Source organism: Manacus candei, unplaced genomic scaffold, assembly GCF_025592945.1.
Source record: "Manacus candei isolate 608988 ecotype Guabito, Panama unplaced genomic scaffold, ASM2559294v1 h1tg000070l, whole genome shotgun sequence".
Lineage (NCBI taxonomy): Eukaryota > Metazoa > Chordata > Aves > Passeriformes > Pipridae > Manacus > Manacus candei.
The window spans coordinates 1317937-1455653 of NW_026138118.1; the positions used below are offsets into that span (position 1 = coordinate 1317937).

General features: G+C 50.2%; 7 protein-coding genes and 1 long non-coding RNA gene across 12 annotated transcripts in view; 4 read left to right on the plus strand and 4 right to left on the minus strand.

The window, feature by feature from the left end:
- Window positions 1–589: 589 nt before the first annotated feature.
- On the plus strand, window positions 590–10262 carry LOC127479860 (uncharacterized). 4 transcript variants are annotated; one of them, XR_007907683.1, is made up of 5 exons: window positions 590–2825; window positions 4905–4978; window positions 7344–7431; window positions 7537–7643; window positions 8147–10262. It is a non-coding gene; the product is annotated as an uncharacterized LOC127479860 (long non-coding RNA). The 4 variants fall into 4 exon arrangements; XR_007907685.1 differs by having other exon boundaries at window positions 590–2479; window positions 2587–2825; window positions 7344–7643; XR_007907682.1 differs by having other exon boundaries at window positions 7344–7643.
- Window positions 10263–11237: 975 nt separating this feature from the next.
- On the plus strand, window positions 11238–75396 carry MAN1C1 (mannosidase alpha class 1C member 1). Its single transcript, XM_051807286.1, has 13 exons — window positions 11238–11557; window positions 12410–13344; window positions 32408–32504; window positions 54017–54132; window positions 56206–56286; window positions 58497–58591; window positions 62805–62928; window positions 65424–65517; window positions 69020–69135; window positions 69328–69547; window positions 71060–71232; window positions 72183–72298; window positions 73015–75396. The coding sequence occupies exons 2-13, from the start codon at window positions 12778–12780 to the stop codon at window positions 73133–73135; spliced, it is 1920 nt and encodes a 639-aa protein (XP_051663246.1). The 5' UTR covers window positions 11238–11557; window positions 12410–12777; the 3' UTR covers window positions 73136–75396.
- A 4755-nt stretch (window positions 75397–80151) lies between these two features.
- Window positions 80152–96747, plus strand: SELENON (selenoprotein N). Its single transcript, XM_051807292.1, has 12 exons — window positions 80152–80325; window positions 84073–84190; window positions 85264–85394; window positions 85881–86093; window positions 86884–87008; window positions 87746–87883; window positions 89612–89693; window positions 90622–90810; window positions 91717–91822; window positions 92637–92749; window positions 93426–93527; window positions 94433–96747. The coding sequence occupies exons 1-12, from the start codon at window positions 80212–80214 to the stop codon at window positions 94601–94603; spliced, it is 1602 nt and encodes a 533-aa protein (XP_051663252.1). The 5' UTR covers window positions 80152–80211; the 3' UTR covers window positions 94604–96747.
- Window positions 96748–97057: 310 nt separating this feature from the next.
- Window positions 97058–107300, plus strand: MTFR1L (mitochondrial fission regulator 1 like). The gene is made up of 7 exons (XM_051807310.1): window positions 97058–97149; window positions 97258–97349; window positions 98738–98842; window positions 99524–99633; window positions 100499–100710; window positions 102895–103207; window positions 106329–107300. Exons 2-7 carry the CDS (start codon window positions 97335–97337, stop codon window positions 106432–106434), a joined length of 861 nt encoding a protein of 286 aa, XP_051663270.1. The 5' UTR covers window positions 97058–97149; window positions 97258–97334; the 3' UTR covers window positions 106435–107300.
- Window positions 107301–107783: 483 nt separating this feature from the next.
- On the minus strand, window positions 107784–111610 carry AUNIP (aurora kinase A and ninein interacting protein). Its single transcript, XM_051807301.1, has 3 exons — window positions 110854–111610; window positions 110044–110179; window positions 107784–108813 (listed from the first exon to the last, which is right to left on the minus strand). The coding sequence occupies exons 1-3, from the start codon at window positions 110941–110943 to the stop codon at window positions 107966–107968; spliced, it is 1074 nt and encodes a 357-aa protein (XP_051663261.1). The 5' UTR covers window positions 110944–111610; the 3' UTR covers window positions 107784–107965.
- Window positions 111611–111731: 121 nt separating this feature from the next.
- On the minus strand, window positions 111732–114397 carry PAQR7 (progestin and adipoQ receptor family member 7). Its single transcript, XM_051807306.1, has 2 exons — window positions 113821–114397; window positions 111732–113197 (listed from the first exon to the last, which is right to left on the minus strand). The coding sequence occupies exon 2, from the start codon at window positions 113011–113013 to the stop codon at window positions 111973–111975; it is 1041 nt and encodes a 346-aa protein (XP_051663266.1). The 5' UTR covers window positions 113014–113197; window positions 113821–114397; the 3' UTR covers window positions 111732–111972.
- A 2959-nt stretch (window positions 114398–117356) lies between these two features.
- On the minus strand, window positions 117357–123636 carry STMN1 (stathmin 1). Of its 2 annotated transcripts, none has more exons than XM_051807327.1 (5): window positions 123575–123636; window positions 120150–120221; window positions 119232–119404; window positions 118257–118448; window positions 117357–117894 (listed from the first exon to the last, which is right to left on the minus strand). In XM_051807327.1, exons 2-5 carry the CDS (start codon window positions 120160–120162, stop codon window positions 117826–117828), a joined length of 447 nt encoding a protein of 148 aa, XP_051663287.1. In that variant the 5' UTR covers window positions 120163–120221; window positions 123575–123636; the 3' UTR covers window positions 117357–117825. The 2 variants fall into 2 exon arrangements, with proteins under 2 accessions (XP_051663287.1, XP_051663288.1); XM_051807328.1 differs by lacking the exon at window positions 123575–123636 and adding an exon at window positions 121774–121858.
- A 10850-nt stretch (window positions 123637–134486) lies between these two features.
- PAFAH2 (platelet activating factor acetylhydrolase 2) overlaps window positions 134487–137717 on the minus strand; it is a 5135-nt gene continuing 1904 nt past the window's right edge. Inside the window, exons 5-11 of the mRNA XM_051807346.1 lie at window positions 137598–137666; window positions 137367–137481; window positions 135953–136066; window positions 135510–135601; window positions 135241–135411; window positions 134999–135147; window positions 134487–134793 (exon numbers count right to left, since the gene is read on the minus strand). Of these exons, the coding sequence (XP_051663306.1) occupies window positions 134699–134793; window positions 134999–135147; window positions 135241–135411; window positions 135510–135601; window positions 135953–136066; window positions 137367–137481; window positions 137598–137666 (805 nt within the window). The 3' untranslated portion in view covers window positions 134487–134698. The remainder of the gene's footprint in view (window positions 134794–134998; window positions 135148–135240; window positions 135412–135509; window positions 135602–135952; window positions 136067–137366; window positions 137482–137597; window positions 137667–137717) is intronic.

Sequence of the window (137717 nt, forward strand, 5' to 3'; positions counted from 1 at the left end):
GATGAGAGGTTTGGGTTTCGGCTGGCTGACCCAGAGCCCCCGGGGAGCTCGGGGTGCTGGTGCCTGTGACTGCCACAGCCGTGTGATTCCAGCTCCAGGATGGCCCAGGGCACCCACCCGCCAGCTTTGCAACAAGCTGTGATTTATGGGATGCCTGTGGAGTGGCTGGTCCCCGTGTGATAATGAAGGGGAGTCTGTGATGTCCCTGCTCTGAGAGCAGGGAGCAGACTCATCCACCCCGGGGGTCCCCTATGTGTCCCCACACCACCTCTGCACCCCAGCTGACAATGTGATCCCACTTTCCAGCCCTTCCCTGGGCCGTGATCAGCAGCTGGGGTCCGATGGCTGCAAGCTGATCTCACTTTAACCTGGAGGCATGCAGGTATGGTCCTGCTCTTGGATTGTCACTGCTTCTCTCCTCATGCTGCCCCTGCCAGCTTCAGTTAAATATCATTGAATCCGTCTCTTCCACGAGATTAACTCACTCTCAGACCCTCAGGATGAACCACACACTGGGCTGGGAGTGATGGAGGCCAGAATCTGGGAAACATTCAATCTGGAGCAAGGTGAGCTGAGTCCTAACCTGCTTCGTGCCTCACGCTGTGGCTGCAGAGCTTGAAGCAGGGAGTGATAAAGCCTCCTTTAAATGGTGATTTAAAGGCTGGCTGCCCTGATGAGCTTGGGCTTTATCTGATTTGGGACCTACTACGGCCATCTCAGGGAGGTGCTGGAGTGATAACATAATGCAATATCTGGAAAGGTGGTTTCTGGCTGTGCAGTGAGAATAAATGCAGTAGATTGTAACCAGGGAGAAAACCATTATCAATATCTTCTCTGGTTTTATACACGTGGCTCAGAGATGTCACTTAATAACTTCTGTGCTGGACTCCAAACTGCCACCTGAGTTACCAGATCTCTTTAAAACCACACACAGGCTTCCAAGTTGTTTGAAAAAAAAAAAAAATTGTTAGATCTGAAAGGCCTTTCCAGCCCTGGTACCATAACTGTATTCCCTCTCCTCCAAAGTTTGATCCACCAGGTGCAAAAATCCTTTCAAAGAGCAAGAAGGTGGACAGGTACCTCAAGAGAAGAGACCCTTCCATGTAACAGGTGTTTTGCCATCAACCATTTGAGCACCTGTCCCTGAATTTTTCCTCCTCTCCAGGACAACTCTCAGCAATAGGTGTTTGGGGGCTGAAGTTTCCCCTCCTCTATCTCTCTAAGCTTCTGATGACAACCCTGGGATTTTCCAGGATGAAATGGAAAGAGCCCTGAGCGAGTTTGGGGGGAAATCTCTGGAAGCAGGCCATTAGCAAAGCATTAAAGGCTGGGCTGGGTTTGCCTTTGGCCAAGTACACACAGGCTTCCCTGGCTCCTGCAGGCTTCCCAGCCTGGATTTGAGATGCTCCTGGATGTTGCTGCTCCATCCATCCTGCAGGTGGGTCCCATGTCTTCCCTCCTCCACCCCACACAGCCCAGGGGCCATCATGGGCTCGGTGACTTGTGCCGGGGTGACGGCTGGAAAAAACCCCCTGACCAACTGAGACAGACACAAAGCAACAGCCTTCCAGAATCCACCAGGTGACACTGCTTTTTCCCTACCAACCACTGAGAAAATGAGCAATTCCAGCCTCCCTACAGTGCTAACTACTCCTACAGAGGTGCTTGGACAGGCCACGCTGATTAACTCCATGTCTCCTACAGCATTCCTGGGCCTGTGCTCCCAGGAAGCTCAGCTTGTCCCAAGTGTCTCTGGCTTCCAAGAGCCCCAAATCCTGGGAGAATATCAGCAACATGAAGTGATGGCATTGCAGCAACCCATCAGCAAGGCTGATGTCCCCACAGGTCATGTCTTCCACATCTTGACCAAGAAACCTCTGGGGTTTTTTTTCCTTTTTGAAGCTGAGACAGGAGGATGCCACCCTGAGACAATAATTTCCTTACCTCTCCCTTCCCCTGTAACTGCTTGATTTCTCCCTCCCTCGCATTTCTGATACCTGGCAGGTAGTTTTATAATCCCATAACTGTTATTTTTCTCCAGCTCTCATTTTCTGTTTTGCAGCCTGGCCACCTGGTCAGAGCCTTTTCCATCTGTATGCAGCGTGCACGGCTGGAGCAGCCCACAGGAGACCAGGATTAAAAACTGTGAGCTAACACAGCAGCTCAAGGCTCAGCAACACAAATACCTCCTTTCCCATTTTTTTTTTGGGCACTTCAGCCAGGCAGAGTGTCACCCTGACACGGAGGAGGGGGAGAAGGCATCGATCTATACAGGGTTTGTTGGGGTCCTTGAAGAGGAACTGCTTATCCTGGATGAGGATCCAAGGAAGATTTTTCTTCTTTCACGTGGATTAGGCATTGCCCTGTGTGCAAGATTAAGGTAGGAAAAGGGAAGCTGAAATATAGTTGGATCTGTGGGTCCAGCTATGAGATTTGTCATTCCATGGGACCTCTTCCACAACAGATGGGGAATGACCAGGTGGTGAGTCTGGGCTGGGACCACCCGGAGACACCAGCAAGGAAAAGCATTTTCCTGTTTCACAGGGCTTCAGCACCAAGAAATTGTTTTATTTTATACTGATCCAGGAAAAATTGAGAGGCCTCTGAGGACATTTCTGAAGTCAGCAGCAACCTGGAGGATGAAACCTTTGTCTCTCCCAGCACAACAGGGGGGCTGTGCTGGCCATCTGGCACCAGCAAAGCCCCACAGTCAGGATACTGGATGATACTGGGAAAGGGAGCTCCTCTGTCAGGAGAGTGCAGTGTCCTCTCGAGGGCCAGGATGACGAGGCACCTACAGGCCATGCCCTTGCAGATGCCACGAGGTAGGTGGGACATCTCTGCTCACTGGGCTCAGACTGGCAAAATGTCCACAGTTTGGTGCAGACCTCCCCAGGCTCGGGATAAATATAGTGCAGACAGTGATTCATCCCAGCGAGGTTTGGAGTGACCTGTTTCTCAGGTCGGGATGGATGAACTTCACCCTGAAGGTGACTTAGAAGTTATTTTGGGCTGCACTGAGCCCTTTCTGTATTTCAGGGTTTGACAGGGAGCTCAGTGCGGTGTCCAGGACAACCAGCTGAAGGGATTTGGCCTTGCAGGGGGACATGGACGCTCAAGAAAAGTTTATTTTTAAAACAGAGCAACAATCCTGCTTTTCTGAGGGGAAAAAAATAACCTGCAAAATAGGACTGTGACACCAGCACCTCTGCAAAGTGCGGACTCTTCTTTCATGGTTTTAGCTGATGACTTCCTGCGATGGTTTAAAATCTTAGCTTTTATTTCTGGCCTGGATCCTGATGATCTGGCACAGAAACTCCCACCCTGGAAATGCTGAACTCCACAGGGGCTCTGCTTTCCTGTTTTGGTTAATGGCTGGGCAGGGAAAAGGGTAATTCTGTAATTTGGCAAAGCGCTTCAACAACTTCTACTCCTCTCTACAGGGAATAGAAATACATTTAGTTGCTGGAACATCTGCCCCATTAACCTGATATTTTTCTTTTTTCCCTACGTACTATTGACCTCCTTGGAAGAGGTTTAAATTCTGCTTACCTTGAAAGTCCCTGGGGAGGGACCTCACCTGACAGGCACCAGGATCTGTGCAATTTATCCCAATCAATAACCTGGCAGCTCTGCATCACTCCAGAAGGAGGCTGGTGACATCTGAGTGGTGCCAATAAAATGCCCTTAAATCTTAAAATAACTGCCCAAAGGGATCTCCTGATCTGCTTCACCCTCCAGCCTGAGCTACAGTTGACAGATGATTTTAGCCAAGCCTTAGTGGTCACCCGAGGATGGCCAATATAGAGAGCTATAAGCTGGAATTTTCATTGCAGCACCACAGTTTAAATGACTTTTAGCTCTTTGGAAATGCTTCCTTTTCCCTACAGTGGAAGTATTTATGTTATCCCATTCAAATGCTCTGAGGTGTCCTTATTTCTCTTGGCCTGGCTCATAATGGCCTGGCTCAAAGGCATTAAAGTTTAAGGGAAATGAGCCTGGCACCAGGGCAAGGGGGGAAATACTTTTGGCTCTAAGATGGATCTGGTTGCTCAGGCTTCTCACTGACCACGTGCAGGGGAGTGACTCTGCAGCCCACTCAGGGTCTCTCTGCATCAATTCAGGAAAACAATCAAGGGGGGTCGAAAATTTGATCCAGTGAGTTTATCAAGGATTTCCTAAAAAGTGTCAGAGAGAATCCAATTAAAATCAGCAGCGTTGGACAGTAACTTACCCTGTCTGTGGACAAATGGCCTGAGGACCTCCGTGGCTCCCTTGCCATCAAGTCTAATAACTCCAATTAATAACTCTGATTAATAATCTGACCCCAAAGTTTCTCATACTGTTATCTCTTGCTGAAAGATTCCAAAACTGCTTGTCCTGTAGCAGCTGCTTTGATAAATTTCTTTGCAATGTGTGTAAACTGGTAGGTTTTAGTCTTTGACTTGTCTCCTAAAGACAAACGTCCTCTGTGTATCTTCCCATATGGTTTATATGAAATTGGTTTTTTTCTCCAGTATTTTTTAATAGATTGCTACTGAGCAGTGTATTAACCCCAAGGGTCTGCTAACCACAAGCTGGAAATCTGTCCTAAATTATTGTAGCACTTATCTATTAGTCCAGAAGAATTCACACACTAATCCTCATCTAAAACTCTCCCCGTTGGGCAGGATCCTCTTCAGACTCAGCACCAGAGCTGAAAACTGTCACAGCTCTGCTGAAACCACTGACCCTGTGGCACAATTATTAACCCAGGGGGCAGCTGGGGCAGTGGGGCTGATATAAACCACGAGAGCTCTGAGGCAGGTAATGAAAATGTATGGCTGTGTTTCATCTTTGGCCAAAACATAGAGCAGAACCAAAAGAATATATGGGTTTGTTGGGGGTTTTTTTTTGTCTTCTAGTCTGTGGACAATGAATATGATCCGCTTTTCTTCCCGTGTTCCCACATAGTGATTAATCTTCCCAGTGTTTGAAGGTATTGGTTGTTATTTTCTGGCTTGCCTTGAAATTCACTTTTAAAAAGCAGCAACAGTGGGATATATTTATATGATGAAAGAAGATTTTTCTGTGTGTGTGAAATATGCTCTCCTGACAACGTTCTCAGAGCAAACCCAGCCCACCCCTTCGAGGAGAGCAGAGATTATCACACTGGGGGAGAGCAGGGATAGCTGCTGGCACGTGAGGAGGCCTCTGGACTGCACAGATGGTTGTCAAATGAGTGGAAATTCACCCTTTGGAGGTTATTTTCCTTAAAAACTAAACCAGTCTTTAATGACTGCTAGGAAGCCTGGCAGTTTCCAAAAGCATTGGTCTGCTTGGCTCCTTCTGCAGCTGGAAAATTCCTGTATTTTCTCAAGTAGGGTCTCCTGGCACGCTTTTAGCTGTTCTCAGTCCCCACTGATGTCAGATGGGTCTGTCACCTCCTGGGTTCTTCCCAAACAATTCAGGTGTCTGCTAGGAAATGTTAGACAGCCAAATTTTACCTCAAAAAGAGGGGAGATCTCTCTGTTCCAAACAACTCCAGATGAAAACCTCCTATAGACAGCAGGTAATTCAGTCCCAGGAGGCCATTGGGACCACCACATCTTACACAAACTGCTTCTTGGGTTGACTCCAGGTGCTTTTTTGACACCTCAAACAAATATTTAAGTTTGGTTTAAGGTTATTGGGCTTTCTCAATGCTTCTGTTTGTGGAAAACTGGGTTTGTTTCACTTTCACCAAGTTCATCATGGATTCACCTGGAGTTCTGCTTTGCCTGAACTGCATTTTCTGACAAGTCAAGTCTCGGGCTGAAAATTATTCTTAGACTTTTTTCCACTTGGGATCTTATTTCTGAAGCCATCTAAAATAGGCTGTTGCTCCACATTCACAAGAGCAGATTCATTGCATTCCTGTGGCCCTTACCTTACTTAAGTAGGGGAAAATGGAACACAGACATTCTGATGATGCTGATTTTAATGGGGAAACAATGTGCAGGCTGCTACATTAGTCACCTGGTATTACAGGAAAGGAATAAACTAGAACTGTTTCTGCTCTTTTCTCCATGCACCTTCTGCTATGTTTCTGCTTTTGTACTATTTTTTAGCTTGTTTTATATTTTGCCTGGCACAGAGGAGGTAAGATTGCTGAGACCTTCACCATAATTAAGCAAGATTCTTCCTCTGATGAAAGCTCATTCCTACACAATTCTGGTTTAAGAAACACAGAACAGGTTGTTATCTCAGATGTGAATGGCTTTTTTCCCTTTTTCTAAGATAAAATATAAGCCTGGCTGAGGTGGTGGGGGTTATATTGTGTAAATGTTTCCTGCTAGCAGAGAACCATTGGAATTCTCAGCGAGGCTTCCGTGCATCCCTAAATGTGAGTGTTAATTCAGATAATTAATATCTCATATGCCTGAATGTGGAGTTGAAGGAAAAGCACCCAAACCTGCAGATATGTGTGATGTTGCCTCTGAATTCTGAGGGTTCGGGGGGCTAAATATCCATTTTTCTACACATTAAGCTCATTAAAATTATCACATGAAATTTGTCCTCCTGCACAGCACAAACTGAATTAAATCAGGGCAAAATCCACTACTGGTTTATCTGTTCTTGTGCCTTCCAGCCTGCAAACCTCCTCCTGGGCAGGAGCAGCAGCACAGGATGGTCACCAGATGCTGATGGGATCATTTGGAGGAGGAGGAGGAAAAAGGCTGCTCCAAGGAGCCAAGCCTTAAGCATATCTTTCTATACCTTTATCCTTTCCTTTCCTTCTCCTGCCTTTATCACCCACTTTATACATTAGTCTTCTCACACCATGTGCAGGTTGGTAGAGGAAACTCTCTCTGTTGTCAATACATCCACCCTGCACAGGTGGTATTTCCATCACCTGTTGGATTATTAGTACAGTTTAGCCTTTCAGTGTTTTATTAGAATAATTCCTACAGAAACAATCCTAGTAATCCCTCAGCACATGGTTTAATCTAAGCAGTCATGCTCCCCACTCCCTGTTCCTTAAGTAAGGAGCACACTCTCCCAGGTTAAACACCCCAGCAGCCCATGTTCATGGAGCAGATAACGAGGCTCTTAATTATCCAGGCTTCTCCACAGCCTCATGCCCTCTGCTTGTGTTTCTAAAACCTTAAAATAATCAATACCAGACAGATTTTTTCTGCCCTGAGTCATTACAGGCCATCAGGGACTGTTTTGCTCATTCTCCCTGCTTGGAGAAGTTTGGGGGCTGTTGTTTGTATAATGGATCAGCTGGTTTAAATGTATGGATTTCCCCTTATCTGATCACAACTGCAGAGAGACTGACACATCTATGCTTGGATAATATCAGACCTTGCTGCTTGCAGGTGGGGAACAGCTGCCTTGGGGCTGCACGGAGGAGGAAGATGCCTCAGAAGCTTCGTCCTCCCCGAAACATTCCCCTCTGGGCCACGGGTGAGTAAGAGCCCGGGGTGGGAAGTGGGAACAGCCACATCCATCCCACGGAGCAGGAGCCCTCTGTTCCCAGCACGGGGGGGACTCATCAGCTCCTCAGATCAGGCTGCAGAAAGCTGGGCCACAAATTGGGCTCTACGCCACGGTGAGGTGTCAGGAATCCTCCAGAGGTGGCCCCTTGTTCTGTCACCGCCGCGCTTGTTCCTCGGGAGGTAAAGGAGCCCTTCCTTTCTAAAGCTGGCAGTTCCAGCAGGTTTTGTTGTCACTATCTGTACTTTGTAGTAGCTGTCAACAGAGTTTGGGTGTCTGGTTTACATGCTGAGGCTGTGCTGTTTTGAGGATGCTTTTAGATGTTCTATCCCTTTCCATTACAATGAAACAAGGCTGGGTTGTTGGGTTGATTTCCTTTTCCTACTTTTCTCTCCCTTCCCTTCCCTTCCCTTCCCTTCCCTTCCCTTCCCTTCCCTTCCCTTCCCTTCCCTTCCCTTCCCTTCCCTTCCCTTCCCTTCCCTTCCCTTCCCTTCCCTTCCCTTCCCTTCCCTTCCCTTCCCTTCCCTTCCCTTCCCTTCCCTTCCCTTCCCTTCCCTTCCCTTCCCTTCCCTTCCCTTCCCTTTTTGCCTTCTTCCCTGCCTTCCTTCCTCTGCCTTCTCCTTTCCTTCCTTCCCCTTCTTTTTTTTCCCCTTTCTTTCTCTCCCTTTCCGTTTTTCTTTCGCAGAACCACATTAACTCTGACCCTGCTGCCCTCACCACAGAGCCTCTCTTCCCATCTCCCTGCTCTATCCTTTCATCGCTGTGATGCCTAAAAATCACCAGCTGGAGTGGTTCTGAGAGCCAGAGAGGGCTTTCTGGGGAATAACTGGAGTGCTATTCCAGCATCACGAGACATCCCAGCCTCTCCTGCAGCCACAACGGGAGCATTTTCTGCAGTGAGAGCAAAATAAACATCAAGACTCTTTAAAAGATAGTCTGGAGGGTTGAGTGCAATTATTGGGCCAAACTCCGTTGCCTTGAGTGTTATCTATCATTCTGTAGTTTTCTTCCTCATAGAAAAGTGGATATTAGATTCTGTTTTTCTTATGGCCATAAAAAAAAAGTAATTTTCTCTAAATTATTTCTTCCAGACCTGCTAAAAACAAGAATCATAATGCAGCAGGACCCCCATCTTCCCAGTAATTACACTCTGCCTCCTAACTCCTTCAACACCAATTTCTCAATTTATTTGGCCTCCGTCTGGAACCACAGTCACAGGCAGAGCTGGGCTCTTTCTTATTATTACATGGACAAAATTGTATTTAAAATGTAATTAAACATTTACCTTGAAGACAACACTTTGTCTTCTTTAAGAAGCATAATATCTTAATTTAACCTAATCTAGAAAACCTTCCATTTCTGAGCTTTTACCTCCAAGACAATGTTATGCTAAACACAAAGCAAAACAAAAAGATTTCCTAATTTAACCTAATTAAAAGATAAGCCTCCAACTTCTCCATTGCTGCTACCTGAAATGAGGAGGGAGGCGTAGCCCTTCCATTTGCTCAGAACTGTCTGTTTTATTATCCCTCTGGTTTGTTCTCTGCTGTCGATTTTTATTATCCTCCTTGATGCCCCCAAATCCTCTTAGGAAGCAGAGCCATCTAACCTTTCCCATCCTGGGGCCATGTCTAAGAGGATCAAGGGACCACCACCAGAATAGTTGGAGGGGTTTGGTTTTGGTGGTGTTTTGTTTGGTTGGTTTGGGTTTGGTGTTTTTTTCTTTTAATAAGGCTGAGACAAAATGCAGCCTGCTGTGTGAGGTCTCCCAAGGGAAAGAGGAGATTTAAGGGAGGTGAAGGATTATTTCCATTCAATGAGGCCGGGGCAGGTGCCAGGTGTGGGGAGAAGGGCTGATGGAAGCCCATGGAGTGATTCTGCCTTGCTGGTGCTGTTCCCTGGGGGGTTGCACGAGGCAGGTCAGCAGTAAAAGCCCTGCCAAACTGCATCCATGCTCGAAATACTGGAACTGGCAGCTGGCTCTCAGGGTTCTCCCCTTCTCCTTGTGAAGCCGGGCAAAGAAGCAAAACCAAATCGCCCTTTACGAGCTGCTCCCCTGGGCTCCGAGGAGCCTGTGGAGCATCTGCCGCGCTCCGCGAGCTCCTGCGCGACCTGCCAAGATGAAGCAGCTGAGTCTCCTCTTCTCCCTCACGGTGCAGCTACCGGGCAGGGAAGGGAGAGCAGCTGTGCCGAGCGTTCCTCCAGCAGCTGCTCCGGAGGAAACCAAACGCGGCGGGTGAGCGGTGGTGCCCACATCTCCCTCGTGCTCAGCCGGGTCCTGCCTCCAAACCGCAGGTTTGATGGTTGAAAGGGCGATTTCAAACCCAAACGATCGGGATGCAAATTTGCCTCCGAGGGGTGGCCACCGCGTTCAAGGTCCAGTGGGCAGCCACCAGAGCTAAAAGCACGAGGCTTTTCAGGTTTATTTTGACAAGAGGAAAACCTGCAGAGGCTGTGGAGGCGTGGAGGAAGGTGAAGGTAAAGATGATGCTTGGGCATGGCTGCGTCAGGAGCAGCTCCAGAATCCTGCTCCTAGAGTGGTTCTGCTACCTGCTTAAAGTGCTTTCCATAGGAAAATGACAATACAGTTACAGAGTTATGTTTCTGATACTCAGCCGAGCAGTTCAAAGTCTGGGGCCCTGCAATCAGCTCAGGTATTTCTCCCCTGCGGTGTTGGTTGTTTGTGCAGAAGGCACACACTGCGCGCAGGCAGACGCAAACAGCAGATGATTTCTTTCCTCTCAGCTCCAGCTCCTTTCCAGCCTACAAAATGTTCTCTTTTAGCTCTTCCAAGTTTAGTCACAGTGATGCTCCGGTGGTTGCGTTTACCCTTTCCTGGGAGCCTCGTCCTACCCACAGCACCCAAATCCCACCTCTGGAGCCCCATTCCCCCCATCCAGCTGTTCCCGATCAATTCCAGGTGCTGCCAGGTTTGGGTGTTGCCCTTTCTTCTCTTTCATTGCTAATTCTGCAGGCTTTGGTTGGGGTTGTTTTTATAACATTTATGAGCAGCAGCTTTGTTTCAGCATCTTCCCCTCTGGTACAGTATTACCTCACGGGGTCACTCTCAAATTTACTTGGTGTGGTACCTTGAAGGTTAAGGGTAAGGATTTAAGGATTTGGGGTTCATTGCATTTGGCTGTGGGCTCATAAAAACCAGAAAGGTTGTTTCCAACCTGCCCCCTCTGAGGGCCCTTCTCCTATCAGGCACTGAGGCAATGCCCTCAGGGCCATGGTACCCTCCGGGTACGAATCCCATCTTGTGAATTCTGCCCTTCTGGCACACATCAGACCTCGGGCGGGCTGTGCCGGGTAAATTCGCCCCTCGGAGCCCTCACAAGGTGTAAGGAGAGCCCCTCAAAGCCCTCATAAAGTGTGAAGTGACGGAAAAGCAGCGCTACCTCCACCCCCACCAGCCGAGCTCTCACAGCGTCTGGAGCCGCCCAGTACCCTCAGCCCCTTTTTAAAGTAGCTGCGCCCCCCCTCCACCAATCACAGCGGGCACGGCGCGTTCCTCGCAGCCAATAGGAGGCCGCCGCTGGAGGAAAGGGGCGGGGCCCGCCGCCCCGCGAGCCGGAGCCGGGCAACTGTGGTAAACAAGGAGGCGGGCCCCGCGGCTTGTCTGACATGCCGGACAGCCAATGGAAAAGGCGAGGCAGGCTAGGCAGCTAATAGCGAGCGAGGGCGGGCGGGGCACTGCGCGCTGATTGGCTGGCGGTGGCGGCGGGGTGACCGTTGGCGGGCGGGGGGCGTGGCGGGGGGCGTGGCGGGGGGCGGTGCCCCGGCGCTGTCGCAGTGAGCGGCGGGCGGTGCTGCCGTGAGGGGGCACCGGGGGGCGACAGCGGCCCCGCGGGTCCCCTCCGAGGTGAAAAGCAGAGGCATCCAAGTAGCTCAGTGCAGTTAGGCATTTCCCTCCCGCGTGCCTGGGTGGGCAGGGAGAGCGCAGCTGTCTCCCAGAGAGCCCAGCTTCTCCCCTCTCCTAACTGAGCGCTGGCAGCAGCGAGAGTGGGGCTCTCGCTGTTTGGGATGAGCGGGCAGGACTGAGAAGATTTTTTGCTCACTGTAGGAGCCGGAGAGGCTTGGATTTGTCAGAGGGGTGAGTAAAACAGGGCTGGGGGTAGGAAAGCGTCCGCCGAGCGGGGCTGGCGGCGTGTTTTGGGGGGGCAGCGCTGTCCCTGCCCGTAGGAGAAGGTGTGTTTTGGGGGCTTGTAGGGTAGGGTTTTAAGCCGTGTCCTGCTTGCTTTCAGGGTCTGAAAGTTGAGCGCTGTCTCTCCCATAAGGAGGGGATTGGTGTGGGGATGTGGATAACTCTTAACAGCCAAGCAGAGATTTGGGGGAAAGAGGGAATTTGCCGGCATCTATTTTAGCAAGAGCAAAACCCGTAGATTTTTAATTTTTTAAATTTTTTTTTTAATTTTTTTTGCCTTAAGAAGCTCAGCCCGAGCCGAGCTTTCCGCATGACTGGTTTGCAGCCCCATCGTCCCCCAGCCCTGCGCGGGTGAAGGCAGCCCCTGGCAGCCTGGAGAGGAGCGGAGCAGCTTCGTCCCTGTCTGTCTGTGCTGTGTCCCAGGGCACCCTGCCCCTTCCAGGGCATCCTGCCTCTCCCGGGCTGTCTCAGGGCATCCTGCGCCTTCCAGGGCATCCTACCTCTGCCGGGCTTCTCGCTCCCCGTCAGGGAGGAGCAGGAGGACCTTCTCGCTGCCCCTCTTGCCCCCCGGGCTTCCCTACCAGCCAAGCCCAGCAGCCCGGAGCTGGAAAGGGAGATGGTGCAGAGCAGGAGCTGCTCGCGGACTGGAGAGTTGATGGCAAGTCCGGAGAGAGGGAAAGCGAACTAGTGCAGCTGGAGGGCGGGAGACGGGCAGGGGACAAAAGCCTTGTATCGCCGGCTGCCTCCTTCGTTGGTGTTGAATGACCGCGCTCTTGTGTCTCTCTCCCCCCCGCCCCGCAGAAATGCTGCAGCATGAACCCACCGCCTAGAGAGACCGGCTCGCACCTCCCCGGCGCCGCTGCCTGAGCCAGCCCCACACCGCAGCCGTCCGTCCGTCCGTCCGGCGGGGAGCCTGCACGGGGAGCGCCGCCGGGAGCAGCCCAGCCCAGCCCGGCTCCGGCGGGATGCGCTCGCCGCCGCCTTCATGCCGGCAGGGGGGACGCTGAGCCGCCGCTCCGCCCGGCCCGGAGCCACCCACGTGCGGTCCCCGGTGAAGGCGGCCGGTGGTGCGGGCGGGCACCGCTGAGCCTTTGGCCGCAGGAGCCCGCGGCGCTCCCCGGGGCGGCGGCGGCGGCGGGTCCCGCCCGGCGGCCGCGATCCGGTGCCCCATGGTGGTGCTGCGGAAGCTGCCGGGCATGCCGGGCTGGCCGGCGGCGCTGGGGCTGCGGCTGCCGCAGAAGTTCCTGTTCCTGCTCTTCCTCTCGGGCCTGCTCACGCTCTGCTTCGGGGCCCTCTTCCTCCTGCCCGATTCCTCCCGCTTCAAGCGCCTCTTCCTACCCCGCCGGGCCACCGCCTCCGCCTCCTCTTCATCCTCCGCCTCCTCGTCCTCCGCCTCCTCCTCCTCCACCCGCGACACCGACCTGCCCCGCAGCCCCCCCGCCGCCGCCGAGCCCCGCCACGCCAGCCCCGCCGCCCCCCGCCGCCTGCGGGAGAAGCTCCGCACCGCCGCCCGCATGGCCGGCCCGCCCGCCCGCACCGCGCCCGGCGCCCGGCAGCAGGTGCAGGGCGGCGAGGGGCGACCCGAGCCCGCCACCGGCGCGACCCCCGCCCGGGAGACGCGGGCTCCGTTCCGCTTCGACTACGAGCGGTTCCGCCGGAGCCTCCGGCACCCGGTGCGGGGCGGGCGGCCCGGAGAGGACCCCGAGACCCGCGCCCGAAGGATGAAGATCAAAGAGGTGAGGAGCGCCCGCGCTACTCTCAGTCAGCCCTCACTGCCGTGTCCCCCTCAGTCAGCCCTCACTGCCGTGTCCCCCTCAGTCAGCCCTCACTGCCGTGTCCCCCTCAGTCAGCCCTCACTGCCGTGTCCCCCTCAGTCAGCCCTCACTGCTAGGTACCCCCTCTATCAGCACTCACTGCTGGGTACCCCTGAGTAAACCCTCATCCTCCCCTCACATCATGTCCCCCCTCAGTCAGCCCTCACCTCCCCTCAACAGCTGCGTCCCCCCTCACTCAGCCCTTGTGGCCGTATTCCCCCTCAGTCAGTTCTTGCCTCCTCTCACAGCCATGTCCCCCCTTAGTCATCCCTCGCCTCCCTTCATGGCCACTTTCCTCCTCAGTCAGCCCTCACAGCTGTGTCCCCCAGAGTCAGCCTTCATCCTCCTCTCACATCGTGCCCCCCTCTCAGTCAGCCCTTGCCCCCCTCACAGCCATGTACCCTCTCAGTCAGCCCTCCTGTCTGTGTCCTCCCTCAGTCAACCCTCACCTCCCCTCATTGCCTCCACTCTCCTCACCCTCCCTCACCTCCCCAGCCTCACCCTCATTTCCCACACAACCCTCCCGTTCCCCTTTCTCCTTCCTTTTCCCAAGGAAAGTGGCAGGAGTTGGGGTTGTCCCTTTCCCAGGGGGTGTTCCTGTCAGCGGGCGCACACCTCTCCGCTCACAGGAGAGGAAATGTCAAGGCAGCCTGATGGGGTGTGACTGGAAATCAAAGAGCTGAAATTAAGCAAAGGGAAATTTAAATTTCAGCTTGGTTATTATTAGGGGGAAAAAAAAAAACTCGCTTGGCGGGAGGTGTCTGGTTGTGCAAGAGGCTCCATCCCCAGGGGGGTCGGTGTGAATGTCTGCAGAAATGGGGACAAAACTTGTGCTGGTCCACGGGGATGGGATGGGGTGGGGTGGGGTGGGATGTGCCCTCACAGGAGCTGGGGAGGAGCAGGAGGGTCTGTCCCTGTGAATCCTTGTGGAACTGGCACAGGAATCGTTACCCACTACAGGGAGCCGAGGGCTGCCCTCGCTGTGACCCTGCTGAGCCAGGATAACCTCGTGGAGGGGGTTGCAGGGGTGTGAGGGTGAGGGGAGAATTTGTCCTCGTGCCCACAGCTCGTGCATAAAAGCCTGGCAGCCTCACAAACATCGCAGACGGGCTGTGACCCAGTTAACCAGGAGCAATAGGCTCTGTGTAGTATTCGATTGTGTTTGTCGTATCCTTTTGCTATGATGAATAACCAACTTGGAGGGAATTTTGCTCCAGAAAGAGGTGCCAATAAGTAAAAAGCACAGATTTAATTAAGCAGAGTGTAAATTTCCCGAGTTTGTGGCTCTCGCAGAGGTGCAGCCATTCAGCAAAGATGCTGCCCCAGGTTGAAGAGGGGAGAAAGTCAAAGAGTAACACACCGAGGGCTTTCATCCGCTCCAACCTGTATTTTAAAAACAGTTTTTTAAAGCTCTCATCAGTCACTAAAACAAAGGCTGCACGGCTGGTAAAATTCCAACTTCTGTGCCGGGCAACCAGACACAACACACCCAGGGGTGCTGGGTTTCTTTATGATCCCAGTCGGGATTGAGCCATCCTTTCCTGCTGCATCTCAGCTCCGGGGCATTTGGAATATTCCAGTACCCGACTGTTGTGTGTACTGGGAGTTGGGGAGCGTGTGCCTGAATACACTGCAGAATCCCACTTCCAGGGTATTCCAGGGAGCACCACTTACCTGGGAATAATCCAGCTTCTGCTCCGGGCAAACGAGTCGAACTGAAAATCGAATTTAGGAAAGCGAGTGGTGTTCATTCAGTCCTTTATTCGTAGTTAATTATTTTTTAAATATAGGATTATTTCAAGTTGTATGGATTCAGCCCCATCTGTTTCTAACAGCCATAATCAGTGCTGGGTAGCAGAGTTAGAGTTTTCAAGGATGAGAATCCATAAATATTAGTTTTATGCTGACAGCTAATTACTCTTCAAACAGAGCCCTTATTCCTTAAAAGTGCCTACACTCTGTTTATTCAGAGAGAGAGAGAGAAATAAATATGGTGCTGAGATATGAGACTGACTGTGCAAAACAAGGGAGGGTGGTGCAGCCTGGGAAGGAGATAAGGTGTATCTTTTTTTTTTGTGAATCAAAAAGACATGAAGAAAACAAATCAGGAAGGTTAGAAGACAAATGCTGTATAAAAAGAAACAGATGGGGAAAAAAGAATTGCAAGGCAGAAGTAAGTGATGATACAGCCTTTGGATTAGCAAATATTCCTCATGTGATCTGAGATGCTGGCAGGGCAGGTATTGGGTTTGCTGGCTGGTTTAAAGTGTGTGCAGTAGCTGCAAGTAGCTTTTCTCTCCTTCCTCCAGAGCTTTAAGTCCTGCAATTTGCTAAAATGTGTTCCAAACTATCCTTGTACTAAAAGCTTGGTTGTTTTCTTTGCTTCCCCTTAGGCCATTCTTACAGGTCAGCACCTCTATAACAGAGAGGATGGATGTGGATGGAATTTGTTGATACTTTTTTTTCCCCATCTGCCAGAGTTTAGATGAAAGCCAGGAGGAAAAAACAGTGCATTATCAAAGATGCCCAGAGCTGATGCCCAGCCTAGAGACTTGGAACTTTCTGTTTTCCACAGGACCCCTTCAGTCTGAGCAGGAATCCAAGCTTGTATCCGCTCTTTCCCACCAGCCTCTGAGCTGCTGGATGCTTCAACTAGGGAAGAGGGTGTGTCATGACTTTCTTGGCTGCTATGTGTGGAAAGTGCTAATGCAGCCCTGCCAGACTTTTCCTGTTTAAAAGATAGAGTGTGAAACCCACAGCTGTGGTGTCTCCCACTTTACTGCTGTTTGGGAAAGCCCTTTGGAGTGTGAGGGGCACCAGGAGCTGTTTGCAGATTGAGGAGTCAGGCTGGGGGGGTGTATTTGCCTCACTCACTCATGTGCTTTCAGTGCTGTGTTTCCTCAGAGTGCAGAAAGGAAAAGAGGTGGATTAGCAAGTTGAAATGACACCCAGAAAAGCCTGTTAGAAGAAGTAAGTGCTGCAGGGAGCTGAGCTGACATGTGCATGCAGGTATCTGCTTTGCACTGGTGGGTAACAGAGTGGCAGACAGCTTGGGTTCTGCTTACCTTTGAAGACAAGTCCACGGTCAATAAATGGTTGTTTTCTTGAGAAGAAAAGAGAGCACCTCTCTTGCACAGGCTGTTTACTGCAGAAAGGTCGTTGGTCACCTGGAGGATTGTCTGGGATATACTGCTGTGTGTTCCTGTGGGCAGCTGAGTACTGTGGGCACTCTGACCTTTCCAAGAGAGCTGCAGAAAACCAAATAACAACCTCCCCGTGCTGCAGGTTGGGAAGTTTGAAAGGGATTATTCATCTCTTAAACTGACCTCTGGAAGAGGTATTAGTTCTGTAATTGATCAGTCAGGCATGGCTTCAGGGAATAGCTGATTTTTTACATGTGCCAAATACTAATCACTGATGCTCAGGAAAGGAGGGAGGTGGTTGTAGCTGGAGAGCAACTGCAGAAATGCCACGGTGGGATTCCATATTTATTTGCTCTCAACAATTTCCAGATCAGATTGGCTCAGTGAAAAGTCCAAATTATTTCCCCTCCAACTGCTGGTGTTGCAAACTCAGCCTCAGATCTGGGGAAATCAGACCGTGTGGTTTCTGCCTTTTGCATCATAACCAGTAATAAAGATTTTGCTGTTGGAGCTGAACTGACAGTTTTGCTGATGATGGATGAACCAAACAGACTGTTTCTTGCTGTACTCCTGCTGCGTTGGCTTCACGGGCCTCATAGGTAGGGAAGCAGTGGGGAGAGAAAAGAGCATTTCTTTATTTTTTATACCAACCCTACTAATGCCATCCAGTGCTTAAGGACAACCACTGTAACCAGCCAGACCAGAAAGTTCATCGGTGAAATACTTGAGTTCAGTCACGGGACGTGAGAAAAATGTGAAGAGACAAAGAGATTTACTAGTTTTTCTTTTGTTTTTTGGGTACAAAAGGCAAATTTCTGTGCTTGGTGTCTGGGAATACCTCATACCTTAACCTGACAGTGTCCTTTGTCCCTTTCAAATAAGGGAATATGTCAAATTCAGGCAGGTGTTTAGTCCTGTGCTGGGATTGTACCCTTGGGTTTGACACATGCATTAATTTCCTTTGGTTTAATAATACTGAAGCCTATTTATTTTACATTGCAGTTCTCTTCATCTTGGCTTTTCTTCTACTTGCCTCACCTTGCTGTCCTCTGTCCTCTTTTTAAGACAGCTCTAAAGATGTATTTGCTTTCAAAACTCCCACCCTGGGGGGAAGGAGGCCATCAGAGTCCGTGTACACAGTTCCCTGCATCACTCCGCAGATTAACAGGTAGATCAGTCTTTTAAACACAAATATCTTGACAGCTTATCACTAAAAGATAATTAGCAAGAAGCAGGAGTGTTATCAGGAGCTCAGCTTTTGTGGGAAGTTCCTTGGTGTTGGTTGCTGAGTTGCCTTTGTGTGGTTTTGACAGTTTGTTGACTGCAGTGAAAAAGTGCTGGTTTTTGGGGCAGAGCTGGGGAAGCGCCGCTTGTTCTCCCGAATTTGTGCCGCAGCCCTGACCCCTGCTGGGAGAAGTGTCTGCTCTGATGCTCCTTCCCTCTCGCACACCTCTGGGGAGGCGAGGTGTGGGTGTTCTCAGCGGGAGCTCACAGGGGTTGTGGTCACCAGTTCATTGAAGGCAGGACTCAGAACAGTTCCCAGTTTGAGTTGCCCTGTTGGTACAGCGCTGTGAACCACATCACTGGTGGTCTCTGACCATCTCCTTTCTGCAGCCAGCAATAAAAAGGTCTCAGACCTCTCCCTTCCCCTGCTCTGTGCAGCTCCTATTCTTCCACTTGGAGAAAATGCCTTTTCTTTGTGTAATCTGGGGCTGAGCAGCACGACAAGCAAATAACGTGATCCATCAGCGGCTTCGGTGCGTGAGCAGCACCACGCACAGCTCCAGATGGAAATGCTCCTCCCTGAGACACCTGGAGAGTGTCTAATCCTTTGTGCCGGCCAAATGTAAAACCAGTGGCTTCCAACAGACTTGCCTTGGGTGCTGGGGGTAAAGAAGAGAGTTCTCAGTGAAATATTGACTGTGATGGAGTGGGATAATGATCTCAAGCCAGTCAGATATACTGTGATCAGATCGTAATTCTTTCTCTGGGGTAAAAACACCTTTCCAAGAGAGAATTTCTCTGCAGTTTGAAGCACTGGCTGGCTCCAGGCTTGCTGGAATTTTCCTTTGCTCCACACTCCTTCTCTTGCATTTATTTACTGAACCTGTGAAACGGGTACTGTAGTGTAAATCCCACAAATGGTGCATACAGTGGATTTTTTGCTTCAGTAGCCTTTGGTGGATTCATGCAAACACAATTTAGAGCTGACCTAGAGCCTCTTTCAGCTGTAGGGTGTACAGTTAATTGACTAAAAATGTATTTGTTCTGTTGATAGAGTGCATGAGTACAGAAAATGCCTCACATACTGTGATCTGTGCTGCTGTGCTGTTTGCCTCAGATGCCAGTGATACCTCAGTGCTCGCTATTACCGATCTCTGTCGAGCTGAGGGTGTTTTGGAATTTGGAAGTACTGTGCAATTTGAAGTCATTTGTTCTTATCTCCCAAATCTAGCACTGAAAGCACTTGTTCCACAACAACTGAATTTGATGCTAGACTGGTTTATAAACTGCCACTTAAAGGCAGTGCCCTGTTCACAAGGGCAGAATTGTTGGTTTTTGGACCTCTCTGGGCGGATGATGAGTGACTGCAAGTGCTGGGCAGGGTGAAATGAGTTTCCAGGATGCAGAAGGGCCTACAGCTTCCTGAATCACTTCAGTAGAAACACTTATTTCCCTGAAAATGCTCAGGTAGAAAGACAAGGGATTTGGGGCAGGAAGGATGGAGCCTGGCCTGTAACCTCCCTGTTCTACCATCAGTCTGTGGGGCTGTGTATGTTCAGTTCTTCAAATATTTACTAAAAAGCAGTCACCTGGGTTAAGATCCCGTCTTTCCAGCCAAAAATTTTATAGACTCTTGATTAACTTTTTAATCAATGATTAAATCTGCCACTTAATGGGAGAAAGATTTTTGTGCTAAGTGTTCTTTCCTTTGGCTCTGTATGCAGGGCTCTACCAGAGGAGGTTAATCAATCATGTTTGGTTTACCCTCTGATTCTGTTACTGTTTAGGTTGTTTATCATTTTGATGGTTTTGAATATGTTTTCCAGTATTGAGAACAATTCAGGTTTTAGATGGGAGGCTGAGAGGGGGAAAGGGGAATGTATCTTTAGTATTAAATGACAGACTGATCTGAACATAAAGCTGACATGAAGCTGTCAAAAGGAGAAGGCAGAAGGAATATTCACTCCATTGGTAGGAAGAGGAGATCTTATGCTTGGAGCATTCTGATTCTTAAACTTAGGAAAGAGACTACATTTACATTCCCCAGAAAAGTACTTCTCACTGAATGCTGTGAATGGATTTGGCATGAAGAGCACACACTCCCATGATTGCTGTCTTTACTGCGTGTCCCCTTGGCACTTCAGTTCATCATATGACACAACATTTTGGAAGGGCTCCAGAGGAGCTGTCATGGGCAGTGATGTCCCTGATCCGTGCATAATGTGAGTGCATTGTGCATGATGGACCCAGACCACTGCAGGAGAGAGAGCACAGTGGGAACGCTGAAGGACTGGATAATAAACATCCTCTGTTTATGGGACAGGGATGTTACTCATTTGTCCCCTGACTGGAGGAGCAGAGCACCTACTGTTAATGAGATCAGGACACTCGGTTCTGTGTTCTGTTCCTGATGGCAGATTCGTTGTGGCACCGTGTGGTTCCACTGGGCACCTCTGTGAAATGGGCACAGGTTTTTTAATCCCTAATCCAGCAAGTTAATGTGCAGCAAAACTGCTTCCTCTCGGGCCCTTCAGCGTTCCCTGGCAGGACTCTGGAGCGTAAATAATGGCAAGAGGTTGCACTAAACTGAAGTGACTTTAGTGCTTCCCTTCTGCATCTACTTATCTTGACAGCAGGGATGCAGAGTCCCTCGTGTGCCTGTCTGCTGCGTGCTGGAATCAAAGGAGAGATCTCCACGGTGTTGGAAAAGGGGAAGTGTGTTCATAAAATTTCTTCCCTTAGCAGGAAAGGTGATGGATTCTGGCTCTCTAGGAATGGCAGCCCTATGTGCTGAAACCCCCATGCATCCTTAGGTCCATCATGGGGGCTTGGGACTTTCCCCATCCTTGTGTTTGTAATCCTGTGTCACCCATCCCTGCCTGGTGGTGTCCATTGCTCTTCCCAGTGTCCCTCCTTGGCCGTGTGAGCCAGAGGCACCATCCACACCCAGCTGCCTGTTCCTCAGCGGGCTCTGGGCAACCAGAGCAGGAGCCTGTTGTACCCCCTTTTAGTGGGACACTCTGTGGGTCTCCCCACCACTTGGTTGGCATTTTGCACTGAACTTTAGTTTGTCTGTGACCTCTCCCCTCTGCAAACCCATGTGGAGTTTTCCAGCTTGGGAGTTTCTGGGGAGGACGGGCAGACGACAGCGGAGCAGAAAACGGTTCTTGGGTTTATTTGAGCTAATTGTTCTGATGGTTGTGATTGAGTGGCAGCCAGGAGCTCATTAGTTCTAATCTGGCCTCCAACACTTGCCTTGCATGGCCCTAGAGCTGTTGTTAGATTTCTCTCTCTTAGTTTATTAGTGGGTAGAATGATATTCTGCTGCAAAGAATAATAAATGCGAGAGATGTAGAAATTCTGCAGCATCTCGTGCCAGCAGCTCTAGCACAGATGATGATATAGAGTGAAGCTGTATCTTCAGTGCATCCTGGAGAGTGTCTCTTCTCTTCAGAGGAAGTGACAGAACTCCCACTGATTTATGGAGCAGGATGGCTCTGAAGACTGTCTGTACTGAGAATTGGAGCCGTGTTAGTAACGTCCGAGCAACCATGTTTAAAGCAGGGTTCTTGCTCTAATTGTGTTAACATGATTTCCCTGGGCAGTGAAGAAAGTGCATAACCGTGTACTTTGCAAAGTAACAAAGGATAATTATAATGTAATCGTATTTCATCCATCCTGAAACCCTCCTGCTGTCTGGGTTAGCCAGCCCAGCTCACAAGTGAAATACTTCCAGTGGAAATGGGATGTTTCTGCCTCTTCTTCCATCTGAGCCTCGTTTTTCTCTGGAGTTTTCTGGGAAGGACACGTATTTATGTTGGAGTTCAGCGTTGTGCTGAACCCAAACAAATCCTTGGCTGATTTCTGGTGCCGTTTTGGCTTTCCTGAAGTCCTTCCTCCAGCACCAAGACCGTGTTGGGATTCCTCAGTCCTGAACCAGCACAGTTGTGTTCGATTATCTTGTCTATCAGACATTTGTTCTGAGTGTTGGTGAGCCCTCAACAACCAGAACATTGTCACTGCTGGCTGTGGATCTGCCCACTCTCATGGGTGGCTGCACAGTAGCATAACTCAAAAGGCTGATTTCTGAAAGGCAGCCCTGGCTGCAGTAGGATAAAGCAGTCTTCTCACTTGGTTCTTTCATTTCTGGATTTCAAAGACTTAAACAAAATTTGGAGTTGAATATTAGGGCGGAATTTGGTGAGTGGAACAGAGTGGAACCTTGTTCCTTAGGTCTTGAAAGGCAGCACGGCCAGAGCAGTACTGTGGGTGCCTCTTCTATGCTGACAGGAACATGGAGTCTGTGACCTGGGAGGTGCCTTCTGTCTCTAATTCTGATGAATCTTTATGGCTCTCTTCTTTAGTTTATTACCCAGATCCCTTAACTTGCCATTTCTTGCTTTATTCTTTCAGCAGTTCATTAGTCACTGTCGTATGATGCCTGTGTAGTGCAGTGCTGGAGTGATGCCAGGGCCAAGCCTTGATCCCTCTCGGGATGGGAGGTCAAACTAAATGAAAACGAGTCCCCTCCATCCTGCCAGCTGAATTCTGACATTGTTCTAACATCCACTCCTCCAACTTCATTTTTATTAAAGATCTGGTGTTTGCAACCCTGATTTGTATGATTTATTGTGGGCTGTGGGACTCTTGGAAGAGTTTATCAGCCCCTGGTTAATAAATTTGCTACTGTGGTCCAGGAATTTCTTGTAACGCTTTTGTAAGGTGACAACTCTGACATGAGGCTCTAGGAAGGCTGTGAGTGAGTTTCTGGTGTCTGTTATTAGCTATTACCTTTGATGAATTATTGGACTAATCTCAGTGGACTACTTAATGCTTGAGAACTGCTCTGTTCCTCCCGTCAGAAGTTCAAATCACAAGTAACTCTGGGAAGGGGAGAGGACAGCAGTGCTCCAATCTGTCCCTCTGAGCAAGGACTACAAAGACAGATGGGGAGCAGGTGAACCAGCAAGAAATCATTAAACTAAACTCATCCTCCCAGATCTCTCCTGTTAAGCCATCCAAGTGTGAGATAAAGCACGAGGTGTGCTGGCAGTTCTCAAGCTTCCCTCTTTCTCCTGTTCCAGCATTTGGACTGAAACAAGGACGGTTTCCAAACAGATGTTCCTTCTGCTCCCTAAGTCGGTTCTCACAGCGTGGAACAGGAGTGATGCAGGGTAACTCTTGGCCTGTATTTACATTTTTTTTTCTTTCTTTCTCCCCTTCCTTCAGTTATCCCATCTGCTTCTGCCTGCGTTTCGGGCCCTTGAGCCATCCATGTGTCAAAAGCAATTCCCTCTCTGTGGATGCTGGGAGGGAAGAGGCAGCTCAGCTGAAACGGGAAGAGTGAGATGAGTGCACTGAGCTCCGAGTGAGCCCGGGACGCTGCTAAGGTTTCCTTCTGGTGTGGAAGGACTCCTTTTGTATCTTGCAGCGTGGTCCTGCTCAGAGCTGGGATTTCCTTTTCCAGATTTAAGGGCCTGTTCAGGTTGTCATCAACCAGGGCTGCACCTCGAGCCATGGTGTGAATCAGTCCTGTTTATCCACCTGGCTCCTGCTCTGACTTAGCAGCTCCATATCACTCGTGTTCCAAAGCCTCTTGCTGTATCCAAGGCCGAGAAATCTCTTCCCCAAAAGAGGATTTGGCGACTTTGAGGCTGGTCTTCACTTTTTGTATATCTGAAAACACCTTGGAAATGTTTCTTGGGCTGGACTAGAGCTCTCCGGGTGTCCAGCTTGGACTGTGGAGCCTCACACAGAACCCCAGCCTGGTGCATCATGATTTCCATAACCTTGTACCACAGTGACTGTCAGGATGTCTCTGCTCTGGGTGAGGAAGGCTTTATTTACTTACCTCAGGTTGGCTTCGTGGCAGATTTACACACAGAGACTCTGGTCCCTGTTTAGTCTTCCACTTCCATACCCACAGAGGATTCCTGCCATGGTGCCACATCCAAGGCTCAGGAGCACAAAGCCTGGTATCTTCTCTTGTTCTGTTTCTTTTCAGTATTGATCTGTTTGACATCTGTCCCCCCAGACAGGCCTAATAGGTTCTAGAGACTTTTTTCCCCTGTTCTTATTATCCTTGAAAAAGTGAAGCAAAATGTTTCCACGATCTTTTTTATCCTGTTCCTCCATCTCCTTGCAGTCTGCCCATTTTGGGTTACTTATGGCTACAGCTCCTTTTAGAGCATCCCCTTGGGCTGCAGCTCTCCAGAAATGAGAATCTTGTGCAGATGGTATCTGTAGGGAAAGAGAAAATTACTTACCTTGTCATAATGCAGGTCTGTAAAAACAGTCTCGCTTGGTGCTTGTGTTTCCATCCACCTTCCCATTTAGCATGGGGACGTTATGGTGAGGAGCTGATGGATTCTTGGCCTGGGTGTTTAACTGCTGCCCATCACTCACCTGGAACGCCGGTCACTTTTCTGTAGTCTGGGTGTAATTAGGGATTTACAAAGACCGTGTGCTGTACATGCTTGAAGGGACTTAGCTGAAATGTAAGAGCCCTCAAGGCAGCCTATGGGTATGTGACAGTGCCCAAAATCTTGAGAGCTCGGGGAGTTTCCTGCGTGATTTGTGCTGCAGGCGCAAAACTCAGGAGGGGACTCGGAGGTGACATTTGAAGGAGCATAATTACTTGGTAAGTAATTTTTCCCCACTTTCTTTCCTCAGAGCCTGCTGGAGTGAAATAGTAGTTACTAGCAAAAGCGAGACTGTCCAACCTGGAGTTAAAAGGACTTGAAAAATCTAAATGACAGTGTCCACACGGTGTGTACTGGTGGCTTTGTGGGTCTGCCTGCTGTCCTGTGTTCCTGCACCCCCCACAGTAGCTGAGGAGTTGTCATGTGTTTGACAGACACCTCCTAATACACAGCTTTGTTAGCAAAAGTCATCTTGTGAAGTGAACCAATACACTGGATTGTAAATGAGTTGTGATATTTTAGCAGTGTCAGGGAAAATATCTGCTTGCTGTGCCTCCGTGTGTGTTTGGGTATGGGGTACCTTCCCACTACCAAAGTGCAGCATATCCCATAATTCCTGTAACTAGGAGCGTGGAAGAGTATAGCACAGTGTGATGTAGTTGGGTATATTTTAATATTTTTAAGTATCTGCTATTATTATGTCGCATTCTGATATTTTACAAAAAGGGATTGATTCCTGGTCTTCTGTTTTTCACATTCTGGTACCTTCCAACACATTCTGGTACCTTCTGCTTTGAAAGCAGTACTTAAGTGCTACAGATATATCCTCACAGCTGCAATTTCCATTTACAAAATCTGATTTGGGTGGGAAATCTGGCTGCAGGGAAGCCATAAACCAGGGTTAAGTTCAAATTCTGCACAGTATATACATTTAAAAAAAAAACCCACAATGTTTTATAAACACCTTAAATTTCTTCCCTGGTTTCCTCATGTTGCTCAAAGAGCTACTTCTGCCTTCATTCTGTGGTAATAACGAGGGGAGATCATAACTATTGCTGTGGTTTTAAGCTCATCTTTGTTGCAGTGTCACCTCTTCAATTCCTAATCCTTCCTGTATCTCACTGTTCCCTTTCCATGTGTTTGCTGGCACAACATCTTCACTTTGGTCTCCATCACACAGTTAGACTTGCCCTCTGACACCAATTCTTTTTGCACCATCCCAGATTACCTTTGGAGTGTCCATCCCTGGAAAAAAAATCACCTCTCAGATTTAATGGGGTCAGTTTGCAGCCTGGCTGAGGCTGCAAACTGGACACCATGGATTGCCTTTTCCTGCCTGTTCCCCAAACCTCGTGACAGCCAGTGCCTGAGTAGCTGTCAGGGGCAACAAGCTTAGGGCAGAAAGAATCTTTATTGTTTTTTATTGCTGGATTTGTTGTGCAGCATCAGCCTGGCCGTGCTCTGGAATATCCTGTGTGTGATCAGCTGTAGAGGCTTGCAGGGAACATGAAGCTGACAGCACTGGGAACACAAGTCCCTTTTTATTTCTATTAGATTTTTTCCCCAAGCTTTGATTTTTGGGAAGCGAAGGAGCCGAGGCTACAGCTCTTCTCATGTCTCTACTAAATCACTCTGTGCTTTGGTCTAGACTTGCAAATTTGTTCTCAAAACCGTTGTTGTCCTCTTCCAGTCCAGCATCTCATTACTGGGCTAACTGCAAAATCAACTGCTCTTGCTGACATGTTTCCTGATTTAGATGCAGCTGGATCCAGCTGGGTCTTAATGCCTGAGATAGCCCTATCAAAGAGTTTTAGTGGGGTTTTTTTCCCCTCTTGACACAGTTAAATCTAGTTACATTAGGAATTTAATTAGGTGTTAGTTTAATTGTGGCTTGAGCTGTTCTTTCCCCCATTCAGCTTTCCTAGCAGGGACTGTGAGTCAGGGAGACTCTTGAGTTCTATTTCTGTCCTTGTCACTAACACTAATGACCTTGGACTACTCTGTGCTGGGTTTTTTTCCTGTTCCCCCAGTGCAAATCAGGCTTCTAGCCCTGCTTTTTCCCTGATTGTGGCAGGGAGAGTGCTTACCTCTGCAGATCTGAGCTGGATGCAGCCATTACTCAGCTGGACTGTCTGGCTGGGAACAAGCAGAATGTAAAACTTACTTTTTTCTTATTGTAACTTGCTGGAAGGTGCCTTGTGTCTGGATGGAGGGTGATTTCTTCTATCTTCATAAAGAATTCCTCTGTTGTTCCAGTGATGGGGATCAGTTTTCTTAAGGAAGGAGCTGTTGTACAAGAGAGAGGGAGCTGTGATAGCAACTGATGGCATGAAAAACCACCCATGCCAGTTTGAGGACAAGCTGCCAAGACTTTGCCAGAAAAAATCTGAAGCAAAGCCCCACTAACCTGTTGCTTGAATTACTGTTATATTTACTTTTAGATAAAGCTGCATGTAGCAAGTGATTCACAGTCTCTATCTGCCATCTAACACCGAACTATCAGCTGATGTATTTACAGTCAGTAGGCTGACAGGGTTTGAAATTTTGGGTTAGAATCCATTAGGAAGAGCTGGAGCAGAAGGGAGGAGTTCTGTACTCAGGGTGGTGCTTTAGGTGTGGAAACGTGAGCATTTATCTTGTGCTTAAGGAAAGCTCGAGCAGAACATTGTGCAAAATGATTCTGGGTTTGCAAGATCGTTGGGTGAAAGAGTATTGAATCATGGAGCCACAGAATGGTTTGGGGTGGAAGGGACCTGAGAGATCATCCAGTTCTACCCCCTGCCGTGGGCAGGGACACTTCCACTAGCCCAGGTTGCTCCAAGCCTTGTCCAACTTGGCCTTGGACACTTCCAGGGATGGGGCAGCCACAGCTTCCTTGGACAGCCTGGTTCCCCAAGTGAGCTCAGTCCCACAGTGTTTAATGCACTCTGGTTTCTCTCTATTCCCCCCAGTGCTTTGAGAAGAAAGGGGTGAGGTCTGTGTTTTAGAGGGATGAGCTGAGGCACAGGGTGGTGGAAGTTGCCCAAACAATGTGTAAGAGTCAAGAATGGAACCAGAGAGGAAATACCTGTCCCGTTGGAGTCAGGACTGTGTTCACTTGGCTTTGCCTGGGCTTTCATTTGGTAGTGACAGACTCAGGTTTTACCCTCAGTCACCCCTTTGCCATCAATTAAAAGAAGAATGATATTTGATTCAGAGTTAGAGGAGTGAGGTGACATCAGATTAACACTTCCCAAGGTGAGACTCTCATGGTTGTCAGTTGTTTGAAGGCCAATTAAATGAAAATCTCAGCAATTCACTCAGTGTTTTATTCACAGGCAGGAGCTAACATGGCTCCTGGAAAACAGACAGGTTAGCCAGCGTGTCTTTGAATTGCTCAAGTTCCTGTTGGGATCTATTGGATTTACTGTAATCTTTAATTATAAAGTTTAATTACTTTAGAATGGATTATCAATGTTGGTGTCCGTCTCGGTGAGTTGCCTGGTAACGTCTCTGGTGCTGCAGCACTGTCTGTTCTGCAGTTCCAGGCTTTTAAACCCACCAAGTAAAAGCCTCTGGATATTTAGTGCCTGCCTAAATGGAACATCTCAATCAGCTGAGTTAACACACAGCCTTTTTTGTTATCCTTTTGCTGTTATATAAAAACATTACTGAGGACAGAGTCCCAAAGAAGTAACCTGAGAAGTTACTCAGCTTTCTATTAAAGATTTTCCAGTGAATTCCAGCTTTTTTGTATCATTCTGTTTGTATGGATATTTATATCTCCGTGTGATAATATTCAAAACAGCAACACGTAATAAACATGATGCTGTTTCATCACCTTTCCCGCAGTCAATCCTGAATTATACAAGTTTATGCAAGTCTGATTAGGGAAAAATACATCCATTATTCCAAACATAAATGGCTTATCCTGGTGTGTTCAGGCAGACTTTTTCTTCTGCCTGCAACACTGGCAGTCAGTCTCTCTTTTTCTCTGCATCTTGTCATCTGGCAAATTATTTTTTTACACAGTTGGGGAAAATATATGGAATTATGTTGCAGCTTAAAAATCCAAACCAGAACAGGGCTATTTTAGGGAAGCAAGAAAGTTAGAGGTGGGAAAGAACAGATCTTGGGTTTGAAAGGGATGAGACAACTCATCTGCCTCCAACTCCAGAGAAAGGAAGAGAGGTGGGAAAAAACCAGTTAGGAATACAATGGGGAAAGAAATATTTTAAATTACCCTCACCTTCCCTTTTTGTTAACCCAAACTGGAAATTTCTCAGATACTTTATAGTGAAATGTTTGAAGGGGAGTTGAAGAAAGGAGGCTGAAGAGCCACAGAAGTGGTTATCTTGTGAGGATAATGGCTTTGTGTAATGTTCCTTGGAAGTACTTGAAAGGGGCTGATTGGTCAGTATATTTAGATTTCATCTTTTAAGCATTTACTAATTAGCCCAGTCTAGATGGATCCAACTAATCAAATAGCTGTTTGGGAATGCTCTGCATTTGGGAGTCTTTCCTGTTAACAAAAGGAGGGCAAGTGATAGCAGGGAGGAGGTTTTTCCCCTTTTTTTTGTATTTTTTTCTCTCATCTCTCTGCTTTTTGCAAGACCATAAACTCAGAGATTTTGAGTGGTTTAGTTATTAAATGTGCTAAAGATCTGTGCATCTCTTCAAAGTGAAAACACTTCCTTGGTCAAGTTTTTATCCTGAAACCTGTTTCATCATTACCTGGATCACAGAATTCACCAAACGCCTTTTTGTTCTGCTGCTGCCTGTATGAAATATGTGGGCTTGAAAGCCAGATTCTTTTTGGGTTTGGATGGGCCAAAGCACAAGGAAAGATAATGGCCTAAATGATGAAAGTGGTAGTGCAGATTTTCAGAATTCAGTTTCGTTATTTCTAGTTGATTTTAATGCATAATTGTCTGACTGGGCTGCTGAAACTCTCAAAAGTAACAAATGACTTACAGGTTGTAGAAAAGAAAGAGCAATCTGACAAATTAAATTATAAATTTGGAAGTCTCTGCCATAAATCAGCTGAGAGCCAGAGTGATTAGAATATCAGGGCCAAATAGATAATTATCTATTAGATGGCAGATGGCTCACTGGTAAGAGCAAAATCTAAAATTATGGATCTATTTCCATAATTTTTGTGGTTCTGGGGCCATTTTTCAAATGTAAAATGGCATAATGTTAACACTGATGTATTGTGATGTGTCATGACTGGAATGGCATAAAATATTCACTTCTAACCTTCGTGTCTCATCAGAAACCTGCCTGAAACACCTCAGCAGGCACATTCCCCTCCTGCACCTCTCAGCTCCAGCCCCTTCCCTTTCAGCCTGGAATTTGGAACCTGGGTCAGAGAAAGCTTTTGAGAACTCCTAAAAATGTGGAGTCCCCCCTTTTAGAAACTTAATGAATCTCTTCAGTGGTTTGGAAGTTGAGCTGCTAAATTTGGCCTGGAGAGGCAGCTGCAGGGAGCCAGCACGGGCAGAATGGTGCAGATGCTTTTGGCTCTTAAACTTTTCCAGTTGCTGCTTTTGGAGAGAGGAAAGCTCGATCTTGGAAAATGAAAAGGGAGGGGGGGGGGCCCACATTATGCACCTTGCCTCCCAAATCTACAGGGTTTAAAAGCAGCAAGCAAAATTTTCTTCACGTAACGGAAAAAACCTGGCAGTTTGATGAGGCAGCGTATCCAATCTCATCCATCATCTGTCTCCCTGACTATCAACTCAGGACAGAACAGAGAAGGAGAGTTTAAGACACCAGAGCCAGTGCAGCCCAAGAAATCATTTTGTAGGGGAACTTTCTGCAGCACCGTGACAAATGCAGCTTAAGTGGCTGAATAGGCAAATGAAGAATAAACGTGTTTGTTCGAACAGCGCTCGGAGTCCTGGGTGAAGTGGGTCACTCTGGGGAGCCTGTCAGGCCTCAGGCTGTCCCTCCTTGTGTGAGGAGACAGAAGAGAGGAGGAGATTTCCCTTGTAGGACATAAGTGACTGTTGAAGAGAAACCCAGGGTAGTTTTCCATCCCCTCCCTGCGATGGAGGTGCTGGGGAGCTCTGGGTCGCAGGGAGCCGTGTGAGGCAGCTGTGGCAGAGATGCCTGGGTTTGGAAACTTTGGGTCTTCTGGAGTGGAGGGGTTAAAAAAGCAGAGGGACGGAATTAACTTTAAATTCCGTACTCAGCTTAAAATGAGGCTGATTCAGAATTACAACGTTAGGAGTTTCAGGCAACAAAATAGAGTCATTTCCACATCCTCTCCATGTCCAGGCTCTCTGTGTGCCAGAAGGGTGGGTCCTCCTTCCTCAGCTCTGATTTAGAAGAGGAGTGAACCCAGTAGATTGACTTGCTGTTTCCTTTCTGTCAGGAGCCCTGCTGTGGGAATGCTGTCTTTATGGAAACACCATCTTCCCTGCAGGGAACTTCAGGATCAAGCTCTGAGACATAAAAGCATTTGCTCTGTACTGTCCAAGAGAGGCCAGAGTCCCTCAAAGATTTGCCCTCTTCTCTTGATGAAGAGTGAGAACTTCCCATTTTGAATCCGCTACCACTGGAAAAAAAAAAAATCCAGAGATTTAGCAAAAATAAAGTAAACACCCTGAGTCATATGATTGAGACATGTTCAAGTGGATTTTGTGGAGGATTTCTTTTCCCCCCCCCCAGTCATTATTTAGTTTCCTCTCCACTGACTAATTCGTCCCACACTGAGTTTTTAAAACCCAAGTTGACTTTATTTGTTTGTCCAACATTCCATCTCCTGGTGGTGTCAGAGTCCGAATGTTACCAATCAGTCCAGCAAATGTTTATCCTTCCTCCATATGACCAGCTTTATGAAACTTTACTTTGGAAGCTTGATGTTTGAAAAGGGCTGGGGGGGGAATCTGGCGATGTGGCTTTTTGGGGCTGTGTGCTGATTAACGAGGATACTGCCAGAGGCTTGTGATGTTGGGCTTGTGAAACACACAGCTGGAGGGGAAAGCAAGAACTGAAATGACAGCAGAAATTCCAGACCAAAGTAACCTGCACATTCCTGATGCTGAAATAGAGCAGCAAAGGCTGCTGCAGACACGAGGCAGGGGCACTCTGTGGAGGAACGACTTGTTTTAAACTGTCATTTTCTCTCAAAAGTCTGGTTTGAGTGAAGCATTTTAGACAACTCTTACCTTTGTTAGGCTCAGCAGAGAATATTGTTGATTCTCTGAAGCCGCTTTCCTCCCCTTTGTTGTCTTTTTTTCCAGGGATGGGATCAAAGAATGTCCAGGTCACTGCGATGCTGGGGCTGGAACTGCTCAGAGCCAGGCTGGGTGGGTTATAAAAGGCAGCTTTATTTGAGGCACTCCTTAGAAGCTGACAAATCCCAGTCTCTCCCAGATGAAGAAAAGTTGCTTGTAGGTTTAATTTTTCCTACCAGCTGGAGCCAAAGGGGCAGGAGGAGAGAAAAGGCTGTGCTGGGGGGGTGGGTGTGTGTTGGAACCTGCACAGACTTGCCTTGCAGTCCTCAGGGGAAGGTTGATGTGCTGGGCCCGGGCAGGACAGTTCAAATGTCCCAAAAGGAATTGTTTGAGTTGGAAGGGGTTTCTCAGAAATCACCCAGCCCTTGTGCAGAACTCTCTTAAGGATGAGACTTTGGAGTTTTGATAGAAGATATCAAAATGTTGTGGATTTCCCCTTTGCAAATATCTTCTCTTAATTAATAGAAAGAAAACTTCCGTGCAGTCCTTAAGACCAATTTCTTCCTCCTCTTCCTGTACTTAGGGATAGATCAGCTTTGGCTTTACCATTTTGAAATACTGATAAAATTGAAATACTGATGAAACTGAAATTCTGAAATACTGATACTCCCCGAAAAAAAGGTCAGAAAGTCAGAGGTGGAGACATCTTCCTACAACTCCCTGTTGGTTTGGATAGCTGAGGGGAAAATAGGCTCTTGGTGTGTTGGATACTGTGGTACTTCTGAGATGTACCAGTCCCAAGTTATGCACCAGAAATGATGAGCTGGAGACTTCCTCAAACCTTTGGATGCAGCTCCACTCATCGTGTTCAGTGTGAATTCAGATTTTATAATTAATGGGCCATTGCTTGCTGGGTTTAGCAATAAATGAGAAACTCCCATTCCTGCCCAGAGCTGAGGTTCAGAAGACTTTCAGTCCTGTTAAGTGTTTTTATTCAATTTTATTCAATTTCATTCCATTTTTCTCTTCACAGATGATGAAATTTGCTTGGGATAACTACAAGCAATATGCACTTGGAAAGAACGAGCTGCGCCCGCTGACCAAGAACGGCCACATCGGGAACATGTTTGGTGAGTTCAGACTCAATTTTAGTGCAATTTCATTGAATTTTTTAAAGGTCACATGTCAGTTCCTCTCTCTGCAATGCGGTGAGGAGTCTGGAACAGCTTTGATCTCCTTCCTCTCTCCACTTTGAACCCATCACCCCTGTGCCATCGCTGGGAATCTCATTCCTGCAGGCATCTCTCAGTCCCAGCCTGTATCACCTCTCTGTGCAGGTCTAGCACCAAATGTGTCTGCAAACAGTGCTAAACTGAAAGTGTCTTTATTAAAACATGAGGGCAGTCCAAGCCTGACAATGGTGCTATTTGTCTGAGCTTGTAGACATCAGGACCTGACCAAACTGAGCATTTTCTCACCCGTTTCTCCACTGTGGAGCAAGATGTGAATTCCATGAAATATTGAGTGAATCAATATTAAAAGTTCCTTACAGTATGTGCACACTGGCTGGTATAATTTTACTCTTTAGCAGATTACCTCTTTTTATGTGAGCCACTTATATAATTTCAGTGCTGTTCCCCTGCTCGTTCTGCTGGGATACTTGTTGTCTTCTTCGGGTACTTTTTGATGCTTTGGGATATAAATCATCTTTTTCTTTTTTTTGCACTCAAAGCATTTCCCTGCTCTGCTCACCCTGCCCCTGCTTGGCCTTGTGTCACAGGTTATGCCATGGTGAGACCAGCAGAATCTGCCTGAGCAGCACTTTCCCACCCATCCTGAGGGAATTCTTGCTGAGCAGGGGTCTCTCAGCTCCTTTACAACAGGAGTCTGTTTTGCAGAGATTATCTCCTGGGGAGTTTCCTCACCCAGATTAGAGCAGAATAGAGTTCTTTAGTGGGCAAATTATCTGTGAGTTTATTTCCTCAGGGCAAAGGGATAGGACTGATGGTATGAAGAACACTCCCATTTCCTGTTTTGTACTCTGTAGGTGTCCCAGTCTTTCCCTACATAAGGCACATGACGTGGGGATCTTTCAGAGTGGGTGTGGAGATCTTGTGCTTTGTGTGGAGACTGAGTTCAGCCTCCTACAGAGACCTCCTTAGCTCTGGGGGGCTGGGAGATGTGTGTGAAAGGGAAGGTTTGAAGGTAGAAATGAGTAGTCAGGTGTCTTCTGACACCATCAGCCTGGGGAAGAGAAGCTTCAGGGTGACCTGGTCGTGGCTTTCCAGTACTGAAGGGGCTAAAAGAAATGTGGAGGGAGACTATTTATGAGGGCCTGGAGTGCCAGGACAAGAGGGAATGGCTTCACACTGACAGAGAGTAGGTTTAGATGGATATCAGGAAAAAATTCTTTGCTGTGAGGGTGGAGAGGCCCTGGCAAAGGTTACCCAGAGAAGCTGTGGCTGCCCCATCCCTGGAAGCTCTTCAGTTCCTCAGAATATCCCAGAGGGTTAACTCACATCTGATTGTGCAATACTGGGCTGCAAGAAAGCCACGTTAATGGCTGTGGGATATCTGGAGGAAGCAGTGCTGGAAGTGGGCTGGAAGTGTGTATGACAGCCTTGCTTTGTCAGGGGCTTTGATTCGGGTTGGTTTGTCCTTTTTTCTTGTTTCTCTTTCAACCCCCTCCAGCAAGATCCAGGTTTCTTACTTGAGAATTAAGTTCAGCACTAAGTTAAGCATTTTGCAGCCTTTCCATTCTGGCAAGCTTGTCAAAATTCCTCAAGGAGCATGCCAGTAAACAGACAAAAATATTGAAAGCTTTAAAATGCATTTATCATGCTAAAACAATTGACAGTACTTATGCTTGTTTGTAGCGTGCCTGTGAGCACTCTCAAGGAAAATGCTTTGGAGCACAAGGATTTGCAGACAATTGCAGAAAAGAAGCTACATGGTACATTTCAGCCTTTTAATAGGCTTTTCCTCCTTTTAGCTGTGACTGGTAAAGAAGGGAAGCATTAGGCAATCCCTTGCTGCAGCCCTCTATCCCTCTTGCCTTCAGAGACTTTTAGAAATTAGGACAGGGCACTGTTGCCCTTCATTGTTGCCCATTGCCCCTGCTGTCACATCTTGCATCTTTTTATTCCTAAATGCAGATTTAAGGGAGGCCAGTTGGGTGCTCTCCAGGCTGGAGATGTCAATATTAAGCTGAGATTTCTCTGCAGCTGCTTGCACGTGGGAGGGAAGGAACCTCTTTGGGGCTATTTTCGCGTGTGTTTGTGTGCATGAGAAGCAATCAAGTTCCTGAAGGGTGATACATTTTGCTGTTGTGGATGTGATGCTCACTTGTAGCCTTCAGTTTAGCATCTCGCCCTGGGGGAAGCGGGGGAGCTGCTCTGGATCAAATATTCTCTCTCTAATCAAAGTAGAAATAAAAATAAACATTCACCTTCTGCTCCTACGTAGCATCCTGCTTCTCCTGACAGCTGTGAGTAGCATCCCTTCCCAGCGTTTTTCCTGCCCAGGTGGCAGGAAAATCACTGGCAGGAAAACTCTTGTATCCCCAGATCAGTCAATCTCCTTGTTCCTCTGCCTTGGAAGGTGGCAGCTCACCTGGAAATTCAACTTGCCCACTCCCCAAATAATTTCTAGGCTGCTACACCCACTGCAGGCAGCATCCCACTCCCTTGGACTTTGATCTGGTGACTTGGTCCTTACGTTCCTGCTTGTGATTGATGTTCTCCAGATCCTATTTCTAGGGCATCCATTTCATCAGGACTCTCCCACGTTCTGGACGTGGTTTATTTGTACAGAACTCCTCTGATTGCTGTCATTTATAATCACTGCAGCTTGAGAGCCCTTTCCTCAAACCCACAAGCTGTGCTTCTTTCATGAGCATTAATTATTCATCTGTGATGCTGGTGATAAGATGGGCTCTGCAGTGGGGTAAACATGTTTTACACTTTCAGATGTGGGATGATTTGCCGGGAAAATGTGCCGTGGAAATGGGCAAAGCACTCTGCCAGGGGTGGAGGGATGATCCCTTGCTGGAATAAAACCTGCACCACAAGGTTCCAGTGGGGATGGCTGCACAACTGGGGGGTTTTCAGAACTTGCCTGCAAGGTTTCTCTCTGCACTTAAGGTGAAACCTGTGGAATATCAGGCCCAAAACATGCCTTTTAAGGGAGATTTAAGGAAAAATGACACCGCTGAGCTCGTGGCTGAGGGCAAGGCTGGAGATCTGCAGGCACTTATGATGCTCCCAGTGCTGATCTAGTTATTTTAACCCTTCTTAACCATCTCAGCATTCCTGCCTTCGGTGCTGCAAGCATTCAATTTACTGATGTTTGCAGAGCATGTTGGATTCCTGGGAGCAGGGCTGCTGGAGAGGGCAGTGGTGTTGTGTAGCACAGCCCTTGAAGTGCACCTGTCACTGGGATATCCAGCAGCAGAGAGCTGAATTGTTATTCTGCCTGCTCCCCAGGTCTGTCATAGCCACTTATTTCTCTGACAAAATGTTTTTAAAATCCTGTTAGCTTTACAGAGTTTCTCTAGCTATGGGAGAGCGAGCTGGCATCTATTGCTGCTCAGGCATCAGCTGAATTGTCAGTTCCATTTTGATTGCACAGTCTTTTAACAATGATAAGGTAAGAAGCCTGATTTTCAGATATCTCCTGAAGTGTGCAGTGCTGGCAGCAGAAGAGAATCCTTCTTTGACTTATAACCTGAGCCAATTTGCTCTGAAATCAGTGAGAGAAAGTAAATATGGAGCCTTGGTGTGCTGTCAGACATTTTTTACCACCTTAATGCACGTTGGTATATTAATTTTAGTTTAAAAATAGCAATCCTTAACTAGGTTTCCCCTCTTGCTTCCTCTTTCCCCACTTGAAATCACACCTAAAATTATGAATTGCCTCGTTGCAGCCATTGCTTCTCTCAGCATATGCTGAATTTATGCAACACTGTGAGGCTCTGTAGCTTTATCTGATGTGAATCCATGTGACAACTGTCACATCCAGGGCACATCCAGGTCACCACGACTGGATGGCAAAGCTCTGACAGCAGCTGGATCTAAAAGGTGAGAGGTGTGTTTAGACCTCACCCTTGAGCAGGGCTCTTGTGTTGCTCCACGTTTGTTTGCTTGGTGACAGGACACAGGGAGATAGATCTGCACAGGGTGGAGAAATTCTTGGAAAAATCCATGGCTGTGTTTGTGTACTCGGCTCAGACTTTGGCCTGAGCTGTCCCAACAGTTTGTTTGGAAGACAGGAGGTCGTTGCTCTCAGCTGCCTGGAAATGGTGCTATTTTGGCTCTCCAGCTTAAAAAAAAGGGGTTGAAATGGCTGGGGAAGCAAAGCAGTGACCACATGAACAGGCAGAGAGGCCTCTGGAAAATTGTCCTGAGATCCAGAGCCCTTCAGGTTTGTTCTCCCTGGCAAATCCCACCAGGCCTTGTCACTGCACTGTGACACTGTGACCTGCCAGGCTCAGATCTGGGTGGGGATTCAGGGAACATCTTCCCACTGCATTTAACACCACCAAGCTCCTGTCACAGCCAGCTTTTAACAGCAGCTGCTCTGTGACTGTCACCTCAGGTGCTGGGCCCAACTGGACCCAAAAAGCTCCACATCCCAGGATTAGTGCCTTCAACCATCCAGTCTTGCCAGCTGAGCCAAACATTTTCCAAACAGCTGCTTCCTTCACCACTGATTTATCTAGGAAACCATGGAGCAGGCAGGAAGTGTTCCCACCTCAATTAGAAGCAACAGGAGTTGATGTATGAATACACATAACACAGGAAAGGTAATTGGATGAAAATATTAATTCAGCAACATTCCAACTACCAGAAGGAAATGGTAACCTCCAATTGTGCTGCACCTTTTCTGTCTATAAGTCTCTTACCCTGGGATCACAAAATTACAAAACCCTGGAGTGTCCTTTTATGTGATTAAAATAATAATAATAATAATAATAATAATAATTGCTTTCTTAATTTGTATGCTGAATTATTCCTGCTACCTGTTGCACATGACATGGTTGGCTCTGTGGGCTCTTTAAAGAGAAAAATATATTGTAATGAAGATGTTGCTGGAACTCTGTTGCTCCCTGGCATCATCATCTTTCTAGGGGGTTTTTTGTGTGTAATGTTACCCAGTTGAACTTTATTTTCAGGAGGGTGTTTTGAGTTGACTTTGGCTTTTGCTGTCACTGAAATCCGTAGCAACAAACTTATTTCCTGTCAGCAGGAAGCAGCGAATCAGGATATCCTCCAAATACCAACCTCATCAGGGACTGGCTGTGTGATGCATGTTGGAGCTGACATTAATCCCTGTTGGGGGGCTTTTTTTTCCTTGTTTTGACCTGCCAGAGATCACTCCTTGCAGACCCCAAGGTGGCCATTAATACTTCAGGAGACTTGTTCCCACTCTGCCCTCACCTTGGGTCGTGCTGGGAGCGGTGGCTCCCACTAAATGTGCTGTTCCAAGCATTAGCTCAACCATCAGGGCTCCGCTGAACCCTGAACCTCACACAGAGATTTAAGCTTATTACACTGGCTCAGCTGACAGGGAGCAACTTGTCAGCTCGAAATACTCATTTCAAAAGTTTAAACAGGAAAAACTCAGTGTCTCATAGGGCGGCCTGTGGCCTTCTGCAAACACCTTTGCTACCAAAGCCTTGTTCTGGGGCTGAGCAGAGCAGCAGTTATGGAAAAAACTTCATTTGAATCGAGCAGATTCATCTCCCTTCAGCTGAGATTTGCATCTTAGAAAAGAAAGAACACAGGCAGGAGAATGGAGTGGAGAACAGCCTTGGCCTGAGCTGCAGAGCCCAGATGCACGTTCAGGGTCTCTCTGTTTGTGTTCAGCCCTGGAGATGCGAGGGCAGCTGCCAAGGCTGGACAGCGTGGTTTGGTCTGGGCCTGTCCTTAGCAGGAAGCTGGGCAAGCTTCACGTTATCTCCATGCAAACCCATTAATCATCCCAGCTTCCTCATGAGCTCCATGAACTTTCCATTGACCCTGAACGCAGTTTTGAGCTTAATGAGGCCTAAAAAGTGGGAGAGAGTGTCTTGGGATTTGTCAGAACTGCTGTGCGCAGCAAAATGGAGGAGAAGGAAACGAAACAAAAAAAACAGAAAAACAACCACTAAAGTAGCAAATGAAAGCAGAAAAAGAGATGAAATTGTGTTGAATTGTGACTGGAGAGGGTTCTGTGGGGCCTCTTTAAGTTGCTGAGGAGTGGAACGTGCAGTGGCGTGGAGGAAGCCACGTGTGAGCAGCCCCGTTACCAGGCACGCAGGGAACAATCAGGCTGTAGCTGTTTTTTCATCCCTCTTCTTCAGATTCCAAGGGCTGTATTTCAAAATACAGTGAGCTTGGCTTTAAGATTTTTTTTTTCTCCTTTTTAAAAAATTTTTCTCCTTAAGCACCCCGTTATGGATGTTGTCTGTGCCTCATTCCGGACACTAATTATGCGGAAATAATTGCCTAATCTTCGGCGATATTGAGCGTGTGATTAAAAGGCAGCCAGCTGAGAGTGGGTGGTGTTGGACTGCTCACAGATTCATCTCTGGATTACGGAGGCTTTGGTGGCAACTCCACAGCAAAAGCTGAGTTGGAGGTTTGGCACTTCCAACCGGCTTGAACAAACATCCGGCGTCTCCTCCAGGGACCTCACCGGCACCACTCGCTGTCGGGTTGGAGTTGTTGGACAGGGCTTGGAGCAACCTGGGGTAGAACAAGATGAGCTTTAAGGACCCAAACCATTCTGGGATTCTGTAGGGAGTTCAGTTCCAGGCTGGAAGCTCCTGAGTGCAGAGATGCCTCTGCCTTGGTCAGAACGTGTCTTTCGGGAGCGCTGAGGGCCAGTTGTCTTCTGGCCACCGTTGGCAGTCAGATGCTTTACAACATTTCCTGCCAGAACCACAGGACTGTAAAGGTTGGAAAAGAGCTTGAAGATCATTAAGTTCTACTGTTGATGCAGCACCACCACCATGTTCACCATTAACCACATCCTCCAGTGCCACATCCACTCGTTTTTGAACACTTCCAGGGATGGTGGTTCCACCACTGTCCTGGACAGCCTGTTCCAACTCTTTCTATGAAGAAGTTTTCCCTGATATCCAATCTAAAACCTCACCTGGTGTAACTTGAGGCTGTTTCCTCTTCTCCTGTCACTTTTTCTCTGGGAGCAGAGCCTGACCCCCAGCTGGCTCCAACTTAATCTCAGGTGGAGGTTGCAGACACAAACCCACCTGCAGACAGGCACTACCACAAACTACGTAAAAAAGCAGAGCAGGTTAAGAATATTTTAAAAATATACTTTTAGCCGTGCCTTTTAATGTTGGAAATATCTCAAGGCTTCTGGGTTTCTTATCTTTATCCCTCTGCATTTAGCTTTCCCTTGTTTATTCAGAGGAGATGGGGAGCTAGAAACTGTGCAGCAGAAGAACCCACTTACCTTGGTTTTAATTCACTTGTTTTCCACTCTTGAAACTTCTGAGGAGATTAGGCAGGTTCCGAACTGATTTTGCTGTGTTAGATTCCACATTTAGAACTTAACTGCTTTATCACATCATTTTGTGCTGCTGCTAAAGCTTTTTTCCACCCTCATTATGTATCTCATTGGATATTCATCTGGATTAGTGTTAGATTTTGACATTTTTCTATTCAACTACAGGAGATCACATTTCAAATGGCTCCTGCTGCAGCATTTCCTTCCCTATAATTTCTCCAGGTACTTGTTTCTGATATTTTTTTTCATCTCTGGTGCCTTTTGGGGCCAGAGAAGTCCCTTATCTCACTTAATCAGTGGGTTTAACATCATCCCATAGGACGTCAACTCTCAGGTTTGTCACTGGTTTCCAGGCTGGATCTGTGTGCTCTGAATGTTGTGGTAGGCATTTGTCATTCAGAGACCTTTATGCTTTTAAAAAACACTTTCTTTTAGCCTCTCAGGATTGTTCTTGTCTCTAGAGAGGATTTTTTGGAAGTTCAAGAAAATCCCTTAGCCTTTGCTTGAGGCATCAGTGTGAAAAACGTGGATGATTTTTTTTTTTTTTGGACTTACTAAAATTGTTCATCCTTCTTCTGATGTTTTATTCTCCAAAAAACCCACTGCACCCTAAGACACTTTATATGCAGCTCCCAAAAGAAAAAAAAAAAAAAAGGAGAAAAAGCTCAGTGCAGGAAAATGAAGGTGTTTCAAGAGGAAGTTCTAAAGGCAGAGGTCGTTTCCTGCGAATTTCAATATACCCAGAATATATTTCTCTGATAGAAACATGCAATTAAGAACACCTAAGTTGGGCCTGTTTCTCACCATGGTGCTTTTATCTGAATGCATGATTACACTGGGATATCATTTCCTCACAGCTGGAGGCTGGGAAGGCACAGACTGTGTCAGTGGTGAGGTGCAGCGTGGTCCAGGATCACAGCATTCCAGTGATGGTCTCCACAGCCCTGCTCTCTCTGTTTCAACTTAATTTCCAAACTCCAACCTGTGCTGTGTCCTGCAGGCAAGAGCAGATAATTCAGGAACAAAGAAACCAAGGATACGTTTTTTCCCGGGCATGAGTGCAGGGAGAGCTTTCATGGACTTCTCCAAGGCCTTCTTCAGGCATCTGGAAGTGGAAGTCGCCTTCAGGCATTAAAATTAACACCTTTTGACTAGGCTAGAACATTCCTTCTCTCTTGGCAGGCTCCATCCTGGTTGCTGTGGGAACGAGCATTTTTAATTTCCTGACTTGTGTGTACATCCCAAATTGTAACTGTGATGTTCCCTGTCACTAAGGTAGCTTTGGGGGTTTGAAGGGAACGGAGCCATCAGAAAGCATTTTATGTAGCACTTCCTTCTCTCGGAATCGCTTTGTTGCATCTGCAAGGGGCGACTTCATGAGGCTTTTTGGAGACCTGCGCTTCTCATTACTGTGAGTAACAACAGAATACAAAAGTAACAGCGAGAAGTCATTTAGTCCTTCACTTCCTAAGGCACCCTGAGGGCTCCCCCGTGTTGGAAAGTCGTGGCAGGCATTCTGCTTCAGTGCTTTACAGCTTTAAAGCCTGTGCTGGTGCCTGACCCTGCTCTCCTGCGGAGAGTTAAGCCGTGACTTCTTGGCCTTTCCCCGTGGATGTGGAGAATGGTTTTCCCGTCTTATTCTTTGCAGCGTCTCTCTGTGCCTTTGCAAAATGTTGTCAAGTTTCCCTCAGTCTCCTCCCCTCAAAGGGTGAGCAGCCCCAGACCTTGCCAGCTTTAATTGTAGGTCACATTCCGTGCCCTCCTCCTCACAGATGTTGCCTCCCTCTGGAGTCTCCCGATGAGCCAAACTCTGCCTGAAGTGGGACGATGTGGAGAGCGGGGCCAGAGCCCTTTCTTGTGTGTCACACACGTTATTGCTCATCCTGGGGTGGGGTTTGCTCCTTTTTGGAGCATTGCAACGGTGTTGATTGGAGCTGAATTCCTGATCCTCTGCAGCCTCAGTATCGTTTTCGGCCGAGTGCTGCTCGAGCTGTTTATTCCTTATGCTTCATGGTTCGTTGTGCTTCCCTCGGGCTGGAACGCGTCGTGTGTCCTTATTGAATTGCATCCCGCTCGTTTCAGACTATTTTCCCAATTTGCTGAGATTATTTTGATATCTAATCCTGTCAAGTAACATACTGGAGAGCATTTGGAGGCTTTCAGCCGGGGTCTTGTTGGTGTGACTTTAACAATATGGGAGAGAAAAGGAAGAACACGGACAGATGGTCCCAAGTGACAGAGTTACCACAGCTTAATGTGTTCCTGCTCATCGCTGAGACGTGGTAATGGACCATTTGCATTCTCCTGACCCACTGCATTCACAAATAAAATGCATTTAAATTCCTTCATCCTTGATTATTAGGGTTCCAGGCTCAGCTCGTGGAGCGCTCAGCAGTTGTCCAGACCAGCAGCTCCACTCTGTTCCGTGCTGAACAGCACAATTAATCCTATTAATTTATTTTTGAGGCAAAGGATGGTTTTATTCCTTTTATCTCTGAATTCTGCTCTTGCACCTGGGCTTGTGTTAGGGACCGGATCCTTTCTGGGAACACACTCTGGGAGGTGATGTTTGCTCCTCTGGACTGTCGATAAAACCACGTCAGGGATGAGCAGTTTTATAACCCCAAACTGGAACGTGGTGTCTGCTCTGCAAAGCCCATCCAGAGCAGATCTGCTGAGGGGAAAACGCTGTCAGGACTTACAGGCTGCATTTCTGCTGTGCTGTCATAACACATCTGCCACAGCACTTTTTGGGAAGTGTGTTTGGAAGATAGAAGGGCACCTTCTTTCTAATTATTGTAATGAAGTGCCTCTCCTTTGAATTCTAAGGTGAATTAGCAGTCTCTGCTCATTAACTGCTACCTGTGTCTCTCAGAGAACATGGATAATAGTTGCAGGTAGGACGTGTGTCTTTGTTTTAATGGGCCTGTTGGGGCCCCTCACATTAAATGATGCAAGTCCTCGAGGAGGTGTGTGAAGGAGCAATAAATAGTATATAATCAGATTACCTTTAACCACTCTGAAATTAATTTCAAGCATCCAGACCAGGAGGCACCAGGAGCGTTTTGCCCCACCGGTATCGCTGCTGTTGTCTTCTGCTCAACCTTCTTGAACTGGTCCTCCCAGAATTGCTCCTTGCTTGTCAAATTAGCCATCATTGTCAGAAGTGATTTCCTCTGCCTCACCGACATCTGAGCCCCCTTGCCCAGGAACAGAAGGAAACCTCTTTCCCCAAGGAGCATTTGAGTGATGATCACTTCCCATTTTCTGCTGAGCTCTCCGTAGCTGATGTAGCCTGCCTGCAACAGAGTCTGTGTGTCAGGGGAGACAGATTGGATACACGTGGAGAGTGGATTTGCAGTATCTCTGCTGTATCAGGGGTTGTGTTCCTGAGGCTCAGTCAAACCAGCTTCCTCCTCTGTGACACTTTCAAATGGAGACAGTTTGATTTGAGCTCCAGGAGGTTTGGAGTCATGCAGTGACGGGCCAGGGCCTGTTGTTGGAGGATCACTGAATGATGAAAGATGGTTGGAGAAACTGGGGAAAAGAGGATTAAACCGGGGAGCTGCTGCCAAGTATTAAATGCTTAAGAATCAGTTGGCAATAGGTGCTTATCATATGTCTTCTTTCCCCTTCCTGAAGGAAGTAACTATCTGAAGGGCTGTAGCTGTGACAAGCAATTCGTTTTTATGCTGAACACCTTTCTTCTCTTTTTTTTCCCAGTGCATAATAAGAATATTGCTAACCTGCTCCCATCAGCCCACTCTCCTCCAGACTCTGCCTACTTTGCCACACTCCTAAATGAGCACGAGCTCTCTTTTTCTGTCTCTCACCCATGGCTGGTTCAGGGGAGAGCTGCCACCTCTGGTTCAGCCTGAACGACAGGCTTAATTCTTCAGGGGGAATTGATATTTGAAAAAAACATGAGTGGTTTGTAATCCAAAAAGGCGATTTCTCCCCCAGCCGGAACAGGTTCTGTGTTAAATTCAATCAAAGCCAACACTTCAAGATGCTCCTCTGTGGTGCCAGATTTCCCCAGAAGCTGTGCAGGCCATGTGCTGACACCGTCGTGTGGTGCAGGTGGAGCTGGGATTCATTATCACTTCCCGGGAACTCGGAAGATCGCTCCTGTTGACAAGGAAAAACAGACTGGGCTGTCTTGTGAGCCAGATGTTTGGGTGATTCCCCCAGTGCCAGTGTTGAGAATTCCTGTCCTTTAGGTGGGAGGCTCATCCTTGTTTGGCAGGTGGATTTTTTTTCAAGGCTGTGTTACCTTTTAAGTCTCTGCATGGTCTGATGTGCTGTAGGCTCTGCTTCTTCCAAACCACATGCTCCAGGATTAGTTGCTCTCCTGTTCCTAAGCATCTCTCCAGGGAATGATCAGCACTTTGACCTTTCCTTAGGTGGAGCAAGTATGACTTTATCCACCCTACAGTGGCACAGGACTTAGGGTTTGAGTTGATTTAGGTGTGAAGCTTATGGAGTGGTGGTAACCTTGGCATGGTCTTGAGTGATGTCCTGTGTGGAATTCTGATGGGTCCACTAAGTATTTCTTCTAGAAATACAAGAAAATTCACCTCTCCAGGTGCAGGGAATTGGTAGCTGGAGAGATTGGTAGCCCCTTGGTAGCCACCATCCTTCTGAGGAAGTCCCTGAAGTGTAGGTGTGCAGTGGTTTATTTAGAAAGCAAAGAAAAATGAGGTTGCTCCAAAGCTAATGGACTTTTTTTTTTCCCAGTCTGCAAGAGAATGTGCTGATAAAAAAAGAAATAGATCTAATTCTTGGACTGCTTCTCTGTCCCCTTCATCTCTCTCTTCTGCTTTCTTGTTGCTCAGATGTAATTTGTTTAGTTTACCTTAAATAAAGGGAATGAAGTTGCTCTGTGTTACAGCTCTCAGGCTCACAAACAAAAACCTCAATAAATAAGACACAGTGGCAGGGTTGTAGCTCAAGTCTGGTGTTTCTGGCTTTGCAGGCTTCATCTGCAGTGTGTAGGTACCTCTCACAGGCAGCTGAAGGACTGGGCTGTAATGAGATGATTGTGAAGACTTAACTGAGAAATTTTCTCCCTTTCTGAAAAGGCCTGTAACCCATTTCCTAGTTTCATTTGTGTCAGCTGAACAAATAGTCCCAGCTCTGTCCTGGAGATCACTGACAACTGGGTTGATCCTCCTTGTAATGTGAGCAGATTGAGTTTCTACTTGAGAGTATCAGCTGGAAGTGGAGTGTATTTTCCAGTGCTGATTCTTGGTGCAAGGTGTCTGTGCTGGAGGACAATTCTGATAGGACAAGTTAAAAAAACAAGCTGATGGGAGTGTTTCTGCATGGCCAACAGCACCATTCCAGAGGGAGGATGAATGGCTGGTGCTCAGTGCTCGGGATGAACAGAGGCAGAATCTCCAGGTCAGAGGATGGTGGATAAATTCACGGGATCAGAGGAGGTGGTGACACAGCAGCTGGCACAGGGACAGGTCTGTGCACCAGGGGCTGTTTGTTTGGTGTCACAGGGCTCACCTGTGCTTTGCTGTGTGGTGACTCTTGTTCCTTGTCTTCCTGTAGCTGGTGCTGAGAAGAGCAGGCAAAAACTTTGGTCACTGTGCTGCAGCATTTCCCTGAATAGGGATTTTAATACCTTCTTATTTCTCTAACCAGCACGTTATCTTTATTTAAACCCTCTTTGCTTTCAAACTTGGAGGGAGATGCCTCCTGCCTTTTTGCTGGCAGAAGAAATTAAGGCCCAGAGCAGGCAGGGAGCTCTGGCCTAAGCCCAGCTCCTGTCTCAGGAGTTCCAGACTCCCATCGCTCTGTCTGACCCGGAGCGCTCCGCAGAGGGGACTGACTGGCAAATCTCTGCTGCAAGGCAGGTCTTTCAAGAAACTGTGCGGTGATTTTCACAGTTTACTTTGTTGCCAAGATAATTCTGAGCTGTGTAAAACGTCTCTGTGTAGATTTCTCCCAGAATTCGACAGTTTGCCACCACCCAGAAGCTGTGTGGTGACGTGGTCCCAGCCGGCTCCCAGGCTTCTAGCACGAATCCCTGGATAAATGTCAGAAGTTCAGGCTGGTCTCCAAGCACTGCCAGTGAGAAAAAGAACCGAAAAGAACAAGAAAAGCAGCACTCGGGAGATGGTCGCTTTTCAAACTCCTGCTTTAACAAGGCACTGATTTTAATCGAAGCCAGACCAGCTGTTTGAAGCCTTCAGACCGGCAGAACCAGGCAAGGGCATCTCCATGGGTTTGGTTCTTCTTTGGCCCTGGCACCACCTGCACCCTGAGAGGTGAAGATAAATAACCAGTAACAACCGGAGCCTTTTGTGCCTCGACAGTTAACAAGTTCATCATGTTTCATAGAAACTGCATCCTAATTTTTATTCCAAACAAGATTTCAGCACTAATTTCTGTTTTGACAAATATGATTTGACATAAGAACAGTGGGAGTCAAGACCTTTCATTTTTGATCTGGGTTTACATTGCGCTGATCTAAATTCCTCCCCCTTCTGCTCTTGCCTTTCAATTGTAAACTCAGTTATTAAAGTTAGCAAAAAGCCATTTGAAACCCTCTGTTCTGTAGCATTTAAACAGTCCTGCTGTATGCAAGATTAAGTCTGATATCTTCCTAATGACTTGTGCTGCTCATTTGAAGCCTTGCACAATGCATTACTGTACAGATTGTTTAAATGGCTTTGTTGAAAAGGAAGGATTTGGTTTCTGTTCACTGGGTAACTTCATAAAGGATTGTTTGCCAAATGGCAGGGCCAGGCCCCCTGGGTCTGAGTCTCCGTGGCATTAAAGACGATATTCCCCAACCTTTTCTTGCTCCAGTGCTTTGGCACTGCCTGACTGGGTGTGTTGGTGAGGTCAGTTGGGCTTCCATCCATCTCTGGGGCAGACAATTCACAGCAGTCACAGGGATACGTGGCTCTAAACACGGGTGATGTGGCACAAAGAACCTTCTGGGGGAAGGTGTCCCTGCCCATGGCAGGGGGTGGGAACTGGATGAGCTTCAAAGGCCCTTTCCAACCCAAACCAGTCTGTGATTCCATGGTTCTGTGAGAGAAGAATTTTCTTGGAGGTAAACCCTGACATCAGGGAGGTAGTGCTGGAAAGCTGGTGAAGATACTCCCATCTCCTGCTGCTTGGGAATCCTTGCACCATGTCCAGCTTTCCAGAGGTGCATCTGGGAACGCTCTGAATTCGTCCTTGCTCCTTGCACCTCGACAGCAAAGCTGGTGGGAGGTGAGACAGGGAGAGTCCTGCATGTGATGTGTGGGTCATTGCAAGGTCTCACCTGTGAGCCCTTGTGCTCCTTGGCTCCCCAGGCATGGAATGTCAGGTGGATTCGGGAATGTCTGATGGAGTCAGGCAGCGCCGTTGCTAAAAGGCGTTTCTCCTTCCTCAGGGAAAGGGCTATTACAGACCCCACTCTTAGCTACTTGTCTGCTGAAGCATCACTTTTATGGGTTTTTTTAAGGCTCTCAAGGGACAGACTTGCAGCTGGGAGCCCTTCAAGTCTCATATCTGGCCTGTGATACTCCAAGCTGGCTATTTTGGGAGGAGGGGAGTGAGGGGAGGCGGCGCTCTCTGTCCCTCCCGTCACAGCTGCTCCACTTTGGAAAAATCAAACATTTGCTAAGCTCTGGGGGCTGGATGTGTCCTGGGGTTGGGCCACTTGTTTAGTTTGGGAGAAGCAGGTGCAGGTCTGTGTGCTAAGTCTGGACTTGCACACGTAGATCCCCAGCCTGTGAATACCTCACCCCAAGGAGGTATTTCATTTTGGCCAAAATTCCTTCCTAGAGCCTGACTGAGTAACTTCCCACCAAAAAAAAATTAAAACCCTCAAAACAAGGCAACAAAACAGGGCAAAAAAAACCTCACAGCCACCACAAAACTGATTTTGACCAAGGGGTGCTTTTTGACCCTGAAAAGTGATACCCCTCAGGTAGGGATGGAGCTGGAAAAGCCAGAAGGAAGAGCAAGGGATTGATTCACCCCTGTGAGCTGCCATGGGGAGCATGCAGGGGTGTCCTGTGGGATTCTGGAGAGAGGTCCCAAAACCCGAGGTGCTGTACTGGCCATCCCTTCTGTTTGGCCCTGCTGCTCTGCATCCTGCTTAATACAAGCCCTGTGAGGTGAGTGAAGGTAAATGAATTGTGCTTTGTTACCGGTGAGTCACAACCATTGTCTCTTCTCCTGTCAGTGAGTCACTGTCAGCTCGTTGGAGCAGCCTGGAAGGATCTGATGGGGCTTTGTGTCCACAGCAGCTGCATGGGTTGAACTGAGGAGAAGGCAGGAGGCTGAGGCTCCAGGGCCCAAGGGGGTGACAGATCTCCTCTGTTAGGGGCAGGACTTTGGTGTTTGAACTGACAGAGCTGGGGAAGACAAACCATTTTCTGAGCACAGCAAAACCCACCATCTATTTCCTGATGCATTGAAAATATCCTGGATGCTTTTGCAAGTGCTCTGCAATCTCTTTGTGCTTCATTTTTCTTTCTCTGTAGTCTGGTTCTCTCCCTCTTCTTTTTCCTTCCCTGATTTTTGTCCTTTCCTTCAGTTCCCTGCTCACTCCTGACTCATGTAGCTGCTGTTAAATCTCCCCAGCACTGTCCATCTCTGCTGGCTGTTGCTGCCCGTGGGTGCAGAGGGTGGAGGCCAAGGTTCTTTCAAGCTGAAGGTTCTGACCTTGGCTGCAAGAAGCTTTATGAAAAGTTGTGGCTTCCTCTGACGTGCCTGTCTGCTGTTCTGTGTCACTCCCACAGAGACTGAAGGAGAGCTGAACCCAGGGCAGTGTCACAGTCTCCTGATAAAAGGCAATTCTTTGGTGTGAACTCTTTGTCTTTTGCTCAATGGGTCACCTTACTTCCTAAAAAATGCTATCCTGGGCCCTTTCTAATGAGGGAGCTGGACTGTGCTGTGTGAGCAGTGCCTGGATCAGTGTTCTGGCCCAGTGCAACCCGTGGCCATCCCTTGCTATTGGGGTGCAAAGCATCACAGTTGAATTTCACATGTGGATTTGGTGGCTCATGAAAGCTTCAGCAAGTCAGGAATATACTCTTAGTGCTCTACTAATGCAGTTTCTGTTGTGTACCTGGTGCTGGTGTGTTTGCTTGGCCTGTTTCTGCCTAAATTGGTGGGTTTGATTTGCAGATAATGGGTAGCTAAAAGGAAGTTCACTGGCAGAGCAGCAGTTGTGATTGTTACCATAGTTATACTTAGTCCCTGCTTGGTGCTGTGCAGTGCTTTTCAAGCCTTAATTATCCCTTTCATGTCTGGCAGGTGGCAGGGCAGGTACTCCCCTCCTATGAGAGCCCTCGTGGCCTCCCTGTAAAGCATCCATGGAGAAGAAACTGCTCCCTGTTCTCCTCCACGCCCGGGGATGCTGGAGGAGAGCAGGGCCATGGGACATGTGCAGATGAGTGAATCTTGTTCTTGTGCCAGGGACCCCCATCTGTTACTTGTAGGTTCCCCACTCACCTGACTTGGAGCTTTTCCCACCCTCCAGCTGGTGATCCGGATCCCACTTCTGTCACTTCTTGGCTCAGAGTCCATACAGATCTTCCTGTTGGGGTCAGAGGAGCCCCAGGCCACGGTGGCAGCTCTTCCCTTCTGCCCTGTGCTCTGCCAGGGGCTCCAGGAGGGTTGTCCCTCACCTGGCTGGCAGCTCCCTGGTGTCCTGGACTTGGCTGTAACCTGGCAGACTTTTGTACCTGTTAGTCCCTTTGGTCATTGAGGTTGGCATGTGTCTTCCAAGGTGTCCCCCCCCTGCCCTGGCCCAGTGACACACGTTAAACCTCCTAATGAGCCTTTGGAATTGTGCTTTGTCTTATGAACTCTTGCTGCAAATGGCTCCTTAGAGCCACTGAGCTATGAGGCATCAAGGACAGAAGAAGAGGATGAGCCCTTCTTATTCAGATTATGTACCCCAGAGCAGAACAAGCTGCTCTGGGCTTTATCTGGGGTTTTTAGAGATAGCACTGCCATTAATTCCCCATGAAAGCCCTTCTGAAGCTCTGCTGCATGGAAGGTCTGTTCCTCCAGACTGGCATTAGAGCACATTCCCAGGGAGCCGTGGGGGCACGGTGTGAGTACAATGCCAGCTCCTCTCCGTGGAGGCTCCATTCAGCACCTTTCACAAGCATTCTGTTAATTAATGTAATGTTTGTTAGTGCTCTCTGTGGCAGTGCTCACTCCTCTGGGTGGGTGGGAGCAGGAACAGAGCAGCCTTGTTGCCTACACTCCTATCTCCATTCTTTTTGTGCACAAAAGAGCAAATGCAGGGTGGTACAGGCCCTCCTTCGGCTCAAGAAGAGATGAACCTTTGTCTTGCTTCCATGAGCTGCTGCTTCTCCTCTCTTGCTGTTCACTCACGGGTGGAACCCCAGGCAGAGGCCCTGCCACGTGCTGTGACAAGAGCTGCTCTGAAGTCCTTCAGCTGGAAGTGTCCCCAGACAAGCATCCCTGAGTTCCACCTGAGGTCCCAGTTCTTCTCCCTGGTCCCAGTGGAGGAGGATCATCCCATTCAGGAGGACTGTGTGCTCTCACTGGGCGCTGCAGGAGCTGGTGTGGATCCCAAAACTGTGCCCCATAGACCCACCTTCCCTTTTGGGCATCAGCAGAGTGACTTTGCCTCTCCCAGGTGAGGTGTATCTCCACTCCAAATCAGTTTTGGAGCAGGATTAGGGGGAGCTCTTCATAGCACTCAGAGCCTTAGGTTTGTGGAGACAGGTAGAATCTCAGACATGGAGTCCTGCTTAAAAGCCACTGCTCCCATCTCTGAGTACTTTCAGGAGTGTTTCTTCTGAGAGTTTCTTGGTTTCTACTTTAAAACTCGAGTACAATGAGGCTGAAACCAGCAATTTAGAGAGGAGAGTGTCAGCAAGAGTCAGAAGTGACACAGTGGGGTTTGCTTCCTTTTTCTTTTGAAGCTGCTTCCCCTTTGATTATATCCCTCACACGTGCAGGCTTGGAAAGGTGATGATTTCTAAAGGAGCGTGTCAGGCAGGTGTCAGCACCTTTACAGTGGGTGTGGATATGTTGTAATGAACACACTGGGATGTGGACAGCACCATATTTTGACAGCTGAGTATAATCAGAGCTGCTGGACGTTGTGTCACGAGCTCTGTCGTGACCCGGCGAAGCAAAGTCTGAGCAAGAAGGAAGGAAGATGCTCCTGTAGCAAAGAAGTAACAGAGTCAGGGACCTTCCTGGATGTCCTGGCAAGTGACAGGCAGAGCCAAGTCCTGATGCCTGGTTTGCTCTGTGGTTTTTTATCATTCTCATGAGGCTGAAGCTGAGGTGGCCACTCTGGTGTTGTGATGGGCTTTGGGAGAGTCAGTCGTGCCTTTGCAGTGGCTTTAAAGCTGGTCAAGAAGAAAGGAAACATTGCCAAGACCCTTGTACAAAACACACAGTTCATCAGATACAGAGGGTTAGGGGAATATTTAAAGCAAATGTTTAAACTGACACAAAGACAAACCAGCAGGGAAGGGAGGTTTGCCCTCCACTTTGTCAAACACAGGGAGGAAAGCTGAGCAACTCCAAGCTCTGCCATAGCAAAGATCCAAGCATGTTCCCAATCCCCAATGCAATTCATGTATTTAAAGGCCTTACTTGCTAAAAACATAAAAGGCTCTGTCAATTCAATAATTTTTCACTTCAATTAATCATCCCAGAAAATTGTAAGTTTATTGTCCCTTTGTCTCTGTTTAGCTTGAGCAAATCCAACTTTTCTCATTGTCTCTCTGCAGATTATGAAAAGCTTTGTTGATTATATCATCAAATTAAATCGAGCCCATTAGTGTTGCTCTCAGAACATCACAGTAACAGGCTGTGCCTCAGGTGGCATTGCCCTTCCTTCTCTTTTTAAATGCTTTGCCTGCGTCCATGTCGGGTCTCTCCTCGCTAATAGGAAAGTGTATAAAAATCACATAATCATTAATATTGAAGGTTCATTAAGGTTGATAAAAGCAGTGCTGCCTGCCATGGTGTTGTTTTTCCTGGTCAGTGCTTTTGGCAAGCACTCCAGACCCACATCAGCTCAGCTGTGTTTTAGGACCCACCAGTTGATCTAGTGACTGTTTGACTCCATCTCTTGCGCCCTCGGAGATGGCTCCGGTTAGAGGATCATTTCCCAAGCCTGTGGGAATAAATGGATTTCTAGAGGCTGTTTCAACTGTCTCCATCCTTTTCCACAGCTCCTGCTTTTGATGCAGACAGCATCCGAAAGGCAGCAATCTGTAGTTGAGCAGTAAAGTCTTGGTTGGGTTTTTATTAAAGCAATGATGTGCTGGCTGGCTGAGAAGTGTCAAAACTGCAATCTTGTAACATCAACAAAATAAGGCAGGATCCTTCCTTACGGGAGAGGAATGCTGAGAGCAGAAATGAGCCCGACATGGAATTGTTGGATCTCAGCACTTCTCCTCTGGGGGTGATGTTCATCAGACACAGTCCTTTTTTTTTCCCTTAATAAGAAAAGACCAAATTCTGAGGGTTCATGACAACTGATTCACCTTTGCCTTCCCCTCCCCTCTGCAGTAGTTCCCCAACAGTGCATCCAGCTGGGTTTTCCTCTCTTAAGCAGAACAGGAATTGAAGTAACACTGAAGGTATTACAAAGGTGCCAAACCAATCTGAGCATGCAATGAAAGGCCGGGGGCACTGGGGGAATTTGGGATAGTAGTTTAAAGTCTGTAGGTGAGAAGAAGGGACTGACCTGAGCCAAACAGAAATAAATCTCAGGAAAATCCCTGGGCATAGCAGTGTGTGAGAGTCTTTCTGCTGGAAAGGGAGATGATGGGGACAGAGCTGGTAGGAGCAGCTTCTCCTGCAGAAATGACAGCTGAACTTCATCCAAGTCTTTGCTGCCGGAGATTCCAAAAGGTCTGGCTGTCAGGGGGTGGGCAGGAATGTGGCTGCAGCTGAGCAGTGTGTGTGTGTGTGTGTGGGCCCAGCTCGCTGATGGTGATACAGAGGCAGCTTCACGCCTGTGTCCCTGGTGCGTTACATCCACGGAGGGATGACTGATGATCATCCCAAACTGGAGTCCTCCACGTGAGGATTTGTGTTTGCTGAGTTATCCAGGAATGGGGTGGCCTTCGTAATTAAGGGGTTTGAGTCACGATGTGCTTCATTCCCTTTGCTGTCCCGTGCCAGGAATAATTTTAGGGAACCCAGACAGAAATAAAACCCCAGTGCTGAGGTGTTCCAAACCCGGGGTTGTTACATCTCTAATTCCTTTTCATCTCAACTGCTGTGAGATTGTCTGCCTACACCCCCTGCGTTCTGCCTCACTAGGAGCTCTCCTGTGGTCCTTTTGCATGAGACAATGCTTGGCATGAAGTTTTTTACATAAATGACCTGGTTGGTCCAAGTACTTGGTTGGAATTTACTTCAGCCTCGTGTGTCCCATTGCCACCTGCTGGGGAATGGTGACTGTGCTCACAGGGACTGTTCTGTTGGCCAAAGGAAGGGACTGGTCCCTGAAGTCACCCACTCTCTGCTCAGGGTTCACTGAGATTGGTTTCTGGTCTCTCAGCCTCCAGGGGTGGCTTTTTTCCTTTCTGTGGAGTATTCTGTCCATATGCTGGTGGTGGGACACCCTGGGTCATGGCATGGTGCAAAAGGATTTGTGACCCCAAAAAACAACCCTGCATGAGGACACGAGGATCAAGGTCCTGCCTTGGATGCTCTTGCACAATAAAAATACAGTTCAGTCACATAGAAGAGGCTTGTGCTGGTAACTGGGTTGGAAAGAGGCTGAATTTATGTTTACAGATAAACAAAGATTAGAGCTGGAATTGCCCAACCACTTTGACCAAGACAAGACTGGAAAAAAGGCCAAGGCTTGCAGTCATGACTGGTGGCTTCAAGCGTGGACCTTGAGCTGTCCCTTGGGGGAATTCTTTCAGAAGTGTCAGGCCTTTGAAAATTGGGTCTCTCCAAATTTGGGTGGCAGAGCTCACTAGTCCTGGTAGAAAATCTCAGCCTAGGCCATGGCCAGTCTGGATCCCATCCAAACATCCCCGGTACTGGGGCTGGGAGCTGCTGCCTGTGCCAGCTCCCACAGATGGGTTTGGAGCTGAAGAGGATGGGGTGAGTGGGGCTTCATCACTCCCTTGTGTTTGTCATGCAGGAGGCCTTCGAGGAGCAACTGTGATCGATGCCTTAGATACCCTCTACATCATGGAACTCGAGGAGGAATTCCAAGAAGCCAAGAAGTGGGTGGAGAAGAGCTTTGACTTGAATGTGGTGAGTCACTTACTGGGAATGCCTGTCTGTGTCACCTGTACAGCCAGTTCTGATCACAGTCTTCTCTAAGAATCCTTTGGGGAAGGGAACCACGAGGTCTGTGGGGGGAAGAAACCACTCAACTGATTATTTTCTTTCTAAGGCCAAAGGGACTACAATGATTCACTCCCAGCCAGGGGCCACCAGGTCAGACTCACCGTGTCTGGCTGAAAATAAGATTCAGTGTTTCATGGTTTTGTGTTTTGGTCTGGGTTATGAAAACAGCTGTAATTATTAGACACTCCAAGGAAGTTTTGTTCATCAAAGAACAAGTTCTGTTTCATCTCAATTAAATGTCTGCCTGTGATAAGACAAGGTTTCTGTTTCAAATGCTGTAGATTAAGATTAAAACCACAGATCTCCTTGTCTGGGCCCTTTGTTGATGTGTCACTGCTGGGACTTGTGCAGTGGGACTGTGGCACCTTGGCAGCAGAGTGAGAGCAGAGGTTTGGAAGGAAGAGCACCTCTAAAAATGGCCAGAGGTGCTTCTCTCTGTGGCTTCTGAGCCTCTCCTAGATACTTTTGGGAGCTGTGTTAGACATGCTGGGGCTCTGGGTGCAGCACATGCCTTGCAGTGCAGTCACAGCTCTGCCTTGGCCTCCAGGCCAGCTCTTGCATTTCTTGTGGCCCAGCTGATGGGATCTCCTCAGTGGCACACAGAGAATGTTAAAACCAAAGTGCAGTTCAAGCTTTTATTTGTTTAATGCCAGGCTAGCTGTTATGAAAGATGGTTCTCCCATGTGAACAATGCCTGCAGCTGCCTTTCTAGAAAAGCCTCATTTGGGAGGGCATGACTGGCACTCGTGGATTCATAAAAGGCAGACCACATCTGATGGATTTGGTGAATGGCCTCACAGTCTGTTACTGAATCAATAAACAAGGGACAATATCAACTGGGATATAATTTATCTGGATTTCATAAAAGCTTTTACTCTTGGTCTGCAGAATAGATTGATCTGTAAAGACAAGAGTGAATGCTATGGATTGATCGGTGGAGTCAGGGAGCACAGCACAGGGAGACAGGGAGGGAAATTAATTAAATATTGGCTCTGTACAAGGAACTCCAATAGTCCAGAAAAGCGAGATGGGAACTCCAAGGCCCACGAGCTCTGTTGGAAATCGGGTGCTGTGATCTGTCTCATGCAATTGCACTCATCATCTCCAGATAGCACTTGCTGTGATTTGTGACCTGCAGGTATTTGCAAAGGGCAGGGTAGTGCAGGGGTTCAAGTGTCCCTTTGCTCACTCAGAGTGCTGTGTTGGTGGAAGATCTTTCTGGTTGTTGGCTTTGTGTGTTTGTGTGAGGGTAAGGAATCATTTACGGTGCAGATTTGATAGCCAGGAGCAGGTATTTTTTATAGGCCTTTTTGAATACAATTGTTTTGACATTTGCTAATCATCAGCTGAATTGGCAGAGCAGGACTTGTTCCAGGTGAGTGGGTTTCTGAGGGATTCAGTGAACCACATCCACGTGTGTCTGCTCTGTGGGGTGTGGGGCACACGAACACCACGCAGCCTGTCTGTCCCTTAATGTGACCAGGCTCTGGTCCTCTCCCAGCCTGCACACAGGTGAGTCCTCGAATGACTGAAAATATCTACCTAAAGGAAAGCAGGAATTGCATCACATCCATCTGATGCAGTGCCCTCTTCATGAGAAAATGGAAAGTATTTTTTTCCGTGGGGCTGCACAGTTTCCTCGTCAAATAAAACCACTTTAAGGGGTAAATTTTTTACCCTAAACTGACTCACAGCTCTTTGCAAGGCCTAACCCAAGAAAGGGCTGGCTGGACAATACATCTGCCCTGGCTGACTTAGGTGTTGTGATAAATGGGGCAATTTGGGTGTTTCTCTTCCCTTCAGACTCCACCTGTCACTGTGGAGCAAATAAAGCGCTGTGAGATCTTGGGCAAAAAGCTGTGCTGCCCTGTGGGTGGGGACTGGGAGACTGAGGGATCTGCCTGCAATCTGTTCCCCCTTGGCTGCCAGTTGCCTGTGCAGACTTTGCAGTCAAGTGTTATCCTCGTGTTCTTTCAGAATGGAGAAGCATCCTTGTTCGAGGTGAACATCCGCTACATCGGAGGGCTGCTGGCCACGTACTACTTGACTGGAGAAGAGGTTTGTATCAGCAGCTCTTTGTGCCTCACACAGTCCCCTGCAGTGAACTGAAAGGGTTCTCCAGCAGCTTTTCTCTGAGCATCAGATAATCCCTCCATAACAACAGGCTAAACCTATCGTTTTTTTGTGAATATGGAAATGCCGCTAATGTTCTTTTAATTAAGCCTCGCATAATTACCTTGCACACACCGGGCACGGCTCATTTGCAAAGATCTTTTCTCCTGTGGGCAATTCTAGCAAGACATGTTTCCAGCTTGGACACATTGCTCCCCAGGGAAATGCCATTTGCAGGGATCTTTGTCTTTGCACTTGTTCCTTTCTATTCTAAAGGGGCAGTGAGATTTCATCAAACATCATTCCAGATTCTGCCTCGGGCTAAGGAGGGCAACTGCTGAGGGGCAGGTGCTCCAGACCCAGTCTGGACAGTCTCTCTGTAGCAGTAGTTTCTGAGATGAAGTGCCCTGGGATACAGGGAGGGAGGTTGGCAAACTGTTCCTAGAACACCTTCTGGTGGAAAGGGGTTGGAACTTCCTTGAGGTCCCTTCCAACCCAAACCAGTGTCAGATTTTATGTCCTGCCAACTCCTGTGACAGTGGTACAGCTCCACAAAATGTCCCCTTGCCCTGCAGGTGTGTGCTGGGTGTCACAGCCCCTCCTGTACCGTGGTGGAGCAGCCTTTTGATGGATGCTCCATCCCCCTGGAGTCCTGGATAAAGCAGGAGGCTCTCACTTCCACTTCCCTTCTTTCTCTCCAGCCTGGCAGAGGCCAGGGCTTAATGCCATAATCTGTTTTATAATGTGGCTGGGCTGGAATTTTACAGCTGGCTGTAGAGAGATGAAGAGATTATTCCTTTGCCCTGGAAGTCTTTGGTGAGCAGAAACTCTGATTCAGGAGGGAGTTTTGTGAGTGAAGGAACTGGAGGACTGGCTCTAAATGACAGCTCAGTGCCCATGGCTGGGTCCTGTCCACCATAGCAGGGTGGGATGGCAGAGTGACACCATTGATCCGAGGAGGAGTCACAGGAGCAGCTCTGTTACTTTAGTTGCATTTTAAATGAGTTCCAGGAATGACTTCTCTCCGTGATTTCCCTCCAGGGAAAGCTCTCAAAGACTCAGTGCCCTGACTTGGAGTCTGTCTCAGTGACAACTTCAACAGGTTTCAGATGAACAGAGCAAAAAAGAAACCACATTAAGCCATAAAACTCCAGCAGTGACCTCTTGAAGTCCAGTCAGCAGTGATGCTCAGCAGCCAGGGCAGTGCCTGTCATTTACCCAGTCAGTGTCACTGGGCTGAAAGGCAAAAATCAAGGCCCTGTCTCTTGCTTTTCCTTCTGAACCAACCCCCTTTTTCCTTGTGAGTGTATCAAAGGTCTGCAAGCCCACAGGAGAGCTCAGGTTTCCTCAGTGCTGTATTTTTAGAGCAATAAATTCCTGCCTTCTGAGCACTACCACGACAGGGCTAGAGGTAAAAGGCTTGTGTTTTATCTCCTAAGTCACTTACAGGCTTCCCTTGATCAGGACTAATCTCTGGAGCAAAGATAAGTGCTTGTATCAGTTTGTCCCAAAATAATTGTGGATGGTTGCCCTGTCCTGCAACCACCATAAGCTATAATTTGACTTGAAGGCCCCAAACTGAGGCATTAAAAATGGAAAAGGAGCAGCTTAGCCATGAAACCATGAATCCCTCTTGGAAAAGAGTTGCAAGGGAAAGATTGCTCTTTGGAAATCAAGGTTTTTACAACAGGAGATGACACAAGCTGGACAAACCCATGTTGAAAATCTTAACAGTGCTTCACCCTAGAAAGATTTCCTTTGATTTTAATTCAGTCATTTCACCTCAGCCACCCTGGGAAAGGGAAAAATTTGTCCCCAAAGAGTATCCTTTGGATCAGCTCAGATCATAGGGATTTACTGCCAAAGTATTGGGGGTGTTGTGAGCTCTGGCTGCTCTTGTCCAGGCTGAGGGTTTGGCAGGGGACTGGGCACAGGTTTAGTGTAGATCTTAGAGGAAATTCAGAGAGATACCAAAATTCAGTGTGACTCTTGGTTCAGATCTGTCAGTGGAACCAGGGCAGCAGCACACCTGAAACAGGGGATTCTTGCAGTTTTTTATGATGACATGCTTGAAAAAGCGGATTTGAAAGAATCCCACGTGACTCTTATTCACAGGGAATCGTTCAGACACTTATCCTCTCTTCTTCTTTCAACAGGTGTTCAAGAGTAAAGCTCTGGAACTCGGAGAGAAACTTTTGCCAGCTTTTAACACCCCCACTGGAATCCCACGTGGCGTCATAAACCTGGGCAGGTAAGACGCACGTCCTTACAGACACGTCCCTTTAGTGCTGAGCATTTGTAAAAGCCCAGGGCTCGAGCAGGAACAGCAGCAGTTCCTCAGAGGTGCCCCCTTCCAGTGCAGATTCTTCGAGGTCATTTGTTTTGCCAACTCAAACCCAAGAGGTGCCTTGGCAGAGATCGCAGGTGACTCAAGTCAAACCCAGCTGTGTTTTATTAATTTTGGGCTGTCCACAGTTTCTCCCTCTACCTCTTGGCAGGGCTCCCTGCTGCAATAGCATTTTCCTCACTCTCATTTTCTTTGAAAGGTTGTTTTGTAGTCTGCACGCAGCGTGGATTTTTGCAGTCTGCCCAACTAGATGCATGTGAATTTATCCAGGCTTCATGCTTGGCAAAAGTGGGAAAGGGGGTGGATGGGACTGGCTGACAGTTTTGCTGCTGAAAAGAGGGGAAAATACAGATCCTCTGGTGGTGTCCCTGTGAGCAGCACTCAGCCAGGTGTGTCCTTCCCTTAGAGCCCCAGCATTCTGTGTCAGGTAGGGGATGTTCTCATGCCAGAGGGGAGCATTGGGGCAGCTGAGTTAAATACCTGCTGGAGGTCTGTCAGCAAGCAGAGACAGAGCTGGAGGCTGCACTCCTGGTCTCTGCTTCTTGCTCCCTGCCAATAAGGGCTGATTTGCTTGTTTTGATGCCTCCAAACAAATCCCCCGGGTAAGAGCTGAGACAGACAGCAGGAAATGTGGGTTAACAAAAGCCTTTCATCCTCACCTCTTGCAAAACTGGGAGCAGCAGCCATGAAAGTCATTATTCGTCTCTTAGCCCAAATCTCCTCTTTGGCTCTGCAGAAGCACAAGACTTCCAAATATTTGGCTCGTGCTGCTCCGTTGCTCAAATATCACCGTCACCCTTCGTTTGTCTTATGTGCTCATGATCCCAGTGAAAATTTGAGCCACCACCACGACTATAATTGTCTCTTTTTGCAGAAGAGACATCCTGCTTCCTCTGCAGCTGATAAAGGCTCGGCAGAGGCTAACCTTTCACAGAAATGCCAAACCCTCCCCTGCTCTTTGTGAAGACAGTTGAAGCAGCCTGTGTCTGCCTAGACATTCCCAAAATGTTTTGCTGATGACCTTGACTAAGAGCAAAGAAAATCAACATAACACTGAGCCCACATCCAGAACCCCTGTTACTGCCTTGAGCTCTGGCTTCAGGGCTGTGAAACTGCTGTGAGGGTTGGAGCATCAATTGATTTAGGAGCAGGGATGAAGGGAGCTGTATCCATAGTCTGACTGCTGCAGGAACGTGATGAACAGCCAAAGGCTGTAAACCCAAAGGGGAAGGGATTTACTCGGTGTAAGGGAGTGTGTGGAAGTGGAAGCAGAGGAGGAGATCAAGGTGATGCTGTGAGAGCACACTGACCCAAAGTCAGGGCCAAACCAAAGCCCAGAGGAGTTTTGCAAGGAGTTCTCCCTCCAGTTCTACTTTTGCTAATTCCAGAGAGACATCTTCATCCCAAAAGGAGAGTCTTGCAGCCTGTGTGGGCTTATGTTGGTGGTTGCTCGGGGGGGTGGGTTAAGAATGACATTCAGAAATTTGATTTAGAACACCCCTGGCATTAGGACAATTCTGCATATTTTTGAGGGCCCAAGCACAAAGACAGCCACCCCTCATCTCTTCCATGGCCAACTGGCTTTATCTCTTACTATCAGCTCACACCACCTTTTCCTCTGTGTCCCCTCTCTGCTGATGTCCTTCCCTGTGCCTGTTTTCCATGAGCACTGGATCGTATCTCACACAGGCTTGTTTTCCATCCTGCTGCTCCAACTGCCACGTTGTCTGCCAGGTCCTGGAGTACTTTGTCTTCTCCAGCTGCTGCTCTGTGCTCTCTGTGTTGCTCTGTGATATCTCTCCTGATGCCTTCTGTGCTGTATCCCTGGCCCCTGCTTTCCTTCTCATCTCCCCTAAACCCTCTTCACCTCCAGATTTTTCCTCATCATTCTCTGCTGGCCTCTCTCTTGACTTGGCACTGGTTTGCTGCCTTGGATCTCCATGAGGGAAGGAGGTGATGCAACATTTCAGTCTATGCTTGCACTAGACAGTGTTTAAGGGAGATCCACTTATGTGGGGGATAAAGAGAGTTCTGGGCATGTTCTTTTCCCTTGAAAAAGCCCCTTTGAACAGTGGCTTCCTCTGAGATGTTACAAAACAGGGCAGCTGTGAGGACCCAGTTTGTCCAGTCTGTAATGCTGAAAAAATGTTTTCCTCCAGAGAGTCATTCCACGCTGCTCTTTAACCCAGGGACACGTTGCAGACAGACTCTTGTTTCCCCCAGGCCCCCTCAGGAGTTTTGCTGCGATTTTTAACCCAAGGCTCGGGCTCCCGGCAGCACATTCCATGCCCTGCTGTGTTTTTGGGAGGGCAGTTCCCTGGGAGAGGGTTGTGTCGGCCTCTGTGACCCCACATAGCTGCTGTCACAACAAACACAACCCCATTTGGCTGCTTCCAGCACTCCTGATCCACACTGGCTGGGAAGGCAGTTTCTGTTTGTGAGATCGTATTCGTTACAGCGTCCCTTCGGTGCAGTAAATAAAGAAAAAGTAATTGACTGTTTATAGGTGTGAGAACACTGTGGGGTTGTTCAGCTCACCCAGCCCAGGGCCAGCTGCTGCCAGGGTCAGCAGATATGGCCACTGTGATCTTAATTCCACATTCACCTTGGTCGGACTGCGGGCCCCTCCTGCCTGCACAGAACATTTCTGCCATAAACCCTCGGTGTTATTGGGGTGCCCATTTGAGCTGCACTCGGCGTTTCCAAATGAAAAGTGGTGCTGCAGCCTCCTGACATTTTGCAGGGCAGGCTGACGTTTGGCAGTGACTGAGCAATTTGAAACAGCGTGAACATATTGCTTATCTAATGGCTCTTTTTGTCTGGAGGCGAAACAAACAGCTCTGGACCTGGAATGGTTTTCCGTATATCACATGGAGGGAAAACTTCTTTTTTTTTTTCTTTTTTTTTCTCCTCCTCCTCGGAAGGATCATTAGTTTTAGCCTCCTGTAAACAACAAACCCTCCTCTTCTCCCAGCCAAGCTTCCAGGCGCCATCTAGTGTCACCCCCATCCCTGGAAAGCTGTCACCTCCCGGGGATTAACTGCAAAGGGATGGAAAATCGAAGCTGCGTCACGTCTGAGGTGGCTCAGCCAAACTTCCCTGGGCCAGCACCTGCAAAGGCTGGTTTGGGACCGGGGCTCGAGGTCCTTATGTATATAACCCTATATTCTTGAGGACACTGTCATGTCTGAGTAGGTTTCAGAGGGCACAGAGCAGAGGGGCACCAGGAGGAAGGGGTCGAATGTGAAAGCAGATCCACATCCTTTGGTTAGTTTTCTTTAAGATTTAAGGGAGAATTGTTGCTCTCCTCATCCCCAAAATCGATCCCTTGCTTTGCTTCAGTGCTGATCTCTCTCTTTGCCTGGACTTGGCAGATGAGGGAGGTCAAAGAGAACCTGAGAAGGGATCCCAGTACATCAAACACAGGGGCAAAGGCACTTTATGTAACTGCCTTTCTTCACGCAGTGTTTGTAGTGCTCTGCTGCCCTACTGTTCTTGCAAAACACGTGAGATGAGCATCAGTGGGGTGCTCTCAGAGTCAGATTTCTCCTGTTAAGATTCCCCCTGGCTTTTCCTTCCAGTCAGGTGTTCCCAGTGGCACCTTTCCCCTCTCCCCATGTTGCCCTGTGAGCGGGCACACACTGGGAATGTCAGTGCCATGAACACTGTGAGGTCTCCTTGAAACAAGGTGCCTGGGGACTGTCTGGATTCTCCATAAAATATCAGGACATTGAAGATGTGAGAGTTCAACTCAAAGCTGCTTGCAGACACGTTTTGCCCCAAAATGTCTCGTGTAGGGCAGGGTGTCAGTGTTCTAACAAGGTTTGCTTGGGGCTGATCCGTTTGGGAGCGATTCCTCTCCCACAAAAAATGTGTTTTCCCAGTATGTGCATTAGCCCAATTCTAAGCAATCCTCTGTAAAACTGCTGCTCCATCCCACTGGAACTGTTCCTTGTGAGAGTCCTGAAAATCCATGTGTGTCCTTTCCATGGCCCCTGTTGACACCTGGTGTGCAGCACATGCCCATAGCAAAGGGAGATCTGCACTGGGGCAGGGGGAACCTCGGGCTTTGGCTGTGTTTTCCTGGCAATGAAGGCTCCCTTTTCTCTCCTTGCAGTGGCATGAGTTGGAGCTGGGGTTGGGCATCAGCTGGAAGCAGCATCTTGGCAGAATTTGGTACCTTGCACTTAGAATTCCTGCACCTCTCCGAGCTCTCTGGCAACCCGGTGTTTGCAGAAAAGGCAAGTACTTCCCACCTTGGTCTTTAGTGAACTGGTCTCTTCATAATTCTGGGATGTTTTTCCCCCTGTGTGTGACGTTGTAGCAATTTTGCTCAGACAAGGACACAGCCAAAATTAAACCATCAAGTGGATGCAGACTGCACAGGGAATTGTTAATTCTGATATCCCAACAGCAGTGCCTTGTACTTGCAGAGCTTTTGACTCTGAACAGGCATTAAATGTTGTGCTCCAGCCAGCAAGATTTCTACAGAGGTTATTTTGTGTAGGAAAGGCCTGACAGTCGACATACTGCATCCTTTTGTGTAACTTTAACTGAAAATCTATTAGTGTTATACATTACCTTGTGGTTTTCTATTCCATAGCTGATCTTGTAGTGCATGTGAGAACATCTTAATAAATACCAGCAACTCATCAGCTTTTTCTGCTCGTCCCTCTGGAACCATCTCTGAGGGAGACAAATTGCTCCAGTTAGAATCCAAACTGCTCCTATGAGCCCAAGGGAAATGGGGCTTGTCCCAAGTCCCAGAGCAGGGTGAAAACAGGCAGTGGCTACAGGATTGTCAAAAAAAGCTTAAAATAATGCTTTTCCAGGGTATGTCCAGTGCAGGTCTGTCAGATGTGAAACAAGGAGAGAATCTGAAGGAAATACAGGAAGAAAGAGGAGGAAGAAGCTGGGAGAGCAAAGTGGAGACTAGGATGGAGTGTCTGGAAAGCAATAAGGGTGGGGTGAGCAAGAGGAATGTCAGGGGGTGAGCAGGAGAGAAAAGCAGAGGGTGAAGGGAAACAAACCCAGGGAACTCTGTAAGGAAGATGAGGAAAGACTGGTGATTTGAACTGAAGAGACAAGCTAGAGATTCCTGAGGACAATGATAATGACAAATTGCTCAGAGGAAGGGGGGAGCTGAGAAAAGGCCAGTAAAGGGAACAGTGGTCTGGAAAGAAAATGTGTGTGAAGGAAATGAAGGGAATGAAGGGAGGGGAGTTGTGTGGGGAGAGATGAGCACAGAAAACACAAGGGCAGGGAGATGCACTGCTAAAAACTAGAATTGCATCTACATTCCAGTCTCAAACTGTGGTGGCATTTTGAGCCAGGGTCAAGCCTCTGTCCCCAGCCTTATATGTTTTCCTCTTTTCCTCCTGAGCCCATGGAGGGAAAAGGGCAAAACCTTTCTAATGGACTCTCCTGAGCTGATGTGTGCACAGAAAATATATCACATTCATCCTGACACCCTCTGAGAGGCAAAATATAGGATGATGTGGGCTCAAACAGCCCATCCTGTGGGAAATTACTGCAGAGGAACCGATCAACTCATTAACTCACAGCTTGGGACTCCTGTGATTTTAGGAAGAATAAAGTCCATCTGTGTCTTTTATTCAAACATGTCATTAATATGCCAGGCTCCTAAACTTCAGTAAATATTATGCAGCCTGACGACTTACTTGGAAGCACCGACTTAAGTCTGTAGCCAGCTTTGGGCGTACAAATTGTCTAATTTTATAAAAGGTTTAGAGGGTATTAGCTGCTCTGTAGGTTATAATAGAATATTTATGCTGCACAGCATTTAACTGGGTCCCTTATGGGAGAGGCCTATTGGATTTAATGGGAGTGAAACCAAGGGGAGGGTTTAGAGAGTAAGTGTGGCTGTTCTGGGGGTATTAAAGGAGCTGCCTGTCGTTGAAATTAAAGGCCCCAATTCATCATGCTGAGTGACCACGTGGTGAATTTTAGTGCTGTGTGAGTCACTCATCCCTGGCCACTCCTTTCCCTTTGGATCATGGAAAAAATCACCCTCTGCATCTCTCACGTTTCACATTCCCACCCAGATCCCAAGTCACAGAATCACAGAGTCATGGAATGGTTTGGGTTGGCAGCAGCCCTAAAGATCATCCAGTTCCACCTCCTGCCATGGGCAGGGACACCTTCCACTAGCCCAGGTTGCTCCAAGCCCTGTCCATCGTGGCCTTGGGCACTTCCAGGGATCCAGGGGCAGCCACAGCTTCTCTGGGCAACCTGTGCCAGGGCCTGCCCACCCTCACAGGGAGGAATTCTTCCTAAAATTTAATCTAAACTTGACCTCCTTCAGCTTCAGGCCGTTCCCCCTTTTCCTATGACTCCATGCCCTTGTGAAAAGTCCCTCTCAGCTTTCTTGTAGCCCCCTTAGGTATTGGAAGGTGCTATAAGGTTTCCCTGGGATTGCTTCTGGACCGTGTTAGTGAGCTGCTTCCACTGCCTGCTGAACTGGAGCCTTGCAGGGTTTTCAGAATCATTTCTAAAATCCCACAGAGCTGGATAAAGATTGGGCTGAGCAGTCCAGCCCAAAAGCTTCTCCATCCCAGAGAGCCGTGTCACTGGGCTGTGCCTGATCCCAGTGTTCCAGGCTGCTGTGCCTGTTCAGGAGGGATCAGCACTGAGGAATTAGAGACCGTGGTGACAGAGCAAGCCTCCAGCTCTGTCAGCAGAGCAGTAACACCATTCTGTCTCTCCTCTCTCCTAGGTGATGAACATCCGCAGAGTCCTCAACAGAGTGGAGAAGCCCCAGGGCCTTTATCCCAACTTCCTCAGCCCGGTGACAGGGAACTGGGTGCAGCGTAGGTATCTCTCTGTGTTCAGCCCTGCCTGGAGCGTTTCAGTCTTTCCATTTTTCTTCAGGAAGCAGTAGCAACTGTCAGAGCAGCAAGCCAAGAAAATGTCTTGTCAGGCAGCCTGTTATACATGTGATTGGATAATACAGCCCGATTTGTAAGATGCAATACAGTAATTGCACACTTATTCCATCAGCCTTGTTTCCAGCTGAGTGTCTCACCTCCAGAGAGAATTAGGGCCTTTCTTGCACGGGGGAGGATAATGGTACATGGTCCATCACACAGATATTAGAAATCAGCACATCCCTTTAAGACTTCATCCTGCAGTCAGCACAGAGCCCGTGGACCTGCTCGGGAGCCGCACGGGAAGGCTGAGCAGAAGCACTGTGAGATTTACCTCTGGAATGTGCTGCAGCAAGTAAGGAGCCACCTGGAGAGGCAGAGGGCTTGTAAGAGTCTTGGATCCCCCTCGGATCCGGGGCTGCATTCTCCTGTGTGCTCTCCTGTTCCTGTTACCATGGTACCTCTGCATCGTGCGGTTTGGTGCGAGAAGGATGAGACAGGAATGTTTTCTTTCCTCTTGTTGAGAACCCAGCACGGGAGGTGTGGGCATTAAGTAGATACTGCCCTGGTATGAAAGGAGAGCAACAACAAGGAAGGGGCTAGAAAAGAGCAGGGAAATATTAGAAGCAGTGTGCCCAGGGACAGGTTATTTACTTTCCTGCTTTACACACACGGCCCCCTCCTTACCCAGAGAAGAGACTGTACCCCTCTTCTTGGGTCACCCAAGTTTGCCCTCTGCTAGGAACAGGAGGTGCTACTTCTGCTGCTCTGACCTCAACCTTCTGCTCTCTTATTGATTTGCTTGTTTTGGTTGCTGGATTTCGTGTTCCTCTGTCAAAGGAGTGAAAAGTCTCTTCGTGCAGAAGATGTTTTGAACCTGTCAGTGGGTTACATTTATTGTCTGGGCAGGTTGCTTTTAGTCCTTACATTACCTGGTGTCTCCATGTCTCGCTGCACTGTTTGTTCAGCTGGATCACTCCAGGCCTTTCCAACTGTATTAATGGCTCCGATGGTACCTGACAGGCAGTTGTGTGGCTGAGGCAGGGACAGAGCTGTGGCTGTGAGCAATCCCTGACCTTCAGCTGCCACATGAGCACCTCTAATGGTGACTGACAGGTGTCCCAGCAAAGTGTCTTGGATGGTCACAGTTATCCTGTTAAACCAGAGCTGTCCTTTGGGGCCGTGGGGAAAGAAAACAGGTTTCTGTTCAACCCAGTAATTGATCTTCAGAGTTATCCCATCCCTTTGTAAGCAGTTCAGCTTCCCCTCTGCATTTGTCTCTGCAGAGTTGTTGTTATATGTTCCACTTGAAAAGCTCATCTCCCATCCCCTGCTGCACCCTGAGATCCCATTTCCTTGAGGTTATTCCCAGTGGCAGCTCCCAATTCCACGCTGTACATTCCACCAGACACCAGCATTAGTTCTGCCTGTTTGGTGGTGCTGAGAGGAGGAGAAGTGCCTGGCTTTGCCATAACTGGTCATTACAGAATCTCTGGGAAACTGAGGAGCTGTGCTCTTAACCCAGGTGGGGACGATTCTCGGCTGGATACCCAGCACTCATCTCTTCTGCCACTGATTTAATTCTATTTTATGCCTGCAGATTTCACTTCATTGCCCTGACCTGCTCCCACCCCTTGCTGACGTAAAGAGAGGCCTGTTGCTGGTTTTCAGAGCATATTAAAAGTAGCCTCTGATTACTTGTTCAGGGATAGGCAGATCTATGCCAAAGCCTGCAAATAACCTGACTCCCAGACAGACTTTCAGCCCATGGCACAGGCTGTTTGTGGCAGTTGCTCATCATATGACCTTGTGATCTCAATCCATATTCCAAGGAGTGAAAAGACTGATCAGCCCCTTCTGCATCTGGTGAGAAAGAGATGAGGACCAAAGCAGGGAGGCAGCTGCAGCCTGTTCCCTGTAGGTGCCAGGCTCTCATCTTCTCTCATCTTCTCTCTTGCCATTAAAGCTCTTTGCAGGAAGCCGTTTTTCTTGAAATTGCTGTGATTTTCTTAAAAGGTGTATCTCTGACCTGGTTGGATGAGCAGATCTCCTAAATGAAAAGTCTGTGCTGTACCTCTTCTGAGTGCAGTTGTTACCTTTAGAAAATTAAAGCCCAGTCCCCTGCTGAAAGAGGAGATTTGTTTATGCAGAGTGCCTGGGAGGCAAACGCTGGCAAAGCTGATGCCATATGGAAAGCAATTATGTACCAGAGCTCCTGCTTTGGTGATTTTATGAATGACACACTTAGGATCACAGAGCTGCTCTTTGAAGACAGGCTGTGCAGCCGGTGTTTGCAAATAGTCTGTCCTCTCTTTTTTTTTTTTCCCCCCCACTGAATTCATGCGTCTAATCCCATTGTTTTGCTATGGATTATTCCGTGGATCATTGGACACAGTGTATCAGGGATGTTTGCTCTTCAGGTCAGGAAAATGCATGGCTGTTGATTTCTTCTGCTGGTAGGATTTAGCATTTAGAATAAGCCTTGGGACTTTATGTTTGTACAAGGCAAAGGAAAACAAAAATCCGAACATTTAAGTCCGAGCACCTGCTGCATCTGCTTCCCTTGGAAATGAGGATGGTGCAGACCCAGGGGTGGACACTGTTAATTAACAGGGGCTGCTTAGTCCACGGTGGGTAATTTGTCTTGCTCTCCTAGAAAGGGGAGTGCTTGGCTGCTTGAAGAGTGAACGCTGCTCTTCCCCCCGTGGTGCAGTTTAAAGCCATAAATCCATCCAGCAGCTCCCCCCGGGCACAAACCTGCAGCTGTCGTGCCCATTTCGCACTGCAATCCTTCAGCATCCCCCTGTAAGGTCAGAGCAGGGTGTTCTCTGAGCAGACAGCCCTGGAAATCTGATTTCTGCAGAGGGAGATATTCAGTGCACATCCTTGTACCTGACTTTATCATTTTAATACGCCAGCAACCCCAGCCTTCCCCAGGGCACAGAGTCCCACTGTGAGCCAGGAATACAAATGGCACGACGGAGAAGTCCCTCCAGCAGCCCCTTGCTGGCAGCTCTGTGGGATAGAACACACATTCTCCCTTTCCTGAGGCAGGGAGACAGCTCCCAGGGGCTTCATATACATGGAGATCTATCAACACCCCCCCCACTGCTCTTGGTTTATGAGGGTGGGATTTATGATGATCACTTCATAAACAGGAAGCATCTTCAGGTTGCAGTATAAATAACTTGTAAAATAAGACCTCTGAATGGTTTTGGTGAGGGATATTAATGCTCTGTAAAATGACAGGACATTTTTCTTCTGATTGCACTTTCCACCTTTCTTCCCCTTTGAAAAAGAAATGCTGCAAGCTCTCCCCAGGAAAACTGGGAAGAGGAAGGAGAGAACAAGGGCATTAAATAGGACGTGGTTGTTTCCCCTTTGTAAAGCAACTGCTCATTGTATGTCATGAACCTGAGGTTCTTTTCTGGCTTTCCCACTACAGACCACGTCTCCATTGGGGGGCTTGGGGACAGCTTTTATGAATATCTCATCAAATCTTGGCTGATGTCAGACAAGAAGGACTTGGAAGCTAAAAAGATGTACGACGATGCACTAGAGGTAAGGAGCAGGTTGCTGCTCTGTGTTTTTTTTTTGGGGGGGGACATTGTTCACAGGAAGGTTTCAGATCTTCAGAATGTCTTGGATCTTTGGGTTTCCTTGGTGTTCACTCCTGTATCTTGAAATACTTAGTGAGTAAGTTTTACTTACTGTCCACTAAGTATCTTGAAGCCTTGATTTTCATCCCTTTAGGCAATAGAAAAGCATTTGGTCAAAAAGTCTGCTGGAGGATTGACCTACATCGCTGAGTGGAGGGGAGGCATCTTGGACCACAAAATGGGCCACTTGGCTTGTTTCTCTGGGGGCATGATTGCACTTGGAGCTGAAGATGCTGGAGAAGAGAGGAGGCAGAGGCACATGGATCTGGCTGCAGAAATAACAAACACATGTCACGAGTCTTATGCACGCTCAGGTAAACCCGTGGGCTGCCTGGAAGTGTGAGTGAGGGATCACCCACAGCCTCAGGAGGCTCAGGGTCGTGTGGCAGAGGTTTGCAGTGGGGTATTTTGTGCTTCAGCAGCATCTGCATCCCTGTGTGTGATTTTCACTTGGCTTTTCTGGGGTATCTGGAGGAGACAGCAATATGTTTTACACAGCAGGCAGCTGGAGCAGAGGGACAGGCAGATGTCAGGCCCTGTGGCAGAGCTGGGAATTGAACCCAGGGCTGAATCCTAGTCCTGCCTCCCAGTCACAGAACCAGCCTTCTCCCAACAGGACTGTAGTTTGAGTCTGTCCTTTCACATCCCTGTGTGGACAAGAAGGGAAGATTAACAGAGATTAATTGCAAAGCATCCCACTGTATGGAGCAGAGCAGCTGAGAAGCCCAAGAGGGGAGTGCTGGAGACCTGCAGCTGCTGGCAGGAACCAAAAAAATGAAGTTGCTCAGCCTTTCCCCAGCTGTCTGAGCAGAGGCTGAGTGAGTCTTTTCATTTCACAAGTTCAGTAAAATTTGTTTCATCACCCAGTGCTTATCAGTGCTCTGGGAGAGCAGGGACTGGTGATGAATGAAGGACTAGGCTAGTTCTCTGCCTGCAAGAGCTGTTTTGGACACCACTCCTTTCTTTGTAGGCATCTCTGCAGCTCCTGGGAGGCTGCAGGCAACGAGGCAGCTTTCCAGGACTCTGTCAGGCACAAGTCTGCCTCCACTAACTGTTTGTAAAGATTGTTTCACACCTTCCTCACATCCCCAAGCCCATATTGGCAGTCGGTGTCCAGCACGTTTGCCCAGTAAACTTCCAGCTAACATGAAATGATGTTTGCAAATAACTCCTCCCCCCCACCAACACTTACAGAGCTAAAACAAACCACATGAACTAACAACCCTCTGGTTGTGAGTGCCTCGAGCCAATTTTCACCTTCAGCAACATCCATCAGCTCAGAAAGGACAGCAGCAAGCTGCTGACAGAGTTTCAGTGCTGGCATTTCAGCAGGCTCAGTGTTCTGCAGGAATTGTCTGTGCATGTCACCCTGTTCCCCCCCCTGCCATGGGCAGGGACACCTTCCACTAGCCCAGGTTGCTCCAAGCCCTGTCCATCCTGGCCTTGGACTCTTCCAGAGATGAGGCAGCCACAGCTTCTCTGGGCAACCTCATAAGCAACCTCTACAGTTTCCCTGTTTTCAAACAGGTGTTGCAAATGGGGATCTGAGTGCTAGTTAATGCCTGCAAGAGATTTGAGTGTCCCTCTTATGTAAGGGACACTCAAAAAGACCAAGATATTCTTAAAGCTTTATTTATAAAAGCCCAGTGAAGTTGGTTAAGCTTCCCCATCATCCCCTTGTCTCCTCTCCAAAGAGGCTGCGAGCGAACCAGGAGAAAAGGCTCATCCAAGCCTTTGTTCAATGTTGGCAGCCCTGAGCAACATAAGAGCACCTGGATGGTCTCTTTACTTGTTTTGTCCTCCTGCATGTGTGTGATTTTGGGCAGATACCAAACTGGGCCCCGAAGCCTTTCGCTTTGATGCCGGGAGTGAAGCCATGGCAACCAGGCTGAGCGAGCGCTACTACATCCTGCGGCCGGAGGTGGTGGAGAGCTACATGTACCTGTGGAGGCTCACCCACGACCCCAAGTACAGGCAGTGGGGCTGGGAGGTGGTCAAGGTAAGCCTGAAGAAGTCATGGTAACAACTTTCTTGCTGGGTTCCTACAAAAATCTTTCCTTCGGTCAGTAAAAAAAAAGCAGAAATTATTTATAAGTCTTGTTAGGTGTTGAGATACATTAGTGGAGGTGTTCAAGGCCAGGTTGGATGGGGCTCTGAGTAACCTGGTCTAGTAAAAGGTGTCCCTGCCTGTGGCAGGGGGGTGGAATTAAGGATCTTTAAGGTCCCTTTCAGCCCTGTGATTTTACATTAGCAATGGGGCAGGAATACACAAAATAGCTCAGTTTGGTGTGGCATCTCTGTTGATTGTTGTGGATGTTTCCTCCTCCTTTTGGGCTACAGTCAGTCAGGGCAGTGGAGGTTTGTGGACAGGAGTGCTGCAGACAGCAAAACCTCCCATTAATGTAAAAACCCTCTGCAAAAAGGAGTCAGCCTTGTGTTTGAAGTCTCTGGAGTGCTCAGCACCACTGGTTTGTAGTTAGCCAGGGAAACCCAGCAAAGCTGCCTCTGTCCTTTGTTGTGTCTTCTTCCTACAAAGACCTCACAGCCAGAAGGCCCCTCACCCATTCCCAGCTCATGCAAAGCCCCTTGGCTGCTGCCCCATGTCCTGGCAGGGGCTGCTCCTGTGGCAGAACTGTCCTTTGTGTGCTTGCCCTGGAAAAGAGGTCCCATAAACAGCTTGAGCTGCCTCTGGAGATCTGAGTTTGCTGTTTGTGTGGTGTCAAGGTCAATCAATCACCTAACTTAGGTGGCTGATGTTTCTCTTACTATTTCATTAGAGCTATCTTGATTCCCAGAGTCTGGAGCAATCACCACACTCTTCAGTGAGGGACAGAGGCTGTGATAAACCTGGAATTTGATTTGTACAGCTGGCTGGTAATGCAGCTGATGATGATTAATGAGTTGCTCCACGCTGCTGTGTGTCACTGAGGTTTCTTTTTTCTTTCTCAGGCCCTGGAAAAACACTGTAGAGTAGAAGCTGGTTTTTCTGGCATCAGAGATGTTTACACCACAACCCCAACCCACGACAACATGCAACAGAGTTTTTTCCTCGCAGAGACTCTGAAGTAAGTCTGGTGTCACAGAGGCCTTTCAGAGTAGCATAATTCCTGCAGCACCAACACTCTGGTCTGCAATAAGTCTCTGGTACTAAGGAGGAAGTCTTCTCTTCTAGTGGAAGGTGTCCCTGCCCATGGCTGGGGGTTGGAAGGAGGTGATCTTTAAGGTCCCTTCCAACCCAAACCATTCTGTGGCTCTGGGGGGAAAACTGGGCAGGCTTTGGGTGCTCTGAAGCTTTGGCAGTTTCCTGCTGTAGAACCACTGCTGTCCTTGGTCTCGAGGTTCCTGCTCATGTGCTGGATTTCAAGAACTCTCTTCCTTGTGCCTTAGAGCTGCTCTAAGTGGGCGGCTCTGGCTGCTGATCTCCCTTGAATTTGCCTCTGATGGTTTAAGAGGCAGCCCTGGCCTCTGCCAGGTTCATGTCCTGCACTCAGAGGAGGCACGACTGTGGCCTGAATCTGCTGCCCCTTGGTGCAGATCTGCTTTGCTGGTTGTGTGAATGTTTGGGGGGGGCTGAGCATGGATGCCCACCCCCTTTTGCCCCAGGGGTGGTGGTTTCCAGCAGGAGAGTGAGCCAGGGGGTCGGGAAATGTGCCACCACAGATTGTGACACCCGTGGGCAATGGCAGCCCCATCACAGTCCTGCTGCTTGTGCGTGCTTGGGGTCCCACCTGGGCTTCCTCTGACCTCCCTTTGTGTCCATCTCCTTGCCCTGTGGCTCCAGGTACCTCTATCTTCTGTTCTGTGAAGATGACGTGCTGTCCCTGGACGACTGGGTGTTCAACACCGAGGCTCATCCCCTGCCAGTCAACCACACGAACTTTAAAGCAGCTGTGCAGCAGTGAGGCCCTTGCCCAGCACCTGCTTCTGTGGGTCACTGCTTTTCCTTTCCATTAAAGGAATCCCTGTTGTTCCTAAAATGGTATTTTGGGGCACTAGTCCAATTCCGGACAGTATTCTACTGGGAAGATGGAACCATGATGTAAGCACCTTCTTTTCCTCTGTGAGGAGCTCTATTAGCCTGATAATGAGATGTTTATTCTGGGCCATATTGTACACAGTTCATAGACATTCCTTTATACAGAGAATTTATATGAAATCCACTGATTTTGCTTTATAGTGGCCAAAGGACTGGAAGTTTGCCATAAAATAGACACAAACACACACACACATCCTCCTTTCCTTTTTCTGTTTCATTTTTGCCTTTTATATGCTCTTGGATTTATCAGCTTTCCAATGAACAGTTTTCAACATACTGTGCTTTCTGGTGGTGGGCTTTGGGGGCACTTTGGGAAGGGCAGGAGAATGAGGAAGGGGAGTTGCCCTTGATGTGGAGTGTGTGGGGATGGATGAGGAGCCAGCTGAGAGCTCAGGGCTTGGGATTAGAGAGAGGACAGGGAAAGATGACCTTACAGTGGGTGTCTGCTGCAGGCACCTGACCAGGGAGAACAAGAGGATTGGACCCTCCACAGACAGGTAGGAGCAGCATCAGGTTTGAATTTGCAGACCTTGGTCTTCATGGGGGACTTCAACCCTCCTGGTATCTGCTGGAGGGACACACAGCAGGGAATGAGCAATCCAGGAGGTGCTTTGAGTGGACTGATGATAAATTCCTCCCCCAAGTGACAGAGGAGCCAACAGAGGGGCTCTGCTGGCCTCACACCAGCCAGGGGCTCGCTGGGGATGTGAAGGTCAAAGGCAGCTCTGGCTGAAGTGACCATGAGCTGGTGAGTTCAGCATCCTGAGGGCAGGAAGGAGGGGGAAAAGCAAGCTCAGCCCTGGGCTTCAGGAGAGCAGACTTGGACCTCTTCAAAGATCTGCTTGGAAGAGTCCTGTGGGATCAGACCTGGAGGGAAGAGGGGCCTGAGAAAGCCAGTAAATATTCAAGAGTCATGTCCTCCAAGCTTAAGAGAGTTCCATTCCAGTGAGCAGGAAGTCAGGCAAAAATGCCAGGAGGGCTCTGTGGATGAGCAGAGAACTCCCAGTCAAACTCAGACACACGAAGGAAGCTGAGGGTGGAAGCAGGGACAGGTAACCTGGGACCACTGCAGAAACATTGTCTGAGCATCCAAGGCTGACATTAGGGAAGCTAAAGCCCAAATGGAATTGAATTCAGCCAGAAATGTCAATGACAAGAAGAAGGGCATCTATAAGAAAATAGGATACAGAAGGAAGATTGGGAAAATGAGGGCCCACTGCTGAACAAGACAGGAAACCTGTTACACAGGACATGGAAAAGGTGGAGATACCAAATGTTGCCTTTGCCTCTGTCTTGACTGGCAGGACCAGGACTCCCAGGTTCCACAGACTGGGGGGGAAGGCTGGAGCAAGGAAAGGTGTTCCTTCTCCTCCCCTCAGCACAGGTGAGGCTACACCTGGAGTGCTGTGTCCAGTTCTGGGCACCCCAGTACAGGAGAGACATGGACAGGCTGGAGAGAGTCCAACAAATGGCCAAGGAGATAATAAGGGACTAGAACATCTCTCCTCTGAGGAAAGGCTGAGAGAGCTGGGACTGTTTAGTCTGGAAAGAGAAGGCTCCAGGGGGATCTTATTAATGTATAAAAAGACCTGGAGGGTGGGTGCAAAGATGAGCCAGGCTCATGCCAGTGGAACCCAGTGACAGTTCCAGAGGCAACGGGCACAAACGGAACACGGGGAACATGAGGAAACACTTTTTTACCCTGGGGGTGACCAAGCTCTGCCACAGCTTGCCCAGGGAGGCTGTGGAGTCTCCATCCTTGGAGATACTCAAAAGCTGCCTGGACACAGCCCTGGGATCCAGGTGGCCCTGTTTGAGCTGGGGGTTGGGGCAGGTGGACCCTGGAGGTCCCGTCCAGCCTCTGCCATTCCGTGATTCTGTGACTCTGTGGTGTCAAAATTGTAACTGAACCAAAACCTCTCTGCAAAATCCTTGATCCTAATGTATTTTTATATACTTTATCTGTGCTCCTAAAACACATTTACCACACATCTCATTTAACTTTCCTTCACCGTTTTTGTGTTTTTCTACTTTTATTTGGAGCTAAGTGTTACGAGTCACTTGTAATAATTTCACTGCTGTAATAGTCAAATCTGTGAAACAGAATAAAAGTCTTGTAAAATAAAATGCCTCTTCGGGTTGGTCCTGTAAAATACCTGTTACACTATGTTTGGAATAACTAGGTGACAATACTGGTTGATTTAAAGAGTTTTGCACAATAGATGATGTTGCTTTCTAGAGTAATCCAGCCAGTGTATGAACAGCAATTTCCAGCTCTCTTGAATTTCTGGATCTGGGATCAGCATTCCCTCTGATCACTGCAAAGCTGTGTGGCCTTTGAGGATGGAGGATTTTGGTTCATTCTTGTGACATTCTCTCGATAATCGGTTCATTCAGCGACTGGGGAAAATAGGAGTTGCTTCGAGCAGGTTGTGAAGACAAAAAATGTTGTTTCTAAATTCCTGCCTTTGTAATTCCCCAAGAGAAATAAGATTGTCAGATGGGGACTTAGCATTATCCAGGGGATAAAGATACTGGCTGGTAAGTCTGGCCTAGAGGAATGGTTGTTGGTAAATAAACATCTTGGGAGTGAGCTGTGTTATCCAAGAGATTTGGATACCAGGAAGCTGTTCTAGCTCAGAGGATTTTTATAATGGATTAAGGGAATTCCTTAAATAAAAATGTCCTGCTCTTGGAGTAACTCAGAACACTTCGCCTGGAAAAATTTAAACCCCTAAAATAAACAGCATGGTTCTAGTTTCCTTTAGAAATAGGTGCTTGGTGTTACATTACATTGGTTGTTTTCTCTTCTGCACAAGGGAGCAGGAGCTTGTTTGTGGCATCCCACATCTGCAAATGCCTCTGCCTGTGCTCCCAGACATCACTGAAATCCCCGGGGGCCAGAGGATTAATCACAGGCATCAAGTTAAGCATGCCTGTGTTTAGCAGGAGTAAAGATTTATTCCAAGGATCAGCTTTGTTCCAAGGCCTGGCCCTGATCCATAACCGGGATTTTTCTGTCCTACGGCAAGGCAGGTAACAGAAATGTTTGTCCTGCTGGTGTCTTGAAATGCTTCTGCCCTTCCCTTCCTCGAGCCTTGGCTGGAGGCTCCTGCTCAAGCAGAACTTGGGAGCCCTGGGTGGGATTTGGGCCCATATTCCTCCTGCCAGGTGGGTGGGGGGGATGGATCTCTGTCCACCCAGAGGGGAACCCCTCGGTTTCCAAACTGTGAGCAGGTCAATCAATGGGGTGTCACGTTGAACCAGAGGTTTGGCTTTAAATGTCTGATGGGAGGATCTGGGAAGATGTTTGTCTTTGAGCTGCTTTCCTGCCCTTCTGTCCCAGGCGTGTGGGACATCAGTGGGGATTCTGTTGTCTGTGGTTGCTTTTTTAGTGTTTTTTCCCTACTTTGAGCCACCAAGCAATTTGATCAGCCTGGGTTATTGCCCATTTCCCCTGTTACATTCAAATTCAGAAGCCGTGATTACCATCTTAATTTTCACCGCCAGAGCATGTGATATTTTATATCAGAAGGAATTTCCTGTAAAATGAAGTTCTGATAACAGAAAGTTGCATTAGTGGTGGAGATGAAAACTAATCCCTATCGCTGAGGCTGCTGTCGCTCGGCCTACACGGAGATAAGACAAAACCATCCAGAAAACAAATGCATCTTTTTGTAACCCACACTTCATTTTTACGGCGTTATTAAATTCCCTTGGAAGGCTTTCAGCAGAATTGGTTATTGAATTCAAAAGCCTGGCAGCCAGAGTATTTTTCCACATACGTTTTGATCTGATCTATTTATCTGATTGTTTCAGATGTGATGCACGAGCACTGGCTCCCAGTGCCAGCAGAGTTCCAGCAGCTCCTCCTGATCACGTTTGGCTCTCTGGCTTCATTCCCTGTGTAGCCTCCAGCAGGTACCGTGCTGGAGTTGGGAGTCCTCTCAATAAAACACCTGCTTTGTGAATGATTTCATCCAGGGAGAGCCACGGTGTCCAGACTGTAAGTGACCCACAGATTGGATTGTTCCTCCTCAGTAGGAAAGGCCAGGGAGGAGTTAGGAATGCAAGACATGGGAATTGGCTCTTGCCCTTCAGCTGAATGGTTTACTTTGAAATGTCTCAAACTTCATTTCCCTCCGCAGCCTTTGCTGGCCGTTCATTTTCTGGGATGAACTCTGTGATTTCCATGTCACCTCTGGTTTTCTCGTCCCCTCCAAAAAACCCCAACGTGAAACCAGACTTGGCTACTCCTTGTTCCTTACAGTTTCCAGAGGATTAATGTTTTTGAGCCTCAGTCTGGTCAGGACTTGCTTCCCCGGGGAGGGGGGTTCTGTTTCCAGGTGCTTTTTCCATTCAAGCACAGAGCTCAGGTTTTACAGCCTCATTCCATTGCTCTGTGATGGGTTTGGCTTTTGATCCAGGGTTTCAGGCAATGGGAACAGGGCCATGGATTGAAACAAGGACAGGGTTCCTCTGCTCTCCCAGCGTGCTGCCCTGGAATGTGGAGTGACTGCCTGTGCTCTGACACATGGAAAACCCATCCATCTCCTGCAAAAAAGGTTGCTCCAAGTTTTTCATTCCTGCCACCAATTTCTCGCTGTTTTTCTTAAAGTTCTCCCTCCTGACAAAGGGAAAATCTGGGATAGTTTTTCCTGCTGGGTGAATTCTCTTGGTGGAAGTCCTCCCTGTTATTTTTCTGGGATTCCCTTTGATACAGGTGTGCCACACAGCAGAAGTCTGGATATTTAACATTCTTCCTGAGTGCTGTAATCTCAGGACCCAGCAGTGCAGAGCCTGGAGCTGCTGGGTTTGTTCTCTCTTGAGGAGGATCAGCTCCCAGCAGACACCCTGAATTATTTGACCTTTTGTCTTTTCATTCTTTTTCCTATCAAATAATTCTCCCGTTTGTCATCTTTATGTGGTGGCTGATGACACTGGAAATGGTTCAGCTGTAAAATGAGCCTCTCATTTAAACAGGATCACCTCAGCTCTGCCAACCAACCTTGTCAGGTCTCCTCCACCGAGGAAGCTCCAGGCGTTGTCATCTCATATCACCTCTTGCTCTTGCTCATTTCCCAGACAACCAAGTCCATTTGTCCTGTTACATTTTGTGCTGTAAAGGTACGTGCTGGGTTATTTGAGGTCAACAACAGCTCTCCACACCTTAATGGGGCCGGGAAGTATTAAAGCACATCTAAAGTGCTTGAGTGTTCACCTCATTCACTCCTGTCTCTGCTCCCAGACACCATTTCAGTCCTCTGCTAATCCAGTTCCTCCCATCTCCTTCCCATGGCCCAAGCACAGGTTCTGTGATGGATGGGGAGGTCAGAGTGAAGAGCAGCTGTAGAATTCCATGGAAGTTTTCCTCTATGGTGAAGCTGGCAGAAGGAAGATTCTCCTTTCTCCCTTGGCTGTGCAGGTGAAACAACACTGATGTGAATCACAAATTAACTCAGCTCTCAGCTGATTCTGGTTTTTGGGCTCCTCTGCCTGGTCCCAAGCTTTCACCTTCACTGTGGGGATCTGTAGTAGAGAGAGGAACAGTCCCAAGTCCCAGTCCTGGCCCAAGACACCACCCAAGTTTTGCTGGCTGGTGAAAACCACCCACTCCCATCCTGTGCTGCCCAGGGGGACCATCCTCATCCTCCCTCCTCCATGCAGTCACCACTGCTCTCTTAATGGCTTGGTCATGCTCTCCTCATCTCCATCTGAAATGCTCTTTAAACCTAAAACAAAAATGATTAGGCAGGCTTAGGAAACGGCAAAAGCTTCAAAGGATTAAATGCTAACACTTCCTGCTACCCTTGGAGAGATCAAACACTGTGCTGTTCGCCCTGCAGCGGCAGAAAACGGCACTAAATCTTCCCGGGCAATCAGGGGATTTCAGGATTGCATGTACTGAGGAGCAGGAGGCTGAGTTATGAGGAAAGATTAAAATGACAAAATATATATATCTTGGCCGAGCCACTGCTAAGAGACGGTGTGACAACAACGTGACACCCGTGTGGATGGACCTGAAGGGCACAGAGAACACGGGGAGGTGGAAGAGTTTGGGGTGAGTGTGGGGTGATGGTAGAAATGACCTGAAATGTGAGGGTGATGTTGGAGGCAGGAGGCCTGAGCACCATCGCCCCAGGCTCACAAGTCATTCCCATCCACTGATTCCCATCCCTGCCATCCCAGGGCTTAAACATCAGCAAAATCACTGCAAGTGAAACCACTGCTACCTGTTTTGTTAAAACACACCCATTTTGGTGAACTAAAACCAAGGAGAAGTTCAGGATATGGCTCTTTTTTGGGGAAGTGCTGAATTAAGGGCCAGAGACCACTCTGGAAATTTGGGAGTGGACACATACACACACACAGCTTTTCCACTGATAATAAAGGCAAAGCCCACAGGAAGCATAAAACCAAGGAGAAGTTCAGGATATGGTTGTTTTTGGGAAGTGCTGAATTAAGGATCACCCTGGAAATTTGGGGATGGACACACACACAGAGCTCTCCCATTGATAATAAAGGAAGCATGAAAGTAACTACAAGTTCAGGACATGGTTATTTTCTGGGAAGTGCTGAATTAGGGGCCAGAGACCACTGTAAATTTGGGGATGCACACACACACACACCCCCGCTCTCCCATCGATAACAAAGGCAAAGCCCACAAAGAGCACTGGAGAGGAGCGGGTCCATCCCCTCCCAGGGCCCCGCCAGCGGAGACGTTTAAAGCCAAAAAGGATTTTTTTTTCCTGAGCCAGCGACGGTCGTTTAACCCTAAAAAAGAGGTGTGTTTTTTTTTTTCCCAGACCGAGCACTAAAAAACACTAAAAAAAGTGTGTTTTTCCTGGCCGAGCCCCGGCCGGCGGGGCCCGGCCCCTCCTCGGCGCCTGACGCCTCCCCCGGCCGGGCGGCCATGGCGGCTCGGCGGCGCTGAGCGGGGCGATGGCCATGGCGGGGCCCGGCGCGGCCCCTCCGCGCCTGGCGCTGGCCCTCGCCGCCCTCGCCGCGCTGGTCGCCGTCAAGTACTACCGGGACGCGGAGGCGGCGCGGCGGCAGGTACCGGGCACGGGGCGGCGCCGGGGCCGGGAGGGGACACGGAGGGATGAGGGGATGGATGGAGGGAGGGGGGGGGACGGACGGGGAATGGCGGGCGCGATCGCGCCGCCGCCTCGCCGAGCGTGAGGGGGGAGGCGGCGGCCGCGGGGCTGAGGGGGCCGAGCACCGCACATCGGTGGCCAGCGGGGCTGAGGTGGCCACCACCGGGCTCAGGGGACCACCGGGAGTTGGTGGCTACCGGCGGTGAGGTGGCCGTGGTCAGGCTGGAGGGGACCACCAACCATCAGTCGCCAGTGGGGTTGAGGTGAATGCCAGGCATCAGTGGCCGCTGGGGTTGAGATGGCCACCACTGGGCTGAGGGGAGCACCAGGAGTTGGTGGCCACTGGGGTTGAGGTGGCTGTGGCCAGACTGAGGTGACCGCCAGGCATTGGTGGCCACCAGCGTTGGGGTGGACACTGGCCTTGAGGTGGCCACGGCCAGGCTGAGGTGATGTCTGCCAGTTTAAGTGGCCGCCAGGGGTTGAGGTGGCTGCTGCTGGGCTGAGGAGACCACCACACTTAGGTTGCCACTGGGGTTGGGGTGGCTGTGGCCAGGCTGAGGGTGCCACTGGGGTTGGGGTAGCCACAGGGGCTGAGATCCTGCCACCAGGCTGAGGTGACTGCCACACATCAGTGGCTGCTGGTTGAAGTGACCACAGAGCTGCGGTGGCTGCTGGCGTTGAGGTGGCCACAGGGCATTAGCGGCTGCTGGGGTTGAGGTGGCCACTGCCAGGCCGTGGTGACCACAAAACCATGGCAGCCACTACTCAGTTGCAGGGACAAACAGGTATCAGCAGCTGCAGAGCTTAAGGTGGCCACTGCCAGGCTGAAGTGGCCACCATTGAGCTGTGGTACCACACGCCAGTGGACACGGGGCTTGAGGTGGCCAGTGACAGGTTTCTGCAGAGCTGTGGTGGCCACTGGGCTTGAGGCAACCACAGGGATTGTGGTGGCTGCCACCAGGCTGAAACCACCACGGAGCTGTGGTGGCCACCAGGCTCCAGCAGTGACCAGTGAAACCAGCTGCCCCCTGGAAGGAGGAGGAAGAGCAGGAGCAGCAGCACCTCCTCTGCTGCGGGCTCTGAAGGACACTGCAGAAGCAGCAAAAAAACGGGATTAAAACAGGAACAGGGTTTTTATGTTTTTGTGTGTGTGTTTGGGTTTTTTTTTTCTTTGAAATTAGGCTGATTGACTGGTTTTGATTGTAATCCCCATAATTCCAACGGCTGTGCCGTGCTTTGGAGAACACCTTTGTTGGAGGTGGCGCTCCCCTGGCTCTGCGCTTCGTCTGTGAACATCTGAGAAGGTTCTGGGAAAAGAGCAGGCTTCCCCTTCTTGATATTTCTGTAGTACAAGGAGAAGTGTTTTTAAAGGATGTTTTTAAAGGATGCCTCTTTTCTTTGTGTCTTCTTGCATTGCAAAAAGGGAAAAGTGGTTCAAGCCAGTTAATTAGAAGAATTTTTCTTTCAAGGACAGAAGGGTGAGGACAGTCCTCACAGCCTGACACAAGCCAGGTCTTCTGGAGGTTTGTGTTTTTCCAGAGGACAGGCAGACAGCTGTCACTGGGTCCTGCTGGAGAGGAGAAAAAAATGTGAACAGCCCAAGGGTTTCATTTTTTTCTTCCTCTTGCTTCAAACATATGTCTTGTCTCTTTCTATGGAAATGTTTGTTTAGCTAAGCAACCCACAAGCAGGTGGGAGAGGAAAACTCTTTGTGAAAAACCACAACTCTACAGAAAGACTGAAGAAGCTCGGTCTTACCCCTCTGGCACAAACGGGGGAACTTTGTGTTTCTTATAATCCCAGATTAGAAAGAAAAAGGAAAAAACCCCACAAGCTGTGAGAGCTTTCTTTCATGTGAATGTTATCAGAAAGCAGAAGGCCGAGCCCTGACATCTCTCTCCCCTTTTGAACATCACTTTTATCGTCCCTCGTGGCCGAGTGCAGCAGGACTGGTGTGTTCTCCCTGGAAACCTTTGTTCCTCTGTGTTTGGGGTCTTCTCTCCAGCCAGGTGGGCACTCCTGGGGTCCTTCTGGTGGTTTGTCACTTCTTAACCCGTGTGTCAGTGCAGCTGAGGGATGTGACCGTGCTTTCAGCGCGGTCTGAACATTGAGTTTTGGATGCTCTCATCCAGCGCCTGTGTTCCCACTTCATGTCCTGCTGTCTTGGCTGCAGCCAGAGATGTTCCTGTGGGGTGCAGCTGCTTCTCCTCCTGCCTCCAGCCCTGCTCAGTAAGGGATGATGATTTCTCCCCACACTCCAGCAGCAGGCAGAGTCCAAACAGATGAAAGCTGGGAGAAGTCCTGGAGCCTGGCACAAGGCTTTGTGGTGTGATCCTGGCAGCTGGCTGACAGGGCCGGTGCTCAGGGAAACATTCCCCATTTACAGGGCCAAGGATGCACATCCCCATTCATTCTGGGAACAGAAGCACAGTTTTAGCCCCAGGAGTGTGGGCAGCCCACAGTGGATTGTGCACAAATAACTGTCTTGTTCCTTCATTTTTTCACCTGTGTAGCCCCTGCACTCTCCCCTGCTTGTCTTTCCTCAGCCATGCCCACATCCAGATCTCCAGTTTGTATTCCAGGGTCTTTATTTCTCTCTGTCTCAGGCCTGGAACTGCCCTGGAAGGCTCGTAAGTGCTTTTGTTGCTGCAGTTGATGGGAGCAAAGCCTTCCAGGCTGCATTAGTGCTGCTTCAGGCTGGCAGGCAACAGATGGAAAATAAACTCATTCAGGAGCTCTGGGGATGGTGGTGGTGCTGCAGGCAATGGAGAGCAGCAGAATACAGAGGATTTGTGCTCACAGCTCCAGGTCTTTCCAGAGGGGTGTCAGGGGAAGCTGCCCCAAGTGATGGATCACAGGGGATGTGCCGAGGGCTGGCAGTGAGGGGCTTGTCTCACTTGCTCCATATCTCTCCCTTCTCTCACACCAACGTGGAGCTCTTCTGTTGTGCCTCCAAGTTTTCCCTTTCCCTACAGGGCTGAGACTGTGGAGTGGAAATAACTGGAAGCATCCAGAGCCCTTCTGGGGCTGCTGCAAGGGAGACATCGCCTTTCAGCCATGCTGGGTCTCCCTGTGGGCTTTGCAGAGGGAGAAACTGAGGCACAGGGTGGCTGGAATCTTGTGGGGCTTTCTGGAGAGGACCATGGGGTTTGTGGCTCCCTGATGGATGGCTGAGGGAGCAGGGAGCCAAAATGCTCCATCCAGTCCCAGGGCTGGATGACCAGAGCAGGGCAGTTGTGGGCAGTAATGCTGGCTTGGATCTCAAGAGTTCCAAGGGCTCAGCTCATTCCCTTTGTGTTTTTGTGATGTGGATACTCATGAATTTGACTGCCTTTGTTTCACTACCCATCAGTTCATTCCAGCAATCACTATCTCCTGGTGCTCTGAATATCTACAGGTTTAGGACTCACTAGCTGGAAAAAGTGGGAAATGTGTCTGACAAAAGATTTTTAATCTGACTCTGAGCAAATGGTTCAGTTTGAATTACTCAGCCAGATGCAGTTTTAATATTCTCGTGCCAACAGTTCCTGGACACTGATCCCAACTGTAAATAGCACAAAATCCTGCCAAGGGGTGTTAATCTTTCCCCTGGATGGTGTTTGTGTGCTGGGAAGAATGCAGATTAATTCCGGGGCTGAGAGGGGCCAGAGCGGATTTTTGCAAGAGATTGGGATGAAATCTCACTTGCCTCTTCTTCCCAAACTAGGAGCTGGCTCTAAAGTCCTTGGGAAACGAGGGGCTGTTCCTCTTTTCTTCTCTGGACACAAACAATGACCTGTACCTCAGCCCAGAGGAGTTCAAGCCAATAGCTGAGAAGCTGACAGGTAGGTACCTGTGTGCCTTCCAGAGCTCTCCCTGCACAGACCAAGCAAAAACCAAAGCTAATGCACTCCACAGGTTTTATTCACCTAATATTTTATTCACTTTATTATTTTCTGGGCGCTGTTTTGGGTCTTATTTACACGAAGAGAGGCTGCGAAGCTTTACATGTTTTTGGAAAGGCTTAAGCCCTAGACATCACTTTCACAAAGTAGAGTTTTTATAAGATGGAGGATCCCATTGCTGGACTAGCAAAGTACATAAGTTACTTTGTCTGGAGCTTAAAGGGGATTTGGGATGGGTGAATGCAACAAATACAGCTCAGCCCAGGCTAGGCCAGAACTATTAGTGAGTCCCAGCGTTCCATTCATCCGCTCCCCCGGCTGGATGGCAGTGGTGGGAGATCATGTTTGGAGACCATATCAGTGCAGAGCAAATGTCTCTGCTGGTGCCAGGCAGGGAGAAGTGTGGGGATGATGATGCACAGTGGAGCTCCCAGTGCAGTGGAAACACAGACAGTGTTTGCTTGTGCTGCCGTGGGTTGGCTCGAGCGCGTGTTGGGATCGCTCCGAGGTGTGGGGAACCTTCCTGGCTGAGCTGTGGGGTTTGGAGGCATGGAAACATGGATTCCCTGACAGGTTTGGGTTGGAATGGACCTTAAAGCTCATCCAGTTCCAGCTCCCTGTCATGGGCAGGGACACCTTCCACTAGCCCAGGTTGCTCCAAGCTCTGTCCAACCTGGCCCTGGATGCTTCCAGGGATGGGGCAGCCACAGCTTCTCAGGGCAACCCATGCCAGGGCCTCCCCACCCTCACAGTGAAGATTTCCTTCCCAATATCCAATCTAAACCCACTCTCTTTCAGTTTAAAGCCACCAAGTTGGCTGCTAAAAGGAGGACTCCCCTTTAATTCTTGCAGCCAAAACTGTCTCTGGGGTGGGTCTGAGTTTTGCTGCATAGGGACAGCTGGGAAACTCCCAGTGCTCCTGGATTTGCTGGGATAAATGTGTAATCATTTCACAATTGCTTAAAAAGGGAGGGAGGGGAAACAGCTGCTTAAATTCCTGTCCTTTTGTCTAGGGGTTGCTCCCATCCCAGAATTTGAAGAGGAGGAGACGCCCGATCCAAGCGGGGAGACTCTGTCCGTTGTGGCAAAATTCCAGCCTTTGGTCATGGAAACAATGACGAAGAGCAAGGATGGTTTCCTGGGAGTAGGTGTCATGCAGGATGTGTTTGGCCGCAAATTCTGGAATAAATATGGCCACAAATTCTGGAATAAGCACGTCCAGTGGGCTGGTAGCATCACTGGGAACGTGTGCTGGAGCGTTAGGAGGGGGACATAGTCCTGCTGAAGCCTTTGGGATTTGATGTGATGAGCAAACTCTCTGCTTCCTGCAGCATTTCAGTGTTTTCAGCACACTCAGCAGCTCCATGCCCCAGTTAAGACACCCTTCCTAGGAAGCTGGGAGTAGGAATTAGACGTGGCTCTCCTGGAGCTAATTCCAGGAGCAGTGGTGTTAGGTGGCACGTTCCCCTCTCCTTTATTACTCACATTCTTGAAAGCTGACAGAACTGTTTGGGTTGGTCAGAAGAATTTAGAATGTGATATATATTTTTCCCCCTTTTCTAAAGCCTCCTTACATCCATGAGCATTGGAAGGGTCCAGTCTGGGCTCTGATAATGTCTTTTGTTCACAGATCTCTCACGTTGCTCTCTCTGGGCTGAGGAACTGGACGGCCCCAGCAGCCCCTATGACTGTGCTGCTTGCCAGGCAGTTTAAAGCCTTCCTTCCTCCAAAGAATAAACTGGATCTCGGGGATCCATGGTGGATAATTCCTAGTGAACTGAACATCTTCACTGGGTATCTTTCCAACAACAGATTTTACCCTCCGCCTCCCAAGGGCAAAGAGGTGAGAGATGAAACTCACTTTCTATATACCCGAGATGTAGTTGGTGGAAATGTTCTGCTTCATAGCCCAGATGAATCACAGGAATGCCCAGAGGGACAAGGCTGTTGTTATGTGTCTCCCTGGGTTTTCTAAGGAAGCAGAAAGCCAGGAGCACTGTCTCCTAAGCTGGAGATAAAACTGAGAGCAGGCAAGATGAGGCTGACTTGAGTAACTTCATCTTGCTCTGTTAATCATGTGGGATTTTAGGATGGTTTTTCCCAGAGGGGGTTATCCAGAAAGCAGCTGTGTGATGTGATCACTCCTTGAGGAGCAGTGGCCAAGTGCTACCCCAGAGGGGAACACTTTGGTTGACAAGTGAAAAACACTGTGTGTACACAGCAGGTAAAGCCAGGCATGAGCATCGCCCTCCCCTGGGTGCCCAGGCAGGTATCAGGGATCACTGAGCTGATGCACCTTCACAGCCTGCTGTGATTATTGATTGCACACCCACTCCTTCAAAATCTGAAACCCTATGGATGGAGGCAGCCTCGTAGATCAGTTTACTGTCCTGACTGGGATGATGGAAACTTGCAAACAATGGGAATAGCATAGAAACCCTGGAAGATGGATTTATTTTTAAAAGCCATCCCTTGCTTCATCTCCTCAGTTTGGGAATAGATTGGGCTCTGAGCTAGTTTTAAAGTCACAACCATTCTCTCGCCTTCCTGCTCTGGTGGGGAGTTGCTTTGGAGCTGCAAACCTGCGTGGAGGAGCTGTCCTCATTCTTGCTCTCCTACAATTGCCTCTCTAGGTGATAATCCACAAGCTTTTGAGCATGTTCCACCCCCGGCCCTTCGTGAAGACCCGCTTTGCCCCCCAGGGGGCCGTGGCCTGTATCCAAGCCATCAGCAGCTTCTACTACACCATAGCATTCCGGTGGGTCCAGGGGGCTTGAGGGGGGCCTGGGGGCACTTCTGAGTTTGTCCCATATCCCAGGGGAGTGGAGAAGGCTGCTGTGAGCCCGTGGCAGACAGCACACATGCTGCCTGTGCAAGGCCAGTGTGTTCTGGCTGGGAGGGAGGGGAAGTGTCAAGGAAGAGGGGGGTTCACAGCCAGCTCTTGCTCCCAGTGTCACTGTGTCCCTGGTGAGGCAGGGACTGTGCCCACATGCAGGACAGCAGCCGTTCTCCATCACCCTTGGAGCTGTTCTGGCTGAAAGGGGAGAGTCTGATTAGCAAGACATTTGCTAGATTTTGGTTAATCAGGTGGTGAGCTGTCTTTGCAAGGGGGAGAGTCTGGGGAATTATTCACTTGTTTTATTGGGAGTGTTACAGCTTTTATTTGCCTGATCAAGCTGGAAGGGAGGCTGAAAGGGTCTTGCTCTGTGCTTGTGTTTCAAGAAATGATGATGTAATTTGTCCTCCAGGATGGACACTTAGTGCCCAATTCCAAAAGGCATCAATACTGGAGATGTTCCTGACCCAGAGGATCTTCTCCAGTCTTTTACTCGCTTAATTGTGTGACATGAAAAGCTTTTTGAACTCCACCTCTCTGCCCCAGTTTAGGTTCATAATTTCTGGTGCCTGGAGACAGCTTTTCCCTGCTGTCATGTGCAGCACATGATCCTTTCTCTCCCCCGAGAACTGCAGCTGACGGCTCCTTTCTCTTTTCAGGATCCACGCTGAGTTCCAGCTGAACGAGCCACCAGACTTCCCCTTCTGGTTTTCCCCAGGCCAATTCACAGGTCACATCATCCTCTCCAAGGACTCTTCCCATGTCCGAGAGTTTAAGCTCTTTGTCCCTAACAACAGGTACAGCTGTTTCTCCCTCCCCCTGGCTGCTGAACAGACTTGAGGATTGTTACACACAAGGCCCAGCTGGAATCCAGGGGCTCTGTGTGCATGGGGGGGCTGGTGGGCTCTGTTTAGGTGAAGGTACAAGTGCAGTGACAGCCCTGTCCCCTGTGGGCATCCTGGAAGTGCAGGGAAGGCAGAGCTGCAGCTTGAGCTTTGGCCAGGCTGGTTCTGCTGTTTCCTCATCTGCTTTCCCCACACGTCCTTCCCAGCACGGTCATCGTGTCCTCAATTCTCTAGTTGCTCCCTAAACCCGTTCTGATGCAATTTTTCAGGAATAGCTTTGTTTATCAACAGGTCCAGGGGGCATCTGGCTTGGGAGACGCAGGGAAGGACAAGGATGGAGAGGGGACAGGAGGGAAGCAGGGCACAGGCTGCTGGGAACATGGAGCACAGGGTTGGGAGTAGTTGTCCTTGCACAGCCTGAATGCAACTGGCACCTGCTGCAGCTGAGTGTCCAAACCCGAGCTATCCTGTGCCAAACCACTTTGGAAGGAGGTACCTGCAGGCATGTGGGAAGACAAACACTGAAGTTGTCCTGCTGTTGCCCTAGACAGGCAGCAGCCTCCTCATTAGTAGCACTGCTGCAAGCACTGCTCCTGTCCCTGCACTCCCTGGCTGTGGCAGGGGCTCCCACGGCTGTCAGGTACCTGTGGGAAGCTGCAGAAGCTCCCTGTGTGTCTGTGATCACAGAATCATGGAATGGTTTGGTTGGAAGAGACCTTAAAATCATCCCCCCCAAGTTCCAACCCCCTGCCATGGGCAGGGACACCTTCCACTAGAACAGGTTGCTCCAAGGCCCATCCAACCTGGTCTTGAACACTTCCAGGGATGGGGCAGCCACATCTGTCTGTGGTGGACGAGCCCATGCTGTTTTGGGCCAAGTTCCTGGAAAAAGAGTAATTTGAGCTCTGCAGTTGCCTGTAAATGCATCTCCTCTAGTCACTGAGGATCCCTGACACATTCCAGGGTCTGATTCACTCACCAGTAACTGTCCCTTGGTACTTGGGGGATGAGGAGGGTGTGGAAAGCAGCCCTAGGCACAGTCCCAGTGCCTGGCTTCAACCACTGAAGTTAAGCAAGGCCTAATGCTCCTTCTTCAACATATTTTTCGCTTGGAGTCTCACAGGTTAAGGTTTTGTGTGCATAGCTTTGCACTAGCTCATTGCTGCTCTCCTGGCAAGGAGCTGGAAGTGTTTCAGGGGAGAAAAGCTTCAAATCTCTTTGCCCGTGACGTGTGGAGTGAAAATTCTATTATAACATTACCCTGGCGACTCAACCCCAGTGGCTCTGTCAGCACATTTCTTACCGCGAGCAGACACTCGGGGCTCTGCCAGCAGCTCCTTGCAAAAGCCTTTTGCTTCCAAAAAAACACTTTTAAAAGTTCAGCAGGATTAGAATGTGCGAGTTAAGTGCTGGGAAGGAAGAGGGAGCAAAGACATCTCTCTCTTCTGTAATTTGACAGAGCTCAGAGGTGTGAGGGCGTTTTCCCAGGGTGCTGAGTGGGTGCCTGGGCCCTGATCCAGCAGGGATCTGGTGGTGCTGGTCTGGTGGAGGGAACACGGTGATCTCCAAGGAGCCAGAGCCTCCAGGCTCCAGTGCTGACCCTGCAAGAGGAGTGTTGGATGTTGCCTTTTTTGGGGGGGTTTCCCACATGCAGCTTTATGGACATGCTTCACCTTGCAGGTCTCTGAACGTGGACATGGAGTGGCTGTACGGGGCGAGCGAGAGCAGCAGCATGGAAGTGGACATTGGATACCTGCCTCAGGTGTGTGGTCACTCCCAGTGTTCCATCCATGGGCAGCAGCTCCGCAGGGATTTGTGCTCTGGTGGCCCCAAGCTGTATCACATCCATTATCCTTGATCTTTAGAGCCTTCTCTTGAGTATTGCAATATAATTTCCACTGGTCTTTGTATGTCCTCTGTGTGGCTCCCTACTGCCAGCTTTTGTGATGTATTCTTTTTTCCCTCCATGTGGGTTGAATCCTAAGCTCCTGGAGTCATGTGACTTTTTTCCTTTTTTAAAACATCATCTGACAGGCAGGAGGGGAAGATGAGGAGGTGAGCTCACAACAGTGGGTCTGAATTTAGAAACTGCATGAGGTTATTCCTCTGTTTTGTGGTAATCCTGGCTCTTGGGACAGGAAACATAAGTCAGGGGTTTGAATGCCTGAATTTAACAGCCCCATTTTCTCCTAAACTAGGTCCATGTTTATTTTTAATTGCCAAAAGACAGGAAAACAGACTTAAAATCATTTCAGCTGTACCGGAACAGAGCCACAGGGAAGCTCCTGAGCAGCTTTCCCTGTTGCACCCTCTTGTGGCTTCCCAGGGCTCTGTAAGGGCTGAGCTGGTGATGGAAGCAAGAGCTTCCCATCAGCCCTGCAGGTCCTGATGATTTTGAGGATCTGGTGTCCCACTGTTAAAAATCTCCACTGGGAAGGTGGGAACATGGAGTCTCATGCATTTCCAATCTGGGAAGCACAGCCAAGCAACAGCTGAAGGAAATGAAGTTGCTTTCTTGGTAGATCCCCCACATCTGCAACTGGTAAAGTGCAGCTCCAGGAGACAGGAGATCAGGCTGTACCTTCATTAGCAGCTGCACAGTCTTATTTTGGATCTTCATCCTGTCCTGGAGTACAGAAAGACCAGGATTGGGGTGTCTGCAGTGTCCAACTCAGCCTGTTCTCCTGCAGATGGAGCTGGAATCGACAGGACCTTCAATCCCCTCCGTGATCCATGATGAGAATGGAAACATCATCGATGGCAGGGATCCCTCAGGGGAGCCCATCCAGTTTGTGTTTGAAGAGATAACCTGGCAGCAGGAAATCCCTTGGGAAGAGGCAGCCCAGAAGCTGGAAGTGGCCATGTATCCATTTAAGAAGGTGAGGAAGGGGCTGGGCTCTTCCTTGGCACGTTTATTTGGGGCAGGTTGTCTTCACTGAGACGTCCAGTCACCTCAAGAACAAGCAGAAAGCAGATCCCACAGACATGAGCAGCATTCAGAGCAGTGTGAGATTCTCCAGCTCAACATGTGCCTCCAGGCACTGCATGCACGGCTTGATGGGCTTCAGCTTCCAGATGAAGGAGTGCAGCATCTCTGAAAGGGCATTTGGGGTCACAGGGCAGCACAGGCAGGAGCAAAGCCTTCATGTCAGGTGTCCCAGGCTTGTCTTGTAAGCAGAGGCTCATCCTTCCTGCCTCTTATCAGTGGCTGCTGCCGTGATGCCTGAGGAGGCTCGTGCTCCTTACAAATGATTTTCCCCTGGCATTACTTTTGCAGCATTCAGGTACCTTTGGACCAAGCTTTCCTTATCAGCAGAGAACACACAATCTGCCTGTGCCTCTGCATCCTGCAGTGAGACACAAATTTATAGCTCTGGGTGACCCAAACTATTTAACATGCCAGCAGCCTGTGGAGCAGATGGCTACTGCCTGTCACCGCTTCCTTGGCTGAAGGGACACGTTTCAGTGGCTGCCTTCTTGTGCCTGAGCTTACAAATGTCCCTTCTTGCTGCCAAGATGTTAATATCAGTTCCTTTCATTTGAGTGATTGGAACAATCTCTGTGCAGGGTCAGTTTTTAGGCTGTTTCAGTGAGGTTTTGTAAATAAATATCTCAAGGCCAGATTTCCCGGGCAGCTGAGGTGGGGTTGCAGATGCTTTGTGCAGTCAGTAAAATCAGGGCTCTGCAGGTACCACTGAGGGATCACAGTCTGGTTCCTTCAGAGCTGCTCCTCTTTGGGCTGGGCAGTTCTGTGTCTGTTCCTCACGCTGTCTCTCTGCCTCCAGATCTCCTACCTGCCCTTCACAGAAGCTTTTGAGAGAGCAAAAGCAGAGAAGAAGCTGGTGCACTCCATCCTGCTGTGGGGGGCCCTGGATGACCAGTCCTGCTGAGGTGAGGGCATTCCCAGCCTGGCTGGGAGGGATGATGTGCCTTGTTTGGGCTCCGAGGAGAGCTGAGGGTCAGGGAGCTGGTCACGAGCCAGCAGTAAATGTTCTGTTACTCCTTTTGGCACTGAAGATGCTGAACAGACAAAGGCTGGAAATGGGGAATTACTGATATGAGCTTGGTTCCCCAATGGCAGGATCAGATCTGCCTGAGACAAGCTGCAGACCAATGTGTGAGTCAAGTGCCTTTGTCAAGGTGGAGACATGGATCTTCCCCCTTTCTCTTCCCCTCTCAGCCTGCTTGGGAAGAGGCAGCACTGGCAGGGTGAAAGGGACACTGCTCTCTGCTTCAGCCCTGGCACCTGCACAGGACAAGCCAGAGCAAGATGTGGGCTTGGCATTGTCCTGATATACAGCTTTTCCCCCCACCAGTGCCTAAGAACTTCCATGCCACGTTGGGCAGGAGGGATGGATGGGAGGGGATGGGTATCTTTAGTTCTGTCTGCCCTTACATACTCCCCAGCACTGGGCTCTGCTGGGCATGAGGAGTGAGTGGCACTCAGGGGGATCTGCAGGGATTGGTGGCAAACTTTGGCTTGGGGTCTGCTCTGGTGAACCTTCCGTCAGCAGCACCTGCAGGAAACAAAAGCAGTGGAAAACTGCCAACAAGGGAGGGAAAAAGACAATGGGAAGGGCTGGGGGGGAGCCAGAGTCAGCTGCCACACCAGCCAGAGTGGTGGCATCGGGGTGGCATTGAATGATGGTGGTGACAGTCACCTCAGGAAGCACATCAGACCCCTCTGTGCCTCTCCCCGCGCCAGGTTCGGGGCGAACTCTCCGGGAGACCGTCCTGGAAAGTTCGCCCATCCTCGCCCTGCTCAACGAGAGCTTCATCAGCAGCTGGTCCCTGGTGAAGGAGCTGGAGGAGCTGCAGGTGAGGCTCACACCACACCTGCCACCTTTGCTGGTGCTGGGGAGCGCAGATGGGGCTTGGCACAGGGGTGCCAGGGGAGGGGGAGCTCATACCTCTGCCAGGGGGGTGGATTTTGGTTTCGAGCCCTCCGTGTCTGAGCCCCTGCAGGGGCCAAGCAGACACCAGATGGAGGCAGCCTAAGAAATGGCACAGTGACCCTCTTGGTTCTGTCCTGGTGCCAGTTTCAAAAGCTAAACCAGATGCTCCACTGGGAGACAGCCCTGCCCAAGGCCACTGGTGCCATCCACCAGCTGACTTCTCTGCAACCCAGGGAGCAAACAAGTAACCCTCTGAACCCTGAGTCTCCTGATTGCACCATTCCCCACTTCTGAGCCCATCTCTGGGCCTGTGCTGTCAGTCACAGAGCTGGAGACTCTGGAAAAGGCTGGGATCAGACTGTTGGTGTGCCTGGAAACCGCCAGGGATGGGGTGATTTTATTCTTTAAGGATAAAACCTACAGCTGAAATGTAAGAGGGAGACTGAGAGGGAATAGTAAAGCAAGTTGTGAGAATGGTACCAGTTACCACCACGCTGCAAAGCAGCTCTTCAGTCCCTCCCTCACATGCTCAGTGTACTCGTGTGCTGTTCTGCCAGTTCTGGGGTGTGCAAACATGTTTCTTTGGGGTCTCCCTACAGAGCAACAGAGAGAATGAGTTCTACAGCAAACTGGCTGACCTGCACCTGGAGAAATACAACTTCCCTGTGGAGATGATCATCTGCCTCCCCAACGGCACCGTGGTACAGTCAATACCCTTCAGCTGGGCTGGGCTCTTCCCACTAGAAACTGTTCTCTGCAGGGTCTCCCAGACCCTGGAGTGAGTGTCCACTGCCCCAGCCATTCCCTGGCCCCTCGAGCCATTGCCCTTCATGGTGTGGTGCTCCCAGGGATGCTGTGGCAGACAGGCAGCAGCTCTACCCAGAAATCTGAAACAAATGTGTTTTTATTCAGAGACAGAGCAGCAGCAGGGCTGGAACAGACCTGAACCAAGTGTCTGCCTGCGATTCCTCATTGTCCCTGGATGGAGTCAGTGACCTTTGGGAGGCCACTGTAGCTTGTTTCCTGTGCCCATTGTCCTTTGTGCTCATCCTTTGGAGAAAATCTCCTTATCAGCACCTTCTAGCACATTTATCTTTCTCCTGATTCCCCAGATTTGTCATGGCAGATCAGCCATTAGCAGGTCCACACGCTTTGGCTCTGCTGTGCTCCCCAGCAGCCTCTCAGAGCCCCCCCACCTTGGATTTGATGAACAACAGTTCCAGACACTTGGCAGCACAGTGCTGTCTGTGTCAGCTGCTGGGCTGGGCTGTCTGCAGGGGAGGATCCTGCCAGGGCTGGTCCAACTGTGCCCCTCGCTGGGCAGATACCAGCTGGTCACACCTGCAGGGTCCCCTCACTGTCTCTTCATGGCTCCCTGCAATGAGGCCACGGGCTGGGGACAGACCTCAGCTCAGCCTCTCTGTGGTCAGTGGCCACATGTCCCCCTTTCCCAGCTCTATGGGGAGTAGGAAGTGTTTGAAGCTCAGGTGCTGGTTTTGTAAGAGTTGTTACAACCTTGTCACCTCTGTCCTGGCCAGAGGCCAAGGCAGCGGATGGGGAATTGTTCTGGCCCTTAAAGTTCCCTCTCATCTTTTTTCCATCCCAGATTCACCATATCAATGCCAACTACTTCCTGGACATTACTTCTATGAAGCCTGAAGATGTTGAAAGCAGCATCTTTAGTTTCTCAACCAATTTTGAAGACCCTTCAACTGCAACTTACCTCCAGTTCCTGAAGGAAGGACTGCAAAGAGCAAAACCATACCTGCAGACCTAAAAACAAAGGCACATGAATGCCCCACAGAGACAGCCAAAGACTTCAGAGATCTATTTTGGTTACAGCAACTCCTCCTCATCTTCATGCCAGACACTGATGTTAAGCTGCAAAGAGTCCCAGGGCAGGGCTTTGCTCTGGATGTTGGTTTGAGGCTGAGTTTCAAGTGATACCAGTTTACACAACCTGCCCTTTTGAGTTCAGGCAAATTTTACAGGAGTTAAAAAATACTTGAATACATTCTCAGTGCATATGCCTTGGTCTGCCACCTACCCTCATTTGTTTTTCCAGCTCCTGTTCAGACTCAGGAGCACCACCCAGATGTAACAGCATCACCCAGAAACCCTGATCTGCAGGACTGGACTGTTGCAGAATTGCCATTATGACCAAACACTCGTGGTGAGAACAGACTCCAGCCAGTGGGAAGCTCCCTCCTCCCACCTCCGTGCCAGTGCCATGGATGCCAGCTCCTGACAACAGCATTTATTGACAGTGACAACCAGTGTGTGATGGGACTGTAGCTGGGAATGTGCAGACAGGAACGTGGGAGCTTTGAACTGGAGGATGAGCTCTGGAGTGGCCTCCCAGGGCCTTGTGTGACCTGGTGGCAGAGGGGTCTCACTCATTCAGGCTCTGTGCCCCTGAGGGAGGTGCTGAGCTTCACACAGGAACATTAGGAATGGAGACCAGGGCACTTGGTGCAGCTCAGAGGTGTCAGGTGAGGATCAGTTTTGGGGGGCTGAGCCCCCCCAGTGCAGTCCATGCACTCCAGGCTCTGGGACACAGCAGTGAGCAGTGCCCCCCCTTCATCTCAGGGCTCCCACCCCGCTGGCTTTGGGACCTTGGTTCTCCCAGTGTCCCCTCAGCAGTGCCCTCTCTGTGTTTGCTTTGACCTTCCAGGTCACCCTGGATGATAAACCACGAAGTTCCCTTTGGGAACTGCCCTGAGAGCATTACCTGGTTGAGAACTGAGCAGTTCTAAAAGCCAGCAGTACTAAAAATATTTTCAGGAGATTTTTCCAAAGATGTTGTTCAGACATAAAGCCTTCCTCCCTTATCTGAAACCACCCTGAGCAGTTGCCCCTACTCTCTGCCAATGCCTGGCTACAGAGCGAGCGTAATTTTGTAATTTGGAGAAGGAAAAGTTAAATGAAACGGGTTGTAGGCATATTCCTACAGATATGTGAGGAGACAAAGCATCTTCAGTAGCTGCCTGCAGCCAGTTGGTGATGCTTTTTCTGCTCCCTGAAGCACAATTTTGTTGGACCAAATCAAAAGAGGTATTTTCATTCCTGGGCTCAAGGTCCAGGGAATATCCTGGGAATGGTGATATCCTGACCCCACCCTGCCCCAGCCCTCCTGTCTGTACCCGAGCCTGGAGACTGAGCTTAGCTGGACCTCTGGGCTGAACCAGTGCCACTTCACTAATTGCTCTAGTGAGATTAATTACCCCGGGAAGTTTCTCAGTATTGGCTTTATAACTATGCATTAGCTCTGCACTTTCCTCACACTCCGAGGGGCTGCAGTGGGACAGGCTGGGACTGGCAGTGCTCCTGCCACACCGACAGTCTCATCCCTTCGGGGGACTTCGATCCCTTCAGGGCTCCGAGGAAGCCTTTGGGATCCTACAAAGTACCTTGTTTTTTACTCTCCTGAACCCCTGGGCTCCTGCAGCCACCTCGGAGCGCTCCCGGGAGAGCTCAGGAGAAGGGCGGCAGAGGGAGCCCAAACAGCCACCCCCAGCCTGGGGGGGAATCCAGGGGGTCCTGGATCCTGTTAACCTGCCAAACTGCTCCGTCGCTGCCCACCCGCTGCCGTGGGTGGGCTGTGGACAAGCAGCTGCCGCGCGAGGCTTTACTAATTCGTGCCAAGCCTGTGTCCTGTTTGTAAACCGCCGATGTACTCTGTAAATTCTCCGCAGGGTCAGCGATACCTCGGGGGGGGTTGGGTGGGGTGGGTAGCTGGTGCTGTTTCCCCCCCTCCTTCCCTGCGCCTTGTGACGCCCTGGCCTGAAACCCACGGCGGGCCAGGGCCGATGTGGGCCGGGGAGGGCTCGGGGGGAGCAGCCCCTGCGAGGGGCGGTGCCGGTGGGCGCGGGGGGGCCCTCGGGCCCGGCTGTAGCTGCACCGGTAAAACCATCCATCCCACCAGCCTCGGCCTCCTGCAGTCCGTCCGTCCGTCCGTCCGTCCCTCGGCGGGGCTTGGGGAGCGGGGAGGGGGTCGGGCTGAGCCCGCACCGGGGGGGTCCCAGCGCTGTCGCCCCGCACCGGGACCCCCCTCCCGGCCACCCCCCGGTCCCGATCCCGATCCCGATCCCGATCCCGGTCCCGATCCCGGTCCCGATGCCGGTCCCGGTCCCGGTCCCGATCCCGATCCCGATCCCGGTCCCGGTCCCGGTCCCGGTCCCGGTCCCGATCCCGATCCCGGTCCCGGTCCCGGCGCCTGCGCTGCGGCCCCGGAAGGGCGAGGGGCGGGTTCTGGTTCCGGGGATGGCGGCGGAGGGCCCGGGAGCGGCGCTGGGAGCGGGGCCGGGCCGCGCCCACCCCCAGGTACGGCCGGGAGCGGGCCCGGGAGCGGGGGGCACCGGGGGGAGCGGGGGGAGCCGGGCTGGGGCCGCCCCGGCGCTCCCGCAGCCCCTCGGGGTGTGTGTGTTGCAGTGAGACGCGGGGGGAGCGGGGTACGATGAGCCCCGGCAGCCGCAGGAGCCAGCGCTGAGCCCGCCCCGGCCGCGGACATGGACGCGGAGGCCGTAAGTGAAACGGGGCCGGGACACCGGGAATTGGCCCCGGGAACTGACCCCCGGCACCTGCCCTCGGCAGCCACCCCCGGCATCTGCCACCGGCGCCTTTCCCTGGAACCAGCCCCCGGCAGCTGTTCCTGGCCACTGCCCCGACAACTGCCCCAGGGCCTGCCCCGGCACCTTCCCCCAGCCCCTGGCACCGGCCCCAGCCCTGCCCTGGGAACTGCCCTGGGAACTGCCCCCGGCACCAGCTCGGGCCACCAGCCCCGGCATCCACCCTGGCAAACTACCCCAGCACTGGCCTCCAGCAACTGCCCCTGGCAGCTGCCCTGGCACCACCCCCAGCAACTGCCCCAACACCTTCCCCAGCCCCCAGCAACTGCCCCAACACCCTCCCCAGCACCGGCCCCCTGCCAGAGATCACTCACTGCACCCCCTGCACCCCCAGCTCAGAGATGCAGTTTAAAACACACACTGGGAGTTTGGGATCTGGCTGCACAGAGCTCGGTGCAGTGTCACTGACTGCACAGTGACTGCCTGGGCTCCGTCAATCAGTGAATTAATGGCTGTGTTGTGGCCCGAGCAATAAAACCTGTTTGGATTCCTGTTTGTCCTGGTGGTATTTGCTGTCCAGAGCCCTGTGCTGCCTCCTGGCACGGGAGCCCGTGACAGCGTAAAATGGGCAGGGGGAAGAGAACTTCACCTTTTGGGTCCAGTTCAGTGTCCAGAGATCACTGAAACATTTGCTGTCTCTGAAAACACCCACCAAGGCTGTTCTCCATGGCCCTTGGTTGGGAGAGGTGTGGAATAGATTTGTCACTTTGCTGTCACCAAAGAAATGTTCAGTCTTATCCCAGAGTCCCAGAAGGGGTCGGGTTGGAAGAGACCACTGGAGGTCACCTGGTCCAACCCCCCCTGCTCAGGCAGGGTCTCCTAGAGCAAGTTCCTCAGGATCATGTCCAGGTGAATCTCTCCAGGGAAGGAGACCCCACAACTGCTCTGAGCAACTTACCAGTGCTGCTCGTAGATTGTGTGAAGGCAAGAGTGTCCCTTTAAATAAGTCTTTATTTGATCTTATTTTCCTTCTGGGCCCATGATGTGCCACTGTTTTCCTCCTTTTGCCAAGTTTTCATTTGTCACTCAGTGCTTGTTACTGAGTGGTTTTAGTTTGAAAGTGCTACAGCAGTGTTCAAAATGCTCCTGTATCATGTGACTTCATGTATGTGAAGCTGAAACACAGTTTTATGGAATGGGGCCCTTAGTTACAAATTAAAAGTATCACTGAACAAATAGTCAGAGATCAGACTCTTGACAGTTTAGGAGAATTTCCAGTTTAATAAATTTCGAGGAGGGCAGCAGACCCAAGGTACTAATTCTGTCACGTGATTGTCTTGCAGACAATCCCCATCTGGCAGAACAAGCCCCATGGCTCAGCACGCAGCGTGGTCAGGATGATCGGGTCAAACCTCCCTCTGAAACCCTGTCCCAGAGCCACCTTCGAGGTAAGTGGCTCGTGGGGTTTGGGGGTGGCTGTGGGAGCTGCAGGACAAGGCAGTGCCTCGAGATGCTCTTTGTCACTGCACACCCACAGGGTTGTAGCCACAAAACTTGTTGCAGTACAGTTAATTTTAAGATTTTTATTTTTTCTTTAATTTCTTTTTATCCTTGATTCTGTTCTTGGAAAGCGATCCTTGGCAACTTGAGGAAATCCCTCCTCAGACAGTGCCTGAGGAGCAGGTTTAACCAGCTGGAGGGGATGGAAACTGTGGAGCTGCTGACTCAGTGCTTTATTGTTCGACCTCCAACAGGCCTGGTGCCCTCTGGGCCTGTTTCCTAAACAGCCAGACAGGGTTTGTGGAGGCACTGACGTCACTGCTGGAGCTCAAGGACAGCCCTGGGATTTGTAGTGGCAAAGTGTTGCACGTGGCCTTGGCAGTGTCTGGGCTGGATCAGGTGTCCCTTCCTGCCTCAGACACACACCAGCACACCAGGAACACAGGCAGGAGCCAAGGCAGGGAAGCACAGCAGTTCCCAGACCCAATGGTGTTGCTGTTGTACATCTGACAGAGGCAGCTGCTGCTCTGCTGCTGAGGGGATGGGCTCTGCCAGCCAGTGCAGCACATTTTGGGTGGCTTCAGGAGACAGAAACACCCGTCTCCTTAACAGCATTTTCTTCTTTTCAGGTTCTACCAAGTGTTTCAGATCTCTATTTAAATGATGTGCCCCCAGTCCCCACCTTGGCTGACATTGTGTGGATCGCAGCAGACGATGAGGAAACCTATGCCAGAGTCAGGTTGGTTCCTCTCTCTCCCTGTCTGCAGGTCCCTGTTTTTATCCCCTGGTTTGTTTTGCACAGCTCAGGCCAGGCATTGATCAGATGGTCACAACTTCCAGTCCTCACAGGCTCTGATGTGGTGCCTGTTGAAAGACATTTTTCCCAAGAGAAGGGGGTAAAAAAAAGTTACAAAGGACCCCATGAAGAGTTCCTGTAGGAAATGCCACGAGTCTGTGCCGTGCCATGTTATACTCACTGGCTGATCTGTGCAGAGTAACCCCCTGATCCAGGGTGGTTTCTGGTTAGGAAGTTGGAGAGTTGAGTTCTCACATGACTGAAATGTTCTGCCCTTGGGAGTTTGGTTCTGGCCAGTGGAACTTCTGTCCTCGAGCAGGGCAGTGCTGACAGGTGTCTTGTGAAAGAGAAAACAGGCTTTGGAGTCAGAGGCAAACGTTCACTGGTGAGTGACATTTCCCATGTGCCCCCAGCATGGGGACACAGTCACCAGGAGAAAGGTGACTTCAAACCGTGTGAGCACACACAGATTTTTGTCCCTGAGTCCTCTCACCCCATCTTGTGCCACTGGGTCGTGATTTCTGTGACAGACTTTCACAGAGTTCCAGACTGGTTTGGGTTGGAAAGGACCTTAAAGCCCCTCTCATTCCAGCCCCCAGGGGCAGGGACGCCTTCCACTAGACCAGGTTTGCTCCAAGGCCTGTCCAAGCTGGCCTTGAACACTTTCAGGGATGGGGCAGCCACAGCTTCTTCTGTTCCTTGTTAATTCACTGTGTTAAAAGCTCCTGCTGCCCTCAGTGGAAGCCCAGCATTGTTGTCACAGAGGGGGTTGGCCCCTGTAAATGCCCAGCAGGTTTTTGTCCCCCAGGAGCGACACTCGCCCGCTGAAGCACAAGTGGAAGCCGAGTCCCTTCACCGTGATCCAGCGCAACGCCTCAGTCCCCAACCTGAGGAAGCAGGAGGAGAAGCTGCTGGCCCTGAAGAAGCCTGGCTTGCCAGCCCTGAGCCGGACCACGGAGCTCCAGGATGAGCTGAGTCACCTGCGGAGCCAGATCGCCAAGATAGTCGCTGCAGAGTCAGGTAGGGCCATGATGAGCTTTGTTCCTCTTGAAGGCTGAGCTGCTGAGCTCTGTTATTTCCTCAGTGCACTCCAGACTCATCCCAGCCAAGCCATGTCTGCTCTGGGGGCAGCTCAGGGCTGGGTCTGTGTTTAGAGCTTTGTGCCTTTCATTGGAGGAATTCCAGCCCGTTTTTAAGAAATCCCAATTCCTGCTTCGTGGCTGCATTTGGAGGCACCTCGTTCCATGAGAACATTAGTGTGTTCTTGCCATTCCTGCTCCCAGCTGGCCATCAGCACAAGGGTTCTACCTTGATTTGGGTAGGAGGGAGGTGTTGGTGTTTGTGCAAATGACAGAATTGTTTGCCATTTCTGTAGCAAAACAAAGCAAAAAAAGGTACTGGGGGAAAATCTCTGCTGGAGTGATTTCTTTCCTTTTTTTTTTTTTAATTAAAATTTTATGCAGTTAAAAGCCGTGATTTAGCCTCAAAGCTGAACTGTGAGGAAAGACTTTATACTTCTCTTCTTTTTGTGGCTTTTCCCATTTAGTCAGCCCTAAAAATGTGACACTATTTGGTAGGATACAAATCCAGGTGGTTCTACAAGTCTTGCTGCAGCAGTGGCTGCTTCAGAGTGTGTGACTAGTAAAGAAATACCTTGGTGTCTGTGAGTGGAGAATTCAAAAGGCAGAGTTTATCTCCCAACTCAAAAAATATGGGAAGTTTTGCAGACTAAAGGAATTCAGTCCTTTCTGAAGACAGTTTTTCTTAAAAGCTGCGTTTCTTTTATGCAGAACATTTTGCCAGGTGACAGCTGTGTTAGGGCTGCTTTCCAGGGGAAAAGAAGGACCTATAATTCTTCCCATTACTTTAAAAATTGTGCCACATTTTAAGCACAATAACCTCAACCATGCAGGGAAGGAGCACAAAACGAGGCAGCACAGATGTCCCCTCCAGAGAGGCTGTGTGTGCCCTCATCCTTCTTTGAGGAGCAGAGAAATTGAAATTGAAAAAAAAGAAAGTCTGTGATTTTTTTTCCCCTCTCGGTGTTGTCCCGGCTCTACAGTTGGTTAGAAGAGTCTGTTTAAATTCAAGGAGGGTAATAATGAGGGAGAATTAGAGATGCAGATGGGAGAAAAACGATTTAATCATTTAATACCTTTGTCTTCCTCCTGCCCACTCCTGACGTGTGAGAACAGCTCGGATCGACTCTCAGTCAATAGCAGGAGCAGTGATTTAGAGCCTTTGCTGCAGCTCCTCATCTGATGCAGGAGATAAGCACTTAGGAGGCTTATTTTGGAAAGATTGATGTCAAAAAAAGAAATACTGTGCACTCTGCTTTATTACCTACTGATAGAGACATCCCTTAATTGGGAATTGATGACTGTCTCGAGGCCAAGGGCATCAGTGCTTGGAGGTACAGTTTGTTTCCAGTGCCTGAAGGTTCTTCCAAGGAGATGTGCCCTTGGCATGTTCCTGGCTTTGGGTTGGTTTCCCTTGGTGTTTTACATGGGAAATGCCAAATCCTAGTTCACTGAACACTGGGAATTCCTGTAGCTGTTGTTATCCTCACTGTGTTTTACATAAATCCCGTCTTCCCAAACAAATCCCATCCTCCCCGTGGGAATAGGTGGGTGCTGTGCACTGTGCTGATGGGAAGCAGAACAGGTCAGAGCAGCTGCAGGTCACAGGGTGAGTGGTTGTGACCACCTTGTGTGAAGTCCTGGAGCTCCTGGGCAGGCTCTGCATTCCCACCAGGCATCGTGGATGTGGGGAAGGAGCCTGGCAGGAAAAGAAAGGCCAGGAGTTCTCAAGGCAGGGGAGGAAAAGAGGAAAAAAATTGACAGTTAAGACCTGACTCCTGACACAAGCTCCTTGGGTGACCCTGAGCAGCAGCTAAAATCTCTGATCCTCCTTTTTACACTTGTAAAAAAAAAAAAACCCAGGAAAAGTAAACATCACCTGGCTTGTGCTGGGTTCGGACTGGAGGGGTGATGGGCAGGGCAGGAACAGAGATACATCAGGGGCTTGGTGGGATAAAAGGTGCTGGAGAAGGAAGCAGAGTGGCCGTGGAGGGCAGCAGAGAACTCTGAGGGGTTTGTTTTCTTGCAGAGGCCGACGGTGCCTCTTGATTTATATTTGGGGTAAAACTGTCCCGCGTGGTTTGGTGTGAGTTTGTTTATCCACCTCTGTTGTTTTCTTTTCCAGCTTCTGCTCAGTTAACACCAGATTTATTATCTCCAGGGAGTTCAAATGCATCTTCTCCTTTACATTGTTTTGGGCCCTCTTTCCAATCCACCACTTCCTTTGTCATTAGCGATATCACGGAGGAGGAGGCAGAGCTGGAAAGCCCCGAGCTCCCGTCGGTCTCCCTGCTCTGCTCTGCAGCCTCTGAGAGCTGCAAGCCAGACCCAAAGGATCCTGAGGAGGAAGACTCCGTGTCCCTTTCCAAGGCCAGCAGTTTTGCAGACATGATGGGAATTCTTAAAGACATTCACAGGATGAAGCAGAGCAAAGACTTGTAAGTGCCTCCTGAGCTCCCTTTGATTTTATCTCCTTTTGGTTTTGGTGTTAAATCGTTGTTTTCTGGACACTGGACGTTGCACTTGCTGCTGGTGCTGCTTCTTTATTTGTGATTTGAAGGGAAAAATACCTGTTTAGAGCAGAACTTGATAACACATTCCTGGTTTTTTGTTTTAACTCTGGCTTACCCACCCCGAGAGGAAACAGTGGAGGGGGATTTAAACTGATTAGCCCAATGTTTGGCTGTTGCAGCTTTTTCACCTGGCAAAAAGCTGTGTTTGCCCAGATGCCAACCAGGGCTGTGTGTGTTGGCAGCTTTCAGAGTGAGGAAGGGTCACACCACCAGTGTTCCAGGGGCTGGTGCCAGCCCACCTGACATTCCCAGGCAGTTGGGAGGCTCAGCAGCCTTTCCAGCGTGGCACAGCCAGGAATTAACACGTGGAGCTTCTCAGCTCCTCTGACTGTGCATCTGGCCCAGCCCTGAGCGTGGGCAGGGTGAGTTTGCACTTGTCTCATGACGAGTTGACACATTGATCATGAGAACTCCTGAAGCTGCTCCATGGCTGGGACAAGATTCTGCCCAGCTGAGCAAGTTCCTTCTTCGGGGCTGGCTGAAATCACAGTGAAGAAGTTCAGTCTACACATTTTTCAGCCCAGCCATCATGTTGTGTGAGATTCCTGGCCAAAAATAACACCTGTTTGTGTGATGGCTCTTCACAATTTCTCTGCCTGATTCGGCTTAAAAGGAATTAAATCCCCAGCACTGAGAAAATTGTGTAGTCACATGAGAGGAACATGTTCAGCTTCCACCCAGAGCATCGTGGGGGGGTTACACCTCCATCACTCACCCCTTTCCTCTTGTTTTCCTGAGTGTTGAATATGACTCAGAGCTTAAACATTTGATTGATTTATATAAATGCCTGTCATGTGTCTTGGGGGTGAGGATTCATGGGCCACAGGTGAACTGCTCCTCTTCTTTCTTCCTGTCTGTTGCACAATTATTGATTTATGAGGCAAATGGAGAGAGGATTAAGGGAAGTCTTGTATTCTGTGTGTCTCAGTCTGTTGCACAGCAGAATTATTGAATTTTTAGGCAAATGGAGGGAAAACTGAGAAAAATCCTGGGGTTTGTGGGGCTTGGCCACATTGACTCAACAGGGATTTGGGTTTGGCTTTTGGGAACTGTAACTGCCCCATTCTCATGGTCACTCTGGTGTTGCAGGTACTTCATGCTGTGCCAAGGAGTGTTTTACCTGTACCAAAACCTGCACATTCACCTATAACAATGCAGTTATCACTCTTCTAATCAGTGCAGGCTGCTGTGTCAGCCTCAGGCTCTCAGGGCAGGGAAACTGCTGCTGTCTGTGCCAGGGGAATCGGGGGAAATGTGCATTCTTCAGGGGGAGAAAAAACCTGTACAAATCCAGATTATGGCAGGGAAATCCAAGGCACTTCTCATCCATGCCTGGATGTGCCAACAAGGCTCCTGCAGAGTCCAAGATTCACGAGGGGCTGGGGGGGAGGATGTGACAAACAGTGTGTGGGTGACAGGGAATGCTGCGACATAAAGGGCCACAATTTGAATTTCCACCATGGAACGTGTGAGAGAAGTCCTGAGGGATGAAGGTGTTTGAGCCTGCTGTTCCCTGGGAGGGCAGCAGGATGGTTTGTGCTCGAGGAGAGGCTTTAATTGTGTTTAAAGTCACAGGAGATGGGGTGAGAGCAAAGATTTGGTGCTGAGAGGAGGGGAGAGCTGCCAGATCCCTCCTCAACAAGGTGGGCAGAAGGATGGGGTCAGCAGGACCCTTCTCCCTTGATCCTTGACTGATTATCCAGGGAATACTGTGACAGAAAGGCTGCTTCCTGCTGGAGCTGAACCGTTTTCCCCTCATCCCTTTCTCTGTCTCAGCCTCTGACTCTCCTGAATCCAGCAGTGACATTTTGGGGTTATTACAGCTTAATTAAAGCTGTCTGAAGAGTGGCATGGAATTGGAAAAATTCAGTTAGTCACTGGTGTTCATGACTTGGTGAGATTTAATTCCTCACACACCCCTCAGTGCAGTTGTGGAGCAGCTCCCCCAGCTCTGCTGGGCAGCTCTGGGAACCCTGAGCAGGGTCAGGTGCTCTTTTAAGTGGATGAAAGTACCAGAAGATGCTTAAAGAGATAATTACATTGATGCCTCTCTGCTGCTCCTGTGTAGGACTTGGTGCTTAAAACTCAGCCTTGGTGTTTAAACACAGCTTTGGAAGCTTCAGGAATAAGGGAGAAACCTGCAGAAATGTGCCTGTTTCAGCAAATCTGAATTACAGCCTGTTCCAGTGTCTGTGGTGGAAATGCTCCAGGGGGATTTTTATTTTTTTTTTTCTTTTAGGAATGTTTGAAACACCCATAAATGTTTTCTGAGCAAGGGAGGGCTTCAGCTATGAAAAAAAAAATAAAAGCTCTGAAATTATCATTACAGGTTGTGAACAAAACTGCAGTGAGCAATTCATGACACCTGAGGGAAAAGAGCTGGGGTTTGGCTTCCTGTAAAAATAATCTGCTTCTAAAAGGAGCTGCTTGTGTGAACTTGTTGAGGGAGGAAAACTGCTCTTAGAATGCTGCAGAAAAACTCATGTAGTGGAAGGAAATGTGTACCAGCCCTGCTTTAAAATATCTGTAACCACCCATGTTTAAATAGGAAATAATATACCCCTTGTGTGGCAGAATTAATGAAAAAATGCATATAGTCCCAGGAGTTCACCTCAGACACCTCACTGCTTGCTGATTTGTGTTGAGGGGATGTAGGCTGTAAATAATTGATCAAGTTTTGGGTTACTTACTTGTTATTAGCACAGCTGAGTAAAAATTATCCAGAGCTTTGATGGTGAGATTTTTCAGGGTCCCCCTTGAGCCACGACACGGGCTCCAGGTTTTCTGAGCCGACATGAAAGGGCTGAATTTCAGCTGCTTTTTGTCGTTCTGTGATGTTGTTCTTGCACCTCCTTCACTTGTGACAACAGCTGATGGCAAAGGCTGCAGAAAAAAACAACACTTGGAAGACTCTACCCAGAGCTGTTAATCATTAATTTTGGCACTTGCCTGTGCTAATGCACAGTGATTTTTGTCTCCCCTGTAGAAACCGACCTTCCATGAAGGAGGAAGACCCGGCTGTTCTTATTGCAGAAGTTCTGAGAAGGAAATTTGCCCTGAAGGATGAAGATCTGGCCCTGAAGGAGAAATGATGTCGCTGTCATTCAACTCTTGTAAGCAAAAGTGTTATGCTCCCAGAATTTTTCTCCACAGTAGCTGCCTTCCTAAGGATTGAGCCTTTTGCCTCTTTTATTAATTAGACCTGGTTTCTGCACTGGACACTTAGGAAAGACCCTACGGATTTGATGTGTTTTCCATGTGTTGTTATATTTAAGAAAAAAACAACAAACAAATCTTTTTAAGAAGATGGAAATTCTTTTCCACTTGTGTTTTGATGTTGATTATTGATAAGGATCTTCTGGAGTGCTGCTGGATGACGTTCTTTCTTACCTACACTTTTCCTTAGGTTCCAAATTAAGCATTAACCTCCAACGGCCTCGTTACGATAGAACCAGTTTCCATTTCCAGTACAAAACAGGACAAAGCCCTCCAGTTCTTTGTTCTGAGTGTGGTACAGAGCTGCTGAGAATAAGCTCATTAATGCTTCCAGGTCTTGGATCAGAGTGGTAAAAGACGTTTTCCCAGTGACAGGAGGGAACGAGCCCCTCGGTGGGGCGGGAGTGGATTTAGTGTGCCCTGGGTGTTTAACTCACAGATTAGCCCACAGTTGCATGACAGAATGGCCTTAATTTCTTGCCAGTAACTTAATGTTTCATTACTAGTCCTTGTATTCCAAACCTGTATTTTATTTAGCGTTCAAAAGGTCTATTTATTGATGCACCAATGCAAAGGGCCGGGCACCCCCCCGAGAGCAGGGGAGGGGTTTGGCCTTGGCTGTGGCTGCAGCTCTCACCCACTGAAGAGTTTTTCCTTCAGCCCCACCTTCGCTGCAATGTTCCTCATGGCTGTATTTAAAGTATGATTTTTTTCCTTTATATAAAATGGAGCCTTAATAAGATGATGGTTGTCCTCGAGATGATTTAACGCGCTCGTGGTTGGGGGGGTGGAATTTCGGCTGCTGCAGCTGAACAGACTCACAGGTGGCAAGGATTTTATTCTTAATCCACCTTAATTTTCTTAACCAAGGGCCCTTGGCCCTTAAAAAATTAAATCATCATCCCCACCTTAAAAAATGAGAGGAGGCTTTTATGGCAGAGAACAGGAAGAGCATTGAAGGCTTAATGAGTTTTATAGGGAGTTGATACAGCTCCTCCCCTCCTGGATGCACCCTGAGAGCCCCTGAGCACTGGGATCCTTCTCCCTGTCCCCCTAAGGCTCCTCTGCCCAAGGATTTGGTGGGGATACACCTGCCTGTGGAGAAGATGGAGCTGTCACCAGGAGTCCCATTTCCTGGGAATGTGCTCCATGTGCAGGCTGGACAGGAACAGGGGGCAGTACTATGGGCTCTGATCCTGAGGGAAGCAGTCAAACCCCTTATAAATAAACTCCTTCAACATTTTATTTGTATTAAAGCAAAATAAAAACCAGAGAGGTGCTGCCTGTGGCTGCTGGTTATACCCTGCACACAGACACAGCAGGTTCACTTCCCAAATTCTGACAACTTTCTTCCAACTCCTCCCTCCCAGTTGCTGCACAAGAGGCCACACAGGACACTGAGGTCACTCACCAGTGTTTAATCACCCTGTTCCCTTCAGAATCCTGTGTGAACAGTAACTCAGGGCACAGCTCCAGCTGCTGCCCCCGGGGCTGGCTGGAGGCAGCACAGCTGGAACTGTCCCCATGGGAAATGCCCCTGTCCCTGCAGTGAGCAATGACCCTGTTCCCCTCTGAGTCCTGGCAGAAGAGCTCCCTGCAGGGGCTGTCCCAGCCCACCCTGGCCCCTGCTGTGTTCTGGCCACGCTCTCTCAGGGGCTGAGCTCTCGCTGGGCTCTGTGGGGATGAACAAACCCCCCCAGGAGCCCAGGGCCTGGCTCCTGGCACAGGATTTATATTCTCAGTCTCAGCAAAATCAGTTAAAGAATTAACACTACTCCACTGCTGGGGTTTCTTACTCTGCTTTGCACCAAGCCCTGGTTGGAAATCGAGTCCAGCCTTCACCTCCTGGCCCTCCTGTTTGGTTACCCCCCAGTCTGATGTGACACTGCTGCTTCCTGAAACCGTTTCTCCAGCAAATAACTGGGATTTGTTCCTGTGAGTGATGATCCGGGGGCCCTCCGAGTCCTGGGTGAAGCTGAAGCACCAGGAGTCCCCTCCTGCCCCACAGGAGGCTTTGCCCTGGCTCTGTGACTCCACCTGTAGCTCCGAGGAGTCTGGCAAAGGTGCTTTCCCTGCCCAGCCCTGGGATGTGACCTGCACCCCCTCCTCGGATCCAAAGGGTTGGTCCCGGGCTGTTTTCATCTGTGGCAAGGCCAAGATCTTCACAGGGCAGGCAGCCAGAGGGACACCTGTGTCTTCACTGTCCTTATTTGGGGTGAAAGGAGACGGCCTGGTGTTTTCTTTGTCTTTTTCACCTGCAACACAAAATTAAAGCCAGAGCTGGCAGACACATTCCTCAGGGTTAGTCACTACCCACATTCCTCTACTCAGACCTGCCACTCTCTCCCATGGCTTTGCTCTCTCCTTTGTGTATCCCTAAGGATTGTCCCAGTGCTGCCACCACCTCACAACAATCTATTTGTGCTGCAGAGGCTGAGCTGGAACAGCACCCAAAGCTCTGGGGGGGGTTCACAACAATCAGAGTCCCTCGAGTGAGGTCAAGAGCTGCATCTTCAGCTGCTCCAGCCTTTGGCTCCTCCCTCAGCTTTCCAGGCAGGTCACCTCTAACATTCCCTTTAAAAGCAGCAGCTCAAGAGTCACTTAAAATAAAAAACAAACCACAAAACTGCCCAGTGAAACTCTGTCTGTGCCTGTGTGGTCCCATGGAGGCATCGAGGCCCCCACATTTGCTTCTGAAACCACTGAACATAAAACCCAATACCAGTTCTCAGCATAAACCAGCTCCCCCTAAGTTCAGGATAAGCTAAAAGAATAAAACCTTCCAGCATCCTAAATCCTCCAGGACTCTGGATGAACATTCAGACACGCCCAGGGAGTAGGTGAATGCAATCAATGGGGGCAATCAAATGGGAAGAAAGAGGAAAGCACAAACCATGTTCAGGAGGAGTAGGAATGACGACTCCAAAGCAAAAACCATCAATACCCCTGTCACAACACAGAAATTCTGCCAACCTGTGCAATTTCTGTAATGCCTCCTCTCATCTGCTTATTTCTAAACCAGTTTAATGCTGATGAACCAACTCTTACATAACTCACAACACACAAACAGCTCCAGAGCCCTGCTCTGCTGCTTTCTGCATCTGTTTCATTTCTCTCCATAGCTGTTAACTTGAGACCCCTGGAAAATCCCTGTTTTTTCACAACACACAAAAAAAACAGCCTCAGAAGCACAGAGGTTGTGAGCTGGCTTAATTAGCTTAAATATTCCAGTTCCCCTGTGATGGGGGAACTGGCTCCATTAGGATTTATCACAGCATTCCTTAGAAAAGGCTTTGTCCAGCCCTTCATTAACAGCTATTAACAGCTGCACCTGCATTTGGATTAACCCTCACAATAAAAGCCATGCTGGGAGTTCAAACTTTTACTCTCTGCCCTAAAAAATGCACTTTCCTGCCCAGCAAAGCTGCCAAGAGATACAGTGAGATGGGTTTGCTGTAACACCTGGAACTGCTTCCCCTCCTTACCTGTGTGGGAGCTGAAGAAGGTGGGGATGGTGGTTTGCTTGGTGCAAGTTTGGGGGGCTCTGCTCTGTGTGAGCACCACCGAGGTGGGTTTCCTCTCCAGAATTCGGGGGGGTGCTTTTAGCTTGGCTGTGAGAGGCTGGGGGGGGGGGGAAGAAACAAGGGAGAATGAATGTATGAATATATAAAAAAACAATTCCTCCTTCTTCCAGAGCTCCCATCTCCACTAAACAGCAACACAGAATCATTTGGGTTGGAAATCACAGAATTGCTGGGGTTGGAAGGGACCTCTGGAGACATCCAGCCCAAGGCAGGGTCACCTGGAGCAGGTGACACAGGAACCAGGTGGGTCTGGAATGTCTGCAGAGAGGGAGACTCCACGCCCTCCCTGGGCAGCTGTTCCAGGCTCTGCCACCTCCATGGAAAGAAGTTCTGCCTCGTGTTGAGGTGGAACTTGTTGTGTTTTAGTTTATGGCCATTGCTCCTTGTCCTGTCGCTGGGCACCATGGAGGAGAGTCTGGCATCATCCTCTGACAGCCCTGGGAGATATTTGTATGGAATAATGGCTATTTGTATGGACTGATGAGATATTTGCACGGACTGATGGATCCCCTCCCAGCCTTCCCTTCTCCAGACTGACCAGGCCCAGCTCCCCCAGTCTCATCACAGAGATGCCCCGGACCCCAAAACGAATCTCAGATGACGGAGTACCACTATCAAACGGAGTGAAACACTTCAACTCTCCAACTCTCCGGGCTCACCCGACCCCTCGCAGCTCCCGAGACACCCCCGGTGCCCCCACCCGGGCCTTACCGGCGCCGGTCTGCGCTTCAGCTCGGCCGTGTCCAGCCACACGCCGCACGCCTCGGCCGGGGCGGCGGGGCCCCCGCGCCGGCGCCTCATCCCGGCACCGTTCCCGGGGGTTCCCAATTCCCGGCGGTTCCCAATTCCCGCCGGTTCCCGCTCGTTGTTTCCCGTTCCCGGTTCCCGCCCAACGGGCCCCGCGCGCGCCGCCGGCAGCGGACGGACCAATGGGAGCGGAGGGGCGGGGCCCCGATTGCGGCTGGCCCCGCCCACCCGGGCCGTGCCCTATATAACGCGGCGGCACCGCGGCAGTCCCTCAGAGCAGCAGAGACGGGGCTGGGGGGGCCTGCGGTTCCCTTGTGGGCTGGACCCGGGACAAGGATCGATCCGTGGGTGCCAGAGCGGGGCTGGCCGGTGCTCCTCGGCAGGAAGGGTCTGGAAACAGCGGTGCCGGAGCGGAGCAGCACAACACACAACGCAGGGGGGCGTTCCCCCGCCCCGCTGCCCCTCCTGCCCCAGCCCCTCGCACCGTGTCTTTTTCCCCCCCTGCGTTTGCCCCCTGTGTGCTGTTCAGGGGTGTTCCCCTGTTCCCGGGGCCTGATCCAGCCCCATCACATCAACCCTCTCCCCCCACTGCACTTCCCGGGACAGGCTGTGCCCGTCTCGCTCCCACCACTGAGGGACAGGGCCCTGCCACTGCACGGACAGCTCTGAACAGCTCCCCGGGCTGTATAAGAAGGGCCTGAAATGATACTGAGTTAAGTTTGCCACCCTTGTTTGTGGTTTAAACAGTCTCAGCTCCTTACCTCGTGCTGTGAGACCTGGCAGCTTCCAGGAGCCTTCCCCAGCCCACCACTGTCGGGGCCCAGGGCCGCAGCACCGAAACACTTTGTTCCAACTCTTTATTCAGAGCTGAATTAAATATGTGCCATTCTTAAGAGCAAGCTGGAACTATTTCTGAATTAAAAAAAAAAAAAAAGGGCATAAAAAAAAGCAGCTTTTACTTTCCCTTCCTATAGAAAGCACTTGCTGAGTAACAGTTCATGAAGCGTCTCATTCCTCTTCTCAAGGTTTGGGGCGGGATTCATCCAGCACGGGCTGAGCTCACCTGCTTCTCCTTCAGGGCTTTTACTCTTCCTTGAAGCCCAGCTTGTTCTTCACCTTCCGGGCCATGTAGGCGGCTGTGAGGACAGCGCAGGTCACAGTGAAGAGGCAAAGGGCAGAGAAGTTGTGTGCCAGGTCCCCCTGGAGAGCGGAATAGATGTGCCGCCTGGACTCGTAGTCCAGCACCACGGCCTCGATCTGCGCCAGCGTGCAGAGCACCAGGCACACGTGGAAGATCTGATGGCTCTGCCCGAAGAAGTGGCACTTGCCAGGGAACCACTTCTCGGGGTAAGGCTGCGAGAAGAAGAAGGCACCGATGAGGAAAAACAGCACCTGGCACTTGTGGTAGAGCAGAGCCGGGTCCGGGCGCGCCGAGGGCGGCGCGGTGCAGATGCGATGGACCACGGGGCTGATGTCCAGCAGGTAGGCCAGGCCCGAGGGCAGCTCCTGGCACAGCCGGCCCAGGAGCCGGGCGGACTGGTGGTACCGGTACTTGGCATAGCAGGAGCCAGCACAGGACAGCCAGGCCAGGAGCACGGCCGCCGGCATGTAAAACCCCCGCACCCTCTCGTGCCAGCTCGGCTCGATGGCGTAGTAATAGTGCCCCAGGGCGCTGCCATACTGGTAAACAGCAACCCCCACGTAGTCCATGAAGAAGAAGCTGTAGTGCCAGAACTCGGATTTGGCCTGCAGGAGGTGGGCGAGGCTGCTGAACGTCAGGTAGGTGATGGAGGCCGCCAGGATGATGAGGAGGGGCTGGGCGTGCAGGTCCTGCCCGAAGTCCACCCGCCGCGAGAGCTGCTGGAAGCGCAGCAGCAGGATCAGCGCTGCCACCAGGTGGGTCCAGACGTTGATGGCCTCGTTGTGCTGCTGGAAGAGGGTGGAGAAGTAGTAGCGCCAGGTCTGCTGGACGGGCCGGTAGCCGGTGTGGATGTAGGGCTTCCAGAAGACCTTGGGCACCTCGGAGCTGCTGACGGTGGAGGGAGAGAGGGGCCCCAGCAGCTGAGGGACCTGCCTCACGTTAATGAAGAGCCGGCTGAGCTTCTCGCTGACAAACGTTGCCATGGTGTGGCCCCACTCCGGGTCCCCGCTGTGCGAAATAACCTTTGGGGTGGAAGGAAAGCTTTGCTGCGGGGTTTAGAAGTGGCTTCGACACAAAGTCGGCGAGCGGGGGCAGCTCAAATGCTTGGCCAGATTTTTTTGTTTGGTTGGTTGGTTTGTGTTGTTTTTCCAAAGATCGGAGGACAGCCTGAAAATAAGAATCACCAACAGGGGTTAGGAAGGAAGGAGGCTGAAGGGAGATTTAGGAAGCCCTGATGTGCCTCTGCTGCACAGGTAACAGACTGCCTGGAGGAGCACAGAGGACACGAGTATGGGGTTAACTGATGCATCAGTTCCTGGCTCACCCCTTCCCTGCAGTTTGGGAAGTACTAAACAAACCAAACATCCTAAACAAACCTCCCACTCCAGATTTTCCCCCTTGTAAACTGTTTACAGTCCCTGTCCTTACAAGTGACACGAGCCACCTTCCCACCAGCATCGAGGTGGGATCAACCTGCTCTGCCTCCCAAGGGGGGAGCACCTGAGAACAGAAATAACCAACGGCACTAACAGGGGGTAAAACTCCTGCAATTTGGAGTTTCACCTCCTTTTTTGAGCTCCTGATTTTCCAAGCAGCTTTCCACAAAAACAACACAGCTCGAGTGAGTTCATCCTGTTGCATCACTGAGGTCCAGCAGCACAATCTTTGCGGAGCAAACGTCTCCATATTTACATTTTGGAAGCTGCTGCCCTCACCCGGATAAAAGCAGCCCTCTCATAAAAGCTTATTGAACAGAACATGCCCAAAAGGAGATTCTCCCCCCATTTTACCTGCTCGTGCTCAGACAAGTCCTGAGGAAAACAGCCCGGATCCCATCCAGCTCCAGTGCTGATTTATGCCTCAGCCCCTGGCAAGTGCCGTTGTTTCAGGGACAGCTCAGACAGGAAAAGCCTTTCAAAGTTTGGGAACAGGAGGAGGTGGGGATGACACTGTTTGTTTTAAAAATACCCGTAATTTCTTCATCAGAATGGGTCTGTAACCCATGCCTGTCCGAATCCAAGGGGCACAGATGCAGACAAAACCAGGCTGTTTGCTGCTCAGCTTCCCTCCTGAGTGCTCTTTTCCCACTTTGCCTGGTTAAAGAGGCCCCACATCCCAAACAGCCCCCCTGGCTGGGGCAGCAGCTCACAGAGGGCAGTCCTGACCCCTGCTTGGCCTCCTAAACCCTCCTGCAATGCTGCAACACGCTCTGGCTGCCAGTGAAAAATTAACTTCACAAACCTCTTCTGGACTCGCAGCTCCCGTGCTGAACTGAAACAGCCCCAGGTCCCACCACAGAGATGAGGGCAAAAGCAGAACTTCCCAAATTCAGCTGTTTCAACCAAAATACGATGGGCAGTTTGGAAGAAAACACTGCCCAGAGAACTTGCCTCTATGCCAGGGCTGCTGCTGCTCACGGGGATATTCAGGTAGAGGGGAAGGGGCTCAGCTCCAGATCGCGTCCGACCCCGTTTCGGCTTCCAGGAGAGAAATTCCTGTGGGAAAGGCACCCTTGGTTTGCTCAGGGAGATGCTGTGGCAAAAGCAGTGGAGAGCAGCCAAGCACAAGGCAGGAAAGGGAGTGGTGTTCACCCCAGTTCCTCCAAAACTTGTCAGAGCAGGGCTTCTTTTGCCAAGCTCTTCCCAGCTATCAACCCTTGAGCAACGCTCCGTTAGGAACGGAGCACATCTTGGAAATCATTCACCTGCCTGGTACTCCAAATAACAGCCTCCACATCCCCACGAGCTGTCAATAGCGCTGCCTCAAACGCCTGCTGCTTCCTCCGAAGCATTTCCTTTCCGCAGCAGCATCCACCCATCCCGCCGAATTTTTTGGTGATGATAGAGCCTCGGCCCCGGGCTGTTTACATCCCTGTTTGCTCCCGCCACACAGCGGGATCCACCCTCCTAAGGCACAAATATCTTTCTTTTTTTTTAAGTTGGGATGGGTTTTTTTCCACTTCGGCTCACCGAGCCCTTGATAAACCGGAGTCCCCCCCCCTCCTTCCAGCTGCCAAAACCCGGGAGCCAAGGGATGGTTCTCCATCCCCTGGGATTTCCCCCTCCCTGCGCGGGGGATGCTCCGGGGCTCGGGTGGAGTTGGACACGAGGATTGGCAGCGCTCTGGGACCCTTCCCCTCCCGGTGCTCCCCCCGGGACCCCCATCCCCGCCCAGGCACCTGCAGAACGGACCCCTCCGGGCCGGGCTCAGCCTCCGCCGCCTCCGTTTCCCTCCCCCGGGCCCGCCCCGCTCCGGCCCCGCCGCTTCCTTCCCTTCCCTGGCCCCGGTGCCCGCTCGTCCCGCGGCTCCTCCCGCTCGGATCGGAGGGGAGAAAGAGGGGGGCTGTGAACCGGGGGTCCCGTCCCCCCCGCAGCCCCTACGAGCTGCTGCGAACCTGCTCCCCCCTCCCCGTGCCCTCCGCGGCCCCCAACGCGGCTCCCCCTCGCCCCTCCCTCCGCGGGGTGGAAAGAAGCTGCGGAGCCTTTTTGTCCTTTATTTTGAAAGAACCTGTTTCCATCTCACCCTGATTCCTGTTTCCCTGCCCGACCATCACCCGCATAGTTCCCCTCCCTTACCCCTCTCTCACATCACTTCTGTCCTCTCACAGCTCCCACCCCCCAAAATCCCCCCCTCCAGCAGCACTCGGGGGATCCAGCCCCAGTGAAGCACAAACAACGGCAGACACGCAAAGCAGAAGGAAGAGGAGGGAACAGAAGGCCCCGCGCCGAGATCTGACAGCCCTGACAAGCCAGAAACCCGCGTTTATCGTCTTTTTGGGCTCTAACGCCATTTGGGGTTTGGCAGCTCCTCCATCCTCCTCCCCCACCGCGGGAGAGAGACGGGAGATAAACCCCCCCAAGGTATTTGGGACACTGGGTCTGTTCTCAGCAGGTAAATAAATACATTAAAATGAAGATCTGGGGAGGTTTTTTTGATTGTTGGTTGTGCCTCATCTTGTGCACGGGCTCTGATCCAGGGATCCCTCCAGCCTCCATTACACAGTACCAGGGATTCAGCTCCTTATCAAGCCTCGTCTCAAAGTTCAGCTCTGTATTTTCCTGCCCTCATCCCTGACCCCATCCCTGTGCCCTCATTCCCCTGGACAAATCCTGCCCCCATCCCCGTGCCCTCAGCTTACCCAGTGTCGATATGAGCCACTAAAAGCTCCAAACCTGCCCCGTGCCCCCACCCCGCGGCCGGGCAGTCGCTCCCCACCAGGGAGCAGCACAGACTCACCTCCGACTGTGGAGCCTCTGGAATTCCTTCGGGGAGAGCACCAGCTCCAGCGCATGGAGCTGGGCTGTACCTCACTGCTCCTGATGGGTTAAGCACAGCTCAGGTGCAATCCAAGTGCCCGGTGGGACACAGGAAAGCTCCCTAAACTGAGGGGTTCTTCTTAATCAAGTGACCAGGACTCCTTTAGCCCCTTAGAAAACCAGTTCCCCACCAGCTTTTCCATCCTCGGAATTACGTGTCAGCTGGGCTGCACCAGATGCTCCAGGTGTGGAGTTAAACCTGAAAGCAAACCTGGGAAGCAAAAGGCTCAGGATCAGGGGGACGGAGAAAGCCAGAGCCATGAGTGTCACACTGAGGCTGTGAAATCCCTGGCACCCACTAAGCCAAGAGTTCTGGAACAGGGTGTTGGTGCTGAGGAAGTTGGGTGCCTGCTCACCCCCCTTGGCTCTGCCAAGGGCAGCACAAGCACCTGTGGATGTTCTTAGGGGAAGGATTTGGGGTACAATCCAGCAATTTTGTACCCAATCCACCTAAAAAAAAAAAAAATAAAATCATCTTTTCTCAGAGCACAAGTACAGCCCCATCCATTCCTCACACCCCAGGAGGAGAAAAAACCACCCCTCTGGCTGTGGGCAGGAGTTAACCTCGGTGTTCTATCCCAACACAGATGTGTGACACCCAAACAAAAACAATTCTTATCCACAAACAGCATTTTGGAAGAGGTCCAGCTGACTTATCCCAGCACCAACACAGGTTCCTGACTCTCCCCCTCTGACACAGCCACCATTCAGCAGCACAAGCCATCTCCCAGAAACCCTTCCCAAAACCAGGCTCAGACCAGTCATGTGGTAACAAGGGCCGTTTGTTGGGGCGTCAGAGCCCCGGGGAGGTGGCTCTGAACCCTCTGCACAAAAACACCCGACAGCTGACAACTGCTGAGGTGTCAAAACAAAGCTCTGATTGTCCAGCTAAGACAATGCTGTGCTCTGGGAGAGCAAGGAAATGTGCTGCTCCAGACCTTCCCACCGGGGTGAGGAGTCCCACTGCAGCCCTCGGCTGGTTTTTGTCCCCTAGGAAATGATTCTCGGGATAACAGCACTGTGCAGCTTTATTGAGTCACTCAGTTACAGCAGTATTTTAGCAGACTGACTGGGACAGAGTCAGATATTTACTTTACTTTTTTTTTTTTTTGAAGTGTAACAGATATTCAGCATGGAACAGTTACTACAGATTCCTTTCACAAAGGTCTTACAGAGCTGATACAGTACTCGCCATCAACCCAGGAGCGAGAGCACTGGCGTAGAAAAGGATGCAACAAGAAGAAAAGCTACACTGGAAAGACAACACTTTTAGAAAAGTGACACATGGAAGGTTCTCCCCTCTAGCCCCCAAAGCAAGTGTACAGTTTGGATCTAATTTTACAGTTCTACATCAGTTTCTAGAAACTTAAAAAAAAAAAATATATATATATAACCGAACCAAAAACCAAAGATAAAACCACTGGCCAGTACAGTCTTTGGATATTTAGAGGAGGGGGAGAGGAAGTTTCCAGAATGAAATCAGTCGGTTTCGGCCTCACCGGGGTCTTTGCCTTCTTTGTTCTTTCGAACCTCTTCGACGTGCTTGTCCTGAAAGACAGCAGCAGGAAGCAGTTAGATCCTGGGAAAGGTATGGATCCTGGGAAAGGCACGGGGCTTCCCACCCCCAGCTCACAGCAGGAACCCTGACGTGGGTCACCGAGGGGGTGCGGAGTGGAGCTTTAGAGGAGAAACCAAAACACTGCCCTAACTTGCTCCCTCCGTCCCGTCCCCTCTCCCCCCAAAAGAGCTGCGTTTCTGCACAACCTCCTGCAGGTCTAAGAACCTCTGAAGGTCACAGCACTGCCAAGGACACCCATCTATTCGCAGCACCCCGTTCCTCTGGGGTTTTCAGCCAGTTTTCCAAGCGGGGAGCAGGGATAACTCCCTCTCCAAGGGGCCCCCACACCCACCTTCTCCCGCAAGCGCTCCAGCTTGGCAGCCATTTGTGCCTCACGGTTCTCTTTGTTGGCTTCCATTTTGTGGGTCAGCTTCTCCTCTGCCATTTTGCTGAAGTTGTTGTTCTCCTCGATGGCTTTCTGCAGCACCTCCTTCTCGTGCTCCCGCTTCTCCGCCAGCTGCTTCAACACTTCTGCTTCGTGAGACTGCCAAGGCAGAGGGTGCAGGCGTTGAGGAACCGCACACAGGCAACCTCAGCTGCCCCCAGCTCCTCAGAGAACGTGTTTTCTACCTTTTTTTCCTGCAGAACAGCAGCTTGGTGCTGCAGGACAGAGCTCCCAGTGCTCCCCCCCCCCTGCCCAGAACCTGTACTTCACCATCACAAGCTACCTGGGAGGTTCAGTTTCTGTCACCGTTGTTAAATGGGATTTCTCTGGAAGGAGAACATCGATTTTTATTTTTTTTTTCTTAATGTTAATACTGATGGAACTTTCCTTGATTCTCCTTTCACAGAACGGTGAATCACTGAGATTTAGGTCAGGCTCACTTCAGTCAAAGCCTCAGCACCATCAAGGGCTCCAGGCTACACCAACAGCCAGATCTTTCATCAGTCAGACACTGCATTAACAAACTGCTCATTACAGATTCACCACTACATTTTCTAGGGGAGAATTAATCTGTTCTGGTGCCAAAAGACAAGAAAAGCAGCTTCTTCCTGAAATAGCTGCCCCTCTCAACTAAACGTTTTCCCCCCTGTTTTAATTCAAGCGACAGCTCAAAAATCACTTTGGAAATAAAGCCATGGCTTTCCACACCATGCCAAAGGTTCACAAGAGCCCCAGGGATTCCAACAAAGCTCAGTTAATATTCCATTTATCATAACACAAACCACTGATCACTTCTCCCAAACCATTAAAAACCCAAAAAAAAACCTGCATAACTTGCACAGGCTGGTTGAGCAGAGCTCGCCTGGGCTGCCCCAGATTTACCTTACGTCTCTCTTCTGCTGCTTCCAACTTCTTTTGAATCTCCTCCAGTGACACATCCTTCTTCTTTGGGGGAGAAAGAGGGAATTCTGGAACGGCTTCTTTCGAGCGGGGGCTGAGGATCAGCTCAAAGGCCTGCCCAGAGGCTCGCTTCTCCAGCTCCTTCACTTGGATGTCTAGGAACGTGGGGGAAAAGCCAAAATAAGAGCATTTTTAAGCCACTAACCGGCTTAAAAGCCTTCAAGCACTTTCTGCCACAAAGCTCACTGGAGGAGAAGGCATCCAAGACAACAGTTTTGTCTTAAGCACAGCAAGAGCATTCAAAAATACAGCAGCTTTCTTTGCAATTCCCTCCTGATATTCAACATCACCCAAACACCTGACATTTTGTTTTAGCCTTTAATATCCAGAATTGTGGGGAAAAAATATAAATTGTCAGCGCTTCAAATTAAAAATCATCATTTCTCCAACGACAGGTCCAAGGATGAGTTTCCAAGTGCCTGCCTGAAACCTGACAGAGCCAAGAAGAACAGGGAGCTTTCAAGGAAACCCAGAAGCAGGGTTGTGTCTCCAAACCTTCTGAGAGGCATGTCAGCCCTGCACAGTGTCAGCTGCACCCATTTGGGTCCCCAAGATGCCTTGATGACAGTCAGTTCTGCTGAGGGAGCAGATGGCTGCAGGGAGCTGGAACCCATCTGCTGACAACTCTCATCTGAGGAGGCTTTTTGGGGTGTTTTCACAACCACCCAGTTTCAGCAGCTTCACCCAAGCAGCCCAGAGACACGAGAAAAGCACGGGGAGGGAACAGTTTATTTTACTAGATTAGATTTTAAAGTGATTTCTGAGGAAATTAAGAAGCAAAAAAAAAAAAAAAAATTAAAAATAAAAAGACAAGAGCATTTAGTACATAATACTACATACCAGAAGTAGCCATGACCAAGAAAATAAGATTCCAGAAGCCAACCCTGGGAGAAGGTCAGTCTAGTTGGATTCCTAGATAACAAAGAGATGTGCCTTTGAACAGCAAGCACACGGATTATATTCCTTCTAATAAAAACTGCTAAGCATAATAAGATCTGCTGAACAAAAGGCAGCCAGGTAGGTTACTGCAGTCAGTGATTCCAGGCAGTCTGTGGGGATGAGGCTGATGTACATTGCTAGGAACAGTGGAGAGGTTCTGCATTATGGGTGTTATTCGAGCATCTTCAATCTCTGTTTTACTCCACCGTAATTAAGATGCTCAAACAAAGACTCAGTTTTACTGAGTGCTGTGGATATTTCACTGCTATCACACACAGGTAGAGCCATCTGAATTAAAACACGGCACACAACAGGGCAGCACAGGCAGAACTCCCGCTGCTCCCGAAGGATCTGAAATGTGCGCAATCAAACCTCATTTAAAATTCTATTTTAATTGCGCAGCCGAAGTCAAGACGTGCAAGGCAGCGAGGGCGCACACGCAGCGCCCGGGACACACACACACACCTCGTCAAAACGGCGGCGTCATAAAAATTGCCAGTAAAGGGTGTAAAAACCGTCAGAAGAGGGTTTTTCTCGGGGGGTTTTAAGCGATGAGGACGCGGGGGACGGGTGGGGACGGGGCAGCGAACGGGCGGCGCTGGGACCGCGCACGCCCCCCCCGCGGCCCCGCCCACCACGGGACGCCGTCCAATCAGCGCCGAGGCGGCGGCGGAGGCCCCGCCCCGGCCCCGCCCCCTCGCGCCCGGCCGCTCCGAATTCAAACGGCCGGGGAGAGCGCGCGCGCGCGCCCGCGCGAGGGGGCTCGAGGGAGGGGGGGCGGGGCCAACGGCAACATCCGGGCACCTGCCGCCCCCCTCCTCAGGTGCGGGGCCGCGCCCCCCCCCCCCCCCATTCCTCTCCCCTTCCCGCTTCAGCCCCCTCAGGGGCGAAAGGGACGGAGGGGGGCGAGGTGGGGACGACACGGGCACAAGGGGCTCGAAGAGGGTCCCCCCCAGCTCGATGGCGTCGTGGCGCGGCCGCCCGGACACCGCCCCTTCCCCACTAACAATGGCGGGGAGGGGAGGGGGCGCCGCCGCTGCCGCCGCGGGTAGGGCGTCGCCCCTCGCTGAGGGACAATAGACACCCCCTTCCCCCTCAGCGATCGGGGCGCAGGGGACACACATTAGGCACACACACCCCCTTCCCCCCATTGTCTCCCTTCCCTTTGTCACCGCGACGCCCCAAAAGGCGAGCGGCGACGCGATGCCCGCGAGCCGGCGGGGGACAAAAGCGACCCCCCCACTCCGAGCGCCCGCGGATCCCCCCTGCAGCTCACCCTGACACCCACCCTCAGAACACCCTCCGCCGCCCGCCCCAACGGGGCAGCGGACCCCCGTAACCATACACACACACACACACACAAAAATACACGCACACATATGTAAACGCTCTCAAGACGCGGAGGGCGCCGCGGGCACACCCCGCGGTCGCGGTCGCGGCCGGGCCGTCCCGTCCCTAAGCGCTCTGCTCTCCCACCCCTCCCCTCACGGCAGCACAGCACAGAACAGCCCCGCTCCGCACCCACCTGCCCGCGCCGCCGCTCCGGCCACACTCCGCCCGCGCCCGCCCCGCCGCGCTCTAAAGCGCCAAACAAAGGCACGTGACCCGCCCCGCCCCGCCCCGATTGGCCGAGCGCGCCGGCACGTGCCGTCCGCCGCAGGGGGGGGGGGGGGGGGCTCGCGCCCACCCCCTCAGTCACACACACACACACACACACGCGCCCCCCCCGCCCCTCACGGCCCCCGCGCGGTGCCTGCCGGGAGCTGTAGTTCGCCCCCCATGAGTGGGGGCCGCGGGGGTCGGTCCCAACGCGACGCCCCCCGCGGCTCTGAGGGGCTCGCCGGGGTCGTAGCCCCCTCGTTGGAGTGTGGTTGTTGCTCCCCGCCCCACCGCCGGTGGCGGGGCTCCCTTTGTCTGCCGAGAAAGGAGGGGGGCACCCGGGGTGGGTGCTGTGGGCAGGGTGAGGGGGTCTGTGCACACAGCGGGGTGGTGGGAGGGGGTGTGGGTGGGATGGATGGGACTGGGCATGGACTTTGGGGATGCAGGCACTTCATGGCCATGGGCACTGGACTCATGGCTGTGGTCACCCAGAGCCGTAGTCACCCAGAGCCATGGTCACCCAGAGCCATGGTCACCCTGGGGCCATGGTTATCTCAGGCCCGCAGTCACCCAGAGCCATGGTCACCCTAGAGCAATGGTTATCTCAGGCCCGCAGTCACCCAGAGCCATGGTCACCTCAAGGCCATGGTCATGTCGGGGCCATGGTCATCTCACAGCCATGGTCATCTCACAGCCATGGTCACCCAGAGCCATGGTCACCCAATTCCATGGTCACCCAGAGCCATGGTCACCTTGGTGCCATGACCATTTGCATCAAGACCTTGACCACCTCAGAGTCACAGTCACCTCTGGGCCACAGCACCTACCTCAGGGCTTTTGGTCCCCTCAGGACCATGGCCATTTACTCTACCTCAAGATCATGGTCACCTCAGAACCATGGTCAGCTCAAAGCCATGGCCACAGATCTTCGGGCCATGGCCACCTCAGAGCCATGATCTCCTACACCTCAGGACCATGGCCACATACCTCGGAACCTCATGGCTCATGGTCACCTCATGGCTCTTGGTCACTTCAGGACCATGGGCACTCCCAGGTCATCATCACCACTTACCCTGGGTCCGTGATCACCTCAAGGGCATCATGACCTACCCAAGGGCATGGCCACCTCAGGGCCACAATGGCCTCAGGGCTCTTGGTCATCGCTGAGATGACCATCGTGTCCCTTTGGTCACCTCTGGGTCACAACCACCACAGGCCAACCCCAGAGAGGGTCTGTGGCTCTGACAATGCCTTGGCCCCGCAGTGTGTTTTGGGGGACAATGCCATCCTCTCCTTTGGGGTGACACCAGCAAGTTCAAGCACGTCCAGAAAAGCCATTGCTTGTGCAGATTCCAGAGTATGGACAGAGTGGCTCCATAATAATCCATCCTTGTCCAGGCTGCCCCTGGGAACATTTCCTTCCCAGGATAATGCTATTGCCAATCCCAGATAAGCTTTTCCCTCCCAAGCGTGCTTTAAATGTTCACATGTTCCATTCAGAGGAATTCTGTACAATTCCCGTGGTGGTTTCCATCCTACAGTCGCTCCAGTTACAACAAGAGTCAATCCACACAAAAGGCAGATGGACACAGAACAGCACAAATCCACAGCCCCAGCTCAGCAGCCTCCACACCCAAAATCCCAAATAAAGGACTTTCTGGGACCCCTCTTGTTGTGCACACCCTTAAAACCGAGGATTTTGCACCAAAAAGGAAAAGAAATCTTACCTTGCGGAAGGTTAATATTGTGACAGAAAGGCAAAAAGCTTTCAAAACAGAGATTATTTTAAACACTTGCCCTGTTTTTTGCTGATCTGACGTCTATTTCCATGGAAACCACATCCAGCGCCGAGCTGCTAGAATTGGGAGAGGCTTCTGCCAGAGTGGGCATGGGAAGAGCCATTTTCCAGCAGCATGGAAGGACCTATTTGTGGGATTGGAGGGATTTCAGGTTCAAAATCTGAAATCTGGTGTGGCTGCTTGGCCCTTTGGGATCATGCCTGGCACCTTCCCGGGGTTCCTGGCTCCATCCCAGGGAACGCACATCGATGTCACCCACAACACACGTGTTTTTCAACGAAACATCTTGAGTGCTTGGATGAAACGGCATCAAATGTTGCTGGAAAGACAAAGCAGCCAAGAGCCCCTGCCATCAGCCTGTGTTTTACTTTATCATTTATTAATTATCACCCGTGTAGCTCAACAGTGCGTTGGATGCTTTAATATTAATGCTTTTTAGTAAAATCAATGAGCTTATCCCGGGATGATCTCAGGATTTCCCAGAGGGAAACAAGGCTTCCTGGGCTCAGGGCTTTTGGTTTAGTACCTGTGTGATGGCCTTTAGTCAGCACTCACCCCCCAGAGGGAGGATGATGAAATATCCTTTACAGCTTTTGAAGAAGGGATGGAGGCTGAGATAAATCTACTCGTCATGCCTGCTGTTCTCAGCGCTTTCCATCTTATTCCCTGTCCTCTCAAAGAGAAAAAAAAAGGGGGGGAAAAAAAGGGAAAAAAAAAAAAAGACTTGACTGTAACTTACCTCCCCTTGCAGATTGGCTTTAAAGCCAAAAATATTTCTTTTGGGTAAGAACTGCCTTATGTAAGAGGCAACATGGTTTATTGACGAGAGGCAGCGAGCTGGGAATAGGATTTGGGATCTGTTCTGAGCTCTGGCATTTTCTGTGCTGCGTCACCTGGGTTGAGACTCTTTACCAACCCATTCTGGTGGTGCATCCTGCCCCTTGTCACCCCCCTATCCCGACCACACCATGACCTGAGTAATAATCTGAGTAATTCTCTTTAGGCCTTGGCTTTGACAATGCCCAGGCTGAGCTCCTGTGAGCTTGTCAGGAATCCTGTCTGCTCCTGGACAGTGTTGTGCTGTCTAATGATTCTCTTGCTTTTTTAACGAACATCCCTGGAAATTTTTGACCAAATAAAATTTTTATTGTGTTGTAAATCATATATAGATCCAAGTTAGATTGTTAAGTTAATAAGTGTTAAGTTAATGCTGCTAAGTGTTAAGTTATAGGTTAAGTGCTGCTAAATTAAGCCATAAGCAAAGTTAAGTGTTGCCAGGCCTTTGGGCCATATCCCTTTTTGTCCTTATATCTTCTGTCCTTTTGTCTCACCTATCCCCCCACCCCACCACAACCACAGCCTCCATACACACGGTCTTGTGTTTATTTCAGCCCAGACTGACACTGATTTTGGATTTTTGTGTGGTTTTTCTCGGTGTATTTTAACTGTTTAGTGAGTAGTAGAGTGAACCTTGCCACGAACTGTTGCATTTATATTAAACCTGCTTTCACTGATACCTTTGCTGGTGACTTTTTGAGCGACCCTAAAACACTCACTTCACAACACCCCTTTACAACTACCTGCCACTACTGGTTTGAATTTAAAACAAGATCTTTTGAGTATTGTTGTGATGCAAAGAGAAACAACACCTCTCAGCAGCTGGAGAGACACGGGGACGATCTCATGTTTGGCCTGATTGCAAGAGTGGTTTTATTTTTGGAGCGTTTCATAAAAGCCCCATTTGTTTACGTGGCAACTTATTTTCGTCTGATCTCAAGCAGAATGGAGTATATGAAAAGCTTTTATTTAATTTGCATTTGATTTTTGTGTTTATCGACACATTTACTGCAATTCTAAAGAGACTCTTCCTTCTTCCAGCCCTGCAGCATGTGGCTGGGGTAGTTTTTATCTACTGGATTCCTTATCACCAACAAAAGCATTTTTTTGCTTTAATTCCAGTTTTACCACTGGAAGAGCAGGCAGCAGTGGGAGAAATATCCTCCAACATGTCATATTTAGCCCCAAAACAGGGTTCGAGGAGGAAAATACCACTTCAAGCCCAAATTTAACATCAGAAGGAATTTGTGCCAGATGAATTTAGGCATCCTGAGGAAAATAAAGGATCACAGCAGAACCTGCAGAAGATATTCCCAGTGTAGAAAGGACAAAGGGTTTGTAAACTAGGAATATGACCAGTGGCTATGACCAGTGAAGAATCTGAGCTGGTGATAACAGCACCCACTTAGAATCATTGCCCTCATGCATCTGGCAACCACTGTAAGTGCTCAAGGGGGGCTCATTCCCACCACAAACTAAATATGAGGCCCCTTGGCTTCATCTCAGCCCACTCTGCTCTTGGTGAAACAGATAAATCAAGGTCTCATAGGAGGGGCTCCTGGTACCTGTGAATTTAGGACGTGACGTGACCAGATTCAGCATAAAGATTAAAGCATCTCCTCTGATGTGCTTATCAAAACATCCCACAAAGAGACTGACATAATTAGGTGACAACTCAGCCCACGGCAGCTCTTTTAACTTGCAAAAATATTTAATCTCCAATGAGGAAATGTGCTTTCTGAGTGTTAAATTGCCAGCCTTGAGCACTGGTGGTGGGGGGGACTGACAGCTTATTTGTTAATCGGAGGATGTTTGAAAACACCTTGGTAAGTAATACTAGTAAGTGTTGGCTAAGGCTGGTAACAGTCACTGAATTAGCAGAGTTTATTTTAAAACTAGAAATCCAATATATTATTTGACCTGAGTGGATCAGTTTAAGAGATTTAATAAATAACCTGATAGAGGAGACAGGAGTTAAAAGAAATGTTCTCTTGGCTACAAGATTTCTTTCTACCCATGAAATTCATTGATCTTTGATTTTTTTCCAATCCTAACAGTTCTATGATTTTGTGGTTTTCAGTCTTTATATTAACTTTGAGCCATTTTTTTCCCCCTCACTTGCAGCTTCCCCACCCTTACACTGGATGTGCCAATGTGCCCCTACCCAACAAAGGCCTTGCAAGGAAAATTAGTGGCCACAAAGATCTCATTGGTCTTCAGATAAAACTACATTTTAATCCAAATGCAGCTGAGTTGTCCACAGAATTGAAGAATAAAACAAGACTTTTAGGGACTGTCTCCCTCACAATGAAAGCTTTTCCACAGGCAAGAAACATTCAAGGTAATTGGTATTTGTTTACTAGAGGTGTTTAGGCTGATACTATATTTATGCTGAAAAACACCATTAAGAAAATGTTCCCTTCGGAATAAATTTGCACTTGCCAATGTGCTGTTGGAAGTAATTTAATTTTTTTCAGATCAGACAGGGTGCCTGGCTTCCAGTGCCAGGTTGTTTCTTGAGAAATTCGCTCGAATCTGTTAATTCCTCCTTCAAATGAGACAAGTAAAAGTGCTCAGAACAGATGGTGACTGCGCCTGCAGCAACAGAGATGAAGATATTAATTAATTGCTTTGATATTGGGGCAATATAACCCTGAAATGTCACGTTCATCTCTTCAAATGCAGCCACATATTGCATGATACCCAAATACTGTGGTGACGGGGGCTGACAAGGCTCTAGAGTAGGAGAAGAACATAAGTTGCTGATGAAATAAAGAGAGAGGCTCCAGGAGAACTCTGTTCCCCTTCCAAAAAATTCTCAAACACACCAAAACAGCCACAGACCCTAAAATAAGGTCAGGGGCTGTGGTACCCACCACGAGCACCTTCATCCTCGGGATGCTGAACAAGATCTGGTCTTTCCCCTGTGACCCAGCCTGGTCAAAGGAACAGCAGAATTCCCTTCCCAGCCTTCTGGCATATTTTTCATTCTTTGTTTCCTAAGAAAACGAGGGTTTACATGTTCAAACCCCTTCTGTAACTCTGCCTGGTCCTCTCCCCCTGAAGCTTTTAGCTTCAGTCCCTGCCGCTCCGATAAATATGGATAAGAGCTCTGTGACATGAATTCCACAAGTTTCTTGAAAACAGATGGCTGGGGAGAGGCAAGAGCGAGGAAAAGGCTCCAGCACAAGCCCAACTATTATTAGAGAGCAGAGATTTCACACCAGGCAGAGCTCTCACAGCCACTCCCTCGAGCAGGGACGGTTTCAGAGCTGTTTTGTTTCCTTCCTGGCACCAGCAGATCCTGCAGGACATTCCTCTGCAGGTGTGTTCTCCTGGCAAATACAAGGACAGATCCATGTGGGTGCTGGCTCCCAGCTCCACTACATCCAGAAACACGGGTTGGAAGCTGTCCTGGAGATCTCCTCACGTTGCTTCCCCCCTCTCCTGTCTCCCAACCAAGCCAGGAGCCTCGACCCATTTCTCTGCGTCCTCCCTTCTTTTCCCTCTCTGCTCCAAACCGGAGCTCACAAATTTGCATTTCCATATGGAGCACCAAGGGCTTTGCTATTCAAGGAAGCCTGTAAACATCTCACTACCAGGGGTTCAAAAATAACTGTGCTGCTCTGAGCTGCATCACCCCGTGGTAGTGAGGGGCTGGGGAGAAGCACGAAAAAAAAGGTATTATGGGGTGGTTTCTTTGGTGTACGAGCCAACAGAAGATGTACTAATTAGATTTCAAAAGTGTCAGAGTCAGCCATTTCAGCTGGGATACAGCAAAAGGAGACAGTGTGATTCTGACAACCACATGGAATAGCAATGCATGGGGAAGGCATAAAATATTCAACAGCCATAGAACATTCCAGTAAAGGCATTTGCTTTGGATCTCTGAAAACAAGGTGGGGAGGAGGAAGAAAAGCTGGGTATAGCACTAATTATTCCCCAGTTCCTAATTAGTTCCCTGAATTTAAAATATGGATTCAGCTCCACCAGCAGCTCAGCAAGTCCTTTGTGCTATTAATACTTCCCTGGCGTGATATGGTTAAAAATACTCCCACCCTTTCAGGCGAAAATGTGGCTTGGAAGTGTCACGATGGGAGGAGTTCAGGGATGGAAATCCTCTTAAAGGAATATGACTTCCCCAATATCAAATAAACAGTATGAATGGGCTTGTAAAAGCCCCCAGACCGAGCCTGTTCCCACAGAGGGCAAATCTGAAAACAATTCTCAGTGCAGAGCTCTCGGGCCACCTGATATCAGGGCGGTTTCCCTGGCAAAAATCGGTGTACAGCCAAATGGGAAGAGGTTTTTGTTTTTCGGGAGACCTGCTGCCTGGGGAGCAGGTGGGTTTGCAGTTCTCAAGTGCCTGGGTCCTTCAGACACACGGCACGAGGCTGAACTCCGACCAAAAGGCAGGATTTTGAAGTGTTCCCCCTTCCACCCACCCAGGGAAGGCAGGAGATCCCAACCCACCCAGAGCAACAGCCATTTTTCCCTGGAATTCTATAGGTGTTTGTGGGTGAGATCCATCCAACACCGTGGGCAGAACAAAACATGCCTCTTCCCACAGGATTTGTGAGACAAGGAAACAAGTCTGGGGCAGGGGGAGGGTGTTTATGGCACCTTTTAACTTCAGTTTGAGGAGTCCAGATTTGTGTTTCCACGTTTTAGATCCCCTCAGGAAAATAAGCAGTTCCCCTCCCAGCTCCCACCGACAGTTCTGCATCAAAATGGGTTAATTCCTGCTCAGTTCCCCTGGAATCTCAGCAATACCAGCACGGAAACAATACCTGCACTTAACATTTGCTCCGTGCTGTTTGATCCCTTTTCCCCTTACTAATTTGTGGCTGTAATAGATCAATATATAAATTAAAAGACAAAAGAACCTGACACAGCCACTGCAGGCTGTGAGGGCAGACAAAGGCAGCCTTTCTAGTGGAAAAACATCTCTGTCTTTTAGGCAATAAAGGCAGCAAACTGCTGCTGTACACCAAAATCCACATCCAGAGAGACATCCTTACACAACGGGCAACATAAATTTTAATTAAATTTTTTAAATTTTAATTAAATTAAAAAAAAAAACAATGACCCCCCCCAAAACAACCTCCAAACAAGGCCTTGGGTAATAAACATCAGAGAGCCACTATCAACACGAGGGGCCAAGGCAGCCTGAAGTTGGTGGTTTGGGGTGTCCAGTGCCACCCTGTCACCCAGGGAGGGGTGCTGACAGTCTCAGGACCTTCCCACACCTCAGTCTGGAGTGAAAATATAAGCTAAAGGGCTAAAAAGGAGGATGAGACATTTGGGGTCTCCTCCTTGCCCAGCTCTCCCCCTCCCCACACTGGGGTGCAAGGCAGGAGCCAGGCTGAGCTCAACCTGCCCTTCCTAAAATGAGGGAAAGCTGAATATTGACCAAAATGGACCATTTCAATCTGTTTCAGCAGCTTTTTCAGAGTAGCCTGGAACTGGAGAGACCTCACACAGCTCCTTCTCTCCTCCAGCACTTCAGTTTCCCTCCCCAGTCCTTTTTTCCCCCTGTTTATTCAGGAATCATCTCTAGGTCAGCAAGAAACCGCTCCAGCCCAAAACAGGGCTTCTGCTGCAGAGTAAAAGCTGTCAGAAAAAACAGTTGTGCCCCCCAGATCCCCTCAGTGCTGCTGGGTGAGGGGACAGGAGCACTTTTGGCCCATGGTGTCGTATTTTGGAGGGCAGGGAACTCGTCAGGCACCACACCCGGAGCGCAGAGCATCGAAGCCAGGCAAGCACGTGCCCAGCTCTGCATCCCAAGGGCAGATCCCAGCGTGGGAGGAACTTGGGAAGATGACAGCACTGAGCTGAGTCCCTCGTGACTGCAGCATTCGGGGCTTTCAGCTCCAGGGTTCGGCGGCAAAAACTCGCTTCGGAGATCGGGAAACTCGGGTTTCCTTTGGAGCATCACCCAGGGCAAAGTTCTGATATTCCAAAGGAAAAAAAAGAAAAACCCCAACATAAAAGCCAAGTATATACTCACCAGTCAAAGGAATTCTGCTCGAGAAGGTGCTGCCCGGGGTTTGGGTCAGCACTGCACCTCTGTCCACGCTGTTCTCCCAGGCTGGTTGTGGGCACTGAGCTCCTCTACCAGGGTTTGTGTGTTCCCACTGCACACACTGGGCTCAGCTGGCAGGGTGCTGGACCCTCACAGCCTGTTGTGAATCCAGGCCTTGCTGCTTTCCTTAAAAAAAAAAAAAAACGAGAAAAAGGAAAAAAAAACAAACAAAACAACCCACCACCACCACCACCCCAACAGCATTACGGTAATTACAAGGAGGTTTAACACGCCTCGATTTGCATTAATTAAATCAACGGGGAGGCTTCAATTGAAGCAAATGAGGTTTTCTGTCTAGGAACTCCAGCTTGCTGCATGGATGTGCGGCGGGATGGGGAGGAGGGACCTGCCGGCTGCAAGGGGCTTCCCAGGAGGGAGGGAGCCTCGGGCAGGGTGAGCTGGGGGTGGGGAGGATGAGGAGAAGACTCCCAGCTCTGAGATGTGAAGAGCTCCAAGCCGGGTCTGTGCTGACACTGCCAGGTTTGAGCCCTGGGAGTGGAAAGCTTTGGAGCAGGGGCCGTTTGGAGAGGGGAGGTTGCTCTGCAGGGATAAGCTGTGGGTAAGAGGAATGTTTCCATTCATACCCCGGCCCTGCTGCAAGCACAGCTGTGAGGGGAATATAAATGGGCAGCAGGGTGGGTTGTTTGGTTTGGATTTGTTCTTTTTTTATTATTGTTCTTTTTAAAGCCACCAGTTTGAATACTGAAGCAGAGCTGACACACTGGAACGCTTGGCTGGACGTGAGCCCTTCCAACACCCACCCCTCCAGGGCAGGGCATGGCCAGCCTGCAGGGGGGTGCTCACAGGGCAGACCCCACAACTTAACAGAGTCAGTGTTTCCTTCCCATGTCCCTGAGAAACAAAATCCACCTGGATTTAGGGCTCTAAAGCATTCTAGTTCACATGCAAACCCAAACCTTCGGGTTGGAAGGACACGACCAGCCCAGAGCTGGTGCTGGAGAGGTGCAGTGGCAGATCAGATCCTGGGATAGCCCTTAACTCCTGCTTTTTTTTGCCAGAAAACCTCCCAGGGTGTCACAGGCAAGCCTGGAGCAGCCTGGGACACCCCAAAGAGTGGAGGGCTGTCCCCTCTGGTCGCTGGCCCGGGCAAGTGGAAGGGACTGATGTTCAGTCTCTGCCTATGGCCAGCCTGGGAAGCACCAACAGAGCTGTCCCAGCCCCTTCCTTCCCAACCTCTCAGGGCCAGCAGAGCAATCCCAGCAAGCTGGGACTTGGGGATGTGCCGGTTGTGGCCGGGGTAGAGTTGATTTCCTCCACAGGAGCTGGCCTGGGGCTGTGTTTGGGTTTGTGCTGAACACAGGGTTGATAACTCAGGGATGTTTTGCTGTTGCTGAGCAGCTCTTGAACGGCATCAAGGCCTTTTCTGCTCCTGGTATCACCCCCAGTGATCAGGCTGGGGGGTGCACGGGAAGTTTGGAGGGGACACAGATGGGACAGCTGACCCTGACTGACCCCAGGGATATCCCAGCCCATACAGCCCATCCTCAGTGTATAAAGGAGGAGGAAAGAGGAGGCAGGGGGGACACTGGCAGCGATGGCATTTGCCTTCCCAAGTCACCCTTAGGCAGTGGCTGAACCCCTGCCTGCCCATGGGAAGTGGGGAATGAATTCCTGGCTTCCCTTTGCTTGCACACACACAGCTTTAGCTTTCCCTATTAAACTGTCTTTATCTCAACCCACGAGCTTCCTCACTGTTCCCACTCTCTCCCCCATCCCACTGGATGGGTGGGAGCAAGTGGCTGTGTGGGGCTTGGATGCCAGCTGGGATTAAACCACGTCAGGGAAAACACCTTCCTGGTGTGCTCTGCTGGGATTTGTGCCACATCTTTCACACACATAATGGAGATCTGGAGCAAAGCACTGCTTGGGAGGGAGCCTGGCTGAAGAGATGGCTCCAGGCTGGATTTTAAAGCAGATGCAATAAGTCAGTGAATTAGGAAAATACCTGGAGAGAGGGCTCCTGCACCATCACATCCCACAGAGAGCAGAGAGAGGCCAATGGAGCAGAGGCAGGAGGGTGTCTGCCCTGCCCAAGTGACCCCAGGGATTTTTCGAACTCTTTCTGGCAGGCTTTTCCTCCAGAGGCACAAAAATAATTGGGAAAGTGGTTCTGTTTGGCTCTGGAGTGGGGGGCAAACGGATGAAGGGCCAGACAGAAGGATATCTGCCTGCTTCCCTGCTCCCCCAGCCCCCCGGGTACTGGGGATGGGAATGAGCAGCTTCCCACGAACCGAAGGGTTAATGGATGTCAGACACCCTCCGAGAAGAGTCTGTTTCTGCCACCCCCTTCTGAAAGCCTTTACATAAGAGTCTTGCAGAATTTATAGCCTGTCTCAGCTGTGCCACCACTGGGCTGCTCCCCTGTGGCTGCCAGAGCAGATCCCCGGCCCTGCTAATTCCGGAGGAAAATGGGATTTGATTTCTGCACCAGTCACTGTCTCTCACTGTTAAAAGGGGACCTGACGGGCTCTGTCCTTCCCCCCCCCGGGCTCAGCCACACGATTCCTCACACACATCGACCTTGAATGTCCCCCACCCACCCCCAGCATCGCAGCAGAGGACTGTCTCCATGGGCTGTCACACCCCAGCCTGAACCCGGGGCTGGAAACAGTGTAAAACATTTTAAAATAAATATCTGGAAGCCTTAAAAGCAGCAGGGGCTTGTGGTCCAGTTCACATCAGTCCTTTGTGTGTCACTGGGGAGTGGAGGAGACACTGAGTGATGTCCTCCCTGCTGCTGCACGGTGCTGTGCCTTCCCCCGAGGCCATCCCGGAGCATCCTGGAGCATCTTCAGCCCCAGGGCTTGCCCTTGGCTGAGAGTGGCTGTGACACAAACAACCCAGGCACCAGAGGAGTGAAATTCTGCTTTTCCGTTCCCTTTCTTCCCCTGGAAAAGGGCTTTGCTGGTACCCGCGTCACCAGGAGAGGATCAGCACCACCAGCCTCCTCCAGCCTCTCCTCCTTCCTTCCCCCAGGAAATCCTGCCTCCCTGTAGCCCCGGGCGCTGTCTCCGCAGCTTCTCTCCGGGATGGCAGGGGATGGAGCAAAGCCGGAGCCGCCGCCGTCCCCCCGGCTGTGTCCCAGCTGGAATCCCGCGGCGGGGACAATGCGAAAGCAGATGGTGTGTCAGGAGCCGGGATGCTCCCGGCAGCTGCCGAGCCGGCGTGTCCAGGATCCCTGCTGCCTCTCCCACCTCGGTGCCAGCCAGGACCCTGGGGAGGGGCTCCGGAGGGGTAAATCCGTGCGGCTCCACCAGCTTCAGCCCTTCCTCGGGCTGGAAGTGTCACTTTTTCATGCTGCACAGCCAGGCTGGGTTGTTTTCCTTCCATCCCTGAGGCCAATCCCAGTCCCCATTTCACATCCCTGTCCTGCTGAGGTGTTCAGAGGCACCTCCTTCCAGCCAGCTTGCTCTTTCTTTTTTATCCCCCTCCAGATTCTCCTCTTTCTTTCCCCCCTCCAGATTTTAGGCATGAAGGCAGCCATCTGGCCAGCTTTCCAGGACTATGACAGGATTTTCCTTACTTCTGTGCTTGGAGCCCTGATGCTGCATCTCTCCATTCTTTTGGCTGTGACTGAACTACCCCCAACCCACAGCAAACAACCCCCCTCCCTGCTCCTCCCAGATGTGCCCCAGCTGCAGCAGATCCAGTGAGGGATGACTACCCACCCACCCCACGTGCAGGAAGGATCTCACCTCGTGCCCAGGTGAGGCCCTGGCACAGGTTGCCCAGAGAAGCTGTGGCTGCCCCTGGAATCCCTGGAAGTGTCCAAGGCCAGGTTGGATGGGGCTTGGAGCAAGCTGGGTTACTGGAAGGTGTCCCTGCCCATGGCAGGGGGTGGAATGAGGTGATCCTTAAGGTCCCTTCCAACCCAAACCAGTCTGTGACTCTACGACAGCCAACCCAGTCTTTATCCCTGTGGATTTTATTCCCTTTGCCCCACAGCCCTCACTGCAGGCACGTGAGCAGGGAGGGCTCCCCTGGCATGTTCCATGACGTCCTGTGAGCACAGTCCCCAGCTCCTGCTCTCTCCATGGACCCTCCTGCCCTTCCTGGCTCCTGCACGGATCGTTCTGGGCGAGAAGGAGCGAGCTCCGACCTCGGAGCAGCTACAGGTTGGACCGGCAGAATGGTGCTTCTGGAACAACCGAGTCTCCCACGCCTTCCAGGAGGTCATCCCACTGATCAAACTCCTCTTCCAGGTCTGCACGGGGCACAGATGGTTGGGAGGTTACTACAGCCTCATCAGCCTGACTCCAGAGTCACAGAGGAGCAGCCACCCCCCCTCCTTTGCTGTGGGAAGCACCGATCCCAAGCCCAGCGGGGCAGTGGCCACCCCGCAGCCTCCCACAAGCTGGGGAGCTCTCCTGCCCTCCCCAGCCCCTGAATGATGTGCCCTCCACCCATACTGAGGTGCCTCTGCAGGAAGGCCAGAGCTGCCTGGCTGGTGATGGCCAGAGCCTTGCTGGGGTCGAGGGTCCCCCTCGCGCCGAAGATGCGGCTGATGAGCTTCCCGGGGAGAAAGGCAAAGTCAGTCTGGCTCTCGTGCACGGTTCCCCTGGACAGGGAAGGGATGTGCTTCAGTGGGAGCTGGGGAGAGGTCCTCCTGCTGGCACACAGCCCGTAGGTGCTCCCTCCAGCCCCAGCTCACAGGATGGTGATAATCTTTGTCTGGCTGCTCCTGGAGCTCAACCTCTTCATTTTGGCGACGCTTTCTGGAGTCTGGAACTTCTCGGTGTTGATGAAGAGCACGGGCCTGGACACCTCTGGGTACAGCACGTTCTCCAGGGGGAACATCCAGGCGTCAAGAGCCACCGCACACCTGCAGCAGGACGGACACCCAGCACGGCCTCCCTTCCCACCGGGATGAGCCGCGTGTCCCCAGAGCTTCTGCAGCTCCCCATCCCTGCCGTGGCTTACCTGAAGCTGGGCTCTTTCACCAAGGCCAGCACCGCTGTCACCCCACCAAAGGAGTGCCCCATGACGGCCACTTTGGCCAGATCAACGTTGCCCTGCGAAAAGGAGAAGGCTGTGCCCAAACCTCGCTGCAGGAGGTCCCTAATTAGGGAAGAGAAAGCCAAGGGAGGATCAGCAAAGTCCCGCTGCGAGGGGGGAAAATGCCGTGTCTCATTTCCACTGCTGGTGTGACAGGACCTGGCTTCCCAGCATCCACGGGGGAGGGAAGGGGAAGAGAGGCTCCAGAAACCCGAGAGGTGGAAAGCTGTGGCTCTGCACGGACCCTGCCTGTCCCAGGAGGAAAAGTCCCAGGCAGCAAGGACTGATCCTGCCACCAAAGGAAACCTGGACCCCCTGTCCCCACCCGATCTCCCAGCAGGTCCTTCAGCACAGACAGACCCAGGTACCTTGAGCACAGAGAGATCCAAGTCCTGGTGAAGGATGTTCAGGACGGATTTTCCGCTGGCGATGTCCTTGAAGAGCCGGAGCGCTCGCACACACTCCTCTGCTCTCTGATGAACCTGGCAGCCAGAGACACCCCTCCCCTGGTTAGCCCAGCTCCTCCAACCCCCAAATTTGGGGTCAGATCCTCCCCTCAGTGCCCACCCACGCTCGTCCCTCCAGTGCTTGGACCCAACAGGGCTTTCCCTGAATTACAGCAAATGTGAAAGCAAGTGAGAGGCTGCAGCTCCCACAGGGATGCAGTGGATTTATTGGAGTGGTTTCCTTTTGTTGTTTGCTTTTAATTTGCTTAATCTGATAGCAGAGACGGCTGGAGATGAGCAAAAGCCTCTGCTCTGGGGAGGAAGAAGGGAAGGGAGAACCCAGGATCCTCCTCGGCTGCCCCCTGGCTGAGCCTGCTGAAGCCACCCACCAGTCCAAACCTCTGTGGGGAGCTCAGACCCCCCACCTCAGCCCAGCTGCCAGGGGCAAATCTAAAATCCCCCTAAAGCCCAGCTCAGGGGCTCCACCCAGGAGCAGCTCAAACAACTCAAGGAGAGGATGCCCTGACCCGGGGCCACTTTGGGACCCCGTCCTCTTCCTCTCCTAAGGACACCAGCACCATTGGCTGTGCACATTTAAGGTGACAAGTGACAAAAAAAACTCCAGTGAAAACCTCTCTCCTGCTCCCTCTAATACAGATGCCACAACGGAGGTTGACCTGGCAACTATTTCCTTCTGTTTATCGTTTATTTCTCACTCACCCTCAACATTTACACTCACAGGTTCATCTTAATAAGAAAACTGTTTCCCTTGTCTGTGCAATGGGCCGTGAGACAGAGCACACACAAAAATAACAGGCTGGGAGGTGATTTAAGGCTGCCAAAAGCACCTCCAACCACCACGGTTCCTAGAGAGTTTTCCTACGACTAATCTTCACTCGCTGTTGTCTTTTTAAACGAGGCAGAAACAAACAGAGGGGGGGAACTTGGCTCAGCAGGAAACCTTCCTGCTCCCCAGCAAGCAGCTGTCCGGGATAATCCCGGAGAGACAAAAATCCAAGCGTGAACAAACCCAGCAGCCGGTGCGGAGCTGGGCTGGGCACAGAGCCCGGCTCTCCCCGGGGCACAGGGGACATTATCCAGGGACATGGCAAAGCCCAGCCTGGCTCCTGCCAGGGTCAGCTGGAGCCGGACAGACAGACCCCATGAATGCAGAGAGAAACAGGTTGAACAGATTTTTCTCATCTCCAAGGAGAAAGCTCAGCCCTGGCATCACAGTGATACGGGATTGGGAAGGGCATGAGATGAAGACCCCAGGGATGCAGGAGGGATTTCACACCTCCCCATTGCCCACCCTGAACCCCCCCCACCCCAGTACCTGCTTGTTTCTGAAATAAAACTCCTTCTGCCCCTGGGGCACCTGTTGGAAGGGGATCCACTCCTCTCTCCCAGCCTCTGCAGTGCAGAAATAGGTGGTGGCAGCAGAGTGGTCCCTGCAGTGGTGGGAGGGAAGGTGGCCATGTCATGGGGGTACCAGCAACTCCCCAGAGCACAATATCCCCCTAGCCCTGGCACAGCAGCCGAATTTGGTGGGGACCAGGGCACTCACCTGTGCTCCAGTGCTGCCACCACAAAGCCCCAGGACGCCAGTTCTGTGCAGACAGAGGAGTACAGGGTCCTGCAAGGGAGACCAGGAGAGTCAGGGCAGGTCTGAGCAGGGCCAAGGGCA

Bases quoted from the DNA above. Each gene is read 5' to 3' on its own strand.
- AUNIP (XM_051807301.1), bottom strand. From the start codon at position 110,943: ATGAGGCGCCGGCGCGGGGGCCCCGCCGCCCCGGCCGAGGCGTGCGGC. The intron at 110,180-110,853 runs GTAAGGCCCGGG...CCCCCCCCCCAG, and splicing joins TGAAGCGCAGACCGGCGCCG to CCTCTCACAGCCAAGCTAAA. The intron at 108,814-110,043 runs GTAAGGAGGGGA...TTTGTGTTGCAG, and splicing joins CTTCTTCAGCTCCCACACAG to GTGAAAAAGACAAAGAAAAC.
- MTFR1L (XM_051807310.1), top strand. The intron at 99,634-100,498 runs GTTGGTTCCTCT...TTTGTCCCCCAG, and splicing joins GAAACCTATGCCAGAGTCAG to GAGCGACACTCGCCCGCTGA. The intron at 100,711-102,894 runs GTAGGGCCATGA...TTTCTTTTCCAG, and splicing joins GATAGTCGCTGCAGAGTCAG to CTTCTGCTCAGTTAACACCA.
- PAQR7 (XM_051807306.1), bottom strand. From the start codon at position 113,013: ATGGCAACGTTTGTCAGCGAGAAGCTCAGCCGGCTCTTCATTAACGTG.
- MAN1C1 (XM_051807286.1), top strand. From the start codon at position 12,778: ATGGTGGTGCTGCGGAAGCTGCCGGGCATGCCGGGCTGGCCGGCGGCG. The intron at 13,345-32,407 runs GTGAGGAGCGCC...TTCTCTTCACAG, and splicing joins GAAGGATGAAGATCAAAGAG to ATGATGAAATTTGCTTGGGA. The intron at 71,233-72,182 runs GTAAGCCTGAAG...TTTCTTTCTCAG, and splicing joins GGGGCTGGGAGGTGGTCAAG to GCCCTGGAAAAACACTGTAG.
- STMN1 (XM_051807327.1), bottom strand. The intron at 118,449-119,231 runs GTAAATCTGGGG...CTGCCTTGGCAG, and splicing joins CAGCAGAAGAGAGACGTAAG to TCTCACGAAGCAGAAGTGTT. The intron at 117,895-118,256 runs GTGGGTGTGGGG...GCTGTCTTTCAG, and splicing joins TGGAGCGCTTGCGGGAGAAG to GACAAGCACGTCGAAGAGGT.